Source organism: Anas acuta, chromosome 9 (genome assembly GCF_963932015.1).
Source record: "Anas acuta chromosome 9, bAnaAcu1.1, whole genome shotgun sequence".
In the NCBI taxonomy this organism is placed as follows: Eukaryota; Metazoa; Chordata; class Aves; order Anseriformes; family Anatidae; genus Anas; species Anas acuta.
Window position 1 is genome coordinate 1100628 of NC_088987.1, and position 126873 is coordinate 1227500.

General features: G+C 39.9%; 2 protein-coding genes and 3 long non-coding RNA genes across 22 annotated transcripts; 1 reads left to right on the plus strand and 4 right to left on the minus strand.

Annotated features, from left to right (window-relative positions):
* Window positions 1-19112: 19112 nt before the first annotated feature.
* On the minus strand, window positions 19113-59299 carry LOC137861268 (uncharacterized). Of its 10 annotated transcripts, XR_011099503.1 has the most exons (7): window positions 58448-58800; window positions 47296-47326; window positions 41157-41371; window positions 39939-40051; window positions 37299-37385; window positions 22369-22486; window positions 19113-19387 (listed from the first exon to the last, which is right to left on the minus strand). It is a non-coding gene; the product is annotated as an uncharacterized lncRNA (long non-coding RNA). The 10 variants fall into 10 exon arrangements; XR_011099499.1 differs by lacking the exons at window positions 19113-19387; window positions 58448-58800 and adding an exon at window positions 58807-59299 and having other exon boundaries at window positions 21265-22486; XR_011099497.1 differs by lacking the exon at window positions 19113-19387 and having other exon boundaries at window positions 21265-22486.
* Window positions 59300-63127: 3828 nt separating this feature from the next.
* Window positions 63128-65043, minus strand: LOC137861349 (uncharacterized). The gene is made up of 2 exons (XR_011099556.1): window positions 64316-65043; window positions 63128-63567 (listed from the first exon to the last, which is right to left on the minus strand). It is a non-coding gene; the product is annotated as an uncharacterized lncRNA (long non-coding RNA).
* Window positions 65044-70983: 5940 nt separating this feature from the next.
* MME (membrane metalloendopeptidase) lies at window positions 70984-110497 on the plus strand. Of its 5 annotated transcripts, none has more exons than XM_068691979.1 (23): window positions 70984-71239; window positions 75365-75534; window positions 76970-77005; window positions 80302-80463; window positions 81738-81818; window positions 82572-82667; window positions 82773-82891; window positions 83931-83996; window positions 86571-86705; window positions 88809-88910; window positions 90934-91070; window positions 91170-91263; window positions 93069-93197; window positions 93728-93826; window positions 94550-94630; window positions 95586-95689; window positions 98905-98963; window positions 101275-101394; window positions 101724-101857; window positions 104080-104145; window positions 106673-106768; window positions 106953-107029; window positions 109061-110497. In XM_068691979.1, exons 2-23 carry the CDS (start codon window positions 75375-75377, stop codon window positions 109158-109160), a joined length of 2253 nt encoding a protein of 750 aa, XP_068548080.1. In that variant the 5' UTR covers window positions 70984-71239; window positions 75365-75374; the 3' UTR covers window positions 109161-110497. The 5 variants fall into 5 exon arrangements, with proteins under 5 accessions (XP_068548080.1, XP_068548079.1, XP_068548078.1 ...); XM_068691978.1 differs by lacking the exon at window positions 70984-71239 and adding an exon at window positions 71814-71960; XM_068691977.1 differs by lacking the exon at window positions 70984-71239 and adding an exon at window positions 72084-72631.
* On the minus strand, window positions 108130-115360 carry LOC137861020 (uncharacterized). Its single transcript, XR_011099325.1, has 2 exons — window positions 115195-115360; window positions 108130-108252 (listed from the first exon to the last, which is right to left on the minus strand). It is a non-coding gene; the product is annotated as an uncharacterized lncRNA (long non-coding RNA).
* A 774-nt stretch (window positions 115361-116134) lies between these two features.
* STRIT1 (small transmembrane regulator of ion transport 1) lies at window positions 116135-120899 on the minus strand. Of its 5 annotated transcripts, XM_068691985.1 has the most exons (4): window positions 120353-120462; window positions 120152-120236; window positions 116406-116505; window positions 116135-116323 (listed from the first exon to the last, which is right to left on the minus strand). In XM_068691985.1, exons 2-3 carry the CDS (start codon window positions 120162-120164, stop codon window positions 116411-116413), a joined length of 108 nt encoding a protein of 35 aa, XP_068548086.1. In that variant the 5' UTR covers window positions 120165-120236; window positions 120353-120462; the 3' UTR covers window positions 116135-116323; window positions 116406-116410. The 5 variants fall into 5 exon arrangements, with proteins under 5 accessions (XP_068548086.1, XP_068548083.1, XP_068548082.1 ...); XM_068691982.1 differs by lacking the exon at window positions 120152-120236 and having other exon boundaries at window positions 116135-116340; window positions 120353-120899; XM_068691981.1 differs by lacking the exon at window positions 120152-120236 and having other exon boundaries at window positions 120353-120880.
* Between the last annotated feature and the right edge of the window lie 5974 nt (window positions 120900-126873).

Here is a 126873-nt window from a genome sequence, read left to right on the forward strand (position 1 = left end):
ACAGAATGAAAACCAGAAGGTCATTCAGAACTGATTTACCCTATGCATGATGATTACTGAACCTCAACATTTTTAAAGAACTTATCTGGATTCATCCAGTAACCCCATTAAACTCAGACCAAGTCACAGCAGTATATGGGAGCTGAAAAATCAGGCCAGAATTAGCATAAAATCCAGCTCTCCCATGAGATGTCTGATACTTTCTGTGTTCAGTTGTGGAACAAAGCAAGAAAATGTTATTCTATTTATTTTCCTAGTATGAATATTGAAATTTCTGAAGAGGGAAAAAAAAAAATCAAATCTTTATAAACCTCAAAATAATTTCAAAGAAGATTGTGACAAATTTAACACCATATTGCCAAGAGATGAACATAGGCTCGTGTTCTTCAGCTTCCTGCAGGCCTATAAAGCAGACCCCAAGAACTACAACTGACTTTAAAGACACAAGGCTTTGACAGGTAACCTCGTGCATTAGGAAACGGAGGTTAGGTGTGTTCTTACCAGCTGAAAACCAGGAGTCAAGTCTTCTCTGAGGCTACGTGCTGCTGATCCATGGATTGTCCCGGCCCTGTGAAGCAGCCTGCCAAATGTTCAAGACTGCAGGGCTTCCATCTTCTGCCCTGTGCTGCATGCGAGCCAGAAATCACCTTGGTACAAGGCAGCGTGGCTTCACTTGCAAACAGCACGGCACACACTGCATCAGGTTTCTGGAAGCTGTCTCCGTTAAGTCGTATTCCCCAGTGGAGTATACTCTACCTAGAATTTTAAACAAAACGTAAAAATGTGCCGAAGACATTTAAAACTGAAACTGAATTAAAACTTCCAGAATTATGAACATAAAGAGCAAAAATACCAGTGATGCATATGATGATTAATATATTTGTATTCCCTGCTGAGAATATGATAATAATAAAATATTTGTATTCCTCTTCTGGGCCCAAGGCCCTTCTCTCCCCGGCACAGCTGTGAACTACTGAATATGTTTAGCAGGTGTGTCCTTCAGTGAGCAAAATGCTAGCTGAAACATGAATGTCGGATTGTGCTGTTTTCACTTTCCTGTTTATCACTGCAGAAGTTAATATTCACAAATTCACTATTTTTTTCAGATCAGAACCTTTAGAGAATATGTACAGGCATATAATATAGAATCATATTTTCACTTGCATTTACAACACCTAAAAGGACTTGAGCTGTATTTCAGGAATGATGTTATTCTCTTTAATCAGTCCATCATGCTATGCTCTCCATCCCTCCACTATGACGAGCTGCTGGGTGTAAACACTCTTGACACTTGGAGACAGAAAAGCACCTACTTAAAGCAAAGACATGAGCACAGAATGGAAGGCCAACAGTTAAACAACTTCACCTGATTATTCTTTCCACTTCTGGGTGTAAACTGACAGGGTTAGTCGGTATATTTCTGTTTTTCCATTCTTACTTTAATATGAAAAAGCCTTTTTACTGTGAGGGTGGCCAAAGACTGGTGCCAGTTCCCTGGGGGGGTTGTGCAGTCTCCATCCCTGGAGACATTTACCTCCCGGCTGGATGGGCACCCTGCTGGAGCTGACCCGTGCTACTCAGGTAAGTCATTTCCAGTCTGCCCATTAGGTCACTCAGGAGGAACAAAGACAGGCTCCCCAGTTCCCTGAAATACAACAAAATCAAACCAAACTCCTTGTGATGCAGGAGTTCCTAAAAGTGCCCAGCCAGCTGAGCGTACAGAGCCCATCATTTTGTTATTTCCTGTGTTTACAGGGACTTTAGAAGCCTGCCAGCTCACACAGGGCTCGAGAGACTCACTGTGGAGCACAGCAGGATACTCAATAACTACAAAAAGTACTTCAGTGGCCTGGGCAATGTTTTAAGATGTTTAAGTGGGCCATGCACAGGAACCCTACAGCAGTAAGGGGCAGTTTAGCTGCCTGCACTGACACTCACAGCTGTTTGTCCAGCCCTGAGCAGCTGCACAGCAGTGTCCGCACGGGGCCCCACGCACCGAGCTCATCCCGGCAGCAAGCACGGCTATTTCCCATTGGAAATGAAAGCACAGAATGAAAAACAAGCATCCAGCATCCTTACTTCACTGGAAGCCCATAAACCCAGTCAAACAGGAAATTAAGGCCACCAGTGTATTCACCAAATCAATTTATATCATACATAAAGCACCTTAAAAATGTATGCAATGAGAGTGCCATTTTAAGTCCGACAATACCTGCAGAGAGTGTGGGCCATGACAGAATGTGCTAAATGCCATTCAAGAATCCTATTAAAAACTCCTTATAGCAAAGTATAAAATCACAGCAGATCTTTCTTCTTTTGCAAAACTGGCAGTGGCCACTACCAGCCCGATCTCGTTAGTCTCGATGCTCACATTACCTGCAATGAATGGGACACAGAGAACTGCCTAACCATTCAGAGCAGCTTTCAGATCTGCAAAAATTCACATTCAGAGCACCGAGGCACAAATATATCCACATATCTCGAGATCCCCTTCATTTGAAGGGACACAGGCAATTTGTTTACTGCAGTGCAGTAGTCCTGTTGTCTTTGTCAGGCTGCATACGCTGAAACTTCAACATAAAGGAATCTCCTGTACCCAGCCAACCTCAATAACAGAATTAACAAACTTTTAATAGGGAGTGACACTGAAGAATAATATCTATTACATAGGGCTTTTTACTCGGCTGTGGTATTTTAAAAGTTATCTGAGTGATTTCAGAATCAGAGTTCTATCAAAAAGCAGGAAAAAAAGAAAGTAACAGAGTCCAGTATTACTCAGGTACTTTTGAAAATACTGCACCTTATTTTAGAATTCATAGCACAGCACAATAATAATAATATAACTACTGAATAATGGATACAGGATAAAAAATAATAAACGACCTTCACAGGCTTTAAAATCATCTGACTAAACTAATAGGGTCATTTTACAACCAAATCACAAACCAAAGGTTACATGGATGTTTTAATTCAGACTTGAAATTTACTTTAATATTTTATATTTTTAATAACTGAAGCATTTTAACAGTATGTAGAATTCAGTGTGGCAAGGAGAATAACAAGACATCATACAGGCAATAAAACACCCTAAATCCATGTACTTATTTTCTGTTGTAAAAGGATGCAGAAGTTTTTCCAAAGCCATGTATGAAAGTTTTCTGCTGAATCTAAAATTAAACCTGAAATATTTTAAAAAGCTTTCTTAAAAATGTTTCAAGACTGTACTAAGCTCAGTCCCAATTTTAAGAAGCCCTAAGTACTTGTTACCTCTCACATACAAGCAATCCTAAAGACTTCCCCAGTCCTACTCCATGGTGCAGCATTTCTGTGCATAAATCTTGGAAGGATCATCATGACGATTTTCAACAGCAATACAAGGTAAGAAATTACTTTCTCACTTACAGGCTTGCTTGGTCCAACTTATTTGTATAGCTACGTCACCACATCTAGAATTTAGCATATTTCAATAGTCTTCCATAAGATGGTATTAGTGAGGTATTGTTTTTACTTGTATGTTTTGCTCAAAGCAGAATACTTTTGTTTACATGCATTAGAAAGCTAATAAATGACAAAAATTAAATCTTAGGTTTCAAAATTCCACCTTCTTTGTCATATATATTTTTTTTCTCCTTTGGCTCAATTCTATACATGTTGAAGCAGGGAGATTTTGTTTCTCAAATTTGGTGAACTCTGAAACAGGAAAGCCCAGCAGGCTTTTAAATCTCCACTTTTACTACCAAATTACAGATACTGTAATTCCAAGAAAAACAAGGCAACAAAGGTATAAATATTTCCTAGAATTTTCAGTACACTGAAAATGAAGCTCTCCTCTTTGATACTGCAGTTTGATCTTCCCCAGCAATATAAAATAGTTAATTTACAGAACTAAAAAAAATAAACATATTCAGAAAGTTGTCAAATAATAAAAGATGCAAGAATAACGGATATGCAGAGCTATGCTACAAACATTTTCTTAATGATTCTACTCAAGAACTCATGAATATTTTAATGAGAGTGTAGAAGAGAACCTCCCAAACATGAACAAATTCCACTTAGAAAACAACCTTTCAAATACAGTAACAAGCCCAGCCTCTGATCTGCAAATTTTGAGGCTCAAACTGCAATAAAGAGACTGCAAAATCAAGGCTTGGTGCCTACAAGAACTGCATATATTGTGACAGCACGGTATGGGAAGCCTTGCCATAGATCCCTGACTTTGTCAGACCAGATGGAAACCATGCATCACTCCATTCTGAGATTAAGGTTTCAGAGAGAGAAAAGAAAAAAATGCTTGAGAAGAACACTAGATTATTTCCAAACACTGAATCTCTGGACTCTTATGTTTGTCTTACCCCCTGGGAGGCTGAGTTTTCACCACTGTCTCACTGATGTTGTTATTGGTACTAGAGCCATATCTGAGAACACAACCCTCCTGCACTGGCTGGAGATCAGCACTGTGTATTTCACTGCAGCCAACCTGGCAGCAGGCTGAGCCCATGCCAGCTTGAATCCCTTAAACTATGTGCTGAGGTGCTGGAAAGGACAGATGTAATCCAACCCCAGAAGTCCCCACTGGGCCATCCAAACTGCAGTAGAAATCTGAAATCTGTCCCATTCAGTTCACGTGAAAACTGGGCATCGTGTTCGGTCACCCTGTAGCGCTTGGAAAGCATTAAGTGCAAAAGGCAGTAAATCCAACTACCCCATTAGGTCCTGAATTCTGCATTTACACTCCAAAAGGGACCAAATTCTCAAAATGCCTGTGCACATACACAGCTGACCACAACAAGAGTTTAAAAAGCAGCCGTTTTGTTTTGATGCTCCAGATCCTGATGCCTTTTCCGTGGTTTCTGGGCACAGAAGGCACCTTATAAGCTATGGCAGAAGTGGCAGAGGGGATACACAAATCCTATTTGGAGCTTTAAGCTACCGTCAATAATTTTTCTAGCATATGATACTCAAAAGAGCCAAGAAATACATACTGTAAATGCACATAACCCATGTATTTTTCCAGTGAACTGACATTTGTGATTAGCTTGGAACAGCCAAATCTCAATATAAGTGAGTCATTCTCTCATCGAGAAAACAGGTATGGTTAAATAAGCACACTTAGTCAGAGTGCACAGCATAGTAATCAGGTGTAAAGTGAGCAGATTTCTAGTTGACTTATTTAACAACACAAGAATAAATTGTCCTCAATCCCCTCAACAAACAGTCTTAATTCTCCTCACCTTTAAAGTATCAGTAAGTAACTTTAATGGAAGCATTAAACAATTCATGGTTCCGTACCCGGGATGGGACAACCCTGGCTGCACATACAGACTGGGGCCCAAGGGGCTGGAGAGCAGCCCCACGGAAAGGGAGCTGGCAGTTCTGGCTGACATTATTTCTCACAACTGGTTCTTTGCTAATTTTTTCCCTGAAGGTCTGAGGACAAAACATCCAACCAAGATAATCAGTTAGCCTCCATCTGTAGCACGTCCACTAGTCATTTCACAAAGTGTTTTAGCCACCGTGAAAGCAATAACCGATTAAACAGCAATCAGTAAATCCACATTTGTAACTATGTCACTACAATATTTTTTTTTAGAAGGAAGCATAGCGTTGATCACAGACTGATTATTTCAGTCTGTGGGCAGAAAGCTTATTCTTGTCAATGCCAAAGAGCACTCACTTGATACTACTGAAATGCTAGTATCATTTAGTAAGTTCTAAGAAGTCAAGTTCTTATGACTGCATAGTCTGTGACTTCATGGCAGTTAGCCTACTTTATAACATTACTCAAGTTTGGGGGATGAAAGAAATCAAAGAGTATCTTTTCTCTGCCTATTTGTAAATATATGGGACACTACTGTAACATCAGAGGTTCAATGAAGCATTAACACTCCAATGCTTGATGAACATAGAGATTTTTTTCATGAGAGTTATTTTATATGAACCATATCTGGTGAAATCATTAACCAAAAAAATGTGAATTATACCCCTAAAAATATTTAGGAATAGTAATAAAAGGAAAAAAGTATATTCAAAACCATAGTCATTTTTAAGCACTCCTTTATTCAGAAGACATTACATTTAGGTTATCCTAATTAATTTAAGTAAGAAAACACTGAAGAGAAAGTAATAATATTGACTGTAAGGCAGTAGCAACCTTGTGGAAACTCTCATGTGAATACATAGAATTTATAAGAGATATATCCATCTGAAGGTCCCTTGGGACATGTAGTTTCACACCGACTGATTTCCAGTCAATTATGCCTTAAATGCTGGAGTTTGTTTGATTTATTACAAATATTGCAGCCTGAGGGTTAGTGCTATGAAAAAAAAAAATAAAGAAAAAGAAAGAAAAAAAAAGTGCTTAAAGACTCCTCACATATTGACAGCAGCTTGCTTTTCTCATACGTATTTCACTGTTGATTTTGGTTTGCTAAAACAATTCTGAAGGAATATTGAAAAAAATCTCCTATTCAGTTGACTAATGTGTAAAGACCCACTTAGATCTTACAAGGAAGAACAATGACTTTCACTATCACTACGTTAAGTACTCAAAGCATGCCTCTTCTGTAAGTACACAACAGCGCATTGAGACAGAACCAAAGTACACTGTAATTAAGAACCGACTCAAGGTCAGGCTCATCATCTGTTTCTTAATTAAGTTTTAATTTGAATTATCAGTAAAACATTTAATGCTTTTTCCTTAAAGCTACAGCAGACAACACGTTCATACCCAGGAATCACAGAACCACAGCAGGGCTGCAGCTGGAGGCACCTCCAGGTCCCTCTGCCCCAGCAGGGCCACCCAGAGCAGGGCCCAGGGCCACGTCCCAGCAGCTTCTGGAGGTTGCCAAGGAGACCCCAGCACCCTGTGGTACCCTCCTGGCTCCGGTTTGTGCTCAGGACCTCTGCCCTTGGTGCTGGGCTCCCCTGAGCAGGGCCCAGCTCCATCCTCTTGCAGCTCCCTGTGGGTCTGGGTGGCTGCAGGGGAGCTCCCCCTGAGCCAAGGCACCTCCTCGCCAGGCCAAGCAGCCCCAGCCCAAATGCCTCTCCTCATGGCAGAGGGACAGTTTTGTAGCCTTTTTTTTTTTTTTTCCAGTGAAAAGGGGATTCTGTTTCTTCAGGATTTAGCAGACAGACGATGCTAGCTTTTTCTATTTGTTATGAAGATATGCAGTCTTCAAACTGGAATAAAGTGAGTTCAAAAATTGGCTGCTTTCCTGACTTGTGCAGTGAAAAAGCTGCTGCAAGCTATCTGACTTGATCAAACATGGCTTTGAGTGTTCTTAGAAGACAGAACATAAAAAAAAAAAAAAAAAGAGAAAAAAAAAATAGATGACATCACAACATACTATGAGGAAGCTTTAGAAAACAGGCATGAAAACAGAAAAGGAAACAGGAAGAAAAAAAAATCCTCTTCTCAAGCTTATATTCTAACTGACTTTTGTTCTTCTACTCTCTTACTTTCATTCTTTTACAAGTTTTCTCATAGATTTTCCACTACTCACTTCCAAACAAGTTTTGTTCACACTCTTCCATTTTCCCACCCAACTAGAGGTCTACTTTTCTTATTTTGTCTTTGCTTCCTGTTACCTTTTTACCTTTTATTTTTCTTATGTCATGTTCTTTCTCTTCCTCTCTGTATTCTGGTTTCTCTTTCCTCTTTCCTCATTTCCCATGTTCCAGCTCACCACAACCTGTATTTCATGGCACTGAACAACTTCATCATAATTTAAACATGTTAATCTGCACAAAGAGACCCTGAAGTTATCTTTTGTCAATAACTAGTAACATTCCTCTTCAATTAAATCGATCTACAACAAAATGTCACAAAACTACAACCCAACATCATTCTCTATATACAATTCTACAAAGAGAACTTGGGTAAGGTGATTTATAGCTGTATTCTGCAAGCTTGGAGCAACCAGGCTGCCATGCTCAGTGATGAAGAAAGCCTTTAAAAAAATAAAAAAATATATATATATACATATTATTCACTTAATTAACGTAATAGATTACTAATAATAAACATGGATAAACAAGAAAAATTTTCAAGACTGCCAGGTTTCATAAAAAGTGTGATTGACATAAAAGGATAAGACCAGAAAAATTCAAGCTTATTCAAGATCCTTATGACTGCAGATTTTAAGCTTACCTGAGCAACATTACCTGAGTACACTTCTCTGGTTTAGTGTGTTATTATGATGACAAATTGGCAAAAGGACCTGCATACCTCACTAGTTAAACTCAATGCATTTCTGTAGATGTCTTACATAATTACAGTATTTCAACTGCTTAGCTGAGTAATATAACACACTCCAAAACAATGAACTGACCGATAAATGACTTTAATCACAAGTAAAGAACTCCTTTAGGGTTTAGTCATAAGTACATCATTAGCTCTATGCAATGTTTTTAGGGACATTAAGTCATATATAAAGACAATGAGTTCTGCTGCAATCAACTGGGTTAAATGCAATTAAACACCACCATAAGATACCAGCTCCCTTCCAGCTCAGGATATTCTAAGTTTCTAATCAGGCTGGGTGTTAGGAAAAGGTTTTTCACCGAGAGATGGTCAGGCACTGGAACAGGTTCCTCAGGGAGGCACCAATTGATTTGGTCATGGCACCAATCCTGCTGGAGTCCAAGGATTGTTTGAACAATGCTCTCAGACACAGGGTTTGGGTTTTGGGTGGTTCTGTGTGGAGCCAGGAGCTGCATTTGGTGAGCCTTGTGGGTCCTCTCCAGCTCAGGGTATTCTGTGATTCTCTGACTTTACGAGCTGTGCTTCTTGGATACACAGCAAAGCCAGCTGTAACCTAACAGGTGAGCACCACCGGAGCGGCACCCTGGGAGACAAAGGATTCTTTTAAAAGCCAAGGAAATTAAATACATAAACCCAAAACAATGCTTTGGAAAAAAATGGTTTCCACCTGAAATGTCAGGGAGATCCATCAGACTACAGACAGCAGCAGCACTCCGAGGAGGTCTCCAGGACAGCGGTACCACCAGTGCCTGCTCCTGGCCATCCCCTTTGGGTGCATGGTGCCCTTGCCTGTACCACAGCACCAGCACTGCCCCGTACCATGCTCAGCTGCCGGTAACACTGCTTTCAGGATCCTGTCAAATGCTTTGTCTGCTAAAGTTTCTGAAGTTGTTAATATCTGCAAAAAAATCATAGTCTAGAGAAAATTAAAACTTATTTGGTGCAATCTTTATTAGATGGCAAAATTTGCCTTTCTTTGTCATAAATGACATACAAACAAGCTTAGAAGACAGAAAATATATATATATTATTTTTTTTCTAGGAAAAGGAGTGACGATTTTGTTTTCCCGGCAGTTTTACCAGTATTTTTAGTGCAGTTTTTGTATTATTCACGCCTGTGACTGCACTCAACCAGGTAACTGATAAACATTCAGTCAGCGATGTGTTCTCAAATTCAGCTGCATTCTGAATCAGCTTCTGTTATTACTTTAATGTATCATATATCAATGCTTCTGACAGACTTCCACAAGTCTTTTTAATAATAACACTATCACTTGTCTTAGAGCTCCTAATAGTCTAACCTCTGTCATGCAAAAGTCATTACATCACATGTATTTTGAGGAGACAATACTCATGTTTGTATTCCAGCTTCCCCTCACTCCTCAATTAAAACAGAACGAGAATCTTAAGACAACAGTTTGGTATTGGACACTTTTAAAGATTTAAAAATATTTCTTTAAAATATTTCTTTAAAAATATTGCAAGAATTCTGCTTTGCTGTTAATTGCTTGATCATGCCGACTCAGTGTAGAGAAGCTCTGTTGATGATTACTTTAAGTTTTGTTTCCACTGGGACTGGGCTTTTAATGCATCTCTCTAACTGTGCATATAAAGTAAAATGACTGCTTTTCTACATTATTAAAATGGAATAGCGCAGTAATTTTTATGGCACAAGTGATGAAAATATGAACACATTCCCGTCGAATCTAGTGGTGGCTGGTACTGCCATTTTGCGTTCTGAGAATTCAGGAGAGTAACTGTTTTTTCATTTCACTACTTTTCAGTGAAATATTTTTGAGCTTCTTTTTGTTCTCTTCCAACTCTTAGAGTTGTCATACCCTTTATCTACTGCTAGATTTGAATTAGTAAAGCAGCAAAAGTCACCATGACAATGGTAACTGCAAACTGTTTAATCACAGAATGTATTTTATAATCGCCAAATTCACTTATGTATGTAGAAGAAATCCTCTATGTCTGTCTATCTCACTCACCTCCCAGCTGGACACAAGCACATCAGAATCAGGAAGCTGTAAACAAATGAAACTCAAACTGAAAGGGAATGGAACCAGCAAGTTAATACAACTGAAATGATGAGGCTTGTGTCAGGTTCCTATGTGCCAGTTGAGGAGGAGCAGTTCATGATTTCTTCCATTCGTCCTGACATGAAAGGTTGAGAAGTGAACTGGAAATCACAGATAAGGTCCGATATGCAACCTCCAGCAACAAATAACGCCAGCAATCCCTGTTTATCTGTGAAAATCATGGCTCTGAGTTCAGCTCAGGTAGGGGCAGTGGTTGTTGGAAGATACTCATGCCAAGAAATCACACCAAGAAAACTTCTAGTAGTCCCGGATGAGAATGAGCCACACAATGTGCAGCTACACCTTTAAATTCTGGCAGGAATACATGTGAGGACACCGAGTTCTCAGCATAATTAGCTCTGCCAAGTCCCAGAGCTCCTTTGTTAGTCATACATCTACAATGATAATGCGGTCTGAACCCTGTCGCAGTACACAAAGGCTCATCCCTGGCAAAACACAGATTCAGTCCTGTTTTCCCTTCTAAACTTGTAATCCTTTCCCTTCACCGTGCATGGTGCTGCTTCCACAATGCCAGAGCAAAGTCACGCTACCAACAGTGCCACGCATTATTTGCACACACTGCTCCTGCAGAACCTCGCTCCATCCCGATCCATGGTTAGGTAACACAAGCAGTGGGGCTGGCATGCAAACGGCGGAGGGGACAGGTGTGAGGAGGAGAGGGGACAGCATTATTGACAGCTGAGAGATCGGTCTGCTCTAGCACATCATTATGTATTCCAGCCCCATACACAGTGAAGACCCATGGATAAGGTTATGCATCAAGATCACTGTGATATATGAACTAAATTTCCATTGGTTATTTATTATTTATTTCTAGTAGAATGCATTTCACCAGCAGGGAATGTGTCCATTATGAATTTATCAAATGCACTGTGTTATCAAAGGTGGGAACTCATACATCTGATTAGGAACCTTTTTATTATATTCATGTTCCTGGTAAACTACTCTTTCAACAGAAATAGTCAGACCAGAAGAAGCCTTTTGTGATTCATATGCAGGTCTTCACTGTGAACCAAAAATTGTAATTAATTCATTTCCATTACCACCACCCTCCACTTTTTGCACTAGGAAAGTCAAATTTACATAAATATTCTGACATACAATCACCAAGTAATCATACATTTAATCTCACTTAAATATGCACAGACTAATAAAACAGTAGTAGGGGCATGTTACTAAGCAATGTTTTAAAAAACAAATTGAGACTGTTTGTAATGCTGATTTCTCTAAATTCTAAGTTACACAAAAAAGTGTCATTAAAGAAAAAAACATTAAAAGCTAGACAGAGATGATTATATCGGAGCAGCTATGATACACCATTGCTTTGCATTACAAGCAATATTACACTGTCAATATTCACTAGTAGGTAGTAAAATTTGATATTCTGTACTGTAATAGTTGCTATACGGATTTTAGCAAATATTTTTTCAATGTAGAAAGTTAACTGCAAATCACAGATGTTTTATTTTGTAAAGCTCTGACTCAGAGATGATGCTCAACAAGAACAGATCCAAATCTGCTTGACTTTTGCAATTATCTTTTATGCTAAACTTTATGAATTCTAATATATAGCATTTTTTTAATTCTTTTTTTTTTTTTTTTTTTTTCATTTTTTCCATTCCTTGTAAACTCTTTGTTTACTCCTAACAACCTCTCACCTTGAAATTGCTCTGCCTGATGAAAGACACTGTCCAGGAGTGATTAGTAGTGCATCCTACATCTGAGAACATGAGGTGATGCAGTATAATCATTGTAAAGGAACCTCAAATCCATCCTTATGGTGAAAGTATCAGCACTCACACAGGGGAAATGCACTCAGGAAAATTTGGCTTTAAGCACAAAAAGATAATGGATGATAATAGCCTTCTTATTCCCTTGGATCAAGTACTGTGCTGTCCAGAATTTCTGCCAAAAGTAAATGCATTTACTCTGTACTTTTTTACGTACTCACATTTTCAAGGATCCAATTATTTTTCCTGGAATGTGTTGCCTGTACTTGAATACCAAATACACAGCAAGTTCAAAATGTAGCGACAAGAGCTGCTGTATGAGGCACAGTACTACTTTATGTCTCTTCCTCAGATTAAAAAAGAAGCTAATTATACAGCAACCAATATGAGACCTGTGTTCCAAAGAACAATAAGATGTGCCATTTGTTAATCTACAACAACCCCTTATGAGATCTCAGGCATTTGGCTCCTTCTTACACATCCAGTATCATTTGCCTCTAGTCTCTGAACCTTTATAGTCATCTGCAGAATACCGTTCACCACCTCCAAGGGATTTATTGAATCCTTTATGAACATTAACAGCTTTTATCTCTAGCTCTGGTGAGACATAGGGAGTATTCAGTGAAAAAGACATCTTAACTTCTCTTTGAGTATCAGTATTTGGAATATGTGAAATCCTGTAAAAATCTTGAACACACCACACCCCCAAATGCACCTTGAGCAGTGTATTCATCCCTTGGAGTCTGTACACACATGTTGTTTGGGTGTTCTTTCACAGGAGCCAGACACTGTGGCAGAAATTGTCTGATGGTGTCTGGATGACAGGCAACAGAAAAACTATGGTAGCTGTCCTGCAATCCAATTCTCTATTAGAAGAAAAAAAAAAAAAGACATTTCTAACATTCATACTGCAAAGGAAAAAGGCTCAATCATGCAAATGAGAATCAGACAACACAGTAAAATGATTAGCATCAAGAGAATATCTGACAGAGTAGTCTTTATCAGACACAGTTCAGTGGTATTTTGTAATGAAAGACTGGGTGTGCTGCACATTTATACCAGGTCTTACTTTATCCCTGTAACTCTGTTTATCTTCCATAGCCCTCTTTTTTGTATTACATACACATGTTGCTTGGTTGGAGCCACAGCACTTGAACTTTTAGTGTCAACACTCAGCAGCATGTAACTACAACCTCCACACTGAAAATTAGAACTGTTTGGCATACTTAATAATTGTAAGCACTCTTGGCAAGTACCTGATAAACAGTTCCCTATACACTCACTCATCTGATGGACAATTCATAATCTTAAATAGGATAATTAAAGAAAACCAAAATCCAAACCATGTCTCAATATTAGAAAAACAACTATGACAAACCAAGCGCACTAACCAAATGACCAACAAGGGAAAGTGAATCAAAAAAAAATTGTTAATCAGGATTCCACAGTACACTATTGCAAAGTGGATCATATTTCCTTTATTAATCTTTAGTCCAGTCCAGTATACTCTAAAATCAATTACTGCATCAATTACCATAGCTACTTCAAAGGAAGTGCTTCTGTTCAGCTCAAAATTATCACAGATTTAAAAATCAAAATAAAATCCCTCATTATGTTCACAAAAAGAAAACTCTACTAAGTTGAATGCATATAGAAATATAGAAACCAAGAAATTTGAAGTCTTTTTAGTAATTTCTGGTGGCCAACTCCAATGGAAGTATATCTGAAAAATCATGTTTCAACAGCAGCTGTGTTGTTTGCCCCATTGCCAAGTAAAAATTGACCATATGCTCTGTGCATCAGTGCGCAGTTTGTTTCACTTTTCCTTTTCCCAAATGTGCACTTAAAAAAAAAGAAAAAAGAAAGAAGATGGGTTGTTCAGAAATATTATTGTTTACCAAATTTTACCTGAAACTGTAGTGTGAATCTTTAAAATCTATTAGCTGCAGAAAAGCGATGGGTAATTCCATAAAATCAAAAGCTGTTGTATCTCATCTCTAATATAATAAAAACAAACAAGAGTCTGAAAAGGATAAGAGTGAGTTATTTAATTCTCACTAAAAATACATTAGGCCAATTTCAGTCTAGTTATCAAGGATTAGTGGGGAAGACCTTGCAAAATAAGGTTGATACAGAAAAAAGATTTTTAATCAACTAATGAATCTGGCATTCCTTTTTATTTCTCTGCCTGCTTTATGTCATGAGGGCATATAGCTACAAAATCTAAATAAAAATAAAAATAAATTTAAAAAAAATAAGGCAAGCAAGCAAGCAATAGGTAAGTCTACCACATTAAAATATTCCTGGAGACTTAGAAAATATGAGCTGTTGCAGTGCTCCTGCAAGAGTGTTACTGTTTTCTGATCCTTCCTTTTCTCAGACAAGCCGGAGCAATGGGCAGAGAGCAGCCTCAAGAGGTTCTACAAGAGGAAATGCAAAGTCCTGCATCTGGGGAGGAACAAGCCCTTGACCAGTACACACTGGAGGCCAACCAGCTGAAAAGCAGCTCTGTAAAGAACCTGAGGCTCCTGGAGGACAACCAGCTGACCACAAGCCAGCTGTGTACCCTCATGGTAAAGAAGGCCAACAGTTCCCTGGGCTGTGTTCTGAGCAGTGCTGACAGCAGGTCGAGAGAGGTGACCCCCTCACTTGGCACTGGTGAGACAAATCCAGAGCACCAGGGTGAGTGCTGGGCTCCCCAGCACAGGAGAGGTGGCAGAGCCAGCACAGCACCAGACCACAGAGATGATGACAGGGCTGGGCCACCAGATGCACTGGGAGGGGCTGAGGGAGCTGGGAGTGCTGAGACAAAACCAAGCACTAATGCAAATAGCCCAAATGAGCAACATCAGTGTGATGTTTTCACAGTTCCAGACGACATAATGTAGCCTCACTGCAGATTAAAATTAGCAGTAACTGGAAAACATCAGCAGCAAAGTAACTGTCTGAAAATGGCAAACAATTATAACATTTTTTTTTTCAACAAAATTCTAAACCACGAAAATCCTCAAATAATGGACTAAAATCAGCTCTGTGTAACCTTAGAGGTTCGAATCCATTTATCCAAATAACTTGTTTTTTGTTCTATTCCCACCTCTCTTTCCACTGAAAATAGGAGGAAGTCCTAAATCCTAATTTAGGTACTTAATTATGTACCTAGAGTTATGTGGGCTGAGCCCTGACCTTATGGATGAGATCTTGAAAAATAATGTATGGGTTCTGGGAGAAAAAAAGTCTGGGCATTTGCACAGGGGATAAAATCTAACAAATCTTTGCTATGTAGACTGTGGCATACAAAAGAAGAAGCTAGCAACGATATTGAAAATTATTTACTACTTCTCCATTCTGCTGAAATTACCATCGAAATATTTAGGACCGGTGTGGATTAAGGGAAGTGTTAGGAAAATGTAACCGACAAAGGAAGGGTACAGAAAAGAAGAATTAGAAAATGAGGGGGAAAAGTGAGTCACTTGGAAATAATAACATGTTCTGAAGGTTACACAGTAGTTTTCCATGCTACTCCCTGCAGAAAAATGAGTTTTACGTCACTGTTACAGAAGCAGGAAAACAAGGTTATATAGTAGTTTTCCATGCTACTCTCTGCAAAAGATGAGTTTTATAGCACTCATACAGAATTGGGAAAATGGATGCAGAGATAGGTTTATGGATGAGGGACACAAGACAATGTCTAGAATCAAAGGCCCTAGGAAAATATGATATTAAGACATTAATGACAGAAAACATCCTGCACGTAGAGCTTGATTCTGTCTACATTGTAACCTCTGTGAGGAGGAGAGTGGGGAAAGAAGAGAAAAATGGGAGAGTAGCCGTCAGGGCTCTAGGACACCTGTTAGCAGGTACAGAATGATGATAACGGCATTAGCAGGTGTATAGTTTGGTCCAGCAATATAAGGAGAAAGGTAAACCAGACAATAACAGGTCAAAAGCTTGTTTGTGATATGGGAGACAATATGATCTAAGAAAAGGATTTTATGACTGAACAAAGGTGACAGGTGACATTGGAAAAGGCAGACAATTTTTGAAGTAAACTAGATACCAGTCTGTGAGTCATTATACAGCTGTTCATGCATGCAAATCTAACAAATACCAGCTCTAAATTCTGCAAAAGGCTAGAGGCTAAGGGCAGGTACTAGAGGCTAAGACGACATATACCTGACATGAGCATACATTTTACAAATATATGTTGCTTCAAAAATGTAAATGCTACTTCTCTCCTTGCATGCCCTAATTTCTGTGTGACTAAGAAATTGAGAAACTAAGAAATTAAGCTACAAAATTGTATGGTTTGGGTACATCCAAATCATCCAAATCTGAGCCTTCCTCTGTAACCTACCACAGTAAGTCACACCATTATCTCTAACATGCTTGCATGGACCAAAGACAATTCTCCAGATGAAACCAGCTTATCAATGAAAACCATTACTTTATTATATATTTAGTGTTTTTTCACTAGAAAGAATTTTAAAAAACAAACTCATGGCAGCTAAACCCAAAAATGTTCTTATTGGCAAAATCAGTCAAAACTATGGTTCCTACATTGCTGCACGTGTGATACAGTCTACAAGAGTCTATGAGAGGAGTTCCACTTACATAAGATGGTTGGAGAGGATATGCAGGGGAAAACACATCAGGATTACATCAAAGTTGCTTCATGGCAGTACTGCTTCTCTTAAGTGGCATAATTGTGAGTCCTCAGTTAGTTTTCTTATGTCCTAAAAAAAATCCTATGATGAAAAAAATCCTAATTTGGGAAAAATGACTTTTCTTCTGTCTGATCATAAATGAGATTATTTTGAAAGCCTCCTACTCAACTACCGCAATATTCAGTGCTCACTTTCCTATTGATTTCAGTGGCAGATTGACCAGGTGGCCATTTTTCATCCTGTTTTTATTCATTTTTCGCTATTAAACCTAATGATTTCTTTTATAAAAATGTGAATTTTATTACGTCAAGAAACAAATCAGAAAATCTTATTAACTTCTGCTTTATGGAATACAATAGATTAGAGAGAATACACATCTGCATGGAAGTTCAGCAGGCAGTAGGTAAAGCAGATCTGTTTGTATGGATAGCAGGTCCAGTATTACTATATGAGATATTATAAGCTTATTAAAAATGTAATCATATTCACTGGACAATGATGTTTAATTAGATTTATTCATTAAAAGCTCACAGTAAATGTGTTCTTGCATGTATTTGCATAAATAGCACTGAGCCTTGCGAAACAAAAATAAATCAATATTCAGCTGTAATTGATGCTGCTGTGACTATGAACCTAAGAGACATTGTACTAGATGTGATTTCCAAATCATTGCCATATTTATTCTAATACACAAAAGCACATTAGAAACTTCCTACTGTATGAACAATGTGCCAATAGGCAAATATTTACTAGAGTTAATATAGTCAACAAGAAAGACAAACAACTCTTCTTGATAGGTCACTGTCACAGTAGTGTGCACTTCCTTCCCCTGAAACACTACGTTAGCGTGTGATATTGGAGGAGATAAATTAATACAATTAAAGTCCATGGCATCTGAAGTCATAAAAGTATTGTAGCAGAGACATTAAGGCACATTTAGGCTCAAGATGCCTCCCATGTGAGTTCATCAGTTCATCAGAAATAATTAATGGAAGACTGGAAGAACTATCATTAGACTTCCAGTTCTGATGTATGAGGAGCAGAAGATTTTCTGTATTTGGGAGGAGGAAGTAAGGAAATATTGATAGCTTCTAACAAATTTTGAACTGGTTTATGTTCTTTTTACAAGCAAACTGTAAGAATAATCTGCTTACAAAGGCAGGCTTGACCCTCTTTGACCCCAGACAAAACTTGACCCCAGACAGGCTTGACCCCAGACAAAACTTTTTCTGAAACTCGTTTCTAAAGGCATGCAATTTGGAAATTATTTTTGAGTCAGATGGAGTATAATTTGAAAAGCACTGACCCAGATTCAGAGCCAGCATTAAAAGGCATCTTACAAATCAATTTCAAACCAGACAGCATTTTGAAGTTACCTACCCATCTATTCAAACGAGCTTGCTGCTGACCTTTCTCATACAGCCTAGCTTGGATGGAACCTAACTGTGAAAAACGATGCCATGAACTTTTAATTTAAAGATTAAAGCAGCTGAAGTAAAAAGCAAAATAGCTTTGTTATTTGGGTACATAAATCACAATTAAAAAGATGAGAAAGTAAATCCAATCCTGAAACATTCCTGGCTGAATTCAGCATTTCTGTTTCTCTGGCAGCAATAACTTCTGGGAGAAACAGAATGGGCAAGATCAGGGAATTACTGCGTACTCAGCATTTTGAAAGTTGTGCATGCAGTCTGACTGGTCCTCCTAGGCAAAAAGAGGTCTGGAAAATGAGTCATGTGGAAGTGATGATGGTGGGGTCCAAAAAAAATGAATGCCAAGAGAAGTGAACTGTTCTATTAATCCCCAAATCTTTTCATATTGTAGAGTAAAATTAAAGTAGATAGAGTGGAGTTTGAGTTGAAGAAATCTGTTCACCGGCACGAGCAATAGGACTAAGGGTGTCCAATGAGAAAGTGCCCGTCAACGACAGTGACATTTTCTGCAAAACCAGCTTAGCTGGGATCTATGACAGAAAGTCATAAATCCTTGGACCAAGCCAGAAGTCCCCCATAGTAGCTTCAGGCTCAGAGCATTCCAGCAAATCACAGTTAATTGCTCAGTCTGGGGTAAGCTTGTTCCCACATGGCCAATAACTTATATAGACAAAACCAAACATTTTGCTTCAGAAAAACTATTCTCTATTTTTTAGGAACATCTTCCATATAATTTATTCAGCCAACAAAAACTGCTGAGTAGCTTTTTAAGTGAACTTGGGATGAGCTCTAACAGGGAATACACAAATTTTCAATCAAAAAGAAGAACTATGTTTAATTTAGCATAAGAAAAATTCTAAGAAAATTCATATGCTACAGAAATGTTGAACTAAGAACATAGCAGACTAACCAAATAATGCTATCTAGCTCTCACATTGCTTAGGAAAGCATGTCAAGTGACATATTTTTACTTAAAAGAGTGTTAAGTTTATTTACACTAAAATAAGAAACTGTCTGACCAATCTGCAAAGATTCACAGGAGTCAGCAGAACTGCACTGATCAGAATCAGCAAAGGATGTGTCCTAGTGAGTAAGTCTGATACGGTGCAGGTATCTGAATATTTGCTTACCTGCCTGCCACGAAGATATGGGGCTCTTCACTGCACACCAAGGTGTCTTCTAGCAATGAAGTTATCTATATGAAAGAGTAAGAGATAGAAACACAGAATGATAACTAAAAGTTTTTTTAAGGTGTACCAGTACTATTTTCAAATCTATAAGCTATGAAAGCTGCAGGACACAGTAAGAATATAACACTGCACAGTGTACACAGGTATCTGCTTTGTTTCATCTATTACCTTTGTTCTTCAGAAAAACAATTCTTTAATAAAAGAACACAAAGAGAGCACATTTCATGCACTGTGCTGAAGCCCTGCAAATTGGGACTAATTCTGAGGTCTTTAGTCAGGCTGAAAACCTCAGAAGAACTCAGAATTAAATTTTCAGCAAGGGCTCAAAAACTTCTACAACCTTCTGAGAATAGCCACTGAGAAGCCTTGTCAGAATAAAGCAGCAGTAGGGGGTTACATTCTTCCCCAGGCACAAATCCAGAATAACCACAGAGAGCCTGATGGAGTTATTTCAGATTTACACCACTGCCAAATACAAGTATGTCCAGGTCTATCTGCAGTGCAGTGGAGTACAAATTCAGCATTCAGCAGTGCATGTAAAAGGACTAGTCCCTTCTTTGGCAGAACAACCTAATGAAGTACCAAATTAATGGATGACAGTAGCCCAAGTCCTGCCGCTAGAGTTTATGCTGCCCACTGGTTACTCAACATTATTACATCTGTAAGAATAATGGCTTATTTTCTGATGTAAAAATCCATGGTAAACTTATTCATAGAAGAGTGAAGCAGTCCTGAGGTTGAAGTTTATAGCATCTGGAGTGATGAACAGCCTTTCCAACCCAAAGTAACTGGCATTCTTTTCTCTCTTTCCTCCTTTTGATCTTAGTGCTAAGAAGCCGTGCACTACTGGAGCCTGAGCAAGGCACAGCTCGCTGCCCATGTACACACTACTTTCTCAACTTTCCCTGATGAGTCATCAAATACCTTCCTGATACCAAAATCACACACTGTGTTTTATCAGGTACTCCACTTCTATTATTTAATACTTGTATTCATGTAGCAATTCAAGGTCAAAGAGGTCAAAACCAAGCTGCACCGTGTGCTGCACTGATACCGTCAGCTAAGGTGAGCCAAGAGACTCTTTTCTTTGACCGAAGGCCTCAGAAGTCTGCCAGCACTTTTCTGTAAGAAGATACTTCCCTGGACAGAAGGGATAACACTTCTGTTCGTCTGCTTGAATTCCTGTGCCTCCATCTTAGGTGTGAATTCCTTGAAGAGGAAAGCACACACAGAGAATGCAGGAAACAGCAACACTCTAAAAGGCATCGTCCTTATCCATAATCTTTAGCATCTCCAGGCTCGTAGGGATAAAGAGCATCGCTATGAAAAGGAAAGCACTTGACGCTGTTTTGAGTGATCTTCCCGGCTTGTGACTAATGCTACGAGAGATTTTATATGTGCAAATGGAAGGAAAAGATTTGCTGGCTTGAAACTCAGCAGAGGAATCAGGGAAGAGGGGAAATCAGTAGAGCTGAATAATAATGGAGAGAGAAGACATAGAGCACAGAAATAAGAAAAAAAAATGCATAAAAATTGCTGCACTGCAAGAAGGAAAAAAACACGCTGACTATGGCTGGGCAACAGTTTATCTGAAGTACATTTTGGCAGCAAAGTGGGAAAATATTAAGAACTCCTTTGGAGATCGTTCTGCTTCTCCCCCAGCCAGGATGCTTAACACTCTGCAGACAGACATCAGTACCTTTCAGGTCTAACACTAAACCAAGTGGTACTTGGCAATAAAAAGAGCTCACAGCTTTATATATTTGAGAGGTGCTGAAAGATTTTCAAATTCCTTTCAGTGAAGTATGTGAAGAAATAATGAAGATTATTTCTGTAGTGCTGTATGAGAGGTGAGGGATTTGGACACTGGAATAAAGCCTTCAAAAACACTGGCCATTCAACAAGGTACTGGTACAAGGGTTGTGATACTTAAATGTATGGAAAAAGTTGATCAGCAGATCAAAGATATTAGGGCAAGAAGGTGTATCTCTCAAACCAGGAAAAGCAAGAAACAATCGGGACTTATGTTGTGCCACCACATAATGCATTCTGTCAATAATGCAGTTCTGTTTTTTTAATGGGAGTGTATTGGGCAGCAAAGTATCTGCTTGGGAAAAGATATCTTAGGGGATAGTGTTCCAATTCATCTTTTGTTTTCATGTAAGTAAAATAAACACAAAAATCACGGGCACGTTTGAACCTCTCGTATAAATGCCAAAGCTGATCTTTTTTTTTTTTTCTTTTTTCTTTTTTCGCACGTGTGTACACGCACACAGCCCTTGTAAAGCTGTCCCTCCCTGGCAACAACGGCTGCAAGCATCATCATTACCACCTCTGCTGTCCTGCGTTCTGGGAAGAAGAGGCAGGAAATTAGAGGAGAGCCGTCTCATGGGGAGAGGTGAGCTACAGGTGACATGCAGTCAATCCCATGGTAACGGTGTATTTATGTCAGTCCTAATGGTCTTACATCTACAAGTATTTTGAACAGAATTACTATACAGCTTTAAGCAGGTAAAAGTGGCTTTTCTTTTAATACCATTCTTGGAAATATCTGAGTCAGTAATTATCCTTCTAGAAGGGAATAATAATAATAGGGAAGGTTATTATTTTCATTCGTATGAAATAAATGCTTTACAGACAGAGAGACAGCCTAAAGTAACTGGAAAATTTAACAGGCAGTTAGAATGAATGGGATGTCAGGGTAGCAAAAATAAGGCAGCTTCAGGGACACATTTTCAAACAATCTAAATACACAGAGATTCTGTCCAAACGCACAAGGAAATTCTCCATTTTGCATGCAATGAAAATGTGTCATCAAGAAAGCGTGCAAAACACTTGAACTTTTGTCTCTATGCAGATATATAAAAAATGGTCAATTCAACTGTGTTTCCATGATTTCAAAGACAGGAAACGAACTCTAAAACCAGAAATTTTCCATGAGAGTAATTATTTGTCATTGTTTTGCAAAGAAAACAGTAAAGAATACCAAGGTCAGAAATGATGCATTGGATGTGATCCTTTATATTGTCCAATTACTGCAAGTATTTCCCATCCAGGATTTTAGGGGTAAAAATTTGCCATATCCTTTCTTCTCTTCTCTGTGCCTATAATGGGAAAAAAAAAAAAAAAAAAGAACTTTCAGAGTCTACATCCTTTGCATCAAAAAAGGAAAGGAGGTATAAGGCCACCTAAACTTTCTTATTTGTTTTGGTGTGACCCCAAGCACCAACACTCTTATTTAATAATGGCATAACTCCATTCAGAAAAGTACAGCTATAAAGATGTCTCTGGGGTTCTGCAGTACCTAGTTTTGCACAGTTATTGGCTGGTATTGACCACAATTCCTTTAGATGGAACTAAACTGAAAGATGTGCTGAAGATGCTACCGGATGCAGAAACCACAATAACAGTGGAGCTCTGTAAAGTGGTGCACCAAGAAATGCAATGACACACTGTGTATGACCTGTGAAATTCCCAACTACCTTTAGAACTGAAATGGACTTGTATTACCCTACAGGATGCATTAAGATGTTCCTCAGAAGTTTTACAAATTTACCGTATGCTCACCACAATTAAGATTCAGTAGTTACAACCTAACTCATTACATAATTACAAGTACCTACTTCTGATACCTGTGAAAAATGTATTTGGTAGGAATAAGGTAACACTGAATTTTTTTGTCAGATATTCAATTTTTGATTCTTTTGTGAACAGCAAGCTTGGAGGGGGGAAGAGAACACTGTTTCTTATTAGCATCACCAGACAATGCACCAAAAAATACAGCAATTCCAAAATCAATATAAACCAATGAGTAATGCAGCCATAGTTCACCTGGCAGGCATCGAGATTAATATCTCATCCATACTAATTGGATTTCAACTGATAAGTTCAAAAAAGAAATAAAGCAACATCCATATATCAGAACACAATATAATCAGCTAAGACCATTAAATTTTGTGCGATCAGGTTTTTGTCTTCAGTATGTTGCTTGCTCATATACTTACATTTGGAATGGAAACCCTTCTTCTTCTTGAGCATCTTTCTCCTTCTGGTGAGGCCTTAAAAGAAAAAGGCTGGACGTCCACCATCCACTTCTTGCCAGGTGGAAACCCTGGTTCTCCCAGCAACCACAGGTTGCCTTTCTGCAGACAATGTAAGGGTGTGCAGAACTGTTCTTTCTTTTTCTTAAAAAAATCAAGCTATAACCTGCTGTAAAGTAGGTAGGTTTATTAGTCAGTAAAACTTCATGCTACTTCATACTTCTACACATATCTAAACTCATTCCTTGCAAATTCATTTGGTTTTGGCTAAAGGACACAATTCAGTAATAGTAAAAAAATGGTGGTGGCATGAATGGTTTAAGTGAGCTGAGGAGAAAAGAACTGCCCAACCCACGCACAAAACATCTGAGGTCTTAGACGCAGCTGGTTCTAAAGCATTTGACAAGTAACTTAAATCCTATCAACATAGCAAAATATATTCAAGACTATCACAAGAGCTTATCTTTTTCTCTGCTTTGCACTTCACAGATGCTTTGCACTTTAAGATAAAACTGAAGGTCCTTTGAAATATATATATATTTTCAAAGATCCTTTTAAAAGTTCCTTTTTTTTTTTTTTTTTTTTTTTTTAGAAGGTCCTTTTTAAAGAAACCTTTAAAAGGTCCTGTATGTGGTCTAGGTATACACCTGCTAAATTTTCTGTTACTCCAATAGTGTTTGCTGTAGAAAAATAAGTGCAAGCTTCTCACCAGCACCACTGCAACATTACTCAATCCAGTCTTTAACCCATTCATTCGGTTAATAAGAATAAACACAAGTCACACTGTGCAGAATTTTTATTCTTTTAATCAAATGTTAGCATCTGAGGACCATCAGGGGAATAAAACATGAATTCAGGTCCTTGAGTTTAATTGAAACAACGTGCTTTGTGTTCAACAGCACAGCTAGAAAGAGGCAAGCGAGCAGTGTCCCCCAGCGTTCAGAAAGCAAAACCAAGGCACAGAGCAGCTGCAGCAGCTCCAGCTGCAGTCCCGCACTGCAAGCACACCGTTCTTACTGTATTAGAAGGGACAGCATTAGATTCAAAAGGAACACAAGGCTCAGGATGGCAAAGACAGCAAATGGCATGCACTAGTGCCACTCAGAGGGAAGACAACAACCACCACGTTGGTGCACGTGCTGCTAATCAGGCAAACAGTCATGGCCAATGTGGTGTACAGGTGAGTAAAGCCAGAGTCTCTGTAAAGAACCCCTTATAAACAGAAATTGTGATCAAAAGTAAACTAATTACAGACTTAGTTCACTGAATCATAAGCATTACACACATTTTCCCATCTCTGACAAGTCACGCCTTTCTGCTGAATTCACAATAAACCACACAGCTTTACAAGATGCATATAAATTTTCTCTTATTCATGACAGGGATGTAGCAAATAAAAAGGATATTTGTGGTCTTCCCCTAGAATGTAACTCATTTAGAAAGCCTCACAGCTGACTAAAGCTGAAAACGTACTGCTTTACACTTGCACAATATGAATAAATTTTCACTACTCATTCTTATATCTGCCTGAACACCTGTATTTTGTTGAGATCTCTAATGCGATTGTTCAGGCAGAATTAGAGAAGAATTTAGTGGAGTGGGGGGTGTTCTGGTACAATAAACGGAAACAAATCAAAGCTTTCTGTTGTCTCTTTTGAGGTCATTTACAAATTCTACCTTTCATTCTTCTCTCATGCATCTTTTTTGTTACTATTTGTAATTGGTTCTGAGATGCATAGTCCATAGCTTTTGCCTCATTTTCACTTGTATAAAATTCCAGAAACCTAAGACAGCAAAATTCACTTCACATTCTGAAAAGAAAGCCTGGTAACCTTTCTAAGCAAAGGTTAACATGAAGCGATTAGAGAAATAATCTTCATTGCATAGATACCTCTGCCAAAAACGGAGATCAGGTGAGCATTAGTGAGATACAAGCATATTTCACTTCTGCTTTGTTCAGTCATGATTACTCAGGTTTAGTTTTTTTCTGCCAACACTGAGCAGTTTTGCTTTTTTTATATCTTCTCAAACATAGGATAATGTCCCTAAAAGCCGAGTGAGAACATCAAAACAACTTTTGCAGTCAAAGTTCAGCCACTGGAATCAAGGAAACCAATCTCTGTAGAGAGCTTCTCAGAACACACACTAATGGCAGAAAATAGCTTTCAGTCTTGCTATCTCGCAATACTAATGTATGAAGCAATCAATTAGAACCCTGCATCCCATCAAGAGATATAATGCTCCTAAAAGATTTCAGAGACGTGGAGCCAAGACGCCTGAAGCCAAAGAAAGGTCTCCTCTCAGGAAACAGTTTGAGATAGTCCTGAAACAGTTATAACAGAAGTTGAAAGAGGCAACAAGATTTTTCAAAATATAGAAATTCTTACCCTTTAAATTAATCAGATTTACTTAAGAAATACAAAAGTGTCAAAAATTAAGGATGGAACGAAGCATTTGGCAATTGGTCCTAGGTAGTAGTAAAGATTTTGCTTTAGAAAGGTCGATGTTGAAATATTCTGGATTTGCTACTCTGCTACCACTTGCCTAAAAGTTTTGGCATTATACGGGTATCTCTTCTGCTGGACACGGAGAAGGGATACAGGAGAATGGCCGATCTGCAACACCACTGCTCCTGTGCATTCTCAGTGGTGGGGGAAGATGGACATGGGCCATTCTTTCAATTTGTTTTGATTTCTTTCCTAGTTTGGTAGCTGGTGAGCATCAGGTTAATGCAATGTTTGTGCTTTTCTTTGCTCACTATCATGACTACTGACACAGAATATGTGCTAATTTTCCAACTTGCTTTTCTGTTTTCTCATCTCTCTTAATTGCCTGTACATTTATACTGCCAATATAACCTTTCCTCTCTAAAAGTCTCTCAGTTCTGACTTACTGCTTTCAGCAGAAAGCCTGGCAGCAGAAGTATCTTAGATAATTGCAGTACATAGAAAATAAACAGATATGACTCACAAAAGAAACCAATCTTGCTCAAACACCCCATGGTGTAAGCACCAGGTTTTGCTTTTTTGTCTCAGACAATGGAGTTCACATTCATTTTCATGATTAAATAGTAAAATTTCATGGAACTGATCTGGCTGAGTAAGGCAGGAGTGAGAGTTAGGAGCATTTCTTCACTAGAGACAACTCGTTCTTAAATGAAATCCTCCAATCACAACTGGAATGTGAAACCAGTAGCTACCTTGGAAAACAAACACTATTAATAATCACATTAGCAAAATGTTCCTAATTGGGACATACTAATTTTCCAAGTGCAGATTTCCAATTGCCCATAGTCATCTGACGTTCTGCATGCAGTCTCATCTCTTCAGTTAAAAAATCCTTCTCACATGACACGGCCTGTGCAAGTGGAACAACTGCCTGTGAAGTCATGTGAATGACACAAAACCTAGATCTACAGTCAATAAAGAAGCTTTACTTCAAAGTGCTGGAGGGTAGAAATTAGTTAAAAATTTTACAAGTGACAATTAAACTAAGAATGCTGCTCAAATCAGCTGTTTGGCCTAAACACTTTGATATTTCCACAGAGACAGATAAAGGGATATGGATATTAGTCATGTTCATAGAATCACAGAATCACAGAATTTCTAGGTTGGAAGAGACCTCAAGATCATCGAGCCCAACCTCTGACCTAACACTAACAGTCCCCACTAAACCATATCCCTAAGCTCTACATCTAAACGTCTTTTGAAGACTTCCAGGGATGGTGACTCCACCACCTCCCTGGGCAGCCCGTTCCAGTGCCTAACAACCCTTTCAGTAAAGAAATTCTTCCTAACATCTAACCTAAAACTCCCCTGGCGTAACTTTAGGCCATTCCCCCTCGTCCTGTCACCAGGCACATGGGAGAACAGGCCAACCCCCACCTCGCTACAGCCTCCTTTAATGTACTTATACAGAGCAATAAGGTCACCCCTGAGCCTCCTCTTCTCTAGGCTGAACAAGCCCAGCTCCTTCAGCCGCTCCTCATAGGACTTGCTCTCCAGGCCCCTCACCAGCTTCGTCGCCCTTCTTTGGACCCGCTCAAGCACCTCGATGTCCTTCTTGTAGCGAGGGGCCCAAAACTGAGCACAGTACTCGAGGTGCGGCCTCACCAGAGCCGAGTACAGGGGGACGATCACCTCCCTAGCCCTGCTGGTCACAGTGTTTCTGATACAAGCCAGGATGCCGTTGGCCTTCTTGGCCACCTGAGCACACTGCTGGCTCATATTCAGCCGACTGTCCACCATCACTCCCAGGTCCTTCTCTGCCTGGCAGCTCTCCAACCATTCCTCTCCCAGCCTGTAGTTCTGCTTGGGGTTATTGCGCCCCAGGTGCAGGACCCAGCACTTGGCCTTGTTGAACTTCATACAGTTGACCTCAGCCCATCGGTGCAGCCTATCCAGATCCTCCTGCAGAGCCTTCCTACCCTCGAGCAGATCGACACATGCACCTAGCTTGGTGTCATCTGCAAATGACATTTCCATGCATCTTCATGTTGCACTGCATAAGATGTGCATGGGAAAATGCCCCTTACCTCCCAGCAACAGTGTGAAAAACAGCATGTGATGGATTAGTAAAAATGGTGATAGCGATGTCAGGACAGCCATATGCATGTGCTCTCCCAACTCAGCTTGGTAACTAATTTACTAAGTAATATATTCATTACATTGACTGACATAGCAACGAGGTATTTTCTCCTTATTAAGGAATCATATTACTGTAATGAATCACATATACTCACTTTCAGGCAAAACAATGCTCACTGTTAAATTTCATCCTGTTAAATTCAACAGAATCACTTAAGTCATTCCTCTGAAGTTAGTGCTAGTTATCAGTATGGCTAATGTCAAGTGCTTTGAGTGATTTGACCACACGCTTCCTGACTTACACTTTGCTTTACTTAATGAAATAAAAATGAAAATTTGACATAGTAGGAGGTAAAATGCCACCTTCCCCAGTCTCCACTCAATTTATGTATTTCCTGTGTGTGTTTTCCAGAGCAGGTATTTTTCTCTTCCATATCTGTTTTCCAAGACCAGACCTTCCTGTTGTTTAACAGTGAAAACTGGCACACCACAGAAGTAGAACAGCAGCCACAGCAAAGATAAATGATGCTTTAAAAGACCACTAATAAGTATATTCAATATGGAGGGAAAAAAAAATGCTTTGAATTTGAAGAAACTAGGATAAGTACTGATCAGTTCCTGTGGATTTCAGACAGCCAATTTTATCAGACATAATTCCTCCGATATTCATGATAGAACACAGAGAAAGTTGCTGACAGCAGAATATTTTTTCACATCTACCAACAGCAGCCATAGTTCTTGCTATGCTAGGGACAGAGACTAGAACAAAAGTATCATCATCACGACAGCAAACAATAAGTACTTAACACAAACTCTTACCATCATTTAACTCTATGTATTTGAAAGAGAAGAAATTGAAAAATTAGAGTGAATTGCGTTGTTGGAACCAAGCAGAATGCCTGGCACCTTATAGCATGAAGTCCTCAAAGATCCAACAGCTCTTCTTAGAGGACAGACTGGGCTCCACGCTCCATGGAAAAGGAGGAATAGTGATTACAGACAATCTTAACCTCAGCAGCCTGTTAAGTGAGCAAGCTAGCAAAACTTAACCAGTTACTTTTGCAGTATGAAGGAGTAAAACTAGGAAAGCAACTTAAAGAATATACAAGAAAACAGAAAGTACAAAAAGCATTGAAGATTTTTGTCCCAATGTTAATGCAATTAAAATTCCATTTTAAATTATTTTTTAAATTCCATAAGCACTGCAGTATTGTACTAATCAACAATAAAGAGCTCTTGGGTCCCAGTTCAGCAAGGCACTTAAACAAACTCATTTAAGCAACATACAGAACTTACCATATCTCTGAATGAACTATATGTATGCCTGTGGGCTCAATGTCACTACTTGCAAGCTTTTTCGTTATTCCATTGCATTTTCATTAGGAGGATGGAGATTATGAAAGTTTCTCATCACTAGAGGGAGCTACTTTCACATATTAATACACTGAGCTAAATGCGAACACTGAAATAAATAATAATAATAATAATAATAATAATAATAATAATAATAATAATAATAATAATAATAATAATAATAACAACAACAACAGCACCTAGATGCTCTTTGCATAAAGTGCACGGTCTATACTGCCTGGTTCATATGGTCCACCAGAGCTGGGGTTAACTTGCACGTCCAAGAATAGAGTTTATGTTCTCTGGCTTTGAAAAGAGGCTTTAGGAAGGGAAATGTGCTTGTTTTGTTTGTTTTTCTGTTTTTTGTTTGTTTGTTTGTTTGTATTTGGTATCAGACATCTTTTCTATTTAGACTGGTTTAGCAGTGAGCAACGTACAATAGTTGTCTGTCCTTACGTGTTACACAGAAATTCATCTTAGACTTGCTGCACCCAGATTCCACGTGGAAAAACATAATGACAACAACAGAAATTGGCCAGTTATTCATAGCTAATGACATAAAACTACATCTTACTAATTATTCTTATTTTCTGTAGTTCATTTTTCTGGGTCAGATTTTTCCCTTCCCTCTCCTACACAAAAACTGTGCTTAAATTCAAATCCCCCTCTATATCCATTATAGCAAGAAGTCCAAGGAGCCTGGGGTGAATCTCTCTTTTTTACACAGGCAATAACAAAATGTGTTAGTAGCCTCCATCACAGCACACAGCACAATAAGCAAAACAAATTCACAGTTAATTTCGGCAAGACTGTCAGCTGCTTCTTTATTAAAGATGTTTTAAAAGGGTGTAGTTTCTTTGCCCAACAAGATGCTTTTGGGATTTCCAAACATGTAATTAAGATGTTTCACAAAAAACAACAACAACAAAAAACTATTATACGCATTTCTCAACCTGTAGCCTAAGGCCTGGCTCCAGCTGTTCTGATGTGGGCTGTCCCTGAGGTCAGAGTCAGTTTGTCATCACCTCACGGGTTTTACTCTGCACTGTGTGCACACAGCATCTTCACTGATATGCTGATGGCATTCAGATAATCACCAAATTTTACCCCCCCAACTCCTGTACTTGAATTAAAAAAAACAAAAAAACACTTATCCAATGTTGGTGTGGGGTGTGTACCTGACCTAATTCCTCAGAGCCTCATTACACAAAGTTGGGTTGCAGCAGAAAATCACTCAACGTGGGCTGGGAAGATTAAAGACCACACATAAGGCTTCGTTAGATGCTGAGGAATCCTAACAGCAGCCGTTTTTTCATCTCACTATAACAAGGATGAGTAAGTAACTGGAAGATGCACTGCCTATACCCTCTCTTCCAGTGGCTTTATCAGTCCAAATGTGACACTCAACTTGCTTTCCACATCCACAGATAAGCAGATCATTTATTCAGGTTCCAGCTCACCCAAGGAATCAAGAAGAAAGAGAGGATTACTTCCTACCTCTTAGAGGTGACATTTTGATACCCGTGTTGTGACACATTTACTTAGATTGCAGGTATCTTGCATCATGAATCCTGTTTTCTTTCACCTTATTTACAAAACAGACCCACAGACTGGCCCTGCCCATGGTTGCAGGATGTGGTGTGTTAAATTGCTGGGGAACCTACGAACCCAGGCTTTGTTGGTACCACCTGGCTTCAGAAGCACAGCGAGACTCAGCGTGGTGCTTGGCCCCTCTCTGCTTAGACCAGTGAACCACTTTCTGTCCCCCTAATTCTGCCAATGGTTCATAAACTGCAGGGATCTCTGGAGTTAAAACACGTTTGCTCAGTTCTGCTGCTGCTACTGAGTTGGCTTGAGTGGGTTTGCAGGGCTGTGAGAGAGAATTTGGCTGAAGGCGTGTTTGCTTTTGTTTCTGTGTGGCATTCATACAGCTCACCCCATAGCAAGAGCAAAACAAAACCAATCTGTGAAGTCAATTCTTAAAAAATCCTATCTGCCAAATCAGAGATGCCTGTGTTGTGCAAGTTCTGAAGGCAGCTGGGGGAGTCCAGCAACACAAAACACTGTTTGTTTTGAATGCACTCCCCTTGGGTTCAGGGGAACGTCAAAGATCTCCCCAAAGGCTCTGACAGGGGAACGCAGCTTCTTGTCACCTTTGGGGCTCAGCAGGAGATTAGAGATGCCCAGGAACTGTGTGATTCAAACCAGGTCTCAGTCACCTCTGGGACACCTCAGGTATTTCGGTTCCTAAATCAAAGTACAGATGACAGAATTTCTAGATGGACTGCCGCCTCTTGGGAATCCAGAAGAGACTGTGTTTTGGGGCAAAATCAAGTGTATACACAGACTGAACTAAGGCTGAGGAGTACAAGAAATTAGTCTGAAATCAACATTTTCTGTGTATTATTTTTTTCTGTGTATTCTCATTCTTCTGAATGAGCAGATGGGAAAAGTAATTTTCTGGACCTTTTCTCAGAAACACACTACTCACTAGTAATTTTTTTTTTTTTTTTGAACCTCTCATGAGAATGGGAAGTGTGGGAAATGACAGCTTTTACACCCAGCTTCTGGATTTGCATACCTCCTGGCCTGAAGGCTGTCAGGCCTCATTCTCCAGCTGCCTTTATGGTCTTCTGAGCCCCCAAGAGGAATAAACACAACACTGAACATCCCTGCTCCCACTTCCCCTTAGTCATGGCATAATAAGGAAACCTCTCCGTGGGGTGGAATCAACACATGGGTTGTACAAATTGCTTGGACCCGGGATGGACCTGGGGTCACAATTCCTGCTCTTTTAACCTTCAGTTTTTTCATGTTGGTGAGTTTTGGAGGCAGCAGGTAATAAGTGCTAAGCATAAAACCATAAACACCATAACAGCAAAGAAACGCTGCCTAAAAGCGGAAGGTTTTTGATTTGGCTGTCCTCAAGCTTTCGTTCAGTGACCAAGTCTTTTCTGAGATGTTCAATCTATCGACTTGATGGCTATCGAAATGTCTTTTAACAGCTGTCTGCCTCAAGTCACCTCCTTTTCCTCACCAAAAGAGCACAAGCTGTCACATTAACATTCTTCCTAGCTGAAACACCAGTTGCAAACTGCAGAATTTAAAAGACGTGGCTGTAATGTGAGCATTAAGGGCAGATGCAATATTTAGCTTCTCAACCATGCCTTGATCAGCGTAGTGCTTTTCTCACCTATTCTGTGATTACCCAGGTGACTACTGACGATCCTGCTCATCTCTTTATGTTCGTTACTGAGCATCGCTCGCAGTTAATGCTGGACATCACACCGATGTCCACCAAACAAACTGGTGTCCTTGTGCTTGAGGAGATTTCAGTGACTCCCAACACAGATTTTTTTTTAAACACAGATAAGTAGAATTACACATTTTTTACACACTTTTTCATACGAGAAGAAACCTCAATTTTCGTATATTTATCATTCATATGCAGGTGAAGACTGACAAACACAGCTAGGCCTTATATTCCAAAATAATCAATGCTTTCGTATGCTGTCAGACAGAATTCAGCACAGCAGCAGCAAAGAGACAATGAGCTGAGGAGGAAGAAGCACTCTTCTTTTTAAAATATCCCCTGACCTCTGGAAAGATGGAGTACTTGCCACTTCAATTTGGTCAGCATTTTTCTTGTGTAATCTCAGCTTTATGAGCTTACACAGGCTTTCTTAATGATTCAGTATGTTTATTATTTTTAACAAGGCATCTTAGGGTCTCTCATCTACTTTTAGGCCACTGTGTTACTTTTTTTTACACTTTATTATGGAAACAAGTAATTGTTTCTAATAAAACCTTGGAAATTTCTGCATGTACTTTAACCTAGCCATAAAAAAGTACTTAAACATTGGCAAGGACTTGAAGAGATCAAAAAAGACAATAAAAGACTTAAAGATTCTGCATCTTTGCAGAATTGGTCTCAAATGAATCTCTAAGCCACAATACTAAATTAAGTCTAACTTATATGCCAAATACATGAAATGCTGTAACCAAATCAAGGTTAATATCTATGAAAAAATATTCTGTGATTCTTTTTTTTTTTTTTTTAAACTGCGTGCTCTATCAGAAATAAATAAAATCCTCCCCCACCAAATTCTAACTTAATTCTTCCTCCCTCATCTGCAGTAATCAATGAACACTCAAAGTTATCTAAATTCTTTGTAGACCATCAGTGGTCTATAGATACTTCCATATGTCAGAGTTTCCTGTTTAAAAAAGCAATATCTAAGAGTGTCCAATAGGTTTTTTTGATAACTTAAGCTCTCCCAGATTGGCAGCTCCAAGTCCTGCTCTCCTGTGTGTTTCTCACCTGCAAATTTAATCATATTTAAATTTGCTGTTGCAGGGAGGGTAACATTGCACAAAAGAGTATTACTGTGTACAGATGGGAGCAGCTGGAGCTGAAAACAGCACCAGGAGGACTCAGTGCTAATAAGCATAAATCCTGGAAGAAGAAATAAATATCAGTGAGAGAATGTGTGGGAGATAATGCTGCACTTCCAGAATTTACTGTGGGAGCTGGCTTATTTTACTCCCTCTTCAATGTAATGATCCATTGCAACTTAATACTGTATTGGTACCAAATGAAGGGAAAAGATAAAAGGAAGGGAAGTGCCACTTATTGAAAGAAATATGTACCCAAAATCTGTTCCAATTCTTGTCAGAACAGGGGGGGGCTGTAGCATAAAGGCTGGAGGCAGCTCGTGATCAGCATGGTCACATTACGTGTAGTGAATGTCCCTGAGAGAAGCAGTTTTGCAAAAGAAAACTCTCAGATGAATTTCTGCATGGAAATCATCAATTCAGACACAAGATGGACATGTCCAGAAGTGTGTCTGCTCCTTATTTCATTCACCTCACAATCCATAGTAAATACATCCCTGCTTTTTCCTCAGTGTGCACTTGGGGGCTCCTCAGGTATACATGTACATACACTCACCTCTTCTGAATGCAGCAGAAAGCAAAAAGCAGAAGAAATTTTCAAAGCTGCTAAACTGCATTAAGTTGTTTTGAAAGTTAAACAGAAAGTAATCTGGGTAAGACTGACTCTTATCTATAACACTAGTTCAAACAGTGACATTCCTTGTACATTTTCCAACATTTCATCTGCACAGAGAGCCACACTGCTGCCAACTGCCTCAAAAAAAAAGAAGAAAAAAACCTTTAGCCCTGTCAGAAAGGTAAGGACAAACCCCTCGTTATTCTCTCTACCAGTCCCCGTTACTTCTGGACTGTACAAACACATTCTTAAATTTTCCACAGCCTTTCAAAGGTGAAAGGAGATAAATCTAGCAGAGAGAAAGAGCAAACATGGTTACAAGACACTGAAAGAGCTTTGCCTCTCTTCTCTTTTTTCCTTTCTTTCCTTAAGAGAGAGATCTAAAATGATATTTAATGGCCAAATATACATGGAAGGAAATGGAGTAACTAGGGCCGAGCATGTGGGAACGTGGAAGTGGGAGAAAGGTGAAACAACCGAGTGTTACTGCTGGGGAGACCTTCATGGGGCACAGAGGAGGAGACAGGCAGTGAAGAGAAGGGATGTTAAGAGGTAGCTGCAACACATTTAGCAAAGGGGCAAAAGTGCATCCCATAGCCAAATGTCTCAAGTTTTAAGAGACACCTTGACCTGTGCCCCCAGACCATAATATTCTCACAGGGGCTCAGCTAGGTCTCTGCTTCCGAATTGCTGCTGCTTCTCTGGAGCATCTTCCAGCAGGAACTCCTACCAGTGCTCAGTGACAAGACGGGGAGCAGAGGTGGTTGTTGATCTGTGCAGCTCTGCAAGCGGGCGGTAACATGTCCAGCTGGACCAGTTCCACCGTTGCCGCTGGGGGGGTTTTGATGTTCTAGCTGGATGGTTTCATTCTCTTCCTTGCATTAATTCCCACAGCCCCTGTGGGTATTTGCAGGAGGTCCTGGTGACTAGCTGGCATAATTATAATCCCTCTTTTCCACAGACATTTGTTGTACCAGCCAGAAAGTAAGATTTCATTCTCTTTTTGACATCTTCCAAGCCAGATTTTCCATGTCTTTCATCTGAGTTTCAACCCGTGGTGTAAGGTAAGCTGAGCAATCAGTACTCCCTCAAGTACCTTCGCACTGTTTCAGTGTCTCAGGAGTTACATGGGCTTGCACAGTTTGGTTTAAATTGAACACATCTTTAACTGCAGTGCATGGAAACATTATATCTTGAGTAATTTTTAGGAGTAATGGGAATATCATCGGAGTATTCATCAAACAGGAGTAATCTCCTATTTTATGGCTCTGGAAATTCTAGTTGAAACCAACAGCCTTGGCAGCATGTTACAAGGAGTGTCTGGACTTCCAGAACTCTGTCTTTCAGAATTTTCTGTAACACCAGCTCAATTGAGGAAAATGCCTTCGGGTTCTAGATATCTTTCTTAAGAGGGAATTTACTCCAATTGCCACTTCCCTGTAACTCTACAGGTATCCCGATTGCTGTATTACAAGTTCAAATACACAGATTCCATTTGCAGCAGCGTTCAAGAGTATCTATGGTTCTACATTTTTCCTGTTATTGGCTATCAAAACTTCCAGACATGAATTAATTCCAATCTGTGAGGAAGAAAAAGATTTATAATCCTCATCGATAGACCACATGTCAAAGCATGATGAGGTCAACACTGCTGTGTACAAACAGAAACTGAGCTTGCAAGCAAGGAATGGAAGCAATACTTCTAAAGCACTGAAGATATTCCTTATTAATGCCCCACTGCCATTATCATCTGATCGGAAAATTTCTAAGGGGCAGTAGCCCCATTTGGGACAGCTGGATATGCATTTCTATACAGGTGATGGGGAAGACAAGAATTTTTAGAAACCTTTTTGCCATCACTCGCTTATGAAGAGTGTGGCCACATAAGGCTGTTTTCCAATAGGCAATTAGAGCAGTGCTAATCAAAATTGCTAGATTTTGAAGTGAGAATTTACAAAGAAAGGAAAAATGCTGATGATAATTGTGTGCTATCTTTTTGTTCTCTCCTATTTCGATCAGCTTCAAATGGGGACAGACATGAATCTAGATGACCTTAGCTGCACCCTAGACTACAGTGCAGAGGGATCATGTCTCTGTTTTTTTTTTTTTTGGTGAGATTCCAGCTAGGTCTACCCCACCTACAAATACATGCAAACTTACACTCTACCATGCCCTTCTGAGTCCCTTTCTGTGCAGACAGTGACTTAAAAGGAAACCCTCTGGCTCACTGTTACACAGACAAGGTCAGAGTTACACCATGTACTTCTATCTGCACCTGGCAGCTTTGCAGGAATGAAAGCCAAGAAACTAGTGCAGACAGCTCTAGCAGCAGCTATCCACACTGTGAATGTCTCAGCACAGGGGGTCCAAGCTAGAAGGCACCTCAAGCTGCAATTTGACCCATTTATGTGTGGCCCAAGAGAGTACTGTCTTTGATTAAATATTCTACACTGCTGCAAACTATTTATACTGCAAACAGGGATTTCTTCAAGAATGTGTACATATGTGGGAGCTGGCGTGTAGGAGAATGTACATGGATTTGAAAACAGGATGACTTGACTTTACTTTAAATTCCAGCTCATCACCACTTGCCAGAAGTCATTGCCCCTTTAGCAGCTGTTTCAGGACTCAGATGAAAAATAGCTGGCAATTTCAAGTCAGCCAATGTTGACAATGCTAACTGCCAATATTACAGGCATGACCTTAGCTGGCAGGTCCAGTGGATGCTCAAAAATCTTGTGTGTGGAAGTAGGGGCTACTCAATTTTTCACTCAAATATTAAACCAAAGAAGTTCAGCTGATTTTGATGTTAGCCTGTTTGAGGAAATTTTGAATAAAAGTTTAAAAAGGACTGTGAACATAGATTCCACATAGTCTCACACTTCAAAGAGATGCACATTGATTGAATTATGAGAGAAATACTTACCAAAGCTGTTCACTGCATAAACAGAATTCTGATATCCCAGGCTGTAAAATCACCAGTTCATTATCATCAAATTCACTCCACTGTTTTCTAGAAGCACAAAAAGAAAAAGAAAAAAAAAAGTATAAAGTTTGAGAATAATAAATTTTGCAGTGAGCTCTGCTGGTGTGAGTGCTTCTCTATCAATCCTTCCTTCTAACTGTTTCTAATAATGGGATGCATATTCACATCTATTAAGTTACAGAGGTAATTTGCACCCACTTAGAACTCCATTTGGAGAAGTATAAAAATAGCTTGGTAATAGGAATCTGGACCATTTCTTAAAATGATGATTGGAAATAGAACCAGAATAATTATTTTAGTTTCACTAACAACATGAAAATCAGGCAGAAATGTGCCTTTGAACATTCTGTGCAAACTCTTTATTTATTAGGGATATGAACATGGCTCCTGCAAAAGTTTTTTTCATTCTTATGCTACTCCTTCCCTCCTCAGCTGATCATTACAAAAGAAAGGAATGATTTTGGAAGAAAGCAGAATCTCACTGTGATTGTTGCAAGATATCATATGATTCAAGATCATTGAATTGTCCATTTCAATTACATGCTCATTGATAGTACCTGCATCTCTGCTACTGCGATTTCACTAAGATGTCAGCCTGCATGCTTGTAGTATACTAGAATATAAACACAGAGTATTATGGATAAAAATAAAAAAAAAATAATCCAGCATTCAAAAGAAAGGGAATTGAGTAATAGTCTTCAGCACAAATGGTCTGTTTGTATATGTCAATCCTAATTGGGTTACTAGGATCAGAGAAATAGTCCACATGCCTTTCACTTCTGTATTGCTTCATGATAATGTCCCAGAATTTTGATTTCTGGAACCTTCATTTATTTTCATTATAGACTAGTGAATATTTTGCCTCTAATTGTACACAAATTAAATTTGGTGATGCATACACTTCATTTAAAATAGAAGGCATAGTCTGCTCTGTGATTTCTAGTATCTACTGAAGGAAACTGTTATCATCAACTTTTATAATTTCAGCTCTGTAAATTTGCAGCTGAACTCATTTCTTCACACAATGTCCAGCTGCACTGCAACATTACAGCCCATCAGATTTTCCAAATTTAAAAGTAAGATTGCTTCCTTGTCTACTACACTTTGTGAGAATGTATGAAAGGAATTTCTTCTAAATAATAAACAATCACAGAATTAGAGTTGTATGTCTTCATTGCACTGTATGGTAGCTTTTCGATATTGCACCAACTTCAAGATTTTTCTGATGAAAGCTAGAAAGCATTTGTATTACGTTAAAACCCAAATGAGGGATTTATTTTGCATTCCTTTTTTTTTTTTTTTTCTCCCCTCAAAGATTTTGCAGAAAAGCTAGGCAGAGTGAAACACCTTTGCAAAAAGTGAACCAGCATCATCTGCTTAAGGCTATCACTGAGAGCATCACAGAGTTTAGTATGTAAATGTTTGCTTTACTTATGATACAAAAGTTGCAAAAATATGCATTTCCATTAAAACGTTAAAAATGAAAAAGTTCTAACTTTTCATAAATTAAAGACCGAAGGACAATAGAGCTTTTCCCCAGGGATTCCTTCACATCCATTTTGCAATACTCTGGAACAATGTGGCAGTGGCAGTGTTGCTCCCTCTGTAAACTTAATCCCAAAAGTTCTTTGACTGCCAAGCTAAATATACAACCATTAAAGATTTTTTCAGTAGTGGGAATCATTGCACCACCCAAGCTTATTTTTAATTCACATGTTCTTCTTCTACAGAGCAACAAACAGCCTGATTGATCACCTCCTCCAAACAAAAAGGTTTTTCCTAGCTAAAGGAGCAAAAATAGGAGGATATGGCTTGGCTGGAGAACTTTTGTTTAGTTTCATGACAGCGTTGCCTCCATAAGTCCCAAATGCAAATTCCAGATAGGAGCTATCTGTCCTTTCCCTCCTTGCAGGGGGAAAGTTTTCTTGTCCTTCTCTTTGGAACTAACTAGATTTCAGGGACAAAATGGCCTTCCAGGCAGTGCTGTTGAAGAGGATTACCTCAGCCTTGCTGCAGATGGAAAAAGTTGCCACTTTTTCCAGCAAAGCTGCCAAAGTGTGGCAGGACTCTAAGTGTAATATTGTGATGCTTGTATTCGAGACGCAGCACCTGAAGTGGTGTCAAACCTGGGTGTACAGCTGAATCAGCAAAGGAAAAAACAGGTAATTACGGAAGGTAAGCATAGAAGATGCCAGCAGATCGAGAAGACACAACCAAGCAGGAAAATTAAAGGGTTTGAAGCCAAACTACCTGAATCACACCTCTTTGCAGGTATAGTTTTCATCATCCACATGATTGCCACAACTCAAAAGTTTTTAAGCTTGATTTGATTCCTGCATGGCAATCTATCAAAACCAGGAGTCAGTACTACCACTCTATCATAACTTCCCATATATTTCATGGGTATCAGACAGTCACAAATTCTCCTAAATGGAAGGGCATGAAATGAAAACCTTCCACATTTGTTGGTAATTCTTTCAGTAAGAATGCAGTACTTCAATAAGCAGGTGTGCATACCAGGGAAACAACATTCATATAACCTGACTTATAGCACTGTAGTAGCACTGTAGTTTTATTTACATCTTTCACCACATCCCAAAATTTTCTTTTTGCTCTCCTCATTAATCATTTCTTTCAGGCATGCCAGTGTGTCTTCATGTCTCTTCAAAATAAGTCCTCTTTTCAAGACATATCTGTAAAAATATTAACAAAAAATTGTAAAAATAGTAAGAGTCACTTCTGTACTTCAGTAATAGTTTTCTTCTTTCTGCCATCCAAACAACCTACCACTACCATCAACTTATTGTCCAACAACAGGAAGCCTACAAAGAAAACCCATCAGGAGAAACGAATGTCAGAATGAAGTGTTTGCATGTAGGTTGCTCTTTGTCTAGAAAGCAAAAATGCTAACTGTCTTCTACATTAAGGAGCACTTAAAAATATGATATGCAAGTGTGAGGCCTCACAGGAATCTAACGTTAAATAAGTTAAGAGCTCAAATAAAAGATTTAAACAACATCTGTGCTGCAGAGCAATGTAGATGCTGGCTAATCACAAACCTGAGCTAACTGGGATGGCAGTTTTGTTACAGCCAACACCCTTGAGCCCACTGTGCTGCTTGGCGTCTGCTCTGCTTGACAGGGCCAGGAATGCTCTGACACTGGAGCAACCACAAGAGTTTCTCTTCTCTCACAGCTCACAGTCACAGTTTTGTGAACACATCTCTGATTTTAAAACATGCTGTGGTGTAGAGGGGTTGGTTTAGTGGCTCTATCACAACGCCACTACAGAAAAGTGGGTGAAAACAGATCCTCAGAGGTCCGTGTTCAGAGCGGGGCCACACAGTGCTTAACCCAATCTTGCTGTTGCCAATAACTAAGCTGCATTTCCTGAAGGGTGGCTGACGCATCCCAGAGAAGACTGACCTTCCTCCTGGGCACTCAGCTCCTTACTCAATGCACTCCTCGTGGGGAGCTCTTGAACCTGGCCACACTTCACTATTTGAGGCACCCTAAGCAGTATCCTTTGTCTGCAGTGAACAGAGCTGTATCATTTCTAAGCAAAGGGCTGTCTGTGCTCTTATGGAGCACTCTGGCAGGCGGAGCAGGGCAGGTGCCAGAGGAGCACACCACACCTCAGGCTGCTGCCCTCACAGCTCTGGAAACACTCAGGCTCTGAAGGGATGATCTTAAACGAACATGACAGTACCTGAGGCCAGATTCATGGGAGGGGAGTAGGCACAGGTTTCTCCTTAGTCCTATACATATATATTTTAAAATAAATCATTCTCTTACGTACTTGCTTCAGGTTCAGGCTGTCAGTCATGCTACAACAGCAGTGCCTCAAGCTGCTTGTAACCCTTCCGACCATGTACTTCTTGTGAGGCTCCCAAGATTACCAGTCCCTTCGCCTGTTATTCCATTCCCAGACTTCCTATGCTTTCCTTTCCAGCTTCACTTGTTTCCATCTGACATCACATTCTCAAATTTCAGTGGGCAAACCAATAATCAAGCCTTAAAAACAAGCAAAACAACAACAACAACAAACCTTTGCTTCAACTCCATAACTACACAATACACAGTGGATGTGTGTAACTCATCTTGCACTAAAACAAGAAGCAAACTTATTCACAACAGTAGAGCACAATAAGTGTAAAATGAAGGTAGTAAAGGAATCGAACTTCATTTTAGCCCAATGAAAAGAAACCTAAATTAAGAGTTTCAACTACTGGAAATTATGTGTGACAGTTGTATTCCATCACTGCTACTACCGTACTTGACTTGTAAAAACAAAAAATAACATCCTCAAAATCCATGCTTCAAAATAATAAATATATGAGATCACTAAGGCCCATCAAATTAATTTGTTCTCTTGAAATATATCACTGCATAAAAAGCAGTACAAATAGTCTTTTATTGAAGCTTACAAAAATATTCTAAAACATTTTTTATTTTTATTTGCTTGCTTGTTCAGAGTACATCAAATGTATCAGCATCATCAACCACAATTCAATTAAATGGAAGCTGGAAGCATTACAGAAATCAAAATCCAATCCCTTGGCAACAGCAGAGGAACAAATGTCCTGCCTGGACTTCTATAGGTGGTAGCACTTTATATATTGTTACTGTCATCTGATCACCATGAGAGCAAATTCCGGGATCTAGTTTTATGCCATATATCATTCTAATAGTCATAAAACATCTGGTTTGATAAATGCACTTCTGTGGTGGCTGGTATCCATCCATTTCAGAGGAAGAGTCCCTTGTCAAACAGGAAGGGGGATCTTCTGAACATCTACTGCTAGGGAACAATTTAAAACAAAAAGGATTCCATCATATATTTAGCAAACTATTCCAAAAAATCACCTGCCCAGATTTAACTCTAGTTTCTGCTTTTGTGGGCATTAATATAAAACCCAGAGACAGCATTAAAGAAAAATCTAAACTGCTGTCAAAGTAAATGGCTCCTTACAATTACACAAGACCTACTAGATTTAGATACAGATTTAAGGCTTTTAAACCTGAATAATTCCCACTCAGAAAATATGCTCAATGTTTTAAAACCAAATGCTGCTAATTGGATTGCTATATTGTAGGAGCAAGAGGTCTGTGATTAGCTTGCAATAAACTTCAGAGGCTTTCGTTGGAGGAATGCAAAAATGCATCAAATTTCATTTACTCTGAGCTTTACATCTAAACCCAACTAAAAGCTTACAGTTCTGTTCAGTCAATTTACAAATCACATCCATTTGGTGGGGGAAAACAAAAAACAACAACAACAAAAAAACTCTCTTTGGTTGCACACTAGTAGAGATGCATAAAACACTGCACTGCAGCCCACTTAAGGTTGAGCTAAAAAAGAGAAAAGATTTGTGAAGCTTCACAAAACTTCCATAAAGCATGAGCTAAATACTGAGCTGATGATAAAGTCTCAGAATACGTTTGTGGAATATGACTTAATGGAACGAGTTATACTGTGAGCACTATGGGCAGTCTGAGCTATTATTTCACAGGGTTTAGAAAGCTGAACACTACTCAGATCTCCAGGACTTAAACGCATTAGCAGAAGTTTGTGAGAAAGCTTTTACAGAGATTTCTATACTGCAATTAGCTACCTCCCTTAGTCTTTCATGTCTATAGGAAACAATTATATACAGCTAAAGAAAAAATAAGAATGAAAGTGAAAAGCATTATTAAATGATTTTCCTTTTTAGCAATGGTTATTCAAATCTTACTGTATTCATGGAGGAAATTCAACACAAAGCAGGCCCAGCTTTAGCCCCAGAACTCCCAGTGCATGTGAAGTTCAGGATGTGAACTCACTGACCAAACAACAACACCACTCACAGTAATTAAGGACACTTAGTTAATTAATTAATTCCCTCTCCATGAGGGAAAATTTCCCTTCCACATTCAGAACTCACCTTGATGGACACGTGGTATTCATGTGACCTATGTGATCTGTTCTTTTCTCAGACCTAAAAGGTAAACCTTGTAAAAATCATCCTAATGCTAAATAAACATTTACGATAAATTTTTTATTTGGAAGAATCTAAAGGTAATTCTATACCTACGGACAGAAGATGTAAGAAAAGATTATGATGGAAGTGAGGGACAGGACTGAGAACATTCCTCCCTAACGCACTGATCCCAACCTCAGCAGCACTGGCCGAGTTAGCAGCGCTGTGCTGAAGAATCAAACAGAAAACTTTTCTCTCCCCACGCTGTCTAAACAGTTGAATGAAGTAAAATACCGAGAATAACCAAAAATGTCTTTTCTCAGGTGACTGTGGCTGGGTGGTAACTATCAGACACAAACACGTTCTGCAGGACAGCCGCAGGGAACCGTTCCGCATTTTGATTTCTAAGACGAGTATATTTGGGCATTTTTTCCTCAAGGAAACACTTAATCTGGTGTTTCACTTTTTCCAGGTACAAACTGCTACTGATTTCAGTGAAGAGAGATAGTGAAAGCCCAAAGTTAGAAATAAAACAACAACAACAAAGAAACCAAAGGGGAAAAAATAAAAGAAAATAAAAAGAAAAAAGCATTGGATTTAACTTTAAGAATGAAGGGTGATACGTGATGACATCCAGGAGGACAAACACATCGCCTTTGATAGGCATGGGGCAGAGGGAAGCTGAAATCTTGTTTAATGGCAGCGAAGGGGAGTATTTCACTCCAAAGAGCTCAAGTTCTCTATTTATAGTGCAAATAAAGTAGATGCAAGCATAATGTGATGCCTCCTTAAGTGCCTGCCAGTGACATCCGCAGCCACCCCGAAGGGCGCTCCCCCCACACTCCCAAGCCCGTCCCCACTTTGTCCCCTCCTCAGCACCCCAATGGAGCCATCCTGGGGAGCAATCGTTCATACCTGATGGGCTGAACTAAAGCAGCAAACTCTTGCTCAACATAAAAGAGCCCCCAGCACTCTCATAAAATGAGCTTTTTGAAGTCAGTCTTTAATAGCAGCTAACAGAAGAGGCAAACACGCTGTTTATTATGAGAAAGTCTCCCACTCCCTCCCAGCCCCATGCCTCCCATCTTTTTCCTGTACAGTGCGCAGCTGCATATGCAAAAATATACAGATGAAGAAACAGGAAAATACTACTCTAAGATAGATGTGCTCACCTCTGTGATGGTTTCTAAGCACAGTATGATGTAGCTAACCACTTCTACCCTTACAAAATGATCATGAACTAACAGCTGCAAAAATAGCCTGATAATTTTTTTCCTATGTGCAGGACTTTTTAGCAAAATTATCCTCGAAACCCACAGCAAAGCACTGTTATTTGCCAAATTTCAAATACGTACGAAGAAAATTCTTAAATGTTCAGTTCATGCAAGCACAAATATTCCCTTTAAGTCCTTGGGTGAAAAAATAATGTTGCTTTACTAGTACATGGAACATTTATTTAAGCATGTGGAAATAGACTCTGGTGGTAACAAAATTACGGTCTTTGCCTCACTCTTATTTTCTGTTTGTAAGGGGAGTTCATTTCCCTCTGCAACATGAAAGCACTGAAATCCAGCTCCTTCGTAAGCCAAGAAGTCTATAACATGAATAACTGCCAAGGACTAGGAACAAAATTTGAAACTCATCCACATTGCCCTTATCAAGGGCCTGATTCAAAGTTTCCTGAAACTTAGTTTTCAGTGATTTTAGAGGAGTTCAGAGCAGATGCCAAAAAACAACAGAAACAACAGAAGAAAAAAGCATACAGAGATCTTATAAATACTTTCCGCACTGAGTAGCCCTTCTATAGGGTGTAGCATCTGTAGGATTCAGAGCAAACCTATAAGCGCTCACAGCAACTGACACAAGGATATGAAACTCTCCATTTCCACCATCACCATGCCATTGCTTCATACGATGTCTTCTGAGACAATATGTGTGTCAGTGCATTATGCAACAGAACAATTAAACATTCAAAGGTTCCTCTTCCAGACTGGCTGCGTCTCTTAATTCATTTAGCAGCAATGATCTCCCTGGATTCTCTTAAAAAAATAAATGGGTTAAACTGATGAAGTAATTTTAATGTGTGTTGACAAAGGTCCAGAATTAATGTACAGTTACATTAGCTAAACGGGGGACTGCTCTGCTCAACCCCCATAGAAATGCTGCCTTCTTTTATTATTTAAAGCTTCTATTAGTATATATTTATGTGCAGAGGAAAGAACTACATCAAATGCTAATTCACCGAGAAAACATTTCTGCATTTTCTACAAAATGACACTGGAAAAGCCATGGAAGATGTATTTGTTTCATTTTGATATTTCTTCTACACTGAATTTGTACACAATCTTTTTCTTCTTCCCTTTTACATCGTTACTTTTTTTTTTTTTAGGGATGGGTTTTTCTTTCTGCTTTTTTTTCATTCTTTAGGGATGGGAAGTGACATCGGTTTTGCTGCTTTCTGCCAGTAAAAATGACAACGTTCTTCCACCGCATTACTTGCATTTGCCTCTTGCCAGAGTTTTGGACGTCCTGACATTTCTGGCCGGGCTGTGCCCCCCTGAGCCTCTCACCGAGGGCTGCAGCAATGTGACGAGCTGCTCCGAGGCCCACTCAGCCTGGTCGGCTCACTGTATGCTAAATGCTTTGGCCTGTGCTAAACGAAACGGGACTGATTTAGTTAGTTCTGAGTTTAACTACGGATCACTGAGCTAGTAAATTGTGAATCCTACCCAGAGTGTCAGAATATAGATAAGCCTACTCACAGGGCCTGTCGTTTCAATATATGCAAGCAGGTATTGGTAGGGGTGGGCTTGCTCTTGAAACATCAGTTTCTAATGACCGAAGCCATGGAAAAGCAGATAACAGTCTCTCTGGTAAACTAGGGAGGTTTTGTTAAAGAAATCAATACCATCTTGAAAAGAAGTTTGGACAGAGCATTCATTTATGTCAATGATAAAAATCAGTTTTCAATCCCTGTGCTTCTAGCCCCACAGTGACAAGCAGCGAAGTACAAGCTAGAACAAAACCTCAAATTCTGATCTTTCCCAGTGATAAATTGCCTATCGTCACTTAAGAGTACAAGGTCACATGGATTTTGTATCTGGTACTGGAAGATAAAGTAATGCTTTAACGGTCTCACCAAGGAACTGTTTTCTTAAGGTCAAAAGATGCTTAAAGAATATTATTTTCAAAGACATCTGGTGAGCTCTCATTCCTTTCCCAAAACCCCTCAGAGCACTATTTCAGGTCCCACTGTACTGCAGTGCTTTGACTACGTTGCTCTCACTGCAGATATGTTGGCCTATTTCTTGACTATAAATCGCAGTTATATTTTCACTGAGTTAGGAGGCATCTGTGCTGTAAAATAGTGTCTGCCAACAGCATGATATTTGCGGTGTAAAGGGATTTTCAGCTGACCACATAAGGAGGAATTCCGTTTCGGTGACCTCAGGTTTTAAACTGTGACACCAAAGGCTGCCCCAAAACCCTGTGATGGATACAGACAGTGTAATGATTATGGGGGGAAAAAAAATCCATTCTATGTTCCAGTAGCAACACAATAATAAAACAGAGCCCAAAACTTCCAACATTTTTCCAGAATCATGCAAATTTCTTAAGGAGTGGGGTGCAAGGAGAACCAAGCCAGTTCTGACAGCCCCCCTGCACACACCACAAACAGTACAGTTTTTACTTTATCAGTGACAGGCCCTATTCAACCAATATCTTCTCACAAAGTTTGTAAAATGTAGCTCAGGTTCTTCCTCCCCTACTTCAGAAAATGGCAGCAGGCAAGAAAGAAGAACCACCCCTTCACATGAGCTTTGTGCTCTGGGTCAGAGCACAGCCAAGGACAGGAGCAGTGAACGCACACCTGAAGAGGTTGCAGCTGTATGAGCTGTCTGTCCAGGAGTACCCCATCCACACGTCTTCATGGGGAGTCAGCATGAATTTGTCTCAGCAAAAGCCCGTGACACTTACCTTGTGTCCAGCTTCATTCATGCCACTGGTTCTTTTCCATTTAACCCAGAAAAGGGGAAAGAAAAGTTAAATACATTTATTTTTCTGAAGTTCCAAGAAAAAAAAAAAAAAGTAAAACTTTTTGACCTTGAAGAAGGGCTTACCCCTCTCCTAGTAATATATAAAAGTAAAATCATTGCTACAGAGTCAGACAGTGATATCTCAGACAGGACTACACAAGGACTACACTCTTTCCCCTAGGATTGAAGACTGATCTACCCCAAATTCTGGGATAATACTGAAAACTGTCAAAAAGATGCAGTAAAGATATATCTTTATTATAAATGTATGACATGCTTGCAGTGACTGATGGCAAATAGAAGAGTTGGATATCAAATGACATGAGAAGGTTGAAGAGTTTTACTTTATGGATCATCAATCCAATTTAGAATGTACTGTTTCAGTTTATTTCAAGTTGATGTTTTTTTGTCTTGTACTTTAGTACATTCTTTTCTTGTTTCAGTGCAGACCCAGAGTTTTTGTGAAGGAAGAAGTTTCATTTTAAGAGCACCTATCTCCATTTCCTGTATTCTTGAATTGAAGCTCAGGTTAGCAAATACTTTTGTATATGTATATATACATACACATATATTCCTTAATATTAAACTAGGCCCTGACTGCTGCTGGAAACACCAGGAATTGCTAGGTTGCCACCAGAAACAATGAATTGGTATTTAATTCTGTATCACTTTTCCCTGTGTCCACACCACTTTAGACTATACTTCTTCCCAGATAAAATTTGGAAGAGTAGAAAGAAGACTTTTACTGATAAAAAGACCCTTTGAAGTCTACTATTAACAGAAAGTTACGGTTGAATTCTGATCAAGACAGCTCTTCTAGGTTGAAATTTCTTGGTGAAAGAATGCATCAGTCTTATATTGCAAATAATCTGAACATAAACATATTTTATTGTTATTGCTGTGGATATTTTTTTTCCTGCTTTCCAATGGTTTATATAATTTCACACTTACAGGAAAAAATCCAAAAGTTTTTCAAATAGGATTCAGTCACAGCTGCGCTATCATAAATCCAGAAAACTAAAATGTGCTCTGAGACAGTTTGGTTAAACATAATTTTATTTTCCTTCACATGAACCAGCTAGTATAAACATTAGCAGCAGGGTTAAGGAACTTTTTCAGAGCACGTAAATGGACAGAAAGAGACAGCAAAGACACGAGGAAACGCAGCAGTAAAGGAGGCTGGAAGAGGAGACTGCAGGGCACTGGGGAGCCAATGATGGGAATGAACAGATGAAGGGAACTGATGCTCTGGAGCCAGATGGGCACTGGGAGAAGGAGGGAGGGAAAGGGAGCGTATTCCATGCAGCCAGCTGTGATCCCAGGCAGATGGTAATGAGAGGAACCCAATGGAAACACTGAAGATAAAGATGGGAGCAGGAAGAATGTTTCACAATTGCATCATCTGTGTAGTTGATAGGGACTTGCATTTTCCAAGAAAAAAGTGGTAGTGAGCACCTTATACGCTTCCCAAATCAATTCCAGTATTTAAGCACCATTTTCTCTCTCAGAATGCCATTCCTGAATCCTGATCAAATTCTCTGTCCTTCATGGGGCACCTCGCCTTGCCGCTGCTCTGAGTTCTGCACAAAGCGCTCGCTCACAGAGCAATGCTGCTCATTTATGGCTAAATAGTTTGAAGCACCTAGAAAAAGGGCAAAGCCTTTGCTTCGTTTTTGCAAATGCTCACCCTGGTCAGTGACACTTTGACACTGCTGCAGCTGTTCTATCTGGTACAAACAGAAGGAATAAGATGTCATTTATTGCTCAACAAAAGATGTTCTGTGTGACTGTACATTTGGGGTCTGTGATACTCCTGCTGCCAAACACCTGCATTTATTCAGACACGTGTGAAGGAATTACACTGTGATTCATATTTATCTCCTCAGACACCAACCACAGCTAGGTAAACCCGTGAAAATTAATTGAGAAATCTGCTTCAATAATGCAAGTGTAACATCCTTCACACATCACATACAAGTCTAAATAACTGATTTAAAAATATATATATATAAAATAAAAAATCAATTTAGTTCAACATTTGGGCAATTTTGTTATAGCAAACACATTGTTTGATGTATTGATGGATAATTTTGTACTTTCTTCAGTTTTGCCTTTTCTTACATATTTCTCATGTCAGTTATTACTTGCCTCCTTTTGTATGACTAGCTAGATTTGCCCCTTCATTCTGCTTAAAGTGATATAACATTTATTATCTTAAGTAACTGGTAATCTATACAGGTATTTTTATAAGACTTCTTCCAATTTGTTCTGCTTGGATCAAAGCTATCTTATCAACAGAGAAAATGAATAAAAGAACTTCCAAAGAGAGCAGTGTTGTGCTCTATAACTGTAAGAGTGGCCAGGTGTGATTATCCACCTTAATTTACCAGTTTACTTACACGGGATGTTTTGTTCAGTTAAGACATGAGAGATTAAGCACAGAAGTGAATCTACATCTTTTGCTATTCTTCCTTGTAAAACTGCTGGCACACTAATGCTGCTAGCCCTCTTGCCCTTCAGTTTTTGGAATTCCAGTTGAGCCCTTCCCTGCCACTGGCACCAAAGATATCTTTCCTATAGCTACCGAAGAGACATGGCAAATGTGCTTATGCAGTGACTGGTCACAGCCCAGCGTGAGGAGAGCTTGCAGCACGGTGGCCTATGCAGGTGCTTGAGCAGCGGCCAGCTGCACTAAGAGCAAGAGGCTGAGGTTTTCCGCACAGCAAGCAGCTCCAGCCAGTTAACTGGTACCATTCAGCATGTTAAGAACTACCCCAACCCAACCATTCTTTTTGCATGGTATACCGAGTGCCTGGTCACCCAGAACCGCTCCTGTATGTGAAATGAGAAAATAACTTGAACAGTTCACCTGGCTGAAAATGAGAAAAGTCTGAACACACATTATTAAACTCAGTTGGTGTTCAAGGACCGTGAAATCATATTGCATCATTTCTGACATTTACACACTTCCTCTTGTTTTGTTCACTGTGTTTGATAAATGACTTCCATATGTATTTTCAATTTAATGAATGCATCAGAGACTCTTTATTTTCCATAGTAATTACTCTGCAATTTAAGAACACAATGCAATTCTTATTTTTTCTCTTAGAGAGAAGGAACGAGCACTCTGGGTACCAGCTTCTGCTATGTTTGGTCATTTGTTTTATTCAAGAGGTTTTCCAAAAGAAGAAGATTATAAGATTTTGCGCTCCAGCTGTAATACACGGTAGAACTAATTCCAACATTTTCTTTAGAAATACCCACGATGCTGTGAAAGCTTCAAGGGAAAAAAAAAAAGCTAGAAAACAAGTATGGATTAAGTTTATTAGGCAGATTTTTTTATTTTTTATTTTTTTACTCCTATCATGGTCAATTTATAACAAAAAGGCTAAAAACTTGTATCTTTTTTTTTAGCCTAATGTACTCTTAAAGTTTTCCATTATTCTTCACCAACATTAATCTTTATTTTGAAGCCCTTATAATTATGCTTTAATAACCACTTCTCTCATCAATGGATACAATGAACGTACTATGTTGCTGAGAGAGACAGAGACGGAGTGCAAAACAGCATCACCAGAAAGGTTCATAATTTTTGTTAATATTTGCCTTCATTATTTCTGAATATGTTGTCTTCAGAGTTTTGTTCAAGTACCAAAAATTTACACCAACCTAAGCGTAAAGGAATGGGAACATGGAAAGTCAAACCTGGCCTCTAAAATCAGAATAATGTAAGACATGAATACAAAAAATAAGCACAGAAATGAAGAGGAGGGAAATTATTAAATCTATTGCTAGAGGACTGTTAGAAACAAACAAAAAAAAAGCCTTTTCATCTAGTACTGCTCTTCCAACACTGACTTCATTGTTGGGGATAACACTGCCAGAGGAAAATGCTTTCCAAGTATTTTATTATAGTCCAGTACTTTAGTTACCAAGCAATCTTTCAAGAAAGTTTCCTTTCCATCCTATATTTTCTAGGAATAGGGCTATGACTGCTTATATCTCAGTGCACAGGATATTTTTGAAACAGCTGCTGAGGTTTACATGGCCAAGAGCACTCCTCTTTCAGTCACCCCACCTCTCACGTAGTCACATGCTACTGATGTTCACACTTATTTTATGCATCTCCACGCTTGGGTTACACACATAAGAACAACCACACTGATATGTCTGTCTTTTCCTTAAGTGTCACAAAGCTGCCAGTGTTTCAGACAACACAGCCCAACAACAGTTCCCATCAGGAAAAATGCTACAACTCTTGCAATATTTGGGAGCACTTTCTTTGAAACTGAACCTAGGCTTGTCCCAGTGAAGCACTGTACAGGGAATGTATATTACCTGATATGGTGATATCAATTATTAAGCACACCAGTCATTTTATATCTGTATTTAATTGGGCAGCTTAAAAAGAAGCACAACTACTACACAGTTTTGGCAAAAGATTCAGTGTACTGTCAGTATTTATGGTATATTTCCATTCTTAAACATATTGATTTATATTTTAAAAGACCTTAGAGTTCACCCATGTCATTTAAATAGGATTTTCACAGCAGTGATGCAGATTCCATAAGCTCGGACAAAGCTTACCCAGCAGTTGTTACAGCACAAGTGTGGGAACGCCTGTCAAAACAAGTTCTCAGGTAGCATATGAAAACTTTCCCTTCATCCTCCCCAGGGCCATGCTTCATTCCTCCTAAGAATCACATGAAGATATATTGGAGACAGATAGAGAATATTTAACAGCTGCTTCGCATACATTGGTTCTTTTTTGCACTTATCCTTTCCAAATATCTACAGAGCAGCCATGCATAGACTAAACTTCAGTTATCAAATCCAAGTATCTTCAACCAGACCAAATAAGAAAAGATTCAAGACCAAGTATATCCTTACACTTCCCCATTAAAAATTAACTTTTAAACAGGACTTCAGCATCTGAGGAAAACACAGCAACATATGGAAATTTTTTGTGTAAAGTACAAATATTCAACCTAGGAGCAAGAGCTAACTAATATAAGAAAGCTAACCAGAATTTTGTACTTATTTAGTCTTTACTCTCTCCACTTAACATGCTAGCTAGAATGCCAGGTATGGGGTTAGGTTTTAAGATAATAAAACCCAACTACAAGGAATTTAACTAGCTTAGATTGAACCTAAAAGAATCCTCTTACAAAGATATTGGCAAAGCCACTTCATCACTGACATAAGCCAAATTTCTACATGTAACCTCAGGGCTCTTAATCTAGTTTTATGATTTTGTGTTAAAAATCCATAAAACATCTACAATCATTTGAGTGTCTGGATTAAGGTCAATTATGTGGGAATTAATACAATTCTGTCAACTTCAATGAATTCACATCCACCTTGCAGTAAACCTGAATTTGACTGAAAGTACATAATTAGAACTTGAATTAGGATGCAGAGCATATGGTACACTTTCAGCTGTATTTTGGAAAACTAAATGACTCAGATATTTTCCCCTCTGATTTTGTTCATCTCTTGAATGCTTTTTTCTTGGTTTGCTCACAGAAGCAGAATTTATACATCTGTTCAACAGAAGGCTGAGGGAGTTGGCCATTTGACATTGTCATTCCATTTAGAAACCACAGTCCACTATCCAGTAACTCAAACGAGTTTGTTATTAACTATCCAGATATGTGGCATCTGCTACCCAAACTGTATCACAAGGCTTTTCACCTGTGTACACCCACCTCTACTCTGCTGCAACAGCTGCTCATGCTGAGATCTGTCTTCTCAATGTTGTTTTATTCCCCACAATAATCTAAGCCGATTAGAAAATCAGAGTTGTATGAAATAGAATACTTTTTTATTATGTTTTTTTAAGCTGAGCACATACCAAACAGAACACTCCTCACAGACAGTAGTGGTTGACTGCAATTTAAGACACTATCTTTAGGAACTGAGGCAATAGCTGTGGAAACAGCTCTCTCTCCAAATATCACCATGTCCATGATCTGAGGCACCTAGTTGGGAAGTTTCTCAGCTGTGGACTTTTTTGCAGTGTACTCTTTATCCTTTGAATCAGGCATTTATACGTCTTTCAGCAAGCCAATTTCCCAATGTTCCAGGCAGACTGAAAAGCCAGGCACTTAAAGGAAGGATGGGTGGAAGACTAAAGGGTTGAGCTTCATCTACTTTGTCACTAATTGTCAGGTGTGAAGATTGAAGGGTGTTCTGCACCAAAGCTGATTATACTCAATACTGATCGTGACAACTACATAAAAGCCATGAATGCGTGTTATAAAGGTAAGTTCTGTGAACAGTCAAAACCATTATAGTTGAACTAATGAATTTTTAGAGTTCTAAGGATCACATATATATATACATATAAAGAAATTTGAGACCTTAAAGTAATGCTTAAAAGCATTCATAGTACCATGTTTTCCACCTCAAAGATCAGAGGATACATGATCAACACATCCAAGTGGTCAAGCATTTAATACTGCCTCTGTGAGGACTGAGATTCACAACGTGGACAAAAATTATACTGGGAAAAGGAACATGACATCTTCAAAAAAAGTATTACCAGGTGCTTGAATGTTTTATTATTTTGCACACACAAAGATCAGAAGTGAATAACAAATTTAATTTGCTACCTCATAAAACCAGCTATAAAACTATCACTATGAATTATGTGTATGTAGAAATCACAAACATTATTGAGGATGTGTAATTTTAGGTAGAAGCTTATTTGTAAGATTCTTTTGGCAACATGCAAATGTCATCCTTAGATAAACATTCATAAAATGGCTAATAAATTAATACAATATAGTAAATGGGGCAGGTGGGCCATTTTCAGAGGCTCAAGTGTGAAAATCAAGAAAGATTTACAAGAAAAAGCCATGACAAAGGTATGTATAGAATAGCTATTTGGACAAAATTGTTAAAGTGGGATTAACAACCAATCATCAAGAAAAGGTAAGAGAAGGAGAAATTTTTATTTCTGAAGATGCCAACAGTATCTAGTGTCCCCGGACAAAGGCAGACATTAAGAAAGCAGTTCAAAGCCCTTTCTGAACACTCCACTGAAGTGCAGCCAGGTGAAACTGCTTACTAATAGACTGTGCTGTTATTTTTTTCTTCAAAACATAAATAAAATTAAAAAAAAAATCACACTTCAAATAACTGTTTGAATGCTAAGTGGTCTTCAGCTTTTGTAAGAGAATTTGGCTGAACTGTTGAAATGGCTTGCTGCATTTATGTATCAATTCACATTCCAAGGCCATCATCTCACAGAGTGCATAACTACAAATACGGTGTCTGACAGACAGGGAAAAGGGTCTATCTGAACAGATTATCACTTACAAAGTTGACATAGAGCACTTGTGCATACTGAGACTCTGAACCTAATCTGGTCTTTAAACCACAGCAGCCGGGTGCATGGTAATTTAGCACCGTCTAGAAAAAGAAGCCCACCCCATGCCATGAAAGTGAGGTCTGTAATCGTCTGGCTCAGTCTTTATAACGTCACCAAGGTAAAGCCCTGACTAGTAAGAGTCAGACGCTCACACAGCAGGAATATTGGCCCATTCCAGCACGTCACCCCCTGTATTAATGACAGGACATGGGCTGACGCGCTAAACCTCCAGCAATGAAAGAGCAGTTACAGTGCGAGTCAAAGAGCTGAGGATCCCTAACCAGAGCTCCAGGAGGAGCAGTGCAGTTAAGGGTACACGGCAAGAGGATTTATGTAGCCTCCCAGCTTTGGGAGGAAAAAAGGGTAATAAAAATATAAGCATTTCTTCAGCTCCTTTTAGCAGTCATCTGGCACATAAACATAGGCAGGTATTTAGCAGTCATAACTGACTGGAAAAAAAACAAGCTCTTTCTGCAAGCATTTAGATGACTTTGTCACCACTTAATATATTTTAAGTATGACGAAATCTAGTAAGTAAGGGCTCAGAAAATTAATATCCTCCCTATTACAGAGACACAACAGAAATCACATTGCATTTCCTCCCAGTGAGCTTTCAGACACTCTCAGTTTAGTTTTGCTGAAGATCACTCTTGTATTTATCTCAAGCACAGACAAATACAAACTATTCTGGAAAAAAAAAAAAAAAAAAAAAAAAAAAAACACGAGAGGGTGAATGTTAAAGTCTGCAGACACTTTTGGTTTAGGTTTCAAAGAGTTCAGCCCTGAGAGCTCTCACTAATTCACTAATCATATGTAGTAGAGCTGGAAACAGGCAGCCTCTAAAAAAGGCTTCATGGGACAAATGCACTAACTTCCATTCAGAAACCAGGAAGAATTAAATCTTCCACTCATTTTGCCAATAAATTCTCAACTCCTCATTATTTGAGCAAGGAAATGTGTTACAAAGCCAGCCTCACAGTGGTCCATGTGAGAATGTGATTGTGACAGGAAGGAAAAGACACCTCTAGCACAAGCTCTGATGGATATCAGAAGATCTTATCAGTCACAAACAGATAGAACAATTTCTGTTAACTTTACAATCATGGATGGAAATTTTGCAACTATCTACATTATCAGTAGATACTTAAAAAAAAAAAAAAAAAAAAAAAAAGGATCCTTCAAAGCAGTCAGCAGTCTGGTCTCTGCAAGGAGTCAACAATTTCCACCACCAAAGCTCCCAGTTCCTACACTATGAACTGTGCATCTCAAAAGTGACCAGACTGGAAAGAGCTTTCGTTCACACTCTGCAGTGCCCAGCTTTGTGATTTACAGTTTGCCTGCAACTAATGAACTATTTTCAAAATAAGCAACAGAGACATGAACTTAGCTCAAAAACTAAGTAAGGCAGCTAAGATTGCTAACTGGGGCACCTACTTCTAATGACACCAAAACGCTGAACCAAGTGTCACAGATACAAGGGAGAGAATGGGATTAATGATTGCAACTAAATCCTGTGTTTGGTCATAGAGAGAAAACAGACTGTGCGACAGCCAAAAAATTGCACTTCTCCAGGGAACCAAAAAACACCTTAAGACAATAGTGGAATTTCCACCTGAAATATAAAGTTGCTGTGTCTTTTTGTCTGGCTTTCATGTGACAAAAATCACAGCATCAAAATCAAGCTTAAACATCAGATATTGAGAAGAGGGGGTCTGGCATTTACTTGAACTGTATTCAGGACAATGATAAACAAGCTGTTGTGGTGTCTTCAGTATAAATGTCAAGTAAACAAAAATAAACATCATAAAACTCCAGCAGTTGGGAGCGGTAGATATTTTCCAATGTCCAAAAGAATGTGAGGCACTGAAGGGGCAGTGAAGTCATTCATATTACTTATACCAGAATGTGCACTGGGGAAGGAAAAAAAAAAAAAAAAAAAGTCAGACAAACAGCTCAATTAAAATCCCAGAAAGCCTAAACAAATGAGAAATGCTTTTGTGTGTCTGAACTAACACTTAGACAAAAGCTGTCCCAGAATAGATGTTCTCCACTAGCTCTTCACTCAGCCTGACGATGTTATGAGATTACACACCCACAGGAATCATTCTAGAACTTGAGTCCTGCTCTGCCCTTTGTTTTGTAACAGTTGCTCCTTACACTAAGAACAGTCTAAAACCACTTGGCACCACCCCCTGGTTTCACAGAATTCAGGTATCTACAAAACAACTTTCTTCAATCCTCAGCCCAGTGACATCAGCTTTACACAGCGTAGTTGGTCAGATGGCAGTGCAATACTGCAGAAAATCACAATATAACCAACAGCACGAATACAGCTCCTGAGGGAAGCTCTGAAGGAGAAGAATTCTAGATATGGCATATCTAGAGCCCTAACAACCTGTGCTTCTCACCTCAAAGTTCAATAGCCTGCTGTGCTCCACAAAGAGGTAACCTGGAAAGTGGATGCTCATCAGAAGAACTGTGGATTTGCTGTACCAGCATCAAGTAAATCTCACCCTGTCTAAGACTTCAAGTTATTTAAGTCCTGACGTTGATTTTTATGTAATATTTGCATTCCATACTAGTGGTCAACGATATCTGCACAGCTGTGGCTTTTGTTGTGTCACTTCCTCAGTTTCTGAACCCTGATGACCAAGAATTATCATTTTCACACACTTGCCATGCCAGGCCTTTGTGACAAGGAAAAAGGACCAATGTTTTGGTCTTTGATTGACATGGAAAAGCTTCAAACCAAAATACATTTTCCTTTACTTTGAGGAGCTGGTAAAAATGAGCTCAGGCAAGCTGATCTCACTGTTAGGAGTTGCATTATCTTATTTGTTATTATTTACGTTCCTGCCAGCACTGACCACATTCAACTCTTGGAGACAGTTCGGAACTCTCTCATTTTTAACCATGCCCTCCTTCTGTCCCAGACATGAGCTCAGTATTGTTTACTTGTGTTCCTGAAGACACTAGGAGTGTGCTGTCAGAAAGGTGACCGAGTACCATGGGAGGAAAGAAGAATTTTGTTTTCTTCAGGAGATATTTGCCTGAGTGCTTTTTATTTGCAGTGGGACTTGAACCTGTTACCAGTGCAAGCATGGTCTTGCTCATTTATAAAGGAGGCCTAGAAATCTTTGGTGGCAATACTGGTTATCACGCTCAGGATTTGTTTTCTTTGTGCACTGGAGTGCAACTGGAAAACAGTATTATGCTTAATTTCTGTTTTAATTTAGTATCCACTCTCACTGCCCAAAAATATCATCCTTTATTTCTAGTCCCTAACTGTCACCCTGGGGAAAAAACCTCATACAGTAAATTATGATTGGAAAATGTATTTAAGTGGCTGTCAAAAGTGCACAATTTTAAAATAGCAAGAGCAAAGGCAAAGTGCTGTGACATTTGGCAAGAAAAAAAAGTTCACTCCAATAAAACTCTTTTTTCATACACACAATAATTTCCCCAAATAAATAATGCTGTTCTTGTTTATGGGATGATACAGATCTCTTCTGAACACTAGCACAAAATTACGATTAACTGACAAGAAGCATAATTTAGCTTGCATTCTCTTGATTAAGCACCCATTGGCAACTGCTCCTGAACTATAAGGATTCATAATTAACTTGAGATAGAAATCCAAGATCTACATGAAAAATACTAAACCTAAAAGCAGCAGAGAGAAGATTCTCTTATTACAAGATATATTCAACTTACATACCTGGCCTCTTTAATTTAGGAACCTGGGCTCATGAGGAATGGCAGAGATTTAGCTAGATTACAAAGTTAAGCATTTCTATATTCATCAAGCTTGATCACAAGCAGCCCAAGGTTATACCTTGTTCCCTCTTCTAAGTTTCTGCACAGGGAATCTTAAGCAGCTTCTCAGTTGTACGTACATCTCTCCCACAGATCCAGCTCACCTCACATGCCACTGAGCCTATTTTCTTTCCTAAGTTTTCCAAACAATCACTCCCTCATCTCCTGGAGAGGCAACCAGGAACAGGGCTTGAAACTGGAACAGAATAACACCTGATGAAGTAAGCAGCTTGGCAAGCGGGCCTGTAGTTTAACACACACCTTTCTCTCCGAACTACAGCTGTCTTTTCATTAGCACCAGATAGCACAATTCACTCACAGAGTAGAGACCAGTGAGAGACAAACACCCATATAAATATACTCTGACAGAAAACAATTAAGACAAAGCAGTCAGTCTGTTAAGCTGAAGCTCCCTGCAAAACATCTTTTAATTAGGAAACTCTTATTCATCCTTCCTGAGTGCAATTACTACTTGACACATTGTTTCCCTAAACTTCAATTTACTTCCCCACCTACCTGCCTGCCTGCCCCAACACAGTTGAAGTAGAATGAGAAGCCCAAAAACATGTATGCTGCAACACTGCCTGGCCAGATGTTCCCATTTGAAGGTTTTACTCAGCAGACAGAACTTAAACTTTCCTAGACATATTTTCTCTATGTACTCTCTGTAAACTCCCCCAAAAATACAGATCTAAGCAAATCACACTCAAAGAGACAGATATTATCTGCCAGCATGCCCTGACCTAGTTCCAAGAGCCCAACTCTCACCCTTGTGAGCACACCATCTTTCTCTCCTTTATGAAGGTTGAAGTTTAACTACATTCAGATGTACCTGTTTCATCTCAGGAGGTACAGCTGACATCCTCAACTCTCCCAAATCCCCCACTGCTGTGCTGCACAGCAGGATTACTTCTACAGTCACAACCAGGACAGCACAGCTGAGAAAACTTCCCGTAATGGAATGAACTGGCCTAGACTCCCACCCCATTTCTTCTTCATAGGAGCCGTTAAGCAGTGAATTACTGTGAAAAGTTACTGGCGTAGGGCAGGGTAGACTACATCAAGGTATCATCATTCTACATCTGCTGCTTTATCTGCATGGCATTGTCTAGCTGCAGCCTACATTTCTACAAAAGCAGTTCCAGAAGTACGCTGTTTTCTTTTCTAAGAACATCAAACGTACCAAATGCTTATTGTGGATATAGCAGAGAATGAGAGTGGCATGTATAATTAAGTTATATCAAATTCAAGAGTTACCATATTTAATTTATTAAAGCTTCAACTTCTAGATACCGTTACAGCAGTCTGTATTATGCACACAGCAAAAAGCAAGGCACAAGTGTTATCCATCTCCTGTGTGAGACAGCCCTGAAAGACTGGGTGGTATTCAAACATACGCCAGTAGAGCCTTACTAGGAGAAAGAATGGAAACATTCCCAAGTCTGACTTTTTTTTTTTTTAACATTTCTTAATATTCCACCCATACAATGAACAACTCTAACGTATTTAGTAATAACAAGAGAGGGGTTTGAAAACTATTCTCTTCTTCTGGTGGAGATTACAATAGAGAAAACACAGGTTATGCACTTATTTTAAAGTACATAGAGCAGGAGAGCAGTTCCCAGGATTCCTTTCACCTTTCTGAAAGGCAGTAATACATAGATATGTGTATATATGTGTGTGTGTGTATATATATATAAAAATCACTAAAACTCCATTTCATTAGTTCATCAGTGGACTTCATATAAATAAGGGCTATTTTGTTGGTTTGTATTAGTTGACTTAAGACAGCTTTTATGTCTTGGACTTGGGAATTGTATGGTGCACATCCCAACCCAAACCACTCTTCCTGCTTTAAAATGTATTAAAATTTTATTCTGAGATTAAGTTCTTGCATTTTGAATCCAACTATCCCAGACAAGCTTTGAAGATATGCCTTTGATAGTCTTGGGGCTGTTTCTCAGTCTTCATTCTTCTAATGCTGAATGACTCACACTTTACCACATGAGGATGTCCTTTAACATTCATATTGCTGTGACAGCACTCCACATTTCAGAGCATCCATTTCATCACATCTCTGTTTCAAATGACTTCCATTTCAATCCAGTCAATGATATTTCACTATACTATTATATATGTTCATCTCACATTTAGTCAAAATACACCATTTCAGCAGGTCACATCAGAAATGAAATAAACTAAACAAAAATTCCTAGTAACAACAGCAACCGATTAACAAGGAACCAGTATGTTCACAGGGCCCTATTTAAACCCGTTTTCCAGTGCATTAAGGCAGGAAAGAATTTATTAGACAGACCAGATTTTTCCAAAAGCACATCAATTATTTATGAGTTTGAGTTCCAATGGAAAGTAGGTGGGAACTGTGCTACAAATGGCTCCAGCTCTAGAAAATACAAATGCTCGTTGAATATACCATCAGGTAACCATAGAAAATTCTTCATAAGACACAAGATCCAGAAACATTAAGTTCTTCTTGGAAAGAAATAATTCTAGTAGGTTATATTGCATAAATCATATCCAGAAAAAAATAGCGGAAGCATACACTATGTTAAAAGCATAGTATTTCAGACCTTCTTGCATTCTTTTTACTGTAAAAAAGCAGCTAGCCCAAGTGAGAGTATCTTAGAAAAATGCAGCAACATTGCTCGCATGCAGAGATACAATCAAAGACAGGTTTTCAGATGGATATCATGCTAAATGTGAAGGAAATACACTGAAACTCACTGTAACCAGTATTTTCAAACTGTATTTTCAGTACTTCTGTGCAATCAGCTTTTGATGACTTCAAGGACACCTCTGCCCATCTACCACTTATTTGAATGTTAGCTTGGCTTCCTGTGTCCTGAATTTATTATACAGAGCCCTTGCAGAATTTCACGAGGGGTAGAATGGAGAAAGGCTTCTTCTGTCAAGAATAAAATATTAGCATTTCAGAACAAAGGATAACAATGACTATGTTTCCAAGAGTGTACAAGCTTCTATTTGCTTCAGTCTTGTATCTTATTTTGGCCATCATTAGAGAAGAGTATTAGAATTTGAAAAGGACATGTGCCAGGAGCTCCTTTTACCACAGTATTTTTTAAGTTATTACTGATAGATCATCTGATTGGCCCCAGGCAAGTCATGATTTCACAGCAGGCTGTTAATGCACTTTTCCATTAAATCAGAAACACAAAAACAAAGCAGGTCACAGCTTAACAAAATGAACAGTACAATTACATTTGTTACACAAGCATATATTTTGACTGAAATTTACTATATGTATTTTTTCAGCTGCAATAAACACAGTAAACATTTTCATTAATTTTATTTTAGCAAAACTTACTCATAGAAAGCCAGTGGTGTCACCTCCTCAGGCATTTCTTATTTAGTCAGGCTGTTCTTATACCAGCATCTAACTCTTTAAATTTAGCAAATGGTCCAGGGAGGTAAACTTAAAACTTCAGAGCTTCCAAAAGAACTTCAGAACTTTTAAAGTTTCAAACGTTCAAAGTCTTTTGAGTCTTAGCTGCAATTGTGTGGGAGAAACACAGCTCAAAGATGAACAACGCTGAATTGCATCTGTTCCTGAGCCTTACCAACATCAGAGAAACCCCTCTTCTCATTTTTTTCAAAGCTTTCTATGCATCTCAGCTCAAACAAATGATTTTTATGTGCATTTTTATTTTATTAGAACCTCATACAGAATACTAATTATTATTATTATGCTGGAAAACCATACTGTGCTCCTCTACCATAAGATGAGAAGAAATTTTAAAATAAAATATCACTTGTTTATACCTTTAAAATAACTAACGCTGGAATTCATCTTAACAAAGCTATGAATAGCTTAAATGGAGAACAGCTAATTCAAATTTCTAATCTCCTAAAATGCTGCAAGCAGAAAAAGCTAATTTTTAAATCTCAAACCAATTTGGACTGTTCTCTCTAATTGCTATTAAATCATATGAAAGATTAAACTTTTGTTTTAATCGTAAAGCATCTTGGCATTTTTATCCTTTGATCTCCACATAACTGAAACATCATGACCTCTACCTCAGCAGTGGCTTTGTTATAACTGTGATAGGCTTCATTCTCTCAAGCCTTAAATATGCTAGCAATTGGAAAGCTGTAGCCAATATCACCGCTGTCACAGATTGTTTCAGTGTTTATGTGAACTCTAGCAAGTTTCCTCCAGTGAGTACAAGGCTCATTGTGGACAAAATAAATAAATAAATAAAAATTGACCATGTTAGTATACATTTAGGTCTTGTCTTACACACAGTTCTACATAGTTGATCTTATAAAATATATAGCACCGATCCATTTATCATTCCAGCAGAATCAACCCTCTTCACACTTCATCGGCTTCTTAAGAAACCAATATCCACATCAAACAATGTTTAAAAGAATAAAATAAAATCTTAAGAGAAAAGGTAAATAGCTTTTCTTTACCACCATCATTCCATACCAACTAGGATGATCATCCAGGATATCTGCAGGTAGGCTGTTCAAGACACAGGAAGCTCTTCCAAAGGTGTTTCACAGAACGTGATAGACAAAAACTGGGAAAACAGGACTATTTACATTCATATGAATTTTATTTTGGCTCAGCAATCTCTATTGGAACAGAATATTATTTACTTAAGAGAAGCAAATACTGATCTGTAACCAAAAATTAATACTGATGGCACCAGCATACATGAGGACAAACAAATTTTGTCTCAGGTGAAAAAAGATTTTTATATCAGAAGTCTTTTTTAATCTTAACATGGCATTCCCTGGGGCTATCCCACCGAATGAGAGGGAATAATAACACACTTCTGGAGTGGGCTTGGTGCTGCAGCCAGATTCTCCATTCTCACTTCCTCCTTAGTCACTTGCTGATTCCCCAGGCTTCCACGCAGCTGGGTGTCACATTATTTTGGCTGGGAGTTGTACTTGCACAGTTGGTACCACCTGCTGTAAATTCTTCAGTCCTTGTTATCTCTGCAGCAGCTCTTGGCCTTTCAAAAGCTAATTCTGTGAAGAAAGAGGAAAGGACAGTTTGTGCTTGATGTTTAAACAGCAATTTTGTTTTCAGAAACTCTTCAGATTAATAGTTTTGATTATATTTTAAGATCTCACAGCATGACACAATGAACTATCAACTCCTGCTGCTGCTATCAGTTAAAGAAAGCCAAACTCCACACTGTTAGGTTGGATGATCGGTGGTACAAACCTAATGTAGTGCCAAAGACTGAAGTGGAACTGCTTTACCTGCAGGTAACAAAGCTACTCTGAAGTTGTGTAAATAAGAGAATAAAAGTTCATTGTAGCTCTCTGTATAAAGAGCAAGCTGTTAGGCACGAGGCAGGCCGTAGTACATTTCTGTTATCTCACCACTCAGAACAGTCAGCATTTTTTAGAAACATGTTTTTAGCACTGAGGATGCCATCAGTCAGGTAATTAGGGAGGTAACAGAGACAGCAGTCAGAGTAGTTACAGGAACAGATGAATTTATATTCCTTAACAAGACGTAATCAAGCTCACTGTAACTGCAGGACATGAGTATTACACGGTGCTGAACAAATTAAGTATCTATGAGCACATTCAGATTGCTGCTGTCGGGAGATAGGGGTATGGACTCAAGCCACTTTGAGAGATGAAGGTATACTTTACAGTTAAGAGAAAATCTGAATTCAAGCAAACCAAATTTCACAAGTCAAACCCACTGCTAACCCCAAAGTAGATCCAAACAGCTCAAATTTAAAGAAAGTTCTGCACTCACTTAGCTGTACAGGTGACTGGACGCAATTTAATACTGTGTAGTATTTACAGGGTAATCACTGAACGAGGAAGAAACTCATTACTCTTTGGGCATCTTTAACCTGGTAAAAGAAACAGCAGCATTATGCTACTGTGAGAAAACTGACCACTTGTTCTGTGCCTTTCCATTCCCCTTCCTCCACCTTGTCCAAAGTTTAACCAGATGCACTGAGAGGTGGAGAAGGGGGAGGAAGGTATTGTGGTTATATGTAGTTTGCCCTTTCTTTGGGGAAAGTAAGTAACAACAAAAAAGTTAGTATCTATCCTGAGAGTCCAAGTAGCTACGAGTAAGAATAAACCGTTACTTCATAATTGTATCACCTGGCATTTAACAGATACGATCTGATCTCCTCAAAAGATAGAGGTGTAATGCCTCAGAATCTTATTAATGGCAAACAGGTTGGATTATGGAAAGCAAATACGTTATGATTTTTTATTTAAATACAATTATATATTCTAGGATCAGAAAGTAGTACTAGTCATATATACCTACAGTATGATACACATACAATGCCTGTTTAATGTGTATTTTAACATTCATGTACCATTAAATATGCAAATAAGGTCTCAGAGAAAACACGTCATATGGTTTAAAGTAGCCATGTGTTACCACGATAGATTTTTTTTTCCAAAATGTATCTCTGCATTAAAATTATAAAATCCTTGAAACTTTTCCTTCTTCTTTGCAAAACAGGCATTTTTCTACTCCTTATCTCTCAGTCTTGTGTGTATTTAGAGACATCCTAGTTCAGAATCTTTCCCTGCCTAAATAGGTGGTGTCTTTAAAACTTCTTAAGGAATTTAATAGGTCTGGAAACATTTAGTAGGCTACTAAATCCGTCTGCAAATCCTAGTAAATTCTCAAACTGCCCATTCTCACAGGGATACATGGCCTAATTACAAATCCATTAAACACTGAGTTCAAGGGTTTGCTTTAACCCTGAAATTATTTGATCTGCCTTACACTAATAGCTTCTGTGAAACAGAGTATTTAAAAAAAAAAAAAAGACATCCAATAGGAAAATAAAGTAAAAAGAGGGTCAGAGAATAAGGTAACTAAACATATGAGAAAATTAAATGGAAACTGAAAACACTATGTAGTAAGGGAACAAACTCAGATTCAGGGGAAGACTTTCAGCTAAAGAAAGAAAAAAAAAATAAAAAAATTAAAAAAATATCACTTGCGTTGTGTAAGCTATTTTTAGCCAAGTGTAAGTAAACCAAGGGAAAATAGTAAGCTGTTGATGCCATGCCACCCCTCTACACAACAATACAGGACCAGTTCTTTTTCTCTGCACTCATGTTTCCCAGAGGTAGGGTGCTTCATCTGGGGCCAGACCCAGGCTCTGTAAGTGTCCAGCTATCACTGCAGAACTCCACCAGAGGCATGATGATGCCTTTTAAGCTGAACGTAGAGCAGGTATTTGTTTTCACTGTAGGTGCTGTGTTTTATGCGTGCTCAGACGTCTGCTACTGTGCTTATGCAGCTAAATACCACACACAAGCACCTAACTAAAGGGCAAGATCTTTCAGGGCTGAGTGATATCCTATGACTTGACCTCACAGTTACAGTTATTAGAAGCTTTGCCACGGGCTTCAGTGAAGGCAGGACAAGTCCTCACTGAAACAATTAATAGAGATTTATTTGCCCACTTTCAGACTCATGCAGGCCAAAGTTTTGCTCCTCCGTATTTCAAGGCACTCCACAAAAGCTACTGTATACCACATAGACAGAGAAGAGCTAATCTTCTTATTTGATGTGACCCAAGGAGGATGGTTTGGAACAGGACAAATCTCACTGTGTTCTGACAGTCCAGAGTCACGGCGTTAGATTTTTTCCTCCCCATTTTCTATACAGTGCTTGCGTTATGCCTTGTACGTTGCCATTCGTGATTAAGAAAAGACAAAAAAGAGACATTTAAGTAATGGACTTTATTCAGATTATCTCTTTGTCCAGAGATGTGGAGCCAGCTAATCTGTGACAGAACTTACTTTTCTTGCAGACTAGTTGCTTTTGTCATTCAGATGGGGAAAAGAAACTTTAATCTAGGATGCAAACAGCAAGAAAGAAAGCTGACTACTAATTTCCTGCTGTGCCAGGCAAGGTGAGGTTACTTACTGTTGTGATGGATTGTTTTCCAGTGACCTAGACAATATTTATGAATATTTTTAATCTCTCATCCTAAATTTAGACATTTCTTTCCTCTCACTTTAAATACCTTCCAGCCTTAATAATCCTCTTGATTATAACTGTACTCAACACTCTGAGCAAACATGGCCTTCAGTGTTTAGTATGTTTATTAGGTTTGCAGTATGTCAACGGCTCATCTTTTTAACATAATATGACAATGAGAAGAATCACACCCTTTGGCATGGTGTAACCTGATTAGTGGCTGTACCAGTCTGACTTTTTTCCACCCTACTGAGAAAACACGTACTCCAGGATCTGTTCTTCAAAGAGTTCATCTCTCCTGATAAAAGGCTGCTCGTCTGTAAAAAATCAAATGTGGTCAATGCACAATACAGATGTGCAGTACTTCAGCAGTATGCCATCCTATGCATGACACCCATGAGCTTGCCAGAGTGCTACTATATTCAAACATCCACATTAAAAAGGCTCATTTAAGACTTTACATGGTATCACTCAAAATTTCTAGTGCTAAATGCAAGGCCAAGTGTTGTCCTTCAGACCACTTCAGACCACTTAATCTGTTCTGTTCCTGGATATTATGAAAATAGCAGTCTGTCTTTCCCGAGTACCACACGTAAGTTTTCTTCACCTGTCAGTGCTTTTATACCTTGGTTCTGAATCAGAGCAGTTCCAGGCAGCACTGAGCCAGCACTCGGGTAAGGTATTATAAGAGTACCGCTATCACAACAGGGACATTTCGGCAGGCACATACCCTGACAAAATTCACCAGAGCTTGGAGAACACACTTGATTTGAACCTTGGAGGAATCCAAAACAGCCCTCTGTTTTCGTTTTCAATAGAATTACTTATTTGCACAAATCTGTTCCAAATCATGTACCCTCTGTCACTGGGATAGGACCTTTTGTAAACTCACTCCGTGCCTTCCAGTCTGAAGCCTGAGTAAGGCTGGTAAAATAACACTTCCTAGTTGGCCAAGGCATATGTGGACTACAGAAAAGATCAAAACAAACAAACAAACAAATAACAACAAAACTAACAAACAACCACACACCGCCAAGACCTGTGTTCCTGTATTTTGTGGGCTGAACTTTAATTATCTTGTACAGACTCACCAAGAATTCAAATTCTGCTTCAAACAGTACCACAGTCCAATATATTATTACCCTTCAATCATTATTTAGTAGAATCTAGTTTCTTTCATTTAGCCTGGAGAAACACAAGGCATTCATATGCTTTTCAAGTTTTTAACTCAAAGTATTCTCCACCATCACGGTCTGCATGTATCTCCCTGTCCACAGTTTGCTCTCTGACTGTTGGCATCTCCTGTAGGCGCACACCCTCGGCACGCCCCGACCCACACAGGCCCCATCTCTTGGCGCCTGCCTCCACTTCCCTGCCCTGGGGGCTCCTGGCATTATCCAGCTCTTTGAGAAAAGCAGACAGGAAATTACCAGCCCTGAGGCCTGAGAATAATAAAGATGATGTAAATTCTAACAAAACAAAAACCCAAGTTTAAGCTTTTGAGGTGATGCAAGCAGCTAACTTCTCCAAAACACAAGTGTTTATGTTTAAACATGAAATACACCCTCACGAACAGACACAAATGGGCAAGTAGGCTGGGTGGTTATTTTCCTATCAGCACTGACGCTGTGCTGATTACTCACCAGGACTGACTCCCAAGGCACATTCCCCGCAGCCCCACAACCACACCACATTTAAGCGCACCCGAGGCAGAGCCACCCTGCTGAGGGGCAACCCGCAGGGCCCTGCTCCTGTACCGTGGTGCATCCTCAGTGCCTCCTCCTCAGTGCCACGCAGTCCTGCCCTTTCCTTGCTGCTGAGCACAGCTTGCAGCAGCCAGAGCAGTCACGCAGCTCGCCAGCAGCCAGGCCATGCCAGTGGCTCCCTGGGGTAAGGGGAGCACCACAAAGGAGATGCTGAGAGGAGCCCAGAGCATCACTGGCGCTGCATCTGGGGGGCTGCCGTGCTTGGAAGCCCAAGCACTGGCAACTGCTTGGAAACATCATGTGCTATTGGCAGCGTACACGCTGTACATCCGTGGTAGTCTCTGCTCCAGTAGCTGCTGGACTGAAGGCCTCTCTGTGCTTGTACGCTTTTCGCAAAGCTGTGGTTTTGAAGTGAGCCGGAAAAGCCCAAGTGTGACTGAGCTTTGCAAAGTCATACTTGAACTGTGCAGGAAACATGGTAATTAACTCCTCCAAATCCTGTCTCTTACCTCTTGCTTCTGCACATACATTATTAATAATTTTCATGTGTTAGCAAATATCACATTCAGTCTTGCATCATTTTATTTTTTACCCACTTCTTCCACAAAAAACACTCACCATTTTCCAGTACCACAACTATTATCACCAGTGTGGCGGGATCCCAGGATCCCCAAAAGCCTATTAGACTTTGTTAATTGAAGCATTGAGTTTGGCTTTTAGGCAGGCTCAAAAATAGTAAAAAAAAAGCACTGCTTTTTGGACAAACATTTTTTTCAGGCTTGTGAACACCTGCAAATCAGTTACGGTACAAAGACTGTCATCTACAAAGACAAAGCTTTGTAATACAATACAATTAGACCTGAATAATTTAGGCACTGAAGCATACATGTGAGGCCTAGGCTGTTTATTTTCCTAAATGAAAAATCACCCCTACTTGGACTCATTATAAATGTACCCAAAGAACCCCGCGTATATTCCCAGTGTGTTAGACTTTGGCATCTACATTCTCCCACAGCCCCACCACGCTCACTGTGCCCCAGACCAGGGACAGAAGGCAGGAGATTTTCCATTTTCTTTTGCTGCCTACAACATCAGACTTGACAGGGAGAAGAATGTAACAGGATTAGGACGGGCCGTCACAGTCACATAGGCAGCATTAAAGTTGGCAGCTGTCTGCTTCTTGAACGTTGACTTTGTTACTTCGGGAAAGTGAGCTTTCCCAAAAGGAAATACGACGAGTATCATCAACTCTGTTTCACAGCAATGTAAATGAGTCCTAACTTCCTAAGTGTCATCCAGAGGTCATATTGAGAATAAGGTCTTACTGCTGTCAGTTATTGTGACGCAGTTTGTTTTGCTCCAGGCCGGACAGTGCATTTTGTGCGTTGTTCCAAACTACCCGTGGGCACAGTTTTTGGAGAAGCAATCTTCTCTAGCCACTGATTTTTAGTAGGTAGTAGTACCACTATGTCATCTTAAGCTAGTATTGACCAGAAACCTTTATTTTTCAAAGACACTGATTTAATGACATTGTGCTGATTCATTGTTTGTTTGTTTTTTTTGTTTGTTTGTTTGTTTCTAACTCTAAATCATCCAATGAGTATTATTTGTCTCTATAAATTCCCCATATATTTGTTTCAACTTGGTAGTTGTCCATCAGAAGTACAGAGAACTGTCGGCAGTAGCACCAGACTCCATTAAACTTATCCCTGAAGGACAGACCTGCACACTCTTAATCCTGCTTTTTTTCACTGAAAGCAGGAAGATTACTTAAGCATAAGATAACTCAAAAGGGTCATAAGGACAAACCATTTATTATCATCTCTAAGTGTGAAGGTTTCATTATGTTTTCAATTCTGGGGTGAGCTTTCTGTTGTAGGTTTGGGGGGTGTTTTTATTTTTTTTCTCATCCTTGTGAAATTATAATACTAGAAAGATGACAAAGTTGAATAAGAAGAAAGAAAATACTTAGAATTTGACAGTAATTAATGCAAGCTGTGATGTGCTCTTTGGTTCATCTTGGCATGAGGGTGTACCTTATCAATGCACAGAGTATTTCCATTAATAGAACGAGGCTGTACATCTTCTCTTATCTCTAAACTCAGAGGGCATACAAAATAATCACATACACTCCTGATCTCAGCTAGGAATTTGCAGAAGCTGCTCACAGGCAGAGCCTGAAGGTCACTGGGAGAAGGAGCTCAGTGTGTACACCACCTACCAAAAGCTCTCGAGGCAGCTGAGGAGCACCTCGGTGGGTGGCAGGAGGACAGTCCCGCGAGCCAAGGAGCGCACGCGTTCGCAGGGAGCTGTCAGCAGCGGGCAGCTGAAGGGCCAGCCTGCAGCAGGAGCAGTGTGGCTGTGCTGACCCAGAGATTTTCCAGCTCTATCGTAGGCTTACAACATCGTCTGCGAGTACAAGCTTCTTCTTACTCTGGTTGTCCATGGGAGCATAGATAATGGGTTTTAGACAGGATACTACACTATTTACTTTGTGGGAGTTTTCCCCAAAGGAGGCCCACACAGCAATTACAGTACTTGAATCACAGGTCACACCTCCTTTAGCCTTCAGATGTACCGATGTCTGACTGCTTTTCCAAGCACGAGGTTCTCCAGGAGCGGAAACTCTCGCACTATATGTCAGGCATGCTAGCTCTATTGGACTATTAAAAGATTTCCAGTCGAGTGTCTCCCTTTTCTCTCCCTTTGTGGTGAATAAGGCAGGTTTTTGGTTTACCTAAAGATTCTGAAAGAAGCCCTTTTGTTGCCATTTTAGTTGTCTGTCCACACACATTACCCTCTGCCTGTCCAGCTTTGCTGTAATTAGGGCCGTACAATAGTCCTTAATGACTCATCTGCCCTTGCATTGATTGGTGAGATTTTGCACTGGTTGTGTCGGGGTGACTTGAAGGCAGCAGGTAATGTCAGAACTGACCTGCAGGAGCAGATGGCTTCTTCGAGTAACTGGAGTGGGACTCTGCAAGAATTAATGCAGGAAAGGCTGCAGGTGAGATGCTTACATTAATTTAAACACTGATTCTGGAAATGATAAAACCAGCATTTTCCCCACTCTTAACTGTAAGAAAATGCTATGTTTCTGTTCTCTAGACTTTTTCTCTTGCCTACTTTGGGTACTTACTATTACCTTTTCTGTTCAGGGAATAAACCCTTTTTTTTTTGTTCTTGTTCCTTCTTCATATGCTCATTTTACAAAAGTGCTCCATTTTTACCTGTTCTGTTCTGCTGGTACCTGGCTGCCCTCCCCTCTTCATTGCATGTGCTCCGTGCATTACTCGCTGTGCGGTTCCAGCAAGAAGCCACTTCTCAGTTCCCACTTTCCTAAGAGCAGGGGAAGGTTGCTTCTCCCAGGCAGTGGATGTTGCAGCGTGTATAACCGGTGATAAAAGATTTCAGAAATTTCAGCTGCCGCTCCTGCCTTAGAGGCAATACAGATGCCATTAGGAAGGCAGCAGAAGGGAGCAGGGTATCTGGTTCGAGCGAGAGGAGCGGCAGCAGCTCGCACTGCTTCTTCTGGCGTCTGCCTGCTCATTAGTAAAAATGAAACTATTCACACGAAACTTAGTAAGAAGGAAACGGCTATCTTTTGATATTGTCTGCCTGATAAATCTGACGGTAGCTCAGAGCTGCCTCTCCGGGCACCGAGTTGCAGCCGCCTCCCTCGGCAGCAGAATTCCTTGGGTGAGCGAGGACCTCGGATCCTGCGGAGGGTACGTGCCGCCGGCAACTTGGCAGAGGCACCGAGCCCCGCGGCCGTGCAGCCTCTCTCCCTGCCCTCCCCCCTGGCAGCGGCCGGGGCCGGCAGCGGGGCGCCGCGGGGGCTCCCCCGGGGCTCCCCCGGGCCGCCGATGGGGCAGCCCCGTCCCGGGCCGCGTGGGTCGCGCCGCCCGCCCGCGGCCGCATCCTTCATCCTTCCCCCCCTCGGCTCCACCGCCGCGCCCGGGGGAGGCTCGGCGAGGTGAAGAGCTCGGCTCGGTGCTGCCGGGGCGGGGGGGAGCCCGCTCGCTTGTTTCCTGCCCCACCGCGTGCTTATGAGCGCGAAGAGGAAGGAGCCTCCCGGTCACCCGCACAACCCGCTCGGCCCCCACACCGCGGCTCCTCCGCTCCGGGGCGGCGGGCAGCGGGCAGCGCCCCCGGGCTTTGATGTCCCGGCGATGCCGGAGCCCCGCGTCCCCGCCGCTGCCCGCGGGCGAGCCGGGCGCTGAGCCCCGCCGCCGGCCGCCCGGAGCCCCGACGGCCTGAGCCTGCCTTCAACCGGACCTCCGCCGCCCCGCTGCCGCCCCTCCGCTGCCCACCGCGGCCCCGGGGCTCCCCTCGCCGCCGCAGCCTCCCGGGGATGCCCGTGGCGACCCCGCGGCCGGACCCCTCCGAGCGGCGCCCGGTGAGTGCGGGACGGGGCGGGCGGAGCGGGAGCCCCGCGGGGGGCTCGGCCCGGCCCGGTGGGAGCACGGAGCCCCCCGGCGGGGCTCGGGGCTCGCCTCCCCGGCCGGCAGCAGCCCCGGGGCCGCGGTACGGACCTGGCGGCCCCTCCCCGCCCGCGGCCCCTCCCGCCGGGCCCGGGGCGCCCCCCGGCGGCCGCCGTGCCCCCATCCCCTGCGGCACAGCGCCCCGAGGGCTGCCCGCCGCCCCTCGGAGCCTGGGGGGCACAAAGGGGCCGGGTGGGTCGGGGATGTGCTCGCTTGGCTCCCTTGAGAGCCCTGTGTGCCACCGCTCAGCTTCAAACGCGCGCGTCCCCAAAGGAGGAGATGCCTAATTAATCCCCCGTGCCACCTAGACCGGGATCGGACAGAGTAATTTCGGCTGCCTCTTGTATCTAAGCCTTAGCTGGTAGAGGGAATCACAGGAGCACTAAGGGAAATGTAAGAAAACCATAGTACCTAACCTTCGATCTGCTTAAATTATTCCTACACTTTTGCTGCGCTTGCAATTAGCGCAGAAAGAAGCTTTTACCTGGTGGTCCCTGATGCAGACGGGATAAGTTCCCTAAATAACCAGAGGTGAAACTGAGTCAGTGGGATGCCTTTAACCATGAGGAACACTCCTGCAGGAACAGAAAGATTAGCTCACTTGGAAAAACTTAGCTGACTGCAAGGAACATATTAGCACATGAAAGGTACAGGAGTTCTTGCTGCCCTAATAAACCGTGTTTTCAGCGCTTTAAAGACACTTTCAGAGGCAGAAGGCAAACATCACTTCTTACATTAGGCTCCAAGTATTCAGAGGGTTCTGGGCACCAGTCAGCCCTCAGTCAATAGAAATAACATTTTCTGCTGCTTTATATGATCAAAGTGAGATGGGTATCATGGTTAACGTGTTTTTACATTACCTACAAATTTCTAGCTCACAGTTAATGAAGGGCAAGTCTCTGTGCATAGCTCTCACTTGTGTATGGTTCTGTGGGATTTCAATCCTGTGTCTCAAGAAACCATTTGCTGATTTGGCCAAAAATCTACTCTTCAGAGAAAAATAGAAGCCCATGAGGAAAGTGCAAGTGGCTGAAATGGTGCCTGTAGATGTGGAAAGGCAGAGGCTGGGCAGACTTTGCGGGACGCGAGCCTCCAGAGCTACAGAAGACCCCTGGTCCTGGCACTGCTGGTCACTTCCCGCGTCTTGATGTCACCAGGCAGTAGTGACAGAGGTGGAGATGAGACACTCCAATAAAATATTTTCTCATTCATTTAGATAAACAGTGTTAGAGTGATAGTGTCCAAAGATCCACTGAACCAGGTATTGCATAAACACGTGGAACACAAAGTCTCTGTTTACTTAGGTCCATGATACTGAATTATTTAATATTTTTGATTTATTCATAAGCATACACACTTCAGTGACACGTTATTGCAGAGGAGGAGCTAGCTTGTGAGGTGGGCATGAAAAGGGAGGAAGAGATCTTTGAAACCGAGGAAGAGAAATCAGATAGAAACAGAAGGTGCTGAGAAGAAAAGACTGGATATCTGAAAGACTGTAGCAGCTTGAAGAGACAAAGATGAATCCAAACCAGCAATACACAACTTGAAACAGCTTCAAATAATTGAAGTACAAGCCTTGGGCTTGGATGGATGCAGAAGCTGAGAGGGGTTCCCTTACTGCTGTTACTGCTGCTTACAAAGAGTGGGAGGAAAAGGGTGAGAGGAATACAAGAGGATCTCCAGGAAATGCTGCAAATAGAAGCTGTCAAGTTTTCATCGTGAGATACTGAGAACAACAGCATTGCTGTATGTATAGCAATACGAATCTCTGCCAGCAAAGAAAATGACCTGGCCCTAAGCAAATGGGAGTACACGAAGAGAGGGAGCAAAGAATTATACAACAGCAGTGCTGCAAAAGGTAGCCAGGTGATCTTAAGGAGCGACAGAAATGCAATCTTAAAACCTACGGCTGCATACACGTTACACGAGTGAGGATGAGTCTGGTCACACTCCCACCGGTTTTGCATGTACGTACCGCAGTTACTCCTAACTTACAGTGTTCTAACCTCAAACGAGAGGACTTGGTTGCACTTCTTTAAGGATCACTGTAAAGAGTCATTATCTTCAGTGTGAGTGTGACAAGCTCCCAGCAGAGCCTGAGTTTTTATTTTTTCATTTTTCGCTATTTTTAGTGACAGCTGTAAAGCTGTAGTCAAGAATTGCTTACACGATATTTTAAAAGATGACAGCGAAGCACAATGGCATATTTTGACCTTTGGCAGCAGATAAGTAATTGGCAGATTAAGTTAATTTTTATTCAAGCAGGGAGACTTGCTTTTGCTGGCTTGTGAACTCCTGTACCATCATACAAGATTAAACTACATGGGTAAGGTTTAAAAATAGGGTTTGGTTTGTTGGCCTTCCCTCTCTGCTTGGTGGCCTCTTCATGTGAAGGAGCACCGCTCTTCTGTTCTCCATAAATGACAAGTAGTGCATGGTACGTACCGTGTGTGTGTGTGTGTTCGTGTATGACAAAAGGATGTTATTTTTAATTTCATGACTTACTAGAAATGTTACAAATAAGCTCCGTGCAAGTGTGAAAATTCACCCAGGAAACATCTTTGTTACTGTGCAGTTGAGGAGCCAGTTTCAAGACCTTTGATTCAGCATAAGTCCTCCAGAGAATTTTCCTTTTTCCTTTTCAGACACTAGGTTATGGGCAAGTCAGAAAGCCAGATGGATATAACTGAAATGAATACTCCAAAACCAAAGAAGAAACTGCGATGGAGTGGCCTGGAAATAGGGCTAACTGTTGTAGTGATCCTGCTGGCTATTGTAGCAATCACAATGATAGTTCTGTATGCAACTTACGATGGTGAGTACACTTAAAGTGTCTTTCAATGTACAAATACATACTAATGTAAAAGTACTTTAAGAAATTATGCAAAAGTGCTTTATCAGATAGAATTCAGCTGTTCGTATTGTAAAAAATACTGAAGATTCAATATATTAAAATGTTGTATTAGGAAAGCCTACGTTGCGTGGTATATATAACTGCTAGACAGAAAACATTAAGAAAAAATGTTAAATGGTCAGCTTAGAAGTATTTGCCTGGTAGTGGAAGACTGTACCTTGCCCACTGTATAAAATTAAATGATTAATAACAGCTACACCATAATTGTATCTCATACATATGTGATTAACCATATGACACAATTACATGAATTGTAAAGCTGCATCCCCACTCATTATTGCTGGGCACTGACACAAAATTGCTGTTTTTCCAACTAGGACTCTGTAAGTTAATTTGTTCATGCAAAGTTGTGGTAAACACAAACCATCTGCTTGTTCTGTCTTAGCAATATTTCTGTTTGTAATTAATGCTTCAGTAAGCAGAAAAATACAAAATACAATGCTTCTGAAGAAAACCAAACTACAGTGGTTCCTCCGTATTCCTGTATATGTACAAAAATCCAATTTTTTTCCTTTCGCAAGCTATTGCTGCAAAAATTTTTAATGTGTACAGTCATATAAAAAGGTTTTGTGATTCACTGGTCATACCAAAATATTTGAAAATAGTTCAGGCAGAAGTATTCTGATAATTTTTGGAAAAGACAATGCAAGGAAGCTCAGAGTTCCTTTTTGTGTCAAATTAAAATGTTTCATTACAGCACTAATGAATTTCTTTGTTTCATTTTAAAGTACTTAATAATTTTAATTTGAACTTTATTATAGTATCATCCAATTATGGAATGGCAAAATGCCATTTTGAAATGAAAAATAAAAAATGTTGTATTTCTGAAGTCTCAGAAGGAAGTATCTTTATGTTCTGGAACCTCTTATTTTGTTTAAAAGGCTTCAGAGTGAATGCCTCAGAATTTTCATATAATTCCTTCAAAATGCTTTTGTCTTTGTTGGGAGTTGCTAAATATAAACTGACTTTGCAACTCTCTTCAGCATGTGTTCTATCTTTCCTCCAAACTTATTCTTTCTTTTTTCTTTTTTTTTTCTTCGTAAAAATAATATTTTTACCATCTCTAATTGATTGATAGAATATTTTCTTCTGACTACAAAAATTCTGCATGATGGGTGACTAGCACTGAGTGACCCTAAAGGGATGAAGGTAATGGTATTTTTAGAACCTGATCCTATAAATATTCACTTTCTGAATATATGGTGTCCTTTATCTTACTGTACACTGCAGTTAAATGCAATTTCTAAGGTGACTGTCCATGGAAGTAAAAATTACAGAAGCTTTTATTACATTGACATTCAGTAGAAATTAAAAGTATGATTGTATCCTTTTCTAGATGGGATTTGCAAGACATCAGACTGTATAAAATCAGGTAAGAATTAAAATATATACCTTTTATATACATTTATGTACTTATATATATATATATATATATATATATATATATATATATATACACATGTATATAACCACATAATTTTCCCAGCTAACTGCAGTCAAATATGGCACATTGAGGCATGAGATCTGCTAACCCAAATTTTTTTCTTAGCATATTTCTTCTACAGATGTGATGTGATTTGTCAGATCTTATAAAGTCATTGGGGTCAGGCTAGTTCAAGAGGTAGAAACAGACTCTCCAAGGAATGCTGTTAAGGATTACTTTAGGATTCTGGGGAGGCAACCAGTAATGTAATGAGTTATAATCTATATACTTAAGTTTTAGCTGTGGGGCTATACCTAAAATAAGATAAAAACAGATGCAAAAGCAATGACGCCAAAATAGAATGCTTCTGACCATATCATAATCTGCAGCACTAGGATGTGTTTTTATGCTTAGCAAGGGTCAATTACCAGAAGCACCTAAAAATCTGTCTGGTCTGTTACACTGTTGTAGCAATGATGTCTTTGTTTTGCTTACAACAAAGGAAGCAGTTAGGACAAGGAGGCCCCCACATGATGTTCAGATGTGTTAGCCATTACAGAACTGTAATTCAACTCCAAATACTGCATCTGAGTGTAAATTACTTAGAATGCATAGCTCTAAGCAAAGTTTGGAGTGACCAGCTTGAATTTTAAAGCGTTAGATTATTTAACTGAGCCGGGATTTCCCTGTCCCACCATGGTATAATGCATTTAAGGCAGAAGTTGCTATAGAAGTGCTGGGCCTCCTCTACACCTATATGATCAATAAATTCTTTAAATGGGAGTGTTGATAAGGAATTACTCACAGAAAAGACTAATTCAGTTAGGTGGTCACTAGAATGAGTGAGTTCTTGGTTCCAGAATCAGAATGCTGCGAACCAGGGGTCCAGAATGGTTAGCTGGCGGCTGCTCAAGCTTTCAGTGCTCAAAGAATTCAAAACAGAGTTCAAAAAGTTTTTCAGAACTGTATCATTTAATAACAAAATTAATCAACTTTAGTTAAAAAAAAATATAATAATAATATCCTTAAACAAGAAAAATAAACTGTGTTTTTTGCTCCTAAATCTTACTGGGATGAATCCATAACTGTAATACTAGTTCAAATCAGGATTCTGTTCCGTGTTTAATTTGGGATCTCCTTCCAGACCATGTAGGATAACAGACAGCCAAGTTAAATACATATAGAAAGCAGGAAGTATTAACCTTCAGGAAATACAATTAGGTATAGGCATTAAGTGAAACGGTGATGCCTTACTCCAGAATTGGCCAATACTGTGATTTTTTTCCCCAATGTATTTCAAAATTTTGCAATAGGAACAAGCTACTGAAAAAGGATAAAGTGAAGATACTGACAGAATTTATAGTACATTTAATAGAGGAGCTTCAAATAAATGACCAGAAGAAAAAATGCAATGAAAATTCAATTGGTTATATACAGAGTGGAATATGAGTAACTGCATGATAACGTTATCAAAGTTTGTAAGATCTATTGCAGTGTGGCATTTAAAGTTACCTTGTAATTTGTATATCTGAACATTTTTTGAATATGCTGACACTCTGCTAACCTTCCTGAGCTCAAACAGCACAGACTGATGGGAATAGGGAATTCTGATCTCTCATATAAATTTCACCTAGATAAGCACATAGTGTTTCTCCCATATCCTCCCCAGGTCACTGGTTGTTATGCCAGCTTTTATTACTTTATTTGTAAGCTGTTAAAGCAACAACTGGCAGTCATGAGTACTACAATAAAATTAATCATTAAAAGTAATTGAGAAGGCTCTACATTATTCAGTCAGAGTTAGGAAGTCAAATAAAGAAGTGAGAATAGGAATCAACCCAAACACTGATTCATCAAAGCAATACTGAGGACGAAGGAAAAGTGTACTGTGTATTAACTTTAAAAAACAAAATATTCATCAGTCTCACACTTAACCACTTACAGGGCAAAAATGTCTCAATGTACAGCCTTGAACTTATCAGAAATCTCCCCTGGGTACAAGTATCAACTCATAAATAACTTAGAGCATGTTTAGGATTCTGTCCAACATAAGTGGTCGCACTTCCCCTTCAAAGGGGCAATTCACATGTCGACACCAAGCATATGCTTCAAGGCTTCATTGATAACAAAATTACATCAGATGTTGGCTTCAAATGTAACTTTCTTTAGCCAACTGAAGATCCCAAGAAAAGCAGGTGGGAAAAATAAAAGCCAGTCAATATAAATACTACAGGCTGCCTACACCTCTCATTTCCACCAGCATAAGAGACAAGGAAAATATTGAAAATACTGGAGAAATAACTATAAATATTTGACTCACCCATGTGGGAGGAATGAACACTTATAATCACAAGCCTCACCATTTACTAAAAATAATGTCTGAAAAACGGGAAGGATATGCAGTATTTTGGCAAATCCAATGTCTCACTAGCTGTTGCTTGACTCCTAGCATCTCTCCTTCCCTTAGTGCTAGCATACTAGTGGTGAAAACAAGCTAGGTGGAATAAGTAGACAAAAAAGAAAAAGCGCAGTAAGTTTATGAACAGCAGCTGGGAAACTGTCATCAAGAAAGGCAGGCTTAAAAAGGGAATCCTGTGTCACAATCAGTCACTGACCAGTTAGTCTTTGACCAGCCACTTTAATAGGGTCAAGAGGGACATCAAGAAACAATGTCGGTTCTAGAAAAACTGTGGAATAGGTCTAGAAAATCAGATGTTGATTCAGCAAATTGTTAATAGGAAAACTTTCCTGACAAGAATTTAAACAGTAAATAAATAAATAAATAAATAAATAAATAAAATCATTATTTTATTGAAATAGATTAGATTCAGCTAAGCCTGCATCACACCTAATTACTGAAGTTACACCACACTGGATACTTAACCTATATGTCTTGTGCTTTTAATTTTTCTTTTCACCACATTTCAAACAAAGAGGTATAAGACAGTAAATTTAACATCTTATAACCAAGTAACCACTCTCAATAAGTAGCAAGATTAGAGTCAGTTTACCCATCAGTAAACACAGGCAATAGAAATGTATATGTGTTACGGGCAGTAAAAGAATAGTAATTTTATGTTTACTGACTAGCTTGGTCTAGAGCATTACAGTAGACATGAGCCTATTCTAAACTAAAGGAAAACTACTTGTTATTTTCCTCTTCAGAGATAAAAAAATATATATATATATATATTCACTGCTTTTGTCTAAAAAGTCTTCACGCCTTGATTTGTCTTATATTACAGCTGCCCGAATCATTGAGAACATGGACACGACTGCAGAGCCTTGTAATGATTTTTACCAATATGCCTGTGGAGGATGGCTTAAGAAGAACGTCATTCCAGAAACCAGCTCCCGTTATAGTAACTTTGACATTTTAAGAGATGAACTAGAAGTTGTTTTAAAAGGTCAGTAGGGTTTATGTTTGTGGACTATATAAAGTTTCTTCTTTGGCTTACATGTAATCCTAAGAAGATGTGGTTATCTAGCAAAGCTTAAAATACTACTAAATATTTCAGTTTCTTTACGTTCAATTCAGGATAAAACCACCACAAACTGTTTGCTTGGAGAATGCTTTGGAAGTCATGCTGTTGTGTCTGACACTGGAGCAGAGCTGAATAGACCTGACCTTTCTGATATCTGAACTCTGTGTGCTCATCTGCATATTATAACTGAAATCTGTATCGTTATCCCCATGAACTAACAATAGCAGCAAAGCTAGGTGACAAAGAAGGAGGTCTGCCTGTACCCAAGTCAGCTGAAATGCTGGAAATTGCTCTCTGGCAGCCCTGTCCTGCATATCTGTATTCCATCAGCTACATCCTAAATAGCAGGCATGCATTTTTATAAAGAATCACATCATAAACTTACAAATACTTCCTTTTCCACAAACTGCAATACCGTCAAATTATCCACAGTCACCTTTTTCAGACAAAAGTAAGTCACAGAAATAACTGAGTTGATACTCACGAAAGATTCTTCAAACCAATCTATGGACTCAAAATCCTTTCTCTACTTGCATAGCCTTTGGTTTTGCCAGGCTTGCAGTTCGTGAATGTCACAGTCTTCCTGAGGCTTCGGTTCCTGTGGAACAAAGCAGTTGTAAAGCAGTGGCAAGAGTGGGCTGCCCCACAGGGGAAGGCAAGTCAGAAGCTAAACATAACAGCAAGTCAGGCAGGGACAGAGGCCTCATAGAAAGGAAGCAGAGTCCCACAGGACCCAAACCAGAAGAGAAGATCAGGTCCAGTGACAACGACCAGGTTCAGCCAACAGATCAACCCACCATTGATGCTATGAGCCTTTCGGGCTGCTGGTCAGTGCAGTTGGAGCCTGTTGATACACTTAGGGCCCCAACAGCAGTTCTCTTCACCAAACAGATTGGTCATCTAAAAACTATCACTGAAAGGTCAAGGCATTTCTGTTTTACAGGGGATGATCTACAGAATATTTACTTGACACCTTTATGCTCAACACATTATCACAGGCTGACATAATTTCAAAGCATGTTATCTCCAGAGCTTTTCCCCCTATTTTTCAAATAGCGAAGCTTCCCTGGAATTTGAGATGGAATGAAAGCACTGATCCTCCATCCTCTGGTGATCAGGATGGTGTCCTCTATGGTTCCTTCATTTATCTTTCCCAGAAAGATCAGATATTAAGATGTATGTGCTGTGTGTTTCAGATGTCCTCGACACACCAAAAAGTAATGATATAACAGCAGTGCAGAAGGCAAAAACTCTGTACAGTTCGTGCATAAATGAAAGTAAGTTCCTCCTGAATGTAGTGCATATAGGATAAATAAATATAATCTAAAGAATGATATCCAAGAAACCTATCTTTCAAAGTCAGTTATAGCTATATACATAAAGTATCTGAGCAGAATTTTTCAGAAATTCTTGGTGAGAACTAAAATATACCAGTTTTAGAGGGTTAAATAAGAACATCAATAGTAAAACTAGTACTGTATCTCCTATTTTACTTACTTTGGTGTTTTAGGTGCTGTTACATTACTCTTGACTTACCAGTTTGCTGCAGTTATTTAAACTCAAATCCTTTCAGTTAAATATTAATTATTTATTAGAAATTACCAGACATGAGGTGGAAAATAGCCAGTATATCATGTTTCTTTAAAGATACAGAGATAATTTATTTCAATAATTTGAGCTAAATGCTGTCGCTAGAATGAGGAGCAATAAAACAGCAGTGCTACTAATTTGTTTTTATAGTTTCCATAAAATTGTTAATATTTTTAAAGCTATTATTTCAAGCTCTTTGCAGAGTCAAAATAACATTTTTTAAATGTCATCTTCCCAGAGATTTGCATAAGTTGTTTTGCAGTCATGGTTGAAACATATTTTAAAAATTAAAAGTTAAAGAAGAGTCATACATCAGAACATAATCCTATTGTGGTGATGGAGAAAAGATATCTCGGGTTCAGAATTCTGAACACATTATAATACTATACCATTGGTATGTTTTAAAATATCATGCTAATTCATTTTATTTTTTCCAAAAGCTACCATTGATAGCAGGGGTGGAATGCCTTTAATCAAACTGCTGCCAAATATATCTGACTGGCCTGTAGCAACAAATAACTGGGAGTCTTCCTATGGTAAGATAATCAGTGTTTATTTCCTTCTCCATTAGCATTTCTAAACGATTGTACTTTTCATTGTTTACCCAAAATAGAGACTGAGTACACCTTCCATTTGCCTAGGTGCTGCTTGGACAGCTGAGACAGCTATTGCAGAGCTGAACTCCAGATACGGGAAAAAAGTCCTTATTAATTTTTTTGTTGGCACGGACGATAAAAATTCCACAACACATATCATTCACGTAAGTCTACCTGGGTGGCACAGCCTTGCTGATCATATAAGTGTAGCAAAAGAACCAGAAAGCACAGCCATAAATGTTAGCCAGGAGCAACATTATTGATTTGAAGTTTACCGGTCAGTTGTAGGTAAGTTTGTGAATCTCTGCAGTTTTTAAACTTCCGTTATCAGTCTGACAGTGCATTCATTGTCCATTCCCAGGATTAATAATCTTTATTCTGTGCATTCATACACTGTTAGTGAGGTGAGGAGAACTGAGACATGTGTAGATACACACACAGGTTATGTGTATGCTGGACAGAAGACAGACATGATCTACTTATGTATGCACGCAAGGAAATAAGTAAGCATGACTTTCCTTCCATGTAATTCTGGCAGAAAGCTCTGTCACTGAGAGCCTGGCTATGGTCCCAATGGCAGAGAGCCCACAAAGAAGGGGGTTGTGTTTTTACAAGGTATTCAGATGCCGAAGTAGTAACAGGACCTGCAGGCAGCTGGCACAGATAGGAAAATGGCTGAGGACATGTGCTTAAGGAGCATGCCGAGAGGGTCCTGCCCGTAAATGTAAGATGAAAAATGGAAACTCTGGAAATGGAAAGTCCAGAGAAGACAGGATTGTGTGTGGTGAATCTTCACCAGCTACTCCTGAGACACAGCTGTTACAGATGCAGTGACGAGGTAATCTTTCTTGTAAATGGGTGGACAGATCCTTGACTACTCTGCACATCAGAGTTTCAAAGTGGAGTAACTTTCTTGCTTGTCGGGGGACCGTTTTGTTTTCTGCACATCCAGCGTTTAGCACGGATTACACATATCATGCATTGTTCAGCAACAGAAAAAGAGTGAAGACAAAAAAAAAAAAAAAAAAAAGAGGAGAGTGAAAAGAATTAAACAAGGGCAACAGGATGGGAGAGAAACTCTCCTTTGGCCAGAAGTTCATTTTGCAAGAGTGAAGCATCAGCAACCTATAACTGGCCAAAGAATAGTACAACGCTATGACGTTTTGTCCTTACGCACTTTTAAATTTTTATTTGACTTTACAGATTGATCAACCTGGACTCGGCCTGCCTTCTCGTGACTACTATGAATGCACTGGTGCATACAAAGAGGTAAGCTGAAGCTGACAGATCACTGACTGCTTTAGAAGCTTTAGCCTCTGTTTTCAAGGCAGGTGTACCCTCAAGAGTTGGGTTGGAGTCCCTCAAAGAGCAGGACAATCTCTCCCCAAAGAGATTGTAATGCTACCCCTGACAGTCACCTAGGAAAATGAAATAGGAAGGTAATAATGATGAGAATTTAAACAAGGCTGATCTACAGATGGGAAGAGAATGTGTGACAGACTGGAGAGAGAAACTCTGACATGGGTAAGTGTGTCAGAAGACAAGAGACCAGGAGCTAAAAGGAAAGGAAATTAACAGGGTATAGAGGAATGAGATTAAGGACAAACAGAAATAAGTTGGCTAAGAATGGGAGGGAGTATCACAACTGTCCTGAAGTTTTGGTATTATAATACTGTGCCATTAATGCTGGTGTCCTCGTGTGACCTTTCTGGCTGCACTGAAGCCAAGTGTTTTTATCTCGGCTCCAGCTGCCGGTACTAACCAATTGTCTCTGCACTGGATGAGACAACTGCATGTTCCTCGAGCATCACTATGCCCCCAAAACCCCAACCTGTCTCATTTCCTTTATCTCACATTCTCTTTGTCTCCTTTTTTAATCACTGGACATTCACATGGAAGAAAAATAGTAGTTTTCCACACAATTCGTATACGATTATGCAGGTCAGAAGAGGAGCAGCTCCTTGACTTTTTAGGACCTCTTGGAAGGAACTAATCATGAAACAAGCAGATACAGGGAGACCTGTCAGTGACTGGAACAGGGACCCCCATCACTGGAGGTTTTATATGCAAATAGGCTGCTAGATAACCTCATCTAGGCTCCCTTTTCCCATGAAAGGTTGGACCTGATAATGTTTTGAGGTCCCTGCCAACCTGAAGCTGGAGTACCTCAATTGAGAGCTGTTCCTCCCTTCAGTCCTTGCACACTGATAACCTCTGCTTGGCTCCGTTTCCTGCTGTCTCATTCCACTCTTTGAGCTGTGCACATTAAACAAGGTACCTGCCTCCTGCACTTTAACCTCAGCCTTTGTCAGGACTTCACACCACAAAGTGGCAAGTGGAGTTTGGGAACAGATTTATTTTTTTTTCCTGTAAGATGCATGGATCCTGTGCTCATACAGGCGTTACTCTGACATCTAAGTTCCCACTAAATATCTGAGTATATTTACACAGCCTGTCTGAAATTAGCTGACAGTTCTTTGATGGCTACATGACCATGCAATGATCCTTAGGCCAAAAATAAAATGCATTGATTGGTACCTGAAAATTCCTGTTTACTTGCTGGTTTGGGGTAATGTTTGCATAAATTTTACACAGATTTGGGTATTTTGAAATGGTATTTTAAGGCTTGGTATGCACTCTCTTTTGTGACTTAATGTGGCTGTCAGTGGTTTGATGGGCTTTCTCTCTGACAAAATAATCTGTCTTAATTAAAAATAACACTGAGAGTTCAGTCCTCCAGGATGCTGTGAGCCACCTTTCTTTTGAAGTCTGTTGTCAATACTTTTCATGAGCTGCTCAGAGTTTGCCAGCACACGCAGCCTGTTATAGCACAGCGCTGTTGGCAGGCAGGGGAGGCTGACAGGAGATGGGTGGCAAGGAAGGCAGTTATCAGAATGGCTGCATAAATGCAGCGTTCATTAAAAGGGGTGCATCCTACTGCCTTAGGAGCTGAACATACCAAAATGCTTCTGTTAATAAAGTTGATGCTATGCGCCTTATTAATCATATTTTTATCACTGTTTTAGTAGATTAAGATATTTTGCATAACATATATTTATTATTAACTAATTTAATATGTATTTTTATTTGCATTTAAAAAGTATATTGAAACCAGCATTTCTGCTTACAGAAAAGAGTGTGACTTATCAAAGAGGTATTACAATAAAATTAAGTTCCATAAAATATAATGAGACCTTTATAGATATTTGACAGTGTAACATTTAAGAGAATATACTTGTATATATCCATTCCTATCCTTGGTAAATTCAGACATTAAATTTAATATATTCAATAGTATATATCCATAGTGTATTTACCTATACCAAATTTAGATATAGCAAAAATCTATATGCTGAATGCTCCAGGCTGCAGCAGGGAGGAGGTACACTGCTTCTGGGAGTAATTTTCCCACAATGCTGATCCTACACAGTCCATCAACATTTCTCTTGGTTTTACGTTTCTGGGAACGCTGCTTTTTGGAAGCAGTATTTTTGGAAGTTGTAATTAAAGTGAGCTAGAAAAAACACAGGTGGTAGTTTAAATATGGACCTACAAATGTCTCATTTTAAATAATGAAAACACAGTGCAGTAGTTGACAATGTTTAGGTTTGAGCAGTGCTACGAATCATACAGCAATTTTCCATGAGGGGCTTTTCAAATTTCTATTTGTGATCTAACAGAATATCGGAGTAAGTTACTGTAAAGTTACCTAAAAAAGGGATGAAGAACCATAGTTCATAAAAAAGAAGATGAAATCTTTAAGATACTCAAAATGTGCTATACTTTGAAGAGTTTTGTGCTATACTTTGAGGAGTTTAAATTATTTGTATCTTTTTCCTGCAGGCATGTTCTGCCTATGTTGATTTCATGATTTCTGTAGCTAAACTAATCCTACAAGAAAGAAATATTTCTTTCAATGAGACCCAGATTTCTGAAGAAATGAAAAAAGTTATGGACCTGGAGAAGGAGATTGCTAATGTAAGAAAAAAACATTTTTAAAATATTCTTTAAATAGCTTTCTTAATACCTAAGCAAGCTAACTGTAAATCAAGTTATTAAGTTACTTGCTCCTGCTACTTTGTGGGACCAAATGTTGACCAAAAATATATGGGGCCTGGAACACCTAAAAGGAACACATAAGATGTGCCTTCTAATGAGCAAGGGGAAATATTTGAGTTAGCTGTTTTCCAAATAGCAAAATATTTTATCCTACTCTATTCAAGGAAACCCTTCAAGAGAAGAAGGAGAAAGCAAGAGACAGGCTTGGTTTCTGTTCAGTTTTAGAAAGTGTGTTTTGGGAGATGCTTTCAGGGCCTCTTTTCTGTTTGTCCTTTTCTTCACATGGGCTGTTTGATTATCAGAGCAGTAGATTCCCAACCTTTAGCCTGCCACACAACACAAAGTAATGTTTGTCCTCCACAAGCTTCTCCACAATACGGATTGGTTCAAGTGCATTTTTAATCAAGCACTGTTCTCCAGAAAATATGCCTTGGAGAAATAACTAGAATTTGTATTTGCATGGAGAAAAACAAATTAAAGCATCCATGATAAAAAACATGGCCTGTGATTATTAAACATTTCAGAAGATCCTGAAGCTGAAGGTTACTGTAAAACAAGCCAATAGCTTCAGCAATTTTTTTTAGTTGCACTTAAGTGAGGGCATGTGTTTGGCAGAGGTAAACCTTTCCACCCCATTTATATAAACTAAAGCTATATGATTTTGATTTATTTCACATTTTCCTGAGAAACACACTTCTGGGCTTAGATCAGAGAGAGAAAATTATTAAATGAAAAGGAATTAATTGAAGAAAGATTTGAAATGCAGTAAGAAAGGAAGCCACAACTGAAATTTCTCTACAGCAGTTGCTGCTGGTAAAGAGTACAGGTGGCTGTGGGTAAGTTGCTACTGCCTCATTTTTTAACCTTTTCATCAAAGCTAGAAATGTGGCACCATCCGGAATGCTACTAGAGTAGAGAAGGCATTGTGCTCTTGGGAACTGGTGAAGAAAACAGAATAAAATACTGACTGCACAATACATTATGGTGTAGAGTAGTAGAGAGGAAAACAAAGATAATTTTTTATTTTTTTTTTTAAGGATAGAGATAAAATCAGAGTTGGCATGACTTACTTTTGAAAAAGACTTGAAATAAGTTGAAGCTACTGTTCCTGCCCCTGACTGAGTCAAGTGGAGTACTCCAGGCAGTAGTGATACGGATTCTCCCATTAATTATTTTCATGGATCACAAGATCACTCTTTCCCCACAGTCACTTGTGTACCTGCATGTTCTCTCCTTGCCATCAAAAAAAAGTCGAAGTGAAAAGGGGCTTGAGTACGGGGAGGCTGAGTGCTGATGCTGTCACAAGTTATGTCCACACTAAAAGGGATGCAGGAACGCACATCAGAAGCATCCAGGCAAGGAACACAGTGCTGTTTGAGGAAAACAACAGAAACATGTTCAAGACAGAAATCAGAGACCAAGGGATTAGTTTGGAGACAATACTACTGAGTCCTGTGGGTTTTTTTCCTCTCCCTAATTTACATTGTCTGTACCCTAATCCCAGAGACCTCCTTGCTGACATTTCCTGTCTAGAGACTCCAGGGATAAAGTCTCCTCATAAAGCACCGCTGCAGACACAGTTCTCTGGCAGCGAGGCAGTTTTATTGTCTGTAACAAACGGCCTAATGCAGTCTTTCCATTACGGTATTAATGTATGCACATTCTTAACACCACACCGGTACAAAACCATATTGCCTAGACTAATGTGAAGCTTGAGTGAGTTATGCCTCCCATCCTACAGTGGCTCCAGAAGGAATATGTTAGCCAGCACGTACATGCTGATCAGAACACACACACTGTTCCTACCACAGGCCACCTTATACTCTACAAATACCTTTCCTTGACTCCCTTCTCCCAAGGTTTAGCTCCTGCGTATATACACGAGATGCTTCACAGCTATGCAAACTTCACACAGTAATGCATTAAGCCAGATTTTTTTTCTTTTTACTTCTACTTAGCAAAATTCCTGTGAACTGACTCAGTTTATGTAGTAATGATTAATCTCATGATTAACTTTGATAGGCAACAACAAAATCTGAAGACAGAAACGATCCACTTCTGCTGTATAATAAAATGACACTGGCACAACTCCAAAAAAACTTTTCATTGGAAATCAATCATACGGTGAGTGATAAATAATCTGTTTTTTTAACCTCTAATTTATGGCTGATGAGATTAAATGATAATGCCTGACAAATTTTTCTTTAAATGCATTTCTTTCTTGAGCTTAGACACATCTGAAATTAAACAAGATATTTGAATTGCACAGTGTATTACCTAAAAGTCTGCTGACATTAAAATATATGTAAAAGTTTTTGCTTCTGTACCCGCTGTTCCTGCAAATTTGAAGGCAGACCTTGCCCTTTCACATCAATATGAGATGGAAAAAAATGCAGGCACCAGTCCATTCAAATATGTTGCACTATTGTGTGTGACTGTTCAGACCCTCACTGTTTATCCAGAGCTACACATTCAGAACAAAAAGTCCTGGTTTTCCACCATTTCCTCTGTCAGATGGGCTCCCAAACCATGCAGAAAGAAGCCCGGGATGGCATGACTACACACCAGGAAAATTCCCCCCATTCCTCCCACTGTAGCTCCCCCAAGACGTTTCAGCTCTGAATTTTCTCCTGTCCTTAGCCATGCGCCGTTCCCACAGTACAGCCTTTAATTCAAGTAACCACAAAGTCCAGCTAAAGAATATCGAAAGATTTGATACACGGGTGAGCCTTCCCGATAGCATCATGTCTTACCAGACATGAACGTGTTTGTGATAAGCGACTTCCACTTCAGAGCCCTGCATGCAGAGTAGGAGGCTCACTGATGGAAAGCGCTGTGGTCTGACTGGCAGCAGCGTGTTACTGAGTCTTCTGAGGCCAGCGAGGTGCTAGGAAACACTATTATTACTAACACAGTTTCATAGTCTCTGCTATTTTTATTGACTTTAGATTCTTCAACTTTAAATTATATGGCAGATCCATTCTGCCTAGCTTAATCTGTTTCATAATTTACCTTCTCCCACAGATCTTACTTTGAACAGTTACCATTACTGTCAGAATGCAATCATAATGTCAGAAACTAACTTCTCTTGCTCACAGAATGGTATTGCCCTGGTTATTTTTAGTTCCCGGGGAGCACTGCGGATCAGCAATAATCATCTGCTCTAAATTTATCCAAAAATGCACAAAAGACACATGATGGGAGTTGGTCGTGTTGTTGTAATGGTCTAAGGATAGTACAGCAATTATTCCTAAAATTAGCTGGAAGTTTGCTGCTTCTCTTTCAAACCTGAAGAGATCTATTCCTGAAAGCTTATCTACTTTCCTCAGCTACAGAGTTTGTCTGATAAAAGACGTTATCTCTTCCAGTAAAGCTTTCCTGTCAAAAGAACCATAACGCCATATAACCATATCAAATAGGGAAACCATAAAGAACCATATAACACCATACTGCCCAAAGGACTGCAGCCTGAGGGATCTGTCTCAAGCAGTACCACGCAAATGAAGACAAGTAGATTTGTCTGCCACAGCACGCTGCTATCAGATGCTAACAGATCTGCTATCAAATCCATTTCATTTTTCAGTATCTTGTACTACAGCATACAGAGGAAAATTTGTTACAGACTGGGTGTTTAATGGGTCTGTTTTAAAGCCTATTAAAATAAATCATTTTATGGACTTCAGTGTACTTCAGAGAAAGCCCTTACCATATGCTTGAGAATGTATTGTCATGTATACCATGAATTTCTTATTGCCCGTACCATATTGAAAAATAAAGATTTTAGTCATGGTTTGATTTAGGAGTTCATAGCCAAATATAGCAAGAAGGCAATTGAAATTTTACTTTAAAAAAAATCTGCTTTTCCAGGCTAAATGGAAAGTGCCATAACATTTTTAATTGTGTAAGACTGAAAACAAAACCGTATCTGGACTCTTTCTGCTAAATACCACCATATGTTAATGGGATTTTAGAGCACAGTGGATATAAATTATCTCAGATCAGTTACTATTATACACCATTTACAAGTGGTGAAGCTATTAGGAGAACTAAACTCAGAGCATTTGTGTTGCACAAACATATTTTTTAAAATAGCTAAATACTGTTTTTTCAGGATTTAACCATATAATAACGCATATTCCTTTTCCAGGTATTCAACTGGTCAAAATTCATAAATAATATAATGTCAACTGTACAAATTAAAGTTGAGAATACAGAAGATGTGGTTGTTTATGATCCAGAATACCTTACCAAGCTGAAGTCTATTCTTAATAAGTATACTCCAAGGTAGGTATGTTAGGTATTTTTGTAATCTGCATTTTATTTACAGTAAATCTCAGAAGTCTAAAAACATTACCAGCTTATTATTGTTCTTTTATTACACAGAGAACTTCAAAATTACATGGCCTGGCGATTTGTAATGGATCTGGTAAACAGCCTAAGCCGTAACTACAAAGACACAAGGAATGCTTTCCGTAAGGTGCAGAAATTCATCTCTCTTTTTATGTCCTTCCTGTATAAAAAATTAATGTATTTTGAATTTTGTGCACAAAAGCCAAATTTGTTTGCTGAAGCTCCTGCTGGAGTGTATGCATCATTTATATGACATATGCTCAATAGCTGAAGTGGGTCTGAAAAGCACTGTTCTGGTACTTGGTCTCTGTTATTTCCAAATCTAAATTAATCCCTTTATGATATGGTCATTTTGGTAACAGTCATATTCATTTGCAAACAATTGCTCTACAGTTTTCATCGACTTGTTAGAAACTCTTCAGCATTTAATGTAATAGATTCAGCCAAACAATGTGAGCCCAGTCTTGTTTTCAGTCATTTGATCTTGCAGATATTTTAGTGCTTTTAAGGAAACGCTGAGCAATCCCACAGATTGGAAATAGAAATCTTCTCTGTTTCCCCAGTTGAACTTTCTGCTTTGAAAGTTTGCTGAGCTCCATTAAGAAAGATTAAGGCCATTTTGTTTCATCTGTTAGTGAGAAAGGAAACAATTTCACACACATATGCAGCATTTTAAGGAGGATTCAGCTCGTTACAAAAAAAAGAAAAAAAAAAAAAGAAAAAAAAGAAAAAAAAGGAATAATTACTGGAGGCAGTCAATGGACATTTAGTTTGTTCAGTTTTATATATCTGAACACAGTAGCCTATTCATCGTTTATTTCTTTTGTTACTGCTCTTTAAAATCATTATAATATGAAGCTTCATATTTGCTTAGTCTGCATCATCAAGGAATACTACTTTTTGAACTCTATAAACATCCAGCACTACATCTTAGCACTTCACTGAGGAAGCTTTATTTAGAGAAATGTCTAAGTTTGAAATAACAGAAAGGGGCTTTGCCATTGTCTATATACAAAAATGTAAACTTTTCTACTAATGAATTAATAATATATAATATAACATAGCTGGAACTTCACAACTAAACATAGTGAAAATAAACTAGCATTTGTCTTGTTAAGTTTGCTTTCAGATATAAATGTTAGGATAGTTCTGTCATTCCCTAAATCTCCCATACTATTTTTCTCTGCATTGTGTGGCTAATTGGTCACTTACTACTTCAAAATTCCATTTGTTTTAAATACAGAGCACTTAAAATGTCCTACAGAAAGTGCCAGTGTCCTAGCAGAACAATCAATGGATCTGCAGCCACTTCCTTAAAAAATCAGCAAGAAGATCTCAAGAGATTACTAGACTGCACATTTAGAAGGGCCTACCTGTGTTACTGAGGGGCTGTGCTGTCACTCTAAATCACTTGCTTTGTTCTCCATCCCAAGGCCAAATTATCAGTCTGTCCTTTAACATTTGTTCAGAACTGGGCCCTTCTAGCAGACCTACTCTCCGTAAGCTCCATGGAAAGCATGCAGAGCAGTACCATGGCACTAGTTTAATACTTATCCTCAGGATACTATTACTCCTGCCAAAGTATCACATCAGTATCTTTCTTTTCTTCCAAGATTTATTTAAAGAGGAAAGACTGTGTTCCCTATAGTGTTGTAGTTGGACCTCTCCTATTCTTGGCTTTTAGAGTAGTGTCTTCTCTCTACCTTTTATACATTGAAAGGATAAAGAATATTGCTAATGACTTTTATATTTCCTCAGACTGTGAAGGATGTTCCTTTTACAGAGTGAGTCCACTTAACTGTGGTAAATACAAACATGAATTAAATACATTGATTTAGGCTCCTCTGAAACACACATCCACCAGTCAGTCACTATTCTCTGTCTTATGCAGGCCCAGATGTCACTGTTTTATCTGATGTTTGTGTTTGGCAGGCACTTTATGGCACAACATCAGAAACTGCTGTTTGGCGGCGCTGTGCAAACTATGTCAACGGCAACATGGAAAATGCAGTGGGACGGTTATACGTAGAGGAAGCATTTGCTGGAGACAGTAAACATGTGGTAAGGCTTTCCGCAAACTTAACCCATGTGCCATCCTAGAACCAACAGTCCCTGCTTGTCTTTGGGACTGATGCTAGTTCACGTCCTGCCAACACGAGGCACAGGGATAATCGCATATCGGTTATTTCTGTTTGCTTTTGGTCACAGAGAACATTGCTGAAAATTAACCTGAAAAGACTTAGTTCCTTCCTATCACTCCTACTGTAATCCAAGCTTAAGATACACCATTTCTTGTGGTAGACACATATAAAATAATTTCATCAGATGCATAACATCCCACAGATGGATATCTGACAGATTTTTAGTTACCCAAATAATTTGTATTGTTTTGTGAGCTCATGCCCATTCCCTTTCCTCCCATAGGACAGGCCAAAAGTATGCCTTAACTTGACCTCCAGATTTTGAGTGTGGTCCACACACTTCAGCAGCTACTGCAGGAAAAACAAGACTGTAATAAACAAACTACCACTGTGGAAAGATAACGTGATCATTTTATGTGGCTATGTAACAGACTAATGTTTTCTTCCAAGGTTGAGGAAATGATTGCAGATATACGTGATGTTTTTATAAAAACCTTAGATGAAATCACATGGATGGATCTAGAAACCAAGAAGAAAGCAGAGCAAAAAGTAAGTTAAATCTTAAATGTGCAATAGTATAAGAACAAAAAGTCAAATCATAGACTGGACACCTTCAGTGAGTTCTCTTTTAAGGGTAGAAGTAGCTACTATAATCATTTTTTTTTCTTTTTTTTTTTTTTAATTGATCTGGCATTGTCATCAAATATACATGTAAATCAATATTTAACTATCAAATGAAAACGAGTAAAGTTCAAGTTAAAAGACTTTGTTCAAGAGTTATAATTGCCAAAATTTGGGAACATTTAATAAAACATTTCACTCCAATGTAGATGTGGGAGCTAGGTAAGAAATTTGGATACAGACTGAAGCTGAGGTTCTGAAAATTTGTAAATGTGATTTCCTATAACATACTGAAGTTAAAAAACTTCCAGTCATGAACTTCATTTCAATTTTAATGTTGTAAAGTATGACAAATATTTTGGGTTATCTACTATTTTTTAAACCAGATTTTCAGCTCAAAAATATATCTGGAGTATGTTTGTTTGTCTTGTGCACACTTCTCTAGGTTTACTTATAAAAGAAGGAACAATATGTTTTCTGGAATTTTCCATTCTTATAATTAACCATAAACCTCACTGCGATTTCAGTGATTAAAGAAATGTACAAAAACTATATAATTGAAGTTCTGGGTTTTCTGCAGTTGCTTCCATACTACACTTATTACCTAATTCATGATTGATGGCTAAGGATATCAAATTATCTTTTCCCTAGGCAACAGCAATTAGAGAGAGGATCGGTTATCCAGATGAGATCATGACTGATGACAATAAGCTGAATAGTGAGTACCAGGAGGTAAGTATCCACAATAGGCAGCATAATTAGAAAAAGGTCTTAAGAGAGAAATTGTGGTTTTGTCTTCTTAGCCAAGCCAAATCATATGCATCTGCACAGAATAACTCAATCTTGTCTTGAGTTGCACAGGAGTAAGAATGTATTAAAGTTCAGCGTGGTGCAGCTGATCCAGAACCGATGGCAATGTGTACTTGATGGTATTTCAAGGGAATGTATACATTCTAGAGGAATTATGCTAGAATAAAACATAGAGACAATGGTGTTCAGTCAAGTATATTTAAATCTGCCACAGATTGACTTAACACTGGTTGACGTGGATGCAGGTACACTTAACTTAGTAACTGCACCTGCCTAGCCAGGAATGGGAATCAGTCCCTGAAGTACCATGTGGACAACCTGTATAATTTAAACTGCATCTGAGCTTTCTCACTGCAAACGTGTCCTCGGTATTCTTTTATGATGCAGGTTCATTTTAAGAATAACTCCATTAGCATATCAACATCCATGTAGGTTCACATAGAATTTACCTTAGAAGGTGAAATTTTAATTTTGAAAAATAATTAGAGTATGCTTTTAAAACACAGTTTAAACCTTGTTTATGCATTCTCTCCAAGGAAGAATTGCAGCTTATTAGGCTGGCAGATACTGGTTTTAAGCCGGCAACTCCCAGAAATTAGGGTCAAAACCAACAAATGCTCAACTTAATTTGAAACATATAAAGAGGGAATAAAGATCTCTGGTAAAGATTATACAGCCACTAACATATATCCGGCTACAGTATCAACTCAGCGATGTAGCAGAGAACTGCGAACCATACTTGAACCCTAGATAAAAAATACTCTTAGAAATGCATTGCTTAGATTATAACACTGAAGACTAGATTTTCCAGCTCTATCTGTCTTTAACTGCAAATCAGTAACACGGCCACTAAGTATTTTCTCCTCTTTCTTTTTAGTTGAACTTCAAAGAAGAAGAATACTTTGAAAACATTATTCAAAATTTAGTATTTACCCAGAAGAAAAGACTGAAAAAGCTCAGAGAAAAGGTGGACAAAGAGGAGTAAGTACTTCAAAATACCATATATAGGTTTTCACCCAATCTCCGCAGGAGGAAGTACTTGGTTGGAGGGTAATCATCAATGCTTTATTGACCTTCCTGCAATTTTTCCCCCATTGAGAGAGGCAGTAGGAGGGCACTGCTATCTTCTCAAAGGCTGAACCTACATTATCGAGAAGGGCGATGAAACTTGGGGGATGGTGTGGAAGGTTAAGTATTCTGGAGTAGGTCTACTCTGGTCTCTCAGCTCCTGGAGCGGATTAAGTGGACTCCTGGAGAGCAGCTTTTCAATTAAGTTCATCTGAAAGATGAATTTCATCCCCATGTGTTTTATTTCTGTTGCTCAGAGACTGCTGTGCAATGCCAAACAAGGCATGATTAAATGAAGATGAGCAGGAATTTACTTCAGAGATGTTCTCATGCTCTGAATTAAAATACTGATGTAGATGTACTAAAAGACTGACACAGAACATTCCCTAGCTGTGCTGGCTACTCCTCCTGCCTCAGCTCTGACCCATTTAAAAATTAATTAAGCCAAATCAGAAAAAAGACTGTGGTCACCATAGGCTATGCGAACTTTGCAGGACTGTTCAATTGAATATGGGCTGCAGAGATGGATTTGTGTAGAGGAGAGGATAAGAGAACTCTTTTTGTTCAGTCTTGAGAAGACAAAGGAGGGGTTTTACTGTTGTCTTCAACTACCTAACTGGAAGGGATATAGAGAAACCTGATGCATCTTGGAGATGCACAGGGATAGGATGAGTGAGAACAGACACAGATTAGAATATGAAAAATATTGACTAGACATTAGGAAAAACTTTTCACCTTAAGACCAGAGAGACTGTTTGGTCTCCGTCCTTGGATATACTCCAGTCCTGAATGGACAAGCCTATAAGCAACCTGATCTAATTACCTTCACATGAGACCATATGACTTCTAAAGGTACTTAGCTGAATTATTATATGATTGTCTTTCTATTTTTAATTATTTTATCATTTTCACAGTGCTGTTCCACACTTTTTTTTTTTAAGAAAAACAAAACAAATCATCTCACATCTTCAAACTTTTACATTTTCAGAAGATGACGTATATTTCACACCTATTATGAATGGGTGTTATGAAATTTCCAAATACTCTGTCAGAGCTTTTTCAGAAATATAATCATTATTTAAATAAATAGTACCAAATATTGCTTTTTCTCTTCAATATTTACATGTTATTAACTGTAAACATATGTTCTACCTAACAGCTATCTCACTTTTTTTTATTTTAACTTCAAACTTTGTTTGAACTTTGCTTGTTGAATTACTTCGCCTTAATTTAGCACAACTCCTGTTTTGTTCCCGTAAGAGTATATTAGTTAAGAGTAACTACCATAATTACCAAACCTAATTGCATTCAAAAATTACCTAAAGTGAGCCTGGAAGTGATCATCAACCTTATAGCTGAGGTTTTTAATATCAGCCACGAGTGATCATCTCCTGATAGGTATCATTTATTCTGCAAGTTAATTCTCAGTTCATTGAGTAACAGCCACTGTTGGGATACAGTTCATAGCTTTTGCCTGGTTGTGCAATACAGTTACCAAATAAATCATTTACAACTTCACTCTCTTAGTCCAAAGTCTCCTATGAAAAACTTTTCAGTGTACTGTCAGGTACTATTTATTAAGTATAATAAAACTGTCAGGGTCGGGCTTAACTGCTAATGTAAAGGAAAAACTCGTTTATTACAAATCATCCTAAGAACTCATAGCCTATAAGCCACTACAGCCCTCAGCTCTCAATCAGAGCCAGAGATGCAAGACTTCAGTTTTACTTTTCTAGTCCTATCAGTTCCCAGATCAAAGACTACCTCCCATAACCGTGCTAATATGAGACACAACTCAAGCCCATAGAACCAGATAAAGCACATACAGCTGCACATGCTCATACATGTGCAACGAGCAGTAAGAACATATGAAACGAGAGAAAAGAAGACTTTTCTCTCTCTAAGAAGAATTTTCGTCTCCTAAGAAGAATTCAAAAATCATCAGCCTGTGTATTTCTTGGTTCTGCTCCTTGGCTCTGTAAATCAAACCGTGCTTGTACTTCCATTGTTTCCTATGTTTTGAGATGGACCAAAAGTAAGGCTAAGAGTCTTCAGCAAGGAAAGGAGTTATTACTGAAGTTAACCTATCGGACTGTGAATTAAGCCTTGCCACAGATCCCATGATGATCTTTGCATGTGACTTCATTCCTCAAGGAAGTGTGATAAAGTGAAAATTGCAATATTTTCTAATCTGGTACTTGATATATCTGGATATATGACAATGATAAGCAATGCAAAAATCCTGTTAAGTAAATTGTCTTGAAAAAAAAAAAATTACATCATCCCCAAGTGCTTAGATATCATTATGACCTTCGTTTCTATGTTTTAGTGTTTTTCTTTGTTTGTTTGATAGTTTTTTGTTTGCTTGCATTTGTGTTTGTTTTTTTTCATGGAAAAGTTTGCCTGTACAGTCCTGCAGTGAGAGCAGAAATGAAAACACAAACCAAGTATCATCATTAAGCAGTTTGGATAACTAAGGGAAGGACTACAAAAATGGTTAAGGGATTGGAGCATCTCAAATATGATGAGAGGCTGAGCACTGGGATTGTTCAGCTGCAAGGAGAAATGGCAGCAGGGTGACAGGGAGTGTTATCAGTGTGTGGAGATACCTGATGTGCAGGAGTAAAGCAGATGGAGCTGGCTCCTCACTAGTGTTTGGTGACAGAACAAAAGACAATGAGTACAAACTGCTACACAACAAATTCCACTTATATCTAAGAAAAAACTTTTTTTTTTTTTCTAACAATAAGGATGGTAAGGCACTGGCACAGTCTGCCCAGAGAAGCTGTGGCTGCCCCATCCCTGAGGGTGTTCAACGCCAGGCTGGACAGGACTTTGAGCAACCTGGTCTGGTGGGAGAGGTCCCTGCCCACGGCAGGGGGTAGAATTAGCTGGGCTTTAAGGTCCCTCCCAGCCCAAACCATTCTATGGTTCTATGCTCATCCTGAGCAGCTTTCTCTAGTTGACCAGGCTGTAAGCAAGGCACTGGATTCATCAGTCTCCAAAACTGCCTTCAAACCTCGAGTATGCTGAGATCCCGTGATTTCCATTTCTAGGTTTGTGCCTATAATCACGAGCTCTGCCACTGAGAACTGAAATTCTAACCTTTATTCTTCTCTTGTTCCTAGGTGGATAAGTGGAGCTGCTGTTGTCAATGCTTTCTATTCTGCAAGTAGGAATCAGATAGGTAAGGTTTACGAGCTTACTACCTGGATATATTTTTAATGGTCAAATTACATATATACATATATTTGCATGTATTTTAAAAGTTGTAAATGAAATGGGGGCTGTAGAAGGATCTCAGTAGAGCAAGCTCAGAGGTTTCGTTGCTTGCCATCAGTGGCCATAGAGTTTTTCATCTCCTCATGTTTTGAATCACGTGCAGAACAAGGACAGAAGCTTGGGATTCAGACAGGAAAGCGTTAGTACAGAAAACAGCTTATTCTCAGCTTCTGTGTCCTTATCTCCTGCACTTTGCCATATACAGCTGTAAGATCCACTGCTAGGAAGAGACTCCAGGAATGCAGCCTCACGTGAGCTGTCCTGAGCACAGATCCAGCAGCTTACTCCTGGAATATACGCTCCTTGTTCAGAGCTGCATTACGTCCCAGGCACACAGCAATCCTACAGGACTGTCACCACTTTCTCCAAGTAAAACTAATTGTGGCTGCTGGAACAAAACATTTGAGGCTTAATGAAATCAGCACTTCCCAAAAGACAAACTTTCCTCAGAAAATCTCTCACCAGCTGCCTTATCCATAGCAGTTAAAGTTCTAGTTACGAATCACAGCACAGAAGAGCTCCCTACCAGTACTAAGGACGGCAAGACAGTACAATCATTTTGGTAGGTGGTAAAGCTAAGTGAGCATTTTGAACATATTACTGGATATTAAGCAGAAAAATCTGCTCCGAAGGCCTTGTTAGAAATTGTTTTGCTCAATAATTTGTAGAAAACAAATCCTGGTTTGGAAGACTGAAGGTGATGGCTGTTAATCTGAGCCATAAATTCTTACTTCATCCTTCAGCTATGGCATGTGTGGATAATTGAAGTAGTCTGATCTTTAGAGTGATGTCCAAATTAGATTAGCAATTCTATTCTTTAAAAAATAACCTCTAGAAAGGAGTTTTATGCAGGATCTGTAGGAAGTTTAGAGCTGTTACTGCATTTTATGGCTGATTCCTGCTGTTCCATCAGCTTGAAATGTACCCTGCTAGAGGAAGAAGAGCTATCCACTGTGTTATATAGCAGAAGTTGGGAAATAACTTGTTTTCAGAAGGATGAAATGAAAAAAAATCTTTAAATTCTGACATTTTATTCTAAAACTAGATGAGGTGACAGGGTGTTAATTATTCTGAACTCAAAGTCCTGAGGAACTGCCTGCTTCCAGGAAGGGAAGATATCCATGGGTTTTCAACTGAAGGACACACTGAGCTCCAGAGGAGTTACAGCTGTGTTTCAAGCCAGCAGGACCAATGCCTATCATTCTGAGGAAATGTATTGCTAGCAGTAATCTTCAAAAAAAAAAAAAAAAAAAAAAAAGAAGACTAGCCTGCTGATGCTGTACTCCAGATATTGCTCTGTTTTACCAGCCAACAAAACGGCCCATCACACAGTGTGGCATTTACACTCTTGTCTTTACTATCAGCATTTTCTGATACTAACAAACATTGAAACATTCAGCTCTTTAATTACGTGCCAAAGTAACAACAACAGAATTACCTTGACAGCAGGCAGCAGCTTACACAGGGCAGAAGAAATGGTTTCTTTTCTAACCCATTATTTTTCAATTTTCTCATGGTTCTTTCTCCTCTTGTAAGAAATCCCTAGAACTGTACTGGGATTTACACTGAAACACAAGAACAAATGTTCATTTTCAAAAATACCACAATTGCAAGATTATTTATTTTTACTAAGCTATTTCTTAAAAGTGTAAAAAAATAAACTTAGAAGTGGGTGAAAAGAAGCTCCTTGTTCCAGTTCTTTCACTGCTCTCATGGCCTTTTATTATTATTATTCTAGTGGGAGTTACTGATGTTTTCAAAGGAAGAACAAATTCCTCTGAGATTGATTTCTGGTGGGGGCTATGATCGAATAATTTATTCATTCTAGGGGAACACCCACCCATCTTTCATGATGTTGCAAGGTCTATTTAATAATGCTACAAGAGTCTGAGAGTGCTAAATGCTGTAAGCTGGAAAAGTACAGCCGCTCCTTTGCAAAGCAAAACCGTAACAAATGCTTAAAGTCAATCTGATCATGATTATGTAAGTGTCTAAAGACCAGTTTTGCTTTACCCTAAGCTTGGGGAGGAAAGGGAATGGTCCCGCTGATCTGTTTCTACTTCCCTACAGCCATTACCACATGTAAATAAAATTACTTTTGCTGGTAAATCTGAGGGAACAGCGTGACTTTGTTTGCAGCCTGCTAAAATGGCCTGTTCACACTGTACATATGGCATAATGAGGCAGTACCTTAATCATGTTGGCTTTTTTTGCAGTCTTTCCTGCTGGCATTTTACAGCCCCCTTTCTTCAGTGCATCTCAGCCCAAATCTCTGAATTATGGTGGCATAGGCATGGTCATCGGTCATGAAATCACGCATGGTTTTGATGACAATGGTAAGTTACTGAGCTTCTAGTTACAAAACTTAGAGTATGTGGAAAGTTTTACACACAGGATCAATCCAGCATCAATCACAGGTCAGAAGTATGCCAGACTTCCTCAGAGAGCCTTAATCCAACCTTCTAATACAGTCTGGATTAGTTTGTTTTATTCTTTAGCTGGAATATAGTTGGTTTAGAAAAAAAGGAAAATTAAGAGCATCATCTGTATGACTTCTTCATTACAGAAATTTATTTATTGCACGTGTGATTGTAATTATTTACTACCCATCTTAGTGCATCAAAAAACCTCTTTTCCTGCTAATTCTGCTAAAACATTGTTACAGGCAGAAATTTTAATGAGAATGGAGACCTCGTAGACTGGTGGACTGAAGAATCAGCACGCAATTTTAAGGAGCTGTCCCAGTGTATGGTGTACCAGTATGGAAACTTCTCATGGGACCTGGCAGGGGGACAGCAGGTACGTTGCATTTATTTGTAACTACCAATGTTGTTTGTAATGAGGGAACACAAAATCTTCTGTCCTACATGTGCAAACCCTTTTCCACATAAATCGTCTCTTGGCATATGGCCAACAGTGTCACCCCCTACACCTCAAGAAGAAAAGAGGGAAAACAGTAAGAGACTGTTAAAGATAATGGTAAAACTCCGCACATACACCAGTTGTGCTGAAAGAGGCAGGATTTATGTTCTGTCAGTCCTAGGAGCAGTTACCCTAGAAGCCTTTTTAGACCCTCAAAGGCTATTCTTTACAAGGGCAAACAAACAAACAAAAAATACCTTACAAGTTTGATCCTCATTTCTCTAAAGCTTGGTGTGCAAACAATGCATACTCCCGTGAAACCAGATCCTCCCTGCTGCTTTCTTTCTCTCACAATTTTCTTGCTCTTTCCTGAAAATAAACATGCGGACTACAAAGCAATAAGGCCTGAGGAGAACCAGAGTACAGTAGGACTATGAGGAAAAGATGAAATGCAGACTTAGGAGAGGCAGCCAATCTGAATGTAACTGCATTTATAGCATTCTGCAGGGTTAAAACTATTAGGTGTTTTCGGCATAGAGTGTAATGGCTGTGTCTGGAAGCCCTAATTTCATGAGCACAGTTTGCAGGATCGGGTCTGTTTTGTGTCCCAGCAAGATGAACATTAACTCAAAGGAACAGGTAAGAGCAATTTGGGCATTCCTCTTGCCGAACAGGAAACCGGTCCTGTTCCTACTGAATGCAAGCTGCAAAGCCACCACAGGCAAGAGCCAGCTCTGTCTCCATAGCACAGCACTTCATACCTTACCATGTCATTTTGAGGATGACCAAATGCTCTGCTAACGTACCCACATTACCTCTAACATGCAAGCCAGTTTAAATAATATAGAAACAGCTTAATTATCCTCACGGTGCCCCCACAGTAGTGCCACAGGGCTGTAAGTGATGCAGGTTGGCACTGCGTGTTCTTCAAAGCCACAGACAGCAGATTTCAACCATCATTTTTGGGTGAGGTGCCTTTATTCTGTCGGCAGAGGCACACAGTGCGCCAGGACAGTTTTCAGTTCATGCTCCTGCACCTTCCAGAGGGAAGGCCCTGGGCAGCTGCTGGGTCACCACGGCACAGTAAGGAAGGGAAGCAGCCCAGCTCACTGGCATTGCATGGTGGCAGAGCAGTTACCTTCAGCGCCTACCTTGTTTGTTCTGGACTTCACTGGATAACCGTGCAGGGCACTGCACAGTGCCAACACCTATTTCTGTAAGGAACAAAGTTCTTGGCTGGGACCTCCTACAGTTAGGTGGCCACTGAGAAAATGCTTACAAGAAGGTACTTCTCTGACTACCACTGTGTGGTCTTCTTAGAGGCTGACAATATATTCCTCATATAGAATAGGGAAAAGAAAAATGTTCTTGCCCTGAGGATCTCCTAAATCTCTTTTTAAAACTGCTGGGACTGACAGAGAAGCCATTAAAAATAAAAGAGATTTTTTTGGCAAATTTGTCTGCCATTTTTCACATATCATATTCAATCTAATGATGATGCTAAGTTTTGCGGCTTTGAATATTGTAGCCAAAGGTCCAGGGTAAAGGTCAAAAGTATAATTGCTTAAAAATAAAATTACCGTTTCTCTATTACCAAAGATTCATCATCTTTAGTGATACTTCATTGCTTTACAAGTACTGTATTAGCTAAATAGTTATCTTCTATGCATCTTGCTACCAAAGAGCTACTTAACTGGCCTAATATACTGGAAAATACTTAACAACTCCCTAGCAGATGTGCTGAGGTCTGTTAACTGATAATTTCAACTATCTGGACTTTGGATTTAATTTACGGACAGATTCTGCCCATTTCTAACTGGAACTGTGATAAGAAGATGATGGTTAAAGACATGGGGAAAAAAGGAAGAATGAATGAACAAATGACTAAGCATCAGAAAATCTGAGTAACAGAGATATGAGATACTAGAAAGCTACCTGGATGGGGAAGAAGAGGAATAGGGAAAACAAGAGTATCTGCATGGATTTTGAGACCAGGAAGGCAGATAACTTTCAGAGACACTGTCATAATCTTCTGCTAAAACTTCACATTTTAAGGGAAGTCTCCCCTCTAAAAGTGAATAAAGCACAAAGTTTGGCATTAGAGGTCCTGAATAAGTTCTTCTTTCAGAAAACTGTATTTCTTTTTTTTTGTTTTACAGCTGAGTGGAATCAACACCCTAGGAGAAAACATTGCTGATAACGGAGGTGTTAGACAAGCATATAGGGTAAGAAGCATCCATTTTTCTATTTTAGCTAAAACCATCATATATTAAGAAAATGAATTTCAGAGTCTTTGAAGAAGAAACATTATTTTTGTGTTAGGAATAGGACCAAGCTGTTGTATTTCATCCTATTAATTGTTTCAGGATAGATATTATTTACTACTAGCACACTGCATCTTTTTCAACTTTTTTTTTCTTCTGTGAATAGGGACTTTGTAGAATGAAACCATTCGATGAATCAATGCCACTCTTGGACCATCACCTAGCTAAACTGATGGTGTTGAGCAGCTCTGTCTGCCTTCACCAGCCTTTTCATGCCAGAAAGGAGGGCTAGAATTATTTCCTCCTAAGCTCTGTCCATAAACAGTCTCTGCCTATGTGTAACACTACTCCTTGCTCAAAATGTCATCTCATACAAGTGACTGGTGTCCCCTAAACAGATATCCAAAGATGTCAGCGACATCTGGATTCCTTGCACTAAGCCTTCCATGGGGGACTTGTAAGCATTTTGGTTTTCCTTTCCTTTCCTGGCCATTATCTTTTTACTTACAAATCTGACAGTGCAGGCCATCATAACGTGGTCCTTCCACTCCTTCCCTAAACACCTTGTTCTGTAGCAAAATACTCCACACTTGACAGCTAGACTGCTGTCATTGCTCATGCAGTGCCTGCTGGGATGCATGGGCCAACTCACACATCACAGCTTCTGCAAACAAGGCCATCAGCAACACTTACACCGCTAGAAATACAAACGTTAGAGGGTAAATACATAAATACAATCATAAAGGAGAGCTTAAAGAATGACTTGGAAGACTAAAAGAGGCATCGGTATGGCATACTACGTCAGTCTTATCTTGAACTATCAGAACATTTGTGCATTAAAAAATCAAACAAAAAAGTAGAGCAGTATGGACCCATGAAAGGCCATTCTCTTTCTGAAAGGAATGGGCGTAGGCAGAGAAAAAGTAGAAAGTCAGAAGTATTTAAAAAATAGATTTGGCTATCCATACTTACTATGACATCATATAAATAGTAGAAAAAAAGACAAGAAGGAACCTTGAGAGCTCCCCCAGTCCCCCCTTCCAGCAGGCACAACCAACCTTTCCAAGAGCCAAACCTTCAGTAAGGGAGGTTCCTCCACCTCCATGCTGCAGTGTGAGTGCTGTCACATCTCTGCTTCCAACAGTGGGAACACGGAGCCATTGATTCCTTCCTTTTCTGCAACCTTTGACATACTTGAAGGCTATTACATACTTGAAGGCCCAGACTTCTCCTCTTTAGACTAAACAAACCCCGTTCTTTCAATCTTTCCTCATAGGTCATGTTTGCTAGACCTCTGCTCATTCTTGCTGCTTTCTTCTGGACTCTCTCCAGTTGGTCCACATCTTACTTTAAGTGCAGTGCCCAAAACTGGACAGAGTGCTCCAGCTGAGACCTGGCCAGTGCCAAGTACAGGGGAAGGATTACTTCATGTGACTTGTATAAGACATTCCTGTTTATACATCCCAGTATGACATTTGCCTTTTTTTGCAGTATCATGGCACCGTTGGCTCTTGTTCAGCTTATGATTGACTAAAATTACAGGAGCCTTGTCACTAGACCTGTTAACCGCTCGTTCTTCAATTTGCACTTGTGCAATTGGCTTTCCTCTTGCTGTAGTTTGGCACAGTCTTCAGTCAGAACATTTCTCCAGTTTGCCAGCATCTTTCTATAAGTAGCAACATGCTAACAATTTACTGTTTGACATGTGGTCTTCATGAGAAACAGGAATGCTGCTTTTATTACTATGGAAAGTTTTAAAGTCTTCTGCAATTGTTAGAAAAAAATACATTTATTCCTAGTCCATTAAAAATCAAAAATAGCTAAAAATGAAAAAATATTTTTTATAATATAGCATTATTAATTGATACGATTGATTTAATAGTTGATAAAACTGATCTTCTCCCTGCACAATCAGTTTTATGCTAGCAAAATGGGATCCTGGAGCTCTGCATTGTATACAGGAAAGCCTATCTTACTGTAGGTATATTATTTCAGATTCTAACCCTATAATTAGCAAAATAGGATGATATTCATTTGTTTGATAAACACTTGAGAAGAAAGCAAACTGTGACCAGCACACATGTTCTGTAGAATCAAGAGTTTTTTGGTTTTGTTTCCACTTTTGAAGCATCTTACCACACTTTTTTAACTTATTGGAGAAGAAAAGGAACAAGAATAACTCATAAGAGAAAGAACAAGGGTAGGAGGGAAAGATGAGTAAGAGGAGGGGGAATGAATGCTCTGATCACATCTTCATTGTCTTGGAGATAATTTTTGCCAGAGGCAGGCAGGGACACCTGGCCCAGACACTGGGTTGGGGATCCCTGTGCTGGGAGCACAGGGCTAAAGGTTGCATGTGATAAGATGGATGGCCAAGGTGGTTGATGATAAATTATGTCAAAGACTCCATGATGTTCCTCCTTGTCGTCATTCCATTTTGACTGTATGGACTAGAAGTTGTAACATTGCTACGCAATTCATTTTACAGGCCTATGAAAATTATGTGAAAAAGAATGGGAAAGAGAAGCTTCTTCCTGGTCTTGACATGAACCATCAGCAGCTGTTTTTTCTGAATTTCGCACAGGTATTTCATACTGCCTTTGTTTGATGCTTACTGTATCTTTTTTTTTTTTTTAAAGTACTTTTGGTATGTTCTAAAATGAAATTTAATCTCAAGATATTAAGTATTTCATAGTGAAATGACAGCAGGACTCATCCTGGACAATCTTATTGCTAACAAATGCTTTTTTTTTTTGTTACGTGTGTAGGTATGGTGTGGAACATACAGACCAGAATATGCTGTGAACTCCATCAAAACTGACGTGCACAGCCCAGGCAAATTCAGGTCAGCAAGTATAACAATCCTCAGTGTAATTCCCTAGGTGCAACACAGCTTTTAGCTACTGAATTATAAAATCCAGCACAAAACGCTAGGTTTCATTTACCAGGGTTGATTTAGGCATATAGAAAGCTACACAAAATCACCATTTGTTTTCTCTTGCAAGAGTAACAGAAGTGAGGTTTTGGTGGAATATTACTTACAAACCCATATGTGTTGGTACAATGAGCAAATGTGTGTTTTCTGCCTCATATTGTCAGTTATTTCTTTCCAAGAATAGGTGAGCTTGAATTCAAGAGGGACATACCATAAACTTGGCTGTTTGGTGTGAATTATTAGGACCAGACTAGGATCTTTTCATTTTAAGTCAGAGCAACCCGTTCTTTAGTGGTATAGCTGTTAGCTTTGAATCACCTCCAGGACTCCCATGCACAGTAACTGATTTTGCATGATATGATTCAAAGCATTAATTCCAGCATCTTTCTTTCAATGGCTTTTCACCAAAGAACTCTCTTGCTTATCCCACATGCTTAAATATTTGGTGAAAGCAGTGACTGTTCCTACAGTTGCTCCTTGACTGGCATTTCACTGTGGGTGGTTTTTATACCATACGCAGACCTCTCCTAGAGGCAATTTGTGCACAAGTCCTACAAGCAGCCGAGTTCAGCTGCGGCACTCATGAACTTTGCCTCTTCCTTCCATACCTAATTTCTATGAAGCATGAGTCCCCTGAAGTTTACCAGTTCAGCATCTTCACATAATTGTATTTGTGTATATTTTGGGCACATTACATCATGCTTGTGCTGTTTCACATCAGGATGAAAGGCTATAAAATTTATATCCAATTACACAAATATTAATGAGGAACTGTAATATCATAGTTAGAACATGAGGCAATTTTCAGGATGAGGCATACCTAAGAGATCTGAAGTAGAAAGCATTTCAGTACACTTTTTGTTTGTAACATATGCAAATAGACCCAAAATACTTCTTGTTCTGTTTCTGGTGAACTCGCACTTTAGCAGTTCTTGGCCGCTAAACAGTGAAACCCTACTAAATCACTTAAATACATAGCCCAGAAAAATGGCGAAAAAATAGAAAGTTTCCTCCTGCACTGCTGCTGAGACCAGCTGGGAAATATTTTCGCTTTTGATCTTGTGGAGCCTGTCAAATCATTGCAGATGTCACCTGCTGAACTTCACCTCAATTTCTCCGGACGCTTGCTGTTTCTGTTGAATGTAATCATTATGATTATTCACAGAACAACCAAAAATTACTCACAGGAGCAGTCCCTCAAATAATTCCTGGTCCACAATCCATGTGCATCAGTATTTATGTTTGACATTTGCAGCTGAAGTTGTTTTCTAGCATAGACATGTGCATGCTATATTTCCATTCCTGAAGGAACGAGCAACTCCTCTCAGTTACATTCACACATGTTCACAATTACAAATACAAAACCACTTTAGCTGCTACGTCCTCATACTCACTTGAGATCTGCTGTTTGTATGAGGTTTTTTTCCAGGAAACTTGTTCACTGGAACATTTGTGAAAACACCCAGAGAAGCAATATGATATTAGTTAAAATCTGGTTGGTGTAAAAATGTAAATGAATATTCTCTGAAAAATTATACCATAATCCTCCACCTCGGGGTCTTGTTTTCCCGTTAGCAGGAAACTTATCAGCAAAAGATAGCTATGAAAAAAATCTCAGTGAGAATAAACAACAGGCAGTAAAGCTGTTGGTATAGAAATAAAATGAAGTCTTTGTAGAGCCCATAATGAGGAAGGTCTGGTCCTATATTTCTGGGGATTGCAAAAGGGAATGTAAGACTGGAGGGAGAAGACACAGCCACCACTTTAGGTGAAAGGGAACCAACAGTCAGAGCTGAGAAATACATGCATTTCCCACAGTTTTTTGAAGTGATGGGGGAGAAACGTTATGAAATGTGGATCTTTGGTTTGCTTGTTTGTTTTGCTTTTGCTTTTAAATGAAGGGAATTAAAAATGCCAAGATATTCTTGTTTTGTTTTAAAGGGTCATAGGATCATTGCAAAACTCTCAGGAGTTTTCTGAAGCCTTTTCGTGTACCACGAAAAACTACATGGACCCTACTAAAAAATGCCGAGTTTGGTAACGGAGCTGCGAGCCTTGCATCTCAAGAAGCTTTGCAGAAGAAGAGAAATTTTGAACTACTTTTTAGAAGGGGAGGAGGGAAGAAAATTGTTGGATACCTTCTACAAAAGTCACTGTAATTCTTAGTAAACAGGCAAACATAAACAATCACATATCAAATCAATCTATTTCTCAAATGAAGGACTAATACCAATGCAGCAGTTAGCTGTTCTAGCTAACCAGCTGCTTTTCCTATCACTGAACCCTGCAGAATCTAAATCACTCGACAGTGTGCAGTAACATTTCACTCATAGTTAATCCTGCTGCCCATGGGTCGCTGGCACTTTGGATTGTATTGGTTTTTTTTGAAATGTCAAAGTACGAGGCATCATCTCCCACTGGTTGGTGAATGCATAGTTGCAATTAAGCAGAGGAAGAAAATATTAAGTAACTCATGGTTTTAGACATCATAATATGATAATGAGACAACAGTTGGTATCCTGTGTCAGACTTTGTACCCTCTGCTGTAAGGATAAATCTGTTCTACCAAATGCTTTCATTTCTACTTGAAACCATTTATAAAAGAGGAGTCCAAAGACCTGCTGGAATTAATTTCTCACTAATTATGCCAGTGTGTATTATTTGAACTCACTATTTACAACAGTTTATTTAGTACTTTCCAGCCAAACTGAAATTGTAGGTAATTTATTAATTTTTGAACATGTAATCTGTAAGATTGCGACTAAGACCCTTTCACGGTTTTCTAAGCTTTTTCTTGTTTTCTCTAAAGTTGGTCTTTTTAAAAGTTTCTAGCAATGTACAAACCATAGTTTTTATATTTAAATCTGAGCTACACTTCTGACTTGAAGTATTGTAATATATTTTATCAGCATCTGCATAGAACTGGGAAATTTGATTAAAGCATGGTGTTAGGCAATAGGACAGAGTCTACAAAACAGAGCTCTTCGATGGAGTACACCAGTAAGTGTACCATCAAGTACAGTTTTCAGGCTGACTTTCTCAGTATTTAGGGTTTTGATCCTGCACATAATCTGTATATGTTCTGATCGATGTCAGTCCTCACATCAATAAAGCTGCAGAGCTGCTTGCAAGAACGGAGCTTTAAATAAGAAGGTAACAGGCTTTAAATCTGCAGTGACACGTGTTGGACATCCTCATGCAGATTGCAAAGGAACTTACTGCTTTGTATACCAAAGCAAACAGATTTCCAAAAATAAGTAGCAGATACCTCAGATGACTGCTACAATAGGTACATTTGAAAACCTATGTTCCTTTTAGCTTTTTGGGTTTGTCATCTGATAAACACATTTTGATAATAAACTGAAATTATGAGCCAAATGCAATGCGTGTTCTTTATAGGAAGTATAGAAACACAAAAGCCATATTGTCCCTATAAATGAACTTCTGTACCTGCCCCTGAGCACTGCACCCTCAACATCTATAAAAACTGACAAGGAGAATTCAAGTCACTTTGTTCTAGTTTCAAAACCAGATGTTAATAGGTTGTATAGTAGCCAACGAAATCACACCAAAATCGACCGCAATAAACTTTCTCTTACAAGAGACATTAACCTGATGGCGTTCAAATGAAATTTAATCTTTTATAAACCCAGGTCCACAAAGCTATGAAACAGGGAGCACTGTTAGCCCCGTTGTACAGCTAAGTACGGTACTACAGAAATTCTGAAAGTAACTAAATAAATAAGTGGGTCATTACATACAGAATAAGTAATAATAAATGTAACTAAATAAATACAGTCACTAATTAGTGAGCAGAATAGCAAATAAAAAAAATCTCTTTATAGTAATATGAATAAATCACTATGAGAAGATCAGTTCTAACGTCTGTTCAGTAGTGGATCAGCAAGCTTTTTCTGATACACTTACTAGCTAATTTTTCATTTGCTTGCTGGACAAACAAAAAGCTGGAAAGCATATTTATTGTTGTTGGAGATAGGGATTCCTTCTTTTAATTTTCAACAGCAGGCATAGTACCCAGGAAAATTTTTTCACTTCCAAACAACCCAACTTTTACATTCATGAGTGACAGGATATTTTCCCTAAAGCCCCCATTTCATCACTATGTGCGCATGCCCATGGATCTAAATCACTTCCAAAAACACCACCTGAGACCCCCCCTTCCTTCCTCTATACAGCTGTGGTAGCCACAGGCCTTCAGGAATGAGTGCGGCTGCTGGCGCCTTGTTCCCCCATTGGAATAGGTGGGGAAATAAATGAAGGCTCGGCTCTACTCCTGGCTAAAGCAGCTGAATGAGAACTGTGCGGAGAGCTATGAGTACTGAAACAAGCCCTGGCAGGAAACAACTACACTGCAGGACCAGGGGAAAACAAAAGCGATTGTGCCTCTGCAGTACAGCCCTCAGCGCCTGCTGGCACCAGTCCTGGGGCTCGGCACATCATCCACCACCTCCCTTCAGTCCAGTCTTCTCCAGTTCTTACCCTAAAGTCACCTGGCACAGCAGCCAAGTGCAGCAAAACCACACAGCAGCATTTAACAGGAAAATAAAATGTACCGGGCGTGTATTAGAAGCCAAACTCTACCTAGGGACAGTTATTTCCTCACACATGCAGAAGTGAAATGCAGGTCTTCATAAGAGAAACGTAGCACTAATAATTTAGATGCAAGCTGTCTGACATTAAGCAAGCAGTGACAACCAGAACATAACTTTCATCACAGCTTGCAAACTAATTAGTGCCAGGGAGGCTCTTCCTTCATAGAATGTTAATGTCAGGGAAGTATTTATAGATATGGCATGGAAACCATCACCCAAAGGCTTCAAAAACAACAAGGAACTTGTAGGATTGTTGCCAGCTTCTGCAGAAGCTTACAGTTAGTCTCTCTGGTTATAAATATGTCTTTGGAATGTTTTGGTTAATGTAACCTCCCACTGCAGCAGCCTGATGAAACTTCAGCTAATCCATGCAATGCAAACGCTGACATCGGTCAGCTCGTTACCAACGCATTAACGAACCAGGTACACACAACCCATAACCATCACTAAATAATTCAGCCAAGGAGCACAGATGCAGTGATTCCCCAACAAGCAGCTTCGCTTCCTCTGCCCAGGGAAGCTCGCTGAAGCTGCATGCTGAAGCCACGGGCAACCTGCTGCCAAGAGCCACTAAAGTCATGAAAAGGGGGGAGGGTTGGAAAAAGGCATCAGCTCTGCTTACAGGGAACTGGAGCTCAGGTGATGCCAAACAGCTCTTCAGATGTCAATGGCATTATACCAATAACCAAAGCCCTGCCCAGTGTCGTAACAACACATCCCATGTACTGGTGCGGTGGTGGAGACACTGGAGCTATTGCCACACAACAACAGCACTACCTTAATTTTGGTAGAAATCCAAAGTGTATGTTTTCTTGAGAAATAATAATAGTGTTGTTTTGTTGTTTTTTTCTCTTCAGTGGAAGGGGATGCTTGTGATTTATGGGAAGAAAAAAAAACCTGCAGAACTTATTTCCCAATCCACCCCTGCTAGTGTGGGAAGTTTCAGCAGTGCATTGTACTGTTTCGTAATGAAAAGGCGCATGAGTGGGTTGTACTGCAGACAGATGCAAAAGGCCACTTTGCATAGTGGTCAGCGCGCTTTAAGCAGTGTGTAGGGTGCATATTTTCTCAGAATAATCCTCTTTTTATTAGTCTACACTAGTAGCAGGAGCTTCCTTTCCACTGAACAGCAGACAGCTCATGAGCCACCCTAGAAACATCTTTGTTTTGCCCTGCCCTTGCCCTTTGAGCAGTGATTTCAATTCACCATCTTATGTCTTAGTCTGTAGGGCAAAAAAAAAAATAAATAGAATAATAAAAATAAATAATAATAAAAGCAAACACAGATACTGGGAACTACCTAATGATCTGAAGAGAGTACGTATTTATTTGTCTTTTCCAAATGAGATCCTTCTGCTCTCAAACATCACGTAAAGCAAAAATTTATGTTTTAGATCTGTACTTTTTAATTTGAAACATTTAATGTCAGATGTTGTTAGACACCTGAAAAAGCTGCTTGGGACATCTGGATCTTTCAGAACTGTGTATGTTCATCAGTGCCTGGTACATAAACGTGTTCATTCTGCTCCAGACTCGGGAAGAGGCGCGGTTTGCACGTCCCTGTCCTGGCGGTGGCTGTGGCCGGGCAGCTGGGGCCAGGCGAGTGGCACAGTGCAGCTGTGCAGGCTGGAGCTGGGATCAAAGCCACGAGGCAGCTGCAGGAGAGCTGCTGTCGGCTCTGTCACACCGCTGGCATGGTGCAGACCATACACAAGCTGACAAGCTGCTCTAAGAGCCTCGCTCCTTGCTTTGTCCGCTCACAAAGGGAAGAACAAGCTCACGAGAAAAGAGATTGGAACTTGGTGTAATGGCTGTCACCTAACTTCTCAGCACAAGGTTTTCAGGGCAAAACCACCATAAAATTAACTTACTCGTGCACCGACTTCTCTGTGTCTTCAAGGGGCCTCCCAGTTGTTTGAACAGTCAGAGCCAGTAGCAAGACTGGACAGTCTCAGTCTTAGAAAATGAGGCATTAGTCCCTAAAATGAGATAATGTATGCTCGGACTAGCCTCTTAGAGAGCTTAGAGCAGGTGGTGTCATAAAGAAGCAGCTGCCACAGAGGTTTGGACTCTGCAGCTCTCCAGGAGACCGCACGGTTTATCCCCTCAGGGCAGCTGAGGAAGACTTCTTGTGAAATGAGCTGATGTCAAAGGGGCAAGGTAGCTTGGTGTTACAATTCCCAAAACTAGATGTCACACGTCAGTGCTTCAGCTAATAGCTGCTGGAGTTGCAAAGGAATTTTCATGGTTGCACCAACGCCAAATACATTTATTTTTCCCCCACTTCCCTAAAGGATAACAGACAGTGACCACAGATGGAGACAGGATGTCTGATTAATGTGCCTTCCTCCTCTTCTCAGAATTAATTCAGAGCGCCTGAGCAAGAGTCACAGGAGTTTCTTACCCAACCTCATCAAGGGGTCATTAAGGTTTTTTCCACATTTCCTTAAATGTACATCTTGTTAGAATCATGACAGAACAGAAATATTTTAGTATAAAAATCTTTGGGCTCAAAACTGAGCTGTGAAAATGCAGTAGTTGAGATTATCTGATCACTTCTGATTTTAAACAAACAGGTCACTGGACAGTCTCGAGGCACATTACATAGCAGGTAAATATAATTAACTCCAATTATAATAATAAAAAAAAAAAGACAACCCCCTTGCACAAGATAAACAGGATGCCACTCTGAATCTGACCTACAATTCTAGGCACACTATGCTGCAGAACAGACTTCCCAACCTTAAAACATGCCTGATATTTTCTTTTTGAAGGATGTACACGTTTCCATTTCATTACAATAGATTCCATGAAATTTTCCCTATAAGACTAGAAACACATCCTCAGGCCTCACAAGAAGATAACTCCTGCATGATTCTGAACAGTTTTGAGGTTCCTTAGCTAGTAGCAGCTATTCTAAGTTTGATATTCATTGATGTCTTACGTAAAGCCAACTTTCTAAGGAAAGGCATTGAGTATTGCACCAAGGCTGATTAGGACAATGCAATCATACCTTCAGATGACTGCACTACATGTTGGTATGTCATGCAATGCCTCCTAGCATTTGCATGGTACAGCCTCCCTCACCTAAAGACCTGTGACCCTCCCAGCAACTGCCCTAGTTTGATAGGTGAGAGTCTGAACTGCCTTGGTACTGCACAGAAGTGTGCTGACACCAAAACACAAATCTGGGAAATTCAGAAAATCAGCCCACCTTGGGACCAAACTAAAGAAAAGGTCCTCTCATGTCTCTTCCTCCTCTTAGTGAAGCAGGAAACATCTACAAGGCTTTAAAAACATAAAAAAATAAAGCACGAAATGTATGACTGAAGGCCTCAGTCCTTTCTGCTAGTCCACAGTGAGGTGGAGATCATTAAAGTGCAACATTTGCATGTGAATATTAGAGCACAAGACTGACCATGGAGCCCAACAGCACAGCTGGCATATGGCATGCACACATACCTTGTGTGCATGGTCTGCAGCTCACCTCTCTGCTGTGCTACAGACTTCTCCCAACACTGCAACCAATATTAAAATGATGCTTTTCCTCGTGTTGAAAGCAGCACTCGCCTGCTGCTACCACCAGGCAGTTCTGCTTCTTCTCTGCAAACAGCCTGCGGGTTGCCTGGGAGTACTTACAGCTGTGGCGAGTTGTGCACCTGATGGCAGATAGTCACCCTCAGGCAGCAGGGCAGCACCACCTGTCCTCCTGCTGCAGGCCCGAAGGATGTTTGGCCACCTGTTTTTGAAGGCCTCCAGTAATCAGTAACATTGATTATTATGCTTAAAAACTTCTTCCAGCATGTCTGTGTCTTTACCACATAGACAGACTGTATCTCACCCGCTGGTTCTCCACTAATTCCTGCTGTGTGTCACAAAGCAAAGGTTATTCCCTTCATTTTTTATTAAGGTTTTGAAGAATAATATTTTTTTAAGTTTTCTCTGTTTTAGGCTGAACCACTTCAGTGTGTTCATTTTGTCCCTGGTTACACGTTATAAATCCCAGTTCCCTGTTGCTGCCCTCCTCTGAATCCCTGTATTTGTCCTTTAAAACAGTTCCTGAAAGGTGTCGAAAATTAATTTTCACCTATTGCATTGCATTTTTTCCAGAGCAGTTCTTTAGTTTCATTCTAACACCGTTCCCCTATATCCCATTTGCTGCCAGCAGAGGGGAGCTGCCGGCACGCCACAAGCCAGGCCTGGCATGCCAAGCAATGACCTCGATCCAGCCTCATGGCATTTAATTCAACAAGAACTGGATTGGATTCCAGTGCAAAAAATACAAGATAGGGCCCTGAATATCATTCATACAGAAAAGACCAGCAGTTAATTTGGATTAACATCCAGACAGGTATCTGACCTACCACTGGACTCCAAAAACCACTCACTCCATTGCAAACCATTTGAAAATCAGGAAATTGGTTTAATGATTCTTCCTACCTAGCATTTCACACCTTTGTTGCAGATAAAAAGTATACACCATATCTAGAGTTGATATTAAAAATAATTCATTTTATAGATATTTTTGTCATTCGGCATTCCAATTTACTTTCAGGTTCTTCCAGTCAACATCATTGGAAATTCTTCTGTCCTGTAAGACAAAGAAAACTACATTTTAAAGATGGCAATGCACACCAAAGCAAGCAGGGGTGGATATGATACAGGTCACTTACTTCTGTCAGGAGAAGACGATGTAAACCATCAGGGCACAACCCACGATCCAGCCAACTGCAAGGAGAATAGGGACAACGAGACGGGAAAGTGGGACTGGGGCTGAAAGACAATAGAGGATCTTTTTCAGAGAGGTCACATTACAAAACCGTAATTATCACAGAGCAAAAAAGATACCTGTGAGCTTGGGCCACATCTATGACTGCTATTTTTGGCACGGAGTCACCCTGTCTTGGCACACATACTACATATACATAGCAAAGCCCCAAGAAATTTCCACTCTCTGGGCTCTGCAATCAGATAGGCCAGAGGCTTAGCACTTCCAAAAGTACCAGAGTGCAGAGAGGAGACAGAAACCTGCTTCTGTCCTTGGGCTCCACAGGTCACCAGGAGAACATCTGGGCTGGACTGCCCTGACGGCAGCTCCCCAGGCAGATTCAGGCTCAATACCCTGACAGCACCTTCCAGAAGCAAGTCTCATGAGGTTGGCAACAGTAAATTAAACACGCAGTGATTAGTTAATACTGTACCCGTTTAATTTAAGATTGGGGTGCCTGGGGCCACAAAGAGGGGATGCATCCAAGGGATGTTTGCCAGGCTCTGTGCCTTAGGAGCTCACAGCTCGTCTCGGTGCCTTTTGTGCACAGTGTCTGACTTAGCCCTCTCCTCTCCTCTTACTGTAGTGATACGTGGTAGTTACGGTTCATGCAATTATCCACTGAAAGGGTTTTACCCACATTAAAGGAAGAAAATAACACAAGTTTCCAATGGGAATGTCCCACCTGTGTGCCTGAGTCGGGCCGGACACAAAGGCATGATGTCCTGCCTGTCCAGTCTGGTGGTACCAGGACAAGCTAATAAATAACGGAGACACAGAGCAAGTGCTGGTGGTGGTTCTGCGAGAAGCATGCAGAAAGCAGGAAGAGGCCTTTAAATAAACAGGTGTCTGTACAGCACCAGAAGTTCACAGGCCCTTCCATCAGTTTGCTGCAACCAGCAGAAGGTTGTCAGAAAGCAGCACATCAACCTTTGGGGTTGTGTTAGCTACCAGCATACTGCAGCACGTTAACGTACACCTTTCTGCAGTTAAAGGTGTTTTAAGGGGTTGACAAATTATCTAAAACTATTCACAACACCTTGCATAGTTTAGACATGCCATGATATTCTGTGGTGTATCTACGGAGAGGGAAAAAGAGCACATAGACAGATAATCTGCATGTCCTGCCATTGAAATATAAAGCCCACAAGCAACCATGCAGCACAAGAATAAAACTCTGCTCTGAAATCAGGTGTCCTGCCACGGGGGAATCCCTTACCTGTTTTCTTTAAAGACTGTTCGACCCTTTGTAAGGGAAAGCTAATTCTGCTGGGAATCATTTCTCTTTCCTTGCCACTTTTTCTAAAGGTCCTATTACCACTAAAGGGCTGGATCCTACTGGAGTACATGGAAGTATTTTGACAGAGCTCTGCTCGCTTGCCAAGGTGTCTGCTGAACATGGTGTTGTGTTATATGAGACGTGGTTTCAATGCAGGAAGGTGAGAGGAGCAAGCAGCCGCTGCCGGGCCAGCAGGAATGCTGCGCCCAGCATTGGTCAGGAGGCAGCGAGCAGCTGGCTCTGAGGGATAGGGTTTCACAGGAGCCATTGGGAGTACTTGTGTTTCATGGTTTAAGAACAGAAATGAGCGTGAGATCATTTGCCGTGGTCTCCTGCATGTCACGGGACAGATACCCTGAGCTAGAGTAAGGTGACTGCGAGGAAGACTGCGTGTTATGCCACGAGAGGCTGCAGCATGACATACGGACACAGCTAGGGGATGTCCCAGCAGGTAACCCATTTGCTAGGCCTCAGAAGAAGGTGACACACTCCAAGGTTCCAATATTTGGTCCACAGGAAAATTATCCCAAGAGTAAATCTGACAATCAGGTACCACCCTCGCCACAGAGCAGGGCTGCGCACACTGGCAGCCAGAAGGAGCCTCAGCACAGCCCGGTTCTCAGGCCGAGGTGGTGATGAGGTGTGGAGGGACAGCAGCAGAGCAGGACACTCCTAAGGAGCTGTGCTTTGGAAAGAAATAAATGACCCTTTTACCGAAACCTGCAGGGAACCAGCCAAGATCCTAAAATGGGAGGTGTCATTACAATCACTGTTCTTATGGCTGCAAATGGGAGCAGAACAGCGAGGGAAATATGAGTCGCTGAGCAGCAGCCACGAGCATTGCCTCCAAACAGATGAAGGAAACCAAGCCCAGCTTCCCAGGTTTGAGCCAGAGCCCGCTGAAATCTAAAAGAACAATTCTGGGTGGCAGCAAGGATGAATAAAGGAATCTCACTGTGACCCCTGTACCTAAATTAGCATTCTAAGAATTATTTTCTTTTTCCCCATTACAGTAATAACAATAACTTCAGACATGAATTTATCTCAGAATAAACAGAGAGGAGCTGATCAGAGTGGCAAACACAGCACTTTTGCTCTGCTACAGGAGAGCTCCTCAGTCAAACAGACTGAGCCTGGAGCTGTCCACCACAGGATACCCAAGGAGCAGTGACACCGAGGAGTCCTCAACCACACAACACAGCAGCAGAGATTTCCAAGCTAGGTACTCCCTAAATATACTGAGAAAATTTATCTAGTCTCTATATTCTCTTTTTTTTTTTTTTTTTTTTTTTTTCTTTTTTTTTTAAGACCTTTTATCCAGAACTATAAATTTGCTTGGTTTTACTGCCTGTACTTGGTCAACCAACTGCCATGAGCTCATCAATGCCTGTGGTCTCACTGGGCTGCCTTCACCCTGAAATGCCTGAGCCCAACAGTACTGACAAGGACGGGTAAAAGAATTACCCCAACACACTTGCAAAAAATTCCCACTTGATTTAAACACGTACAGGCCTGGCAGGTGAAGAGGTGAAGCTTTCCCCTGTGCAAGCTTGTCAAGCTCGAACCCACAGACTTATGCTCCCTGCTCCAAAATGCCTCAGGATTTTGCTGAAGTTTTCTTTGTGTTTCATCTCAGGAAGCGATACATGGCCAGACTACTGCCCCCTCACTGCGATGGCAGCTTGAGCTCCACGCTAGGCAGCAGAAACTTGGGAGGGAAGGTGTGAGCAACCCCTCAAGTAAAAATTCCTTTTACAAGGAAGAGCACTGCCTGAATAGCTGTGCGCACAGCTGACACCACATTTAAGCTTATAGTTCTTCTACCATCCAAACCTCTCACGGTGAAACAAATAGAAAGCAACAGTGACTACAAAATGCAATTTTATAAAATGCCTTTTCTCATCTTCAGTGGATTTGTGCTTATAGCAAATAATACATTATTAAAACTTCACTCTGCTCGGTCACTTGGGCTTTGTGGGGTTAAAATCTAAACTAATGTGAGTTCACCTAGCATTACGCTCAGATTTCAGCTACACAGTACATTTAAATTACTGGCAAACATAACTCCTTTTGCATGGTTCAGTTTAATTATGTTCAACAACTTAAAATTGTTACTACAGAGGACTAAAGATGACAAAACTGGTAGAATTCAAAGATACAGGAGGAACCCAGGTTACTTTAAATTCACCGCTGCTAATGCAATCAGCTTTTAAACTCTTCCACTTTCTTACTAGAAAGTAGCATATGGTATATCAAACAAGACTTACAACCTTACAAATAACTGAGTATTTCCACTTTACATTGCTCAGAGTTATGATTTTTAAGAATATGCTGTTACATTAATCACATTAACATTTAATTGTGCATCTTACCTGGTTCTGCCATTCCTCCCTCTGCTGGTTTTATTGACAAGATTTAAGGTTTGCTTCTGCAGTTGTTCTTGTGAGCCTTGGGATGCTTTAAATAGAGCAATATTTGGAACGTGCTGCAGCTGCCTTGCTTGCTGATGCCAGTTTTTGGCTATATGCATTCAATTGTTTAAAAGGACAGGAGTTCAAGGTATTCAAGCTTACCTCTTCCTATTCCTGCAATTGCACATCTGTTTTTAAAGAAGGGTGAGCAAAGAGGGGTCGTTATTTGGTGCAGAAGAAAAACGAGGGTGAGGACAGCTTTACGGTCTCTTAACGACATGGTAAGTTTGTGTAATATTTATGTGCATCCACATACTTTGAACATGACAGGGATCCAGTTCATTTTTAATCTCCCATGTCTCCTCTCTTCCCCCTCCTATCAAAAACCAAAGCCAAATCCTAGTTGGTAATACTTGTATATGGAGTTCTCTTAATGTCATTAGTTATTTACTAAGCTTCACCAGTATCTCCTACTTCACAAAGCACACACGCACTTTTAGTGTCTTGCCTATGAAAGGTTACAATGTACAGCCACAGCTTTTCATTATTGCCATGAGTAGTAGCCAACAAAATTCAAGGAAGGCACGTTCCTAAAACAATCTGAGAATGATTTTGTCTTAAGCAGAATACAAGGAGGTTAATCAAAAATAATTATAAACTGCAGTCTCTAATTCAGAAAGAAAAAAAAAAAAAAAGAAAAAAAAAGAAAGAAAAAGAAAGAAAAAGAAAAAAAAAAAAAAAAAAAAAAGAAATGAGTGCCAGATCTCTGCCATAAGGACAAACTGCACATTAGCTTGTATCCATACAAGGAATGCTCCATATAAAGATCCCTTGGAGTGATCCTGGCCACGGTCTTTGACCAATAAGCATAAGAAATTCACTTAAAGCTTACCAGGAAAATGAAATCCTGTACAGAACATTCAGAGGAACATGCAGGTTGCATCACACATCAGTGAGGAGCCCCCAAGCAAACACTTCTGTTCAGGCATGGGAGGCCATTTTATCTAACTTTTAGTGAGTTTATACATAATGCCACTTCAGAGGTATGCCTAGATACTAAATGAAACTGGGATGCTTCCTGTGTGCTTTAGAAGTGGAAAAGAAAAGAAATCATTGTTCAAAAGCCACTACATATTACAGGTGTTTTGAAGTGATCTCATCTGGATGTTTGCAGAGTTCAGTGGGCCTGATCATGTTCTCCCAGGAGATGAGACAGGGCTCAGAAGCACATAATACAGATCTTCTAAAAGACATTCCCGTCTCATGTGTTTGTTGATTAAAGATTAAGTACTTTACAGAAAAAAATAATAAATTTCAGTTATCACATTGCTTCAGAATTGACTCCTCTTTCAGTGGCTGTAGAGATCACATCTTCCTTAGAGCTACTGTATTGGGCTGCCTGCAAAAAGGGAATTAAACCAAAGTTAGAGTCTAGAGACCAAGGTGGACAAAATACGGCTCTTTAAGCTGTCGCGATCTAACGTGTTCTAAAGCAGATCAGAATCCAAGTAATTATTTTTTAAGGGACTAGAGCTATATTAGAAATATATAACAGTTATATTAGAAATGCAGTCCCAGTCCCTCCCAACGGGGTGGCTGATCCTGACAACAGGAGCTGCTTTCCAGAGATTGCTTCTCGCTTCCATGCCCGCACCCACAGCCCCTTGGCCACAGAGGCAGAGCAGAAGGGTGCAGATGCACACCCAGTGCTACATCTACAAAACAGCTGGGGGAGACAACTTCCAAAATACCCTTAGGAAAGGTAATTAAATATCTGGTTATTTTTTCATGGAAGATGTTTTTTTGTCCTAGATGCAAGAATGGAAACTGTGGGCCCCAGGCTACACATGACTTGTATCCATCTGCAAAATATTTTCATTTGTAATGAACAACAACAACAGCAAAATGGATGGCAATGGATTATTTTAAATACAACAATTATTTGTATTGCTGCGATCAGTGCCTTAGAGACCATGCTGACATACACAAAGTGGCTGAGCAACATTCAACTCTGGCACAACTTTACTGAAGACAGTTGTTTTATATCAATGATGAATTTAGCGTTGTATGGATTGGTTTTGTTGCTTACTATAAACAGTTCCCATGTTTTGGTCTTCTGAGTTTGGCAGGAGTTCTAAGAAGATTACAGAAAAATAAGTGAAGCCAAGTCACCTGAGGATTTTGCATGGATTTCTGCAATCAATACCTTGACCAACCCGCTCCTCAGTCAGTTTGTGCTCACTGGCTCTTAGGTTCTTGTGTTTCTGTTTGCATGATGAGACACTGCCTGCTGAAACTTACCAAAAGGCTTCCACTGGTTTCTAGAGATCGGTTTGAGCAAATATTGTATTGACATAACAACTAAAATGGCAAGTTCTCTGAGTACTGAGGTTTTCTGGTACGGAATATGCCGAGTATGACTCCGCTGCTGGCTTTTGCCCTGCATTCTTCAGCAAGATGGTTCCCCTGAAAAGATGCTTTGCTCAAGCACAGCATAAGGAACTGATTTTGTCACTGTTGTCCAAAATGGGCATTCTCTTAAAATAAAACCTGGGGTTATATAACATTTTATTGTGCAATGCACAATACATAGATAGTATCATGTCATCTTGAGACACAGAATAAATAGCAAGCTTTGCACTCTTTGTTTGGCTTTGCTGAAGAACAATAGACTTTTGAGATAGAATCCGATTTGTTGTAAAAAGAAATATGAATCTGCTCCCCGTGTCATACGTTTAAGAAAAACATAAAACACAAAACTCTGATGCAATAACTTCATTTGCTGCATAGCTTTTCCTGTAAGAATCCTATCTGGTTTGGGTTCTGCTATTTATATACATATACATCTGATCTAATGGAAATAATTTCTACCATGAACCACGTACTCCTAACAAGACGATCTGACCTTCACAGATTGGGATCTTTCCAGGCTTAGTCGCCCTAAGCAAGGACAGAGCGTCATTGCTGTTCAACACGGGTTTGATAACTACTACCCTCATTTAGCTGCAAGCACAGTAAGTGTACTCTGCAAATCTAAAGCATGAGGCTAGGAATATAAAAGTTGAAACTTCAAAAAATATCGTACAACAATATAGACATTATTTTAAACATCACATCTTTGGTTTGGAATAGAGGAATGAACTGCAGACATAACATAGATTCAGTCCAACAGCCAAAAAAGCAGGGTGCCAGTTCCAAAATCTAAGAATCCAGGAGAGTACACAGTGTTTGAGAAAAAATGCAAGAGGGTGATCCGTGGCAAATAAGCAGCTACTTTTTTTTACCAGCTGAAGAACAATACACAAGAAAATCAATTTCCTCGTTTTGATTTGTGTTTCAAATTACATTATAATTCGCACGTGTTTTTTTTCCCTCTGTGTTTGTGCTGGAATGCTAAAATACTCACTACTCATTGTTAGACTCAGATGGTTAACTCTGGTCAGCTGTGAGATCCCATTTTTTTTGCTGAGGTACTAGGTAGATTAGTCTCACTTAAAGCAGTATTTTGAGTGATCTTTTTGACTTCGGTGCCATTAACTGCTCAAAGCTAGGAATGCACTTTAAATGCTTTAAATGCCTTTAGTGCTTCAAGTGAACTAGGGCCAAAATTCAGAGGAGGAACCCAGTCGGCCAGCGGAGCTATAAGTTGTTCCGGAAGAGAAAGCCATTTTAAGGGGAAAAGCAGTACCTGATGTTTTAGAAAATATTAAGTTCTTGTCTTTGGATACATGTGGGCTTTGCCAAAAGGAAAAAATTAAAAAAAAAAAAAAAAAAAAAAGGGGGGAGAGGCTGCAGTTGGAGTCGCTGGCTGCCAGGCTGTAATGAATGCAGTTGTTCACAAACTCATCTGCTTCCCAGCAGAGCTGCCCATGCCGCTGGCTGTGGGGAGCAGCCAGAGCCCTGGGCCAGCTGCTCAGCTGCTGTCCTTGTGCCAAAGCATTGGTGAGGGCTGTGAAGGCACAACGTCCCCAGCTGCGTGCCAGCCTGGCGCTACCAAGTGCCTTACTCTGCTGATCCCTATCTTCTGGCTATTCCTGCAGTGAGCCGACACCCTTTGAAGGACTGACGGCAGCAGCATCTGAGTGATTTAACTGCTTCTGCCCCAAAACGGTTGGGGAAAGTCTCGGGAGCCACTGGTGCTGGTGGTGCCAGGCCATGCACCACCCGCAGCATGCACAGGACCTGAACGGTGGTCAGAGAAAGTGAGCGGGCACGGGGCAACAAGGGCCTGCAGCCGACCCAGAAGGAACAGTGCGAAGAATCAAGCCAACGTTAGCAGATGTATCTGTATGGCTCTTTAACCAGTAGACAGGGGCCACAAGGCCTACAGACACACCATGCAGCTGGCAGTTAGCTTTCCTTTAACAGCGGGCACAGTCCAAACGCCAGAGACAGCATCTCCCAAGCCAGCCGCCTTGCTTTCACAGAGCCCAGGGCAAACATCTCCCCTTCGGGCCCCCTCTCCCTGCCCTGGTGCTGCTCCCCACAACGTGTTAGGGAAAGACTGAGCTATGAACAATCACGCATCACCTCAGTAGGAGGCAAACCCTTCCCCTTTTGTACCACAGAGTATTGCTCCACACCACAGCCCCCCCGAGGAATGCCAGGAATACAATAGAGAAAGCAAACAGAGGCTGCTTGGGAACAGCAGCACAGATGCATTAGCTTGTGTTACTTCTGGTGGATTCGGGTGATTTAGTGTCTGACGTTTGAGAAGCAACAGCCAGAACACCTCATTAAAATACTGGCTGCTTTGCAAAAAGAATTGGCAATATTTTTCCTTTAAACAACTAATACGCTTAGAGTACACTCTGATCTTTGTAATTTTATCAGGCAGCTGGATATCAAGTATGAGAATGCCAAATTTAAGTTTTTGTAGCCTTACTTCTAACACCTAAAAGTCTACATGCAGCATTCAGTAGGCTGGCAAAGAAACATAGTTTTGCAAATCCTATACAATGTGTATAAATACCTCTAGGTCCACTGCTTTGTGTTAGAGTAGAGGGACACATCAACTCATCTTCACAAACAGAATGACCCAAGGAATAAATCTTTAAAACTTTGTAATATTGGCACTAGTTTTTTAAACGTCTTTTTTCTTTTAATTTTTCCTTAAAAAATGGTTTACTACATATATCAAAGGCTACATTTATATACCTCGACGTGTATTATTACTTTGCCATACTCTCCTGTGACCTGCAGACTAGCATGTGGGAATATCAGATCACTGCATTCACAAAATAGATGTGCATATGGGAGATCTGTCCGGTGAGAGACATTTTCTTCTTAGTCACACCCATCTCGACATTTGAAAACTCCCTTAAAATTGCTAGATTACTTCCACTCATATCTACAGCAACAGAATAACAACAGAGCATTGACTTATTTGATAACTGAGTGACTGAGACCTGAAAAAAATCAATTTTTAATAAATGGAAGCTTAATGCTTTAAGTATTTAATTCCACACACCACTTCCTATGGGTCAGGGTACACACCCGAGGCAGGACACTTCAGCTGGATGCTGAGATATCTGATGAAGAAAAGCTACAAGCATCATTGGAAGTTTTCTAGCTTAGAGAAGCTGCAGTATCAGCGGAGACATTTACACGTGCAGTATCATTTCTGGATTAGCTCCCCACTGGTCTCTAAAAACAATGGCTGAAAACGATTTTGGTTTGCTTTTGCATAGCTTCGCTTCAGTGGCTGCAGAACAATTGGTAAATACCTTTCTCACCAGCACTGGGGTAGTTGCTGTGAATAAATCTGCCCAACACATTAGTTATGAACAATGGCCTCAGCTGGATGTCTTAAAGCCGAGCCTCAGACAAGAGGCAAGCTGACCCCCAAACCAACGTGTGGCCGCCCCTGCGAGGTTTCAGTGTTGGCAGGGAGCAGCCGAGGCCTCAGAGCAAGACCCCGAACGCCTCCTGGGGACTGCTCGGCGCCCAGGGCAGCCCCGCGCAGGGTCCCTGACAGGACACGTTTCAGGTAGACTGTGTAAAACTTCCCTGGATTTCCTCCCCTCTGATGATTACCACTTAGGAAGGAAAACCAACCCAGTCATGCACCACAAATCCCTCTGGGAAACGTCAGCTTTCTAGAGCACGCATGTTAAGATTTATACAAGTGTTGCCTGCTGGTGTGGCTTTTACAGTGACAACCGAAGGAAGAATTGGCATTTTCCTCATAACCTAAAGGCACTTAATGTGTCACTCGAATTTGCATTGAATCAAAACTTCTTGACCGAGCTGCTAAGCCCAAGTTAAAAATTCCAGCTTTGCCACGCTGCATTTTCCGTGTGATTTTTCTGCTATCGGAGAAGCCAGGAAGCCAGTCCCATGTCCGTCCTGCTGCTCCGGCCAGGAGGAGCAGTGCACCCCGCGGGCAGCAGCCAGCCGGAGGAGCGGCGGGTGCCGTGCTCGGCCCTCACCGGGTGCCAGGCCTGTAGCTGCCAGGCCCTGCTGCCCCGTCCTGCTGGAAGAAAGCAGAGAGGAGCCACAGGACCACAACAGCAAACCCCAAACCCCAAACCCCAAACCCCAAACCCCACACTGATCTGCAGGACTGTGGCCATGGCCTGTCAGGCAGACCCGGCTGGTTCCTGCTCTCCTGGCCCACTGGGCATGCTGCCCTCCTTCCCTGGTTCGTGAAGGGACTGCTCCTTTGGGTAAACTGACGTTTT

Coding starts and splice junctions, on each gene's coding strand:
- MME (XM_068691979.1), top strand. CDS start 75,375: ATGGGCAAGTCAGAAAGCCAGATGGATATAACTGAAATGAATACTCCA. Junction 82,668..82,772: donor TAACTGGGAGTCTTCCTATG/GTAAGATAATCA, acceptor CCATTTGCCTAG/GTGCTGCTTGGACAGCTGAG. Junction 88,911..90,933: donor CATTGGAAATCAATCATACG/GTGAGTGATAAA, acceptor TTCCTTTTCCAG/GTATTCAACTGGTCAAAATT.
- STRIT1 (XM_068691982.1), bottom strand. CDS start 120,470: ATGTCGTTAAGAGACCGTAAAGCTGTCCTCACCCTCGTTTTTCTTCTG. Junction 116,506..120,352: donor AATTGCAGGAATAGGAAGAG/GTAAGCTTGAAT, acceptor ATTGTCTTTCAG/CCCCAGTCCCACTTTCCCGT.